Genomic DNA, 144179 nt, shown 5'->3' with positions numbered 1-144179 from the left:
TTATGTTGGCCTGGTATGGTTCCCAATCAGAGGCAGTTGTTTATCGTTGTCTCTGATTGGGGATCATATTTAGGCAGCCATTTCCCCACTGGTTTTTGTGGGATCTTGTTTTGTTTTTTTGTAGTTGCCTGTGAGCACTGCTTGGACTTCACGTTTCGTCTCCTGTTTATTGTTTTTGTGAGTTTCCTTTATTAAACATGTGCAACCCAAATCACGCTGCACGTTGGTCTGAGTATATTTCCAGTTCGTACGACGAACGTGACAGCAACATGTCATTAGTTAGTTTGAAAGTTACTGTTCACTGACACGACCAGGGCAACTTAACTGTAAAGAAAAATCCAACTCCACAGCAACACAACTCCACAGATAAGAAGTTACATAGCCTCTAGCCTATATGAAAATAAAGATGCAAGAGCCCAAAAAATGGACCTGTAGAATGGAATAAGTTATAAGACTTCTATGATTCATTTCATTTAGTCAGTTCTACCAGCTAATGGTATATTTTTAGATCACATAACAATCTAACCACAAAGCTGGCCATCTTTTCTCCTCTCTTTCTGGCTGGTGTTCCCTTCTAGGTTCAAGTTCAGGTTTGTTTATTTCTCATATCTTTATTTAACAAGGAAATTCAGTTAAGGCCAAACCCTAAACCGGACGATGTTGGCCAATTGTGTGCCGCCCCATGGGACTCCCAATCACGGCCGGCAGCCTGGAATCGAACGAGGGGCTGTAGTGACGCCTCAAGCACTGAGATGCAGTGCCTTAGACCACTGCGCTACTCGGGAACCCTATTAAACCCGGAAAGAGCGAGAGCTCGGTTTATTGTTTTGGAAAGTTTTGAAAGTCTCTGAAAAAGTGTTCTATTGAAAAAGTTTGGTTACTTTTAAATTTTGATCATGTGACGCGGTTGGCATCAGTTGCTGGGACCGCTGCTATCTGTCCAGGGATGCTGCCGACCAAAGGTCTGATAAGCTTACAATCTGTAGGTCATTGAGAGAGGACATCAGTTCTGTATGTGAAACCATGATAGGAATGACGAAGGAATCCAATTATCTTGAGGGACAATCAAGGCGGAACAACATTGCTGTGGACGGAATTGCAGAATCTCCACATGATACCTGGACGGAGTCTGAGGACAAAATTAGGGAAATGATCTCGGAAAAACTAAAGACAGACCACAGGAAGATTGAGGTGGAACGTGTCCACAGGACTGGAAAACCAACCACCGGCCCAGGTGACATGCCCAGGCCAATAGTGGTCAAGTTCCTGAGGTTCAAGAACAAGGTAGCTGTTCTGGAAAAAGCAAAGAACTTGAAAGGAACGTACATTTTCCTCAACAAGGACTATCCTGAAGCTGTGTGCCAGAAGAGAAAATAACTTCTCCCGGCAATGAAACTGCCAGAGCGCATGGGGACATTGCTTACATCCGCTATGCCAGGCTCATTGTCCACCCTCCCGCCCAAAAGCCTGGAAGGGATGAGCAAGCCAAGCCTATGGGTTCGTAGCTTCAACCCCGCAGCACACTCACACACACTTACACACACCAACTGATTAATGACCTGCTGAATGTTTTTTTCTTGCTTTGTTTGTTCTATTCCATATTACTGTATGTCTATCTCTGAGAAGCTACACAGAAAATGGCTGAAAATAGCCCATAATAATATATGTAGCCTTAGCAATAAGGTTTAGGAAATCAATAACTAATTAGCCATTTCTGATACTCACTTGGATATTTCCGTTGATGATACAGCAGTAGCAATATAAGGATATACCATCTATGAAAGAGACAGGACTGCTTATAGGAGAGGTGTTGCTATAGATATTCATAGCCATATCCCTGTAATGCTTAGAGAAGATCTCATGTCAAGTGTTATTGAAGCGCTGTGGTTCCAGGTTCACCTGCCTCATCTAAAGCCTATTATTTGGGGTGTCGCTATAGGCCACCAAGTGCTAACAGTCAGTATCTAAATAATGTGTGTGAAAAGCTTGATAATGTATGTGATGTAAACAGAGAGTTATTCTTTCTTTGGGACCTGAATATTGACTGATTCTCATAAAGCTGTCCTCTCAAGAGGAAGCATCTGTCACGACTTTCGCCGAAGTCGGTCCCTCTCCTGGTGCGGGCGGCGGGCAGCGTTTGGCGGTCGACGTCACCGGTCTTCTAGCCATCGCCGATCCACCTTTCATTTTCCATTTGTTTTGTCTTGTTTTCCCACACACCTGGTATTCATTCCCTCATTACATGTCGTGTATTTAACCCTATGTTCCCCCCATGTCTGTGTGTGTAATTGTCAGGTTGCCACTCTTCCGGCTGGTTTGCGCCGGGTTATATTTTACACCCGCGCTTTTTGACAGCCTGTACATTGTACCTTGTTATTTTTGTACTTGGTGCTGCCTCACTTGTTCTGAGGACATTTGTTTTTGTGACGCGGTTGCGTTCTATTCATATATTGCCTCAGTAAAGTGCCTTGTCCACTCATCTATGCTTTCCTGCGCCTGACTTCCAATGCACTAGCTACACCCACACCTTGACAGCATCTCACTGTAACCAGTACCTGTAATCTGGTTCAGGCTATTAATCAACCTACCAGGGTGTTTGCAAACACTACAGGAACAAGATCATACACATATATTGATCACATTTTTACTAATACTGTAGATCTTTGTTATAAAGCTGTATCCATTGGATGCAGTGATCACAATATAGTGGATATATCTGGGCCTAAAATAGAGTATAAAAAGATTTTGCTGTGACTCTTATGTTGATGATGTTTCAAATATTTTTGGGTCTGATGTGATTAATAAGGAGCATCTAGACGCTGCACTTGATGAATTCATGAAATTGCTTTTTCCAATTATTGATAAACATGCACCTGTAAAGAAATTGTGTCAGAATTGTTAAGGCTCCATAGATTGAGGAGGAATTGAACAACTGTACGGTTGAAAGAGATGGGGCAAAAGGAGTGGCTAATAAGTCTGGCTACACATCTGACTGGCTCTACAAAAAGAAGAAGCAACTGTATTATGAAGCCAAGATCAATGATATAAAGAATGATGGGAAAAAAACTTTGGAGTACTTTAAATTAAACTATGGGCAGAAACACACATTCAACTCCATCTTTCATCGAATCAGATGGCTTATTCAATATAAAACCATTTGATGTAAAGATTTATTTTAAGGCCAGACACCACATGCAAAAATGTTGCTTTTGCTTCCATCTGTCAATTTTTTTGATTTTGGGATATTTTGCAAAAATAACTTCCCTATATTCATAAAATGTACAAATAAGTCGTCAATAATGTATATAAATACTTGATTTGTATAATTTTATCCCAGCTCTGTCAGCTACACCTGTCATACATTTTGTTCTTGATAGCATAGCAACTTCAACCTCTATTTTTAAAACTCTCCATGTTGAATCATATTTAATTCAAAGCTTGTTTTCCAGAGCATATCGTTAGCTAGTCCATACATGGCTATTTGTAGACGTAGTGCTTTGTGCTGAAAGATTAGTAATTCCCTGACATCTGATTGGTTACTGGCATTTAAAGGCCCTTTCCGGCAACCTGATTGGTTAAAATGCACTTCCTTGTTTGAAAATATCTCCTGTGAAGAATTCCCGTAAAGAGAGACAAAATGAAAAATCTTGAAGAATATACCCACAGTATGTGAATCAAAATAAGCAAACTCAGTTAGCCAATGTGAGAAAAGCAGTGAATGAAAGAAAAAAAATTGCTTGATCTACTGATCAAGGCAGCCAGTGGCAGTACAGGTTGAGGAGTAAAATGAGGTAGCTGGCAGCAGCACGTCGAGGTGCAAATTAGTTGAGATGAAGATGAGAGCTAGCAGCGATCATCCAGACAGCAGCTGTTGACATTCCACAGCTGAGCCTTGCTGTCGCATGATTGCAAAATCCAAGATAGCAGCATGTCAAGTCTAGTAGATTTTAACCTACTAATAACCTATTAATTTATGGTTGAGTAAATCCACAATTTCCTTGTTGTGTAGTGCAAACTATTTTGTTTTGCTGGTGTAAAGATCACGGGTTTCCCTCAACTCGGATTTTTTTTAAATCTATCTATTTGCACTTCTTTACTTGAAGTTTACCAAAGTAACCCTATCTCTGGTTGGCCTGAGTTCTTCCTTCAGCTTTCCCTCCACGGAGTGTCTCGTCCAAGCTGCTCCTCTTCGCTCTCCGCCTGGCTGTCAGAGGCAGCTCAACGATCCCCAACCAGTTCTCTCAATCGACCCCAACACCCAATCTAATCACATGCGCACACACTCACATACAGACTCATACATACACCCGGTCCTTCTCTCCCCTTATCTTTCCTTTGATTCTATTTCTTACATCTCTCAGAGAAAATGACAATTTTTGTGGTTTTTCTTTGTGCCCTGACTTTACTGAACTCTGGAGAAAACGAACATTGTCGCTGGGTGAGTACATCTGACAATGTGCTCTCCCGTCCATTAGACATTTTGTCTGCAGGAACTCGCTCTTTTTCACTCGGTCCACTCGTCCAAGGGCTGATGCATTTGTGGTATGATGTGAACAGTACAAACTTGTGCACTAACAAAGTCTAATGGCTTTAAATGACTGTTGTGTATGGTCTGGAAACTCACTTGTAGAATCTTAAAATAGAGAAGTTGTGCAAGGTTATTAAACAGAGGTGCCTAGTTATTCTTCTGATGTTGATATCAGGTAACGTGCAACCTAACCCTGGCCCTGATATGCATTGTCTCCAAACCCCCTCTGATTTTAAATCTACATCTGGATTTGGTATTTTTCATTTAAATGGACGCAGCCTGTTGTCAAAAATTGATGGGGTTAGGATTTGGGCTAAATCAACAGATGCTGATGTAATTGTGTTTTCTGAACACCTTACAAGATACTTTTAAACTGGAAGAACTTGTCCCGATTGGTGTTTTTAAATCCCTGATGAAGGATTTTGAGACTGATTCCCTGACCTGTCAATGTTTTTAATTTGCTGTTTAATGATTTTGTTATACTCTTGTGAATTCTATGGTTTTTACTAGATTACTTGTAGTTTTTCATGTTGTCTGTCAGTAATTGTGTAATGATTTGGTGCTGCCTATCTTGGCCAGGACGCTCTTGAAAAAGAGATTTCAAATCTCAATGAGCCCTTCCTGGTTAAATAAAGGTTAAATAAAAAAAGGTTTAAAAATTGGCTTCCGGTTAAGGCCTGATTTCAAGGTTTAACTGCTAAGCTACAGTACAAAGCATTACATGGGCTTGCTCCTACCTGTATCTCCGATTTGGTCCTGCTGTACATACCTACATGTACGCTACGGTCACAAGACGCAGGCCTCTTCATTGTCCCTAGAATGTTTAAGCAAACAGCTGGAGGCAGGGCTTTCTCCTATAGAGCTCCATTTTCATGGAATGGCCTGCCTATCGATGTAAGAGACACAGACTCAGTCTCAACTTTCATTAAGTCATTACTGAAGACTCATCTCGTCAGTAGGTCCTATGATTGAGTGTTGTCTGGCCCAGAGTTGCCAAGGCGAACGGCAAGGCACTGGAGCGACGAACCGCCCTTGCTGTCTCTGCCTGGCTGGCTCCCCTCTCTCCACTGTGATTCTTTGCCTCTGACCCTATTACGGGGGCTGAGTCACTGGCTTACTAGTGCTCTTCCATGCGTTACTTGAGTGGGTCGAGTCAGACTTGATATTCCTGTCTGGTTTTGCGGTGGAGGAGATCTTTGTGTCAGGGTAGTAAGTTGGTGGTCTGTTGATATCCCTCTAGTGGTGTGGGGACTGTGCTTTGGCAACGTGGGTGGGGTTATATCCTGCCTGGTTGGCCCTGTCCGGGGGTATTGCCGGACGTGGCCAGAGTGTCCCCAGACCCACCCCTGTCTCAGCCTCCACTATCTATGCTACAATAGTCCATGTGGTGTAATTCTCCTGTCTTATCTGGTGTCCTGTGTGAATTTAAGTATGCTCCCTCTAATTCCCTCTCTCTCGCCCCTCCCAGAGGACCTGAGCCTTAGAATCATACCGTAGGACTACATGGCCTGATGACTCCTGGCTGTCCCCAGTCCACCTGATCGTGCTGCTGCTCCAGTATCAACAGTTCTGCCTGCAGCTAGGGAACCCTGACCTGTTCACCGGGCGTGCTACCTTGTCCCGGACCTGCTGTTTTTGATTCTCTCTACCGCACCTTCTGTCTCGACCTCTGAATGCTCGGCTATGAAAAGCCAACTGACATTTACTCCTGAGGTACTGACCTGTTGTACCCTCTACAACCCATTATTATTATTTGACCCTGCTGGTCATCTATGAACGTTTGAACATCTTGAAGAACAATCTGGCCTTAAATGGCCATGTACTCTTATAATCTACACCCGGCACAGCCAAAAGAAGACTGGCCACCCCTCACAGCCTGGTTCCTTTCTCAGTTTCTTCCTAGGTTCCTGCCTCCCTAGAGAGCTTTTGCTAGCCACAGTGCTTCTGCATTGCTTGCTGTTTGAGGTTTTTGGCTGGGTTTCTGTGTCACGCCCTGATCTGTTTCACCTGTTCTTGTGATTGTCTCCACCTCCTCCAGGTGTCGCTTATTTTCCCCAGTGTATTTATCCCAGTGTTTCCTGTCTCTCTATGCCAGTTCGTCTTGTATGTTTTCAAGTCAACCAGCGTGTTTTCCCGTGCTCCTGTTTTATTTTTATTTTTTCTAGTCTTCCTGGTTTTGACCCTTGCCTGTTTTTTCTGGACTCTGTACCCGCCTGCCCGACCCTTCTGCCTGCCCTGACATCGAGCCTGCCACTCTTTACCTCTTGGACTCAGAATCTGGTTTTGACCTTTTGCCTGTCCACAACCATTCTTTTGCCTACTCCTTTTGGATTATAAATAAACTACAAAGACTCTACCATCTGCCTCCTGTGTCTGCATCTGGGTCTCGCCTTGTGCCCTGACATTCTGTATAGCACTTTGTGACATCTGCTGATGTAAAAAGGGCTTTATAAATACATTTGGTTGATTGATTGATTGCTTATTTTCTTTAGAGCTGCATAACCAAGTCAAAGTCCTAGGGATTCCTTTCTTGCTTATGTGCTTCTCAGTGTATATCACGTAATTAATATCAGATAAATAAAAAGGGAAAGTAGCCCATTATTGTCTGGTGACTTGCTGTGTATAAATAATATTTATTTCCTTGCTTCAGCAAATGTATTCAAAGTGAATAAAAAGTGTGATAGGAAAATGTAACTATATAATGAGACTGTCTCATAGGCATACAGTACAGTATCATAGCGCTGTAGCCTACTGTCAGTGGTATAAAGTACTTTTTTTATTAAGCCTTTATTTAACCAGGAAGTGCTCGTTGAGATTTGAAATCTCTTTTCAAGAGAATCCTGGGCAAGATAGGCAGCACCAAGTCATTATACAATTACGGCTCTCGTTTGTAGAAGGAAGAGTGGACCAAAGCGCAGCGTGGAAAGTGTTCATGATTCCTTTATTTCAAAAACACTCAAACAAAATAACAAACGTGAAAGCGCACAGTTCTGTCAGACAGAAAACAAGATCCCACAAAACCCAAAAGGAAAATGACAACTTACGTATGATCCCCAATCAGAGACAACGATAGACAGCTGCCTCTGATTGGGAAACACACACGGCCAAAAACAAAAAAATAGAAAACATACACTTTCCCACCCGAGTCACACCCTGACCTAACCAAACATAGAAAATAATAAGGAACTCTAAGGTCAGGGCGTGACAATTACAGACAGACAACATGAAAAACTACAAGTAATATAGTAAAAACCATAGAATTCACAAGAGTATAACAAAATCATTAGACAGCAAAAAAATAACATTGACAAGTCAGGGAATCAGACTCAAAATCCATCATCAGTAATTTAAAAACACCAATCGGGACAAGTTCTTCCAGTTTACAAGTATTTTGTAAGGCGTTCCAAGCCGATAGCGCAGAGTACATAAAAGCTCTTTTACCAAATTCAATTCGGACAATTGGAACAGTTAACTGGATAAAGTCTTGCGAACAAGGAGTCCTGCAAACCCACCACATTTATGAACAATAAAAATGCCCAAATAAAATGGTAGTAAACCCCAAATGGCTTTGTAAATAAAAGTATACCAGTGACTGAGCCTACGAGTGATTAGAGAAGGCCAGCCAACCCTGGTATATAAAGTGCAGTGTTGCGTAAGGCTTTTGCAGTTAACACTAAATGTCAATTCTCCATGGTAAAGGGTGTCAATTGATCTCACACACTGAGCGGAAGCATTCATATATAAAATATCCCCATAGTCTAGTAAAGGCATAAATGTACAGTCGTGGCCAAAAGTTTTGAGAATGACACAAATATAAATGTTCACGAAGTCTGCTGCCTCAGTTTGTATGATGGCAATTTGCATATACTCCAGAATGTTATGAAGAGTGATCAGATGAATTGCAATTAATTGCAAAGTCCCTATTTGCCATGCAAATGAACTGAATCCCACAAAAACATTTCCACTGCATTTGAGCCCCGCCACAAAAGGACCAGCTGACATCATGTCAGTGATTCCCTCGTTAACACAGGTGTGAGTGTTGACGAGGAAAAGGCTGGAGATCACACTGTCATGCTGATTGAGTTCGAATAACAGACTGGAAGCTTCAAAAGGAGGGTGGTGCTTGGAATCATTGTTCTTCCTCTGTCGACCATGGCTACCTGCAAGGAAACACGTGCCGTCATCATTGCTTTGCTCAAAAAGGGCTTCACAGGCAAGGATATTGCTGCCAGTAAGATTGCACCTAAATCAACCATTTATCGGATCATCAAGAACTTCAAGGAGAGAGGTTCAATTGTTGTGAAGAAGGCTTCAGGGTGCCCAAGAAAGTCCAGCAAGCACCAGGACCGTCTCCTAAAGTTGATTCAGCTGCGGGATCGGGGCACCACCAGTACAGAGCTTGCTCAGGAATAGCGGCAGGTGTTTGTGCATCTGCACGCACAGTGAGGCAAAGACTTTTGGTGGATGGCTTGGTGTCAGGAAGGGCAGCAAATAAGTCACTTCTCTCCAGGAAAAACATCAGGAACTAACTGATATTCTGCAAAGGGTACAGGGATTGGACTGCTGAGGACTGGGGTAAAGTCATTTTCTCTGATGAATCCCCTTCCCGATTGTTTGGGGCATCTGGAAAAAAAGCTTGTCCGGAGAAGACAAGGTCAGCGCTACCATCAGTCCTGTGTCATGCCAACAGTAAAGTATCCTGAGACCATTCATGTGTGGGGTTGCTTCTCAGCCAAGGTAGTGGGCTCACTCACAATTTTGCCTAAGAACACAGCCATGAATTAAGAATGGTACCAACACATCCTCTGAGAGCAACTTCTCCCAACCATCCAGGAACAGTTTGGTGACGAACAATGCCTTTTCCATCATAATGGAGCACCTTGCCATAAGGCAAAAGTGATAATTAAGTGGCTCGGGGAACAAAACATCGACATTTTGGGTCCATGGCCAGGAAACTCCCCAGACTTTAATGCCATTGAGAACTTGTGGTCAATCCTCAAAATGCGGGTGGACAAACAAAAACCCACAAATTCTGACAAACTCCAAGCATTGATTATGCAAGAATTGGCTTCCATTAGTCAGGATGTGGCCCAGAAGTTCATTGACAGCATGCCAGGGCGGATTGCAGAAGTCTTGAAAAAGAAAGGTCAACACCACAAATATTGACTCTTTGCATCAACTCTCAACATCAACATCAAAAAGCCTTTGACAGTTAGAAAATGCTTGTAATTACACTTCAGTATTCCATAGTAACATCTGACAAAAATATCTAATGACACTGAAGCAGCAAACTTTGTGGAAATTAATATTTGTGTCATTCTCAAAACATTTGGCCACGACTGTAGCTGATACTAGCCTCCTTCTCGCTTCAAAATAAAAACAGGCCTTATTCCTAAAATAATATCTAAACTTCAGCTTACATTTTTTTGTAAGTTGTTGAATATGCAATTTAAAAGAGAGGCTGTCATCAATTAAAATTCCAAGATATTTATATGAGGTTACAGTCTCAATCTCATTGCCCTGACAGGTAGTAATAGGTGAAAGGTTCAGAGGTCTATTTCTTGCTTTAGAAAACACCATTAGTTTAGTTTTGTCAGTATTGAGGATCAGCTTCAATTGACACAAGGTATGTTGAACAGTATAAAAAGCAGTTTGCAAGTTCTGGAAAGCTTTTGTGAGAGACGAGGCACAACAATAAATAACAGTATCATCAGCATAAAAGTGAAGTTGCGCATTTTGCACATTTTTGTCTAAATTATTTATATAAATAGTGAATAAGAGGGGACCAAGTACAGAGCCATGGTGCACACCATTACAGACAGACAATTTAACAGATATGAGCCCATCAAATTGAGTGCACTGAGTTCTATCAGACAATTAGTTAGCAAACCATGCAACTGCATGCTCCGAAATACCTACACTCGACAATCTCTGCCTCAGTATAGCATGATCAACTGTATCAAAAGCCTTAGAGAGATCAATAAAAAGTGAGACACAGTGCTGTTTTTTGTCAAGGGCTTCAGTGATATCATTTAAAACCTTCATGGCTGCTGTAATTGTGCTATGCTTCTTCCTGAAGTCCGATTGGTTGATAAAATAGAGTTAGTATATAAAAACTCTTTTAGCTGTTCACTCACAAGGGTTTCAAGTATTTTTATCAGGGGTGACAGCTTTGAGATTGGCCTATAATTATTTAAAAGAGTTGGATGTCCCCCTTTTAAAAGTAGTAGGACAAATGCTGATTTCCAGATCCTTGGAATTTCATTACATTCCAGGGTTAGATTGAACAGATATGTAAGTGGTTCAGCTATAAAATCAGCTGCCAGATTTAAAAAGCAGGGATCAAGAAAATCCGGACCTGCAGGCTTTTTCTGATCTAAGGATTTCAGGGCTTTATGTACCTCCTGCACTGAGAATGGAAAAAGCTAAAAGTTTGACCAGCTCTCGCTGGTTCATCCACACAGCGTTGTACAGAGACAGAAGACACTGAATCAAATAGCCTACCAGATGATACAAAGTGCTCATTGAAACAATTCAGCATTTCAGTTTTGTCATACACAGCGTCAAAGTCCTTCAATACACACAACGGTAATTCATTAACATTACTGTTTCCAGACATAGTGTCACGTTCCTGACCTGTTTTCCATTGTTTTTGTTTGTGTTTAGTTGGTCAGGGCGTGAGTTGGGGTGGGCAGTCTATGTGTTGTGTTTCTATGTTGGGTTTAATGTGTTGCCTGATATGGTTCTCAATTAGAGGCAGGTGTTTGACGTTTCCTCTGATTGAGAACCATATTAAGGTAGGCTGTTCTCACTGTTTGTTTTTGGGTGATTGTCTTCCGTGTCTGTGTATGTCGCACCACACGGGACTGTTTCATTTTCGTTCGTGTATGTAGTCTGTTCCTGTTCGTGCGTTCTTCGTGTTTTTGTAAGTTCACATGTTCAGGTCTGTCTATGTTGTTTTGAGTTTATTCAAGTGTTCATCGTGTTTCGTCTTGTTATAATAAATCATTATGGATTCAACCTACGCTGCATTTTGGTCCGACCCTTACTCCTCCTCTTCGTCCGAGAAGGAGGCATTAGATGAGCGTTACACATAGACTTAATAGCCTTCCAAAACTTTCTAGGGTCATTCAGGTTATCAGTGGTAACAGACATAAAATATTCAGACTTCGCCTTCCTGAGAAGAAAATAACACTTGCTTCGTAACTGCCTAAAAAGAAGCCAATCAGCATCAGAACATGATTTCCTTGCTTTAGCCCAGGCTAGATTACGTTCGTGAATAATACAAGACAGCTCAGAAGAAAACCATTGATTATCCCGCCCTTTAACTCTGAACCTGCGGAATGGTGCATGTTTGTTTACTATTCGGAAAAAAACATCATGAAAGAATTTTCAGGCAGTTTCCACATCAGGAATAAGCTCAACCTTGCTCCAGTCAAAATAAATCAAATCATGAAAGAAAGCCTGCTCATTGAAACTCTTCAAATTTCTCTTACGGATAAAGGGTGGGTTTGTATTAATTAAGAACCTTAATATTTCTAACAGCAACAATAGCACAATGGTCACTTAAATCATTAGAAAAAACACCAACAGCAGAATATTTATGTGGAACATTTGTCAATATCAAATCAATCAGGGTAGATTGATCTGGACATTTGAGATTTGGGCAAGTGAGTGAGTTAATCAACTGGGTAAGATTCATAGAATTACAAAACATTTTAAAATCATCAGACACCGGCTTTAACCAACACCAGTTGAGATCACCAATCAAGATCATTTCACTGTAAAGAAGTTTAGACATAAGGTGCATCAGAGAAGAAAATGCATCACAGAGAGCAGAGGGGGGACTAAAGCAGCCAATCACAGGTATAGAGAGAACCTTTGAAACCTTAATATTCAAAGCAAGAAATTCCAACTGTTTACAAATATTTTCAGACTTTGCCACACTTACAAGGAATTTAGTCTTTACATATATAGCCACACCCCCACCTTTCTTAACTCGATCAGTGCGATACACATTGTAACCATTTATACAAATATCCTTATCAAGATCAGACTTGCTGAGCCAGGTTTCAGAAAACACAATTACATCAGCATCTGTTGATTTAGCCCAAATCCTAACCCCATCAATTTTTGACAACAGGCTGCGTCCATTTAAATGAAAAATACCGAAACCAGAGCTAGATTTAAAATCAGAGGGGGTTTGGAGACATTGCATATCAGGGCCACGGTTAAGTTGCAAGTTACCAAAAAAGTGCTACTTAAGCAGTTTTTGGGGGTATCTGTACTTCACTATTTATATTTTTGACAACTTTTACTTCACTACATTCCTAAACAATATTATGCACTTTTTACTCCATACATTTTCTCTGACACCCAAAACTGTCTTTGTGGGCAGAAGCTGCATTGATGCAGCAGTCAGTATGGCAGTAGCCACGTTCAATGAGGGAGCCACTGCTATATCAAATGTGATGGACAAATTGTGGCTTGACAGCACTTTGGTAACACTGGAAGCAATCAGAGAGGAGGATGCGAGGCGTGTTGTGAGAGCTGATGCTGCTTCAATGGGGTGTGCCAAGCGTAGGCGCAGGTCCCATGACACAGTCAAGAAAGTAAAGCGGCACCAGCAACAACTCAGAGGGCCTTACATATGGGGCAGGCATAGCTGATTAATGTTCTGCCATACAAAAGCCTTGTATGTGAAAAATGTAGCAAATTATTTGATAATTTGCCCAAAACAGCAGATTTGCCTAACAGACCGGTATATAAAGCATATGCTCTATTGCATGAAACACATTTATTGAATGTGCTAATGTATTTGTAAAAGGTATATTTGATGTTTATTTGTCAGTTTAGAAGTGATATGTGAATAAGATATTCATTAATGTGACATAAATGGTCATATTTATGGAAAGTACAATTTAATTGCGTTAGCCTATCTTTATCGGCCATTTTCTCAAAATTACATGTTTCCCGTGCACCAATTAATTTTTCTCAGTCTTCAAAGGACATCCATTCACATTATTCCACACACAGGTTCTTAGGTTTTATAGTCAGACTTTTACAGAGACTTTTTTTTATGTCTTGTGTCATTTTGATTTTAAGTGTCATTTTATCTGTAAATATATGGGAAATATGCATCCGTCATACATGTGAATAGTGTTTTTTAAATAATTCCATGAAATGACAATATTTTGATAAACTGTTCTGCAAAAGTCTGACCATTGAGTGTCTTATCACAATAAAACACAATAAATAATTCTGAAGCTGTCACAGCCTGCCTGCCATCCGTTACTGTTGCCCCACCTCTTTACTGACCCCTGCCTGCCTTGACCTGTCTATTGCCTGCCCCTGTTGGATTATTAAACCATTGTTAATTTGACGTGTCTGCATCTGGGTCTTACCTTGATTCCTGATAGTACAAACCATGACTGACCCAGCAGACCCGGGCCAGCTGCGTAACGCCATCTCGACCCAAGGAGCCACCATAGGTAGGCACGAGGAATTGCTTCGTGGCCTTGTGGAAGGGGTTCAAAAGTTTGCTGAATGCCATGACCGGATGATTGACAGTTTGCTGGAGCAATTCCACGGGTTGTCTGGGAGGCCGCCTACTATGGTGATAACCCCACAGCTCCTCAGCGACTCAGCTGCTAGCAGCGCCGTCTCATCGGTCACTTCATCTTCTTGTGAGACCCACTTACCTCCTCCGGTACACTTCAATGGCAAGCCGAGCACCTGTCGGACGTTCCTTCGAGCTTCAGCCCTCCTCCTTCCCGTCAGATTGCTCCAAGATGGCCTACCTCATCACACTGATGTCCGGGAGGACTTTCACCTGGGCTACTGCCGTGTGGGAACAACAGCCGACCATATGCTCTAGTCTGGAGGGGTTCGTGGGAGAAGTGAGGAAGATTTTTGATGCCCCATTCTCTGGAAGAGAGGCTGTCCGGAAGCTAATCCAGCTTTGGCAGGACTTCCGCAGTGTAGTTGATTATGCGGTGGATTTCCGCACGTTGGCAGCAGAGCGTGCTTGGAACCAAAATATGTTCCTGCACGGCGTCTCGGAGGAGGTCAAGGATGAGCTCGCTTCCCGGGAGTTACCTACGGAGCTCGATTCTCTCATTGCTTTGACCATCCGTATCGATGGGCGATTACGTAAACGACAGTGGGAGAGAAAATTGGATTTCGCTCGCACACCCAGGGATCCCACCTTGCCTCCGAGTCAGCTCCCGACGGTCACCCACAACACCACTCCCATAAACCTGCGTGTGTCAGGGAACCACAGCGAGGCTATCCAGTTCCTGCTCATCATGTCCCCTCAGATTCCCATGGTATTGGGATTCTCCTGGCTCCAGCGACACAATCCCCTCATTCACTGGTCTACTGGTGCAATCATGGGCTGGAGCCCGTTCTGCCACGCCCATTGCCTGAAGTCAGCACAACCTGGGGGCTCAGAAGGTGCCATGGACCTCTTAGCCATTCTCGCGGAGTACCAGGACCTCCGGGAGGTGTTCAGCAAGGCCCAGGGCACTTTGCTCCCACCGCACTGACCTTATGCCTGCACGATTGACCTTCTCTCTAGCACGACTGTACACTCTGTCGAGACCAGAGACCAAGGCCGATGGAGACCTATATTGGGGACTCCCTTCCTGCAGGATTCATCCGTCCTTCTTCTTCTCCTACCGGCACAGGGTTGTTCTTTGTGGAGAAGAAGGACAAGACCCTGCGCCCATACATCGACTACTGAGGTTTCAACAGCATAATGCTGAAGAACCGCTACCTGCTACCACTCATCTCCTCGGCCTTCGAGCCGCTCCAGGGGGCCACCATGTTTTCCAAGCTGGATCTACGGAACGCCTACCACCTGGTGAGGATACGGGAAGGGGACGAGTGGAAGACCGCCTTCATCACGGACAGCGGTCACTACGAGTATCTGGACATGCCATTTGGCCTTACCAATGCCCCTGCTGTGTTCCAGGCTCTGGTCAATGATGTTCTCCGTGACATGTTGAACCGGTTCATCTTTGTCTACCTAGATGACATCCTCATCTTCTTCCATTCCACCCAAGAACATGTGTGCCACGTCCAACGCCAACGCCTCCTGGCCGAGAAGCAGAGAAGTGCAAGTTCCATTGTTCTACCATTCCTTTTTTGGGTTTCTTCATCGCGGCAGGGAGTGAATGGATCCCGGGAAGGTGAGAGCGGTGGTGGATTGGCCCCAGCCTACTTCCAGTGTACAGCTGCAATGCTTCCTGGGGTTCGCCAACTTCTATCGCCGCTTAATCCGGGGTTACAGCACCCTGGCTTCCCCCCCTGTCCTCACTCACCTCGCCCAAGGTTCCGTTCATGTGGTCTCCAGCTGCTGACCGGGCATTCCGGGACATCACTTCACCACAGCTCCCATCTTTGTTCATCTGGACCCTTCCCATCAGTTCGTGGTGGAGGCCGATGCTTTGAATGTCGGAGTGGGGGTGGTCCTGTCCCAGCGTTCTGCCCTGGACCTCAAGCTACATCTCTGTGCCATCTTCTCCCACCGCCTCAACCAGAAAATAACTACGATGTGGGGAATCATGAACTTCTTGCGGTGAATGGAGGCACTGGCTGGAGGGGGCGGAACATCCATTCATCGTGTGAACCGACCACAAGAACCTGCAGTATCTCCCCCCGCCAAGCGCTTCAACTCCAGGCAAGCCAGATGGGCCCTGCTGTTCACACGGTTCAACTTCCCCCTCTCGTACTGGCTGGGATCCAAGAATGTCAAGCCGGATGCACTGTCTTGCCGCTATAGCCCCACGGGTACCACCCCGGAGCCCGAGACCATCCTTCCCACCTCGTGCCTGGTGACGACACTCAACTGGGGTATAGGGAAACAGGTCCAGGAGGCGCAGCGGTCCCAGCCGAACCCTGGGGGGGCCCTGATAATTGGGCCCCCGATTGTCTCCGCCTGCACGGTCTGTGCTCAGAATAAGACTCCTCGGCAAGCTCCAGCTGGTCTTCTGCAACCACTGCCTGTCCCTCACCGTCCCACATATCCCAGGATTTCGTCACGGATCTTCTCCCGTCTGAGGGCAACACTGCCGTCCTGACTGTGGTCGACCGGTTTTCCAAGGCCGCTCACTTCATTCCTCTCCCCAAACTACCCTCGGCCAAGGAGACGGCCCAGCTCATGGTGCAGCACGTCTTCCGGATCCATGGACTGCCCGTGGACATGGTCTCCGACCGGAGGCCTCCGTTCTCGTCCCGGTTCTAGAAGTTGTTCTGCGCCCTCATTGGGTCATCGGCCAGCCTGTCCTCTGGGTTCCAATGGCCAGTCGGAGCGAGCCAACCAGGATCTTGAAACTACTCTGCGCTGCCTGGTCTCTGCCAACCCCACCTCCTGGAGCCAGCAGATGGTGTGGGTCGAATACGCCCGCAACACCCTTCCCTGCTCTGCACGGGCCTATCTCCGTTTGAGTGTTCCCTGGGGTATCAGTCCCCGCTCTTCTCCGAGGTCGGCGTACCTACTGCCCAGATGTTTGTCCGCCGCAGACATCTGACATTTGTCCACCACAGACATCTGTGGCATTGTGTTGTGTGACAAAACTGCACATTTTGAGTGGCCTTTTATTGTCCCCAGCACAAGATGCACCTGTGTAATGATCATGCTGTTTAAATCAGCTTATTGATATGCCACACCTGTCAGGTGGGTGGATTATCTTGGCAAAGGACACATGCTCACTAACAGGGATGTTAACAAATGTATGCACAAAAATTGTGAGAAATAAGCTTTTTGTGTATATGGAACATTTCTGGGATCTTTTATTTCAGCTCATGAAACTTGGGACCAACACTTTACATGTTGTGTTCATATTTTCGTTCTGTGTAGATTCAATGGTTGTAAAGATGGGGAGAGGTCTGTCCATAATAAAGAGATGATCAGCTTTCTTGACACCACACTCCAAATAGCAAGTCCTGCAGGCACATGTTTTGTCTTATCTTGATTATTGTCCAGCCAAATCAAATCAAATTGTATTAGTCACATGCCACGAATACAACAGGTGTAGACCTTACAGTGAAATGCTTGCTTTACGAGCCCTTAACCAACAATGCAGTTCCAAAAAAATACGGATGAGAATAAGAGATAAAAGTAACAAGTAAAATATAAAATAACAAGCAAGACTATGTACAGGGGGGTATCGATACAGAGTCAATGTGCGGGGGCACCGGTTAGTTGAGGTAGTATATACGTATAGGTAGAGTTATTAAAGTGACTATGCATAGATGACAACAGAGAGTAGCAGTAGTGTAAAGAGAAAGGTGGGGCAATGCAAAGTCTTATGGCCTGGGGGTAGAAGCTGTTTAGAAGCCTCTTGGACCTAGACTTGGCGCTCCGGTACCACTTGCCATGCGGTAGCAGAGAGAACAGTCTATGAATAGGGTGGCTGGAGTCTTTGACAATTTTTAAGGTCTTCCTCTGACACCGCCTGGTATAGAGGTCCTGGATGGCAGGAAGCTTGGCCCCAGTGATGTACTGAGCCGTTCGCACTACCCTCGGTAGTGCCTTGATAAAAGTAATAATAATGTTATTTTTGAGGGGACCATGAAAATGTTTGGGCTGGACCAAAAACACCCGGGACTGAAGCCCCGGAAGCCTAATGACACCACTGGTTGCTTCATGACATGGGCAGGTAAGGTAAAACAAAAATTGGTGAGAAGATGGATGTGCTTTGCCTTTGGGAGATGGGCTATTCGCCTCTTATTATGAGCTGGGTCAGTCAAGATGCTGAAGATGACTAGATTAGAATCTTGATGTTGTTATGGACTGGCTGTCTGGGCAGCAGAGATGAACTGGTGGAAGATGAGTGGGAGGGAGAGCAAATTAGTGAGAGCGAGCGAGAGAGAGAGAGAGAGAGAGAAAGGGAGAGAGACAGATAAAGAGAGAGAGCGAGAGCGAGACAGATAAAGAGAGAGAGTGAGAGCGAGACAGATAAAGAGAGAGCGAGAGCGAGACAGATAAAGAGAGAGAGCGAGAGCGAGAGACAGAGACAGAGACAGAGACAGAGACAGAGACAGAGACAGAGACAGAGACAGAGACAGAGAGAGAGAGAGAGAGAGAGAGAGAGAGAGAGAGAGAGAGAGAGAGAGAGAGAGAGAGAGAGAGAGAGAGAGAGAGAGAGAGAGAGAGAGAGACAGAGACAGAGACAGAGAGAGAGAGAGAGAGAGAGAGAGAGAGAGAGAGAGAGAGAGAGAGAGAGAATGAAGAAGAAAGAAGAGGCAGGGAAACAGTGAGTGACATAATGACAGATATTGAGAGAAGAGAGAAAAACAGAGAGAGAGCGAGAATGAGAACGGTAAATTTGTTTTCAGATTATCTCTTCCATGAGCCTGACGTGAGCCTGGCCATCCATCAGACTCTATCAGCCTTGGCCATCCATAACACTTAGCACCTGTCAGTCATGATGCAGGTGAAGAGGCTAATCCTCCGACTTCAACGGGCTCTCCCCGTTATCTGTGTAATACACTCTTCCTGTGAATGTCCAAAATAGCAACCTATTTTCTATGTAGTGCATTACCTTTGACCAAGGCTCTGGTCAAAAATAGTGCACTATGTAGGGAATAGAGTGCAATTTGGGATGCACACCTGACCCCACTCCGGATTTCATCAGCGCCCAGAAGGGATGGGAAAAATTACACTCAGCATGAGAACGAATGGTAAGATAGTAGGATAGCTCAGAGAAAATATCAGGCTTAACATGCACTTTAGGCTGAAGGGAAAGCAGGGAATCCAGGGATATAGGATTTAGTGAACCAGCACAGTGACTATGTGTGGTTGTCAATTCATTGGAGAATTTGAGTGCCAGTGTGTGAATTTGTTTGTTGTAGTTGTTGGGAACCAAGCCAATTTCTGATTAGAGTACAACAGTTTGCCTAATCAGAGTGTCTGCAGTTTATGTGTATAAAGAACCATGTCAATAGCTTTCTTTATCACAGCAACAGCCATGGTTCACTTCAAAGCAGGGTAACCCTGCGAATTGAACTCACATTAGCCAATAATCCAAACCCAGTGGGCAACATTTGGCATCACTGCAGGGGAAAAGTGGTGGAATTCTCCTCATCTTTCCTTTTGACAGAACAATCTTCCTTCTGTGTGATCACGTTGACAGCTTCCAGGAGCTGTCAACTTGAGATTATAGCAGGGTGAGGTGTCTCTGTCCTGCCATCTCCAGTCTGACAGAGCAGCCTTCACAAATGAAAAGTAGGGCCGCTGACAAATAAATGCATCAGCCAAGACAAACCAGCCACAGTGCCCGGGGCGCAGGGAGTAAAGGGAGTCAAAAAGAGGGTGATGGATAATGAGAGATTGAGCGATTGCATTCACAAGCAGCCAGCACAAATGTCGAAAAGGTGGGCCGCAATATTCTCACATTAATAACCAGACCGCAATATGAATCCAATACCTGATAAGTAGGTAGTGGGCAAGAGAGGGATAAGAGAGAGCGAGAGAGAGAGAGAGAGAGAGAGAAGGATGAGACAGACAAATGCAGCCATCATTAGGATGCACCTTATGGTAAGAGAGATACATAAAGAGGGGGCAGTGGTGTTATTATCAGCAGATCATATGATTAGCTATAGGTCAATAACCCATACAAGCCCCCAACTCTCTATAATCACATCTCTCATCACGTCTGCTCTCTGGAGCTCAAATCAGGGTCTTTTTCAACTCATTGCCCTCCATTAAGTAGCTCAGATCTATTAAGAAAAGCTCTCATGTAGCTTTGATGAAAGACTTTGTTCCTTCTCTTGATTTCTGTGTGTGCTCCCGCAACCCCAAGGTTCAGGAATTGCATACTAAAGTCTAATCTACTGGTCAGTTCAGCAGTAGGGAGAGCTTTATGGGTGCACGCATGAGGACCCCTCTATACCTAACCTCTGGCCTAAATGCAGTCTGCTCTGCCACTCGATTTGCTCACATTCTGGAGAATTCCACTGGTCTGACTCTGGGAGTGATTGAGGTGAGAAGCCTTTCCACACACCCACTGTAATCAAAGAACATTGAAAAAGCTCCCCTCCAGCCAGGCAAAACTGGAAAGAAAACTACATGAGCAGGTATGGGATGCATCCCAAATGGCACCCTATTCCCTATGCAGTGCACTACTTTTTGACCAGAGCCCATAGGGCTGTGGTCAAAACTAGTGCACTATATAGGGAATAGGGTGCCACTTGGGACACCGCTGTGGAGACGGAGAGACTCCTCAGTATGTTGGAGGAGAAAGCAAAGGTGAATGTTTCAGAAAGTACAGAGCAACAACAGTCCTCTGACCAACCATCTGTCTTCCCTTACAGAGTCTTATTATTAACAGAGAGGATGATTTACACAAATTAACCCCTGCTGCTAGCAAAAAGAATGAGACACACACTATTTTCTTTCCCACAAATTAATTAATCAGCACATGAGCACTCTATGGGCCCTGGTTAAAAGTAGTGTACTATATAGGACATATGAGGCCATTTGGGACAGTACAGATCTCTCATTGAAAGGTTAAGGAGCTGAGAAAATGTCTGGTGCTCCACACAGAGCAGTACTGCCATTTCCGAGTAGTGTCTAGAGACTGACTGCTCTTCATTCATTGAAACCCTCAACTCTTATAGAGCAAGACCATCAGTGTACTCCTGGCTTTATCAGTAAGTACATCGAGGACGTCGTCCCCACAGTGACTGTACGTACATACCCCAATCAGAAGCCATGGATTACAGGCAAAATTCGCACTGAGCTAAAGGGTAGAGCTGCTGCTTTCAAGGTGCGGGACTCTAACCCGGAAGCTTATAAGAAATCCTGCTATGCCCTCCGACGAACCATCAAACAGGTTCAATATAGGGCTAAGATTGAATCATACTACACCGGCTCCGACGCTCGCCTTATGTGGCAGGGCTTACAAACTATTACAGACTACAAAGGCCAGTGACACGAGCCTACCAGATGAGCTAAATCACTTCTATGCTCACTTCAAGGCAAGCAACACTGAGGCATACATGAGAGCATCAGCTGTTCCGGACGACTGTGTGATCATGCTCTCCGTAGCCGACGTGAGTTAGACCTTTAAACAGGTCAACATTCACAAGGCCGAGCGGCCAGACGGAATACCAGGACATGTGCTCCGGGAATGTGCTGACCAACTGGCAGGTGTCTTCACTGACATTTTCAACATGTCCCTGATTGAGTCTGTAATACCAACAGGTTTTAAGCAGACCACCATAGTCCCTGTGCCCAAGAACCCAAAGGCAACCTGCCTAAATGACTACAGACCTGTAGCACTCACGTCAGACATGAAGTGCTTTGAAAGGTTGGTAATGGCTCACATCAACTCCATTATCCCAGAAACCATAAGCCCACTCCAATTTGCATACTGCCCAAACAGATCCACAGATGATGCAATCTCTATTGCACTCCACACTGCCTTTTCCCACCTGGACAAAAGGAACACCTACGTGAGTATGCTATTCATTGACTACAGCTCAGAGTTCAACATCATAGTACCCTCAAAGCTCATCACTAAGCTAAGGATCCTGGGACTAAACACCTCCCTCTGCAACTGGATTCTGGACTTCCTGACGGGCCGCCCCTAGGTGGTGAGGGTAGGTAGCAACACATCTGCCACACTGATCCTCAACACTGGAGCCCCTCAGGGGCACGTGCTCAGTCCCCCTCCTGTACTACCTGTTCACCCACGACTACGTGGCCAGGCATGACTCCAACACCATCATTAAGTTTGCAGACGACACAACAGTGGCAGGCCTGATCACCGACAACGACAAGACAGCCTATAGGGAGGAGGTCAGAGACCTGGCCTGGTGGTGCCAGAATAACAACCTATCCCTCAATGTAACCAAGACTAAGGAGATGATTGTGGACTACAGGAAAAGGAGGATCGAGCACGCCCCCATTCTCATCGACGAGGCTGTAGTGGAGCAGGTTGAGAGCTTCAAGTTCCTTGGTGTCCACATCACCAACAAACTAGAATGGTCCAAACACACCAAGACAGTCATGAAGAGGGCACGACAAAGCATATTCCCCCTCAGGAAACTAAAAAGATTTGGCATGGGTCCTCAGATCCTCAAAAGGTTCTACAGCTGCAACATCAAGAGCATCCTGACTGGTTGCATCACTGCCTGGTACGGCAACTGCTCGGTCTCAACCGCAAGGCACTACAGAGGGTAGAGGGTATGGCCCAGTACATCACTGGGGCCAAGCTGCCTGCCCTCCAGGACCTCTACACCAGGCGGTGTGAGAGGAAGGCCCTAAATATTGTCAAAGACCCCAGCCACCCCAGTCTTAGACTGTTCTCTCTACTTCTGCATGGCAAGCGGTACCGGAGCGCCAAGTCTAGGACCAAAAGGCTTTTCAACAGCTTTTACCCCCAAGCCATAAGACTCCTGAACAGGTAATCAAATGGCTACCCGGACTAATAGCATTGTATGTGTGTGTGTGTGTGTGTGTCACGTTCTGACCATAGTTCTTGTGTGTTGTGCTTGTTTTAGTGTTGGTCAGGACGTGAGCTGGGTGGGCATTCTATGTTGTGTGTCTAGTTTGTCTGTTTCTGTGTTCGGCCTAATATGGTTCTCAATCAGAGGCAGCTGTCAATGTCAATCGTTGTCCCTGATTGGGAATCATATATAGGTGGCTTGTTTTGTGTTGGGGATTTGTGGGTGGTTGTTTCCTGTCTTTGTGTTTTCTATGCACCAGCTAGGACTGTATCGGTTTGCCACATTTATTATTTTGTATTTGTTAAGCGTTCACGTTTATCGTTCGTATTAAACATGTTGAGCACTGGCTACCCTGCGTGTTGGTCTGATCCCTGTTACACCCCCTCTTCTAGTGAAGAGAGGGAAGGCTGCTGTTACAGTGTGTGTGTGTGCCCCTCTTTTACACTGCTGCTACTCTCTGTTTATCATATCAGCATAGTCACTTTCACAATACATTCATGTACATACTACCTCAATTAGCCCGACTAACTGGTGCCCCCGCACATTGGCTACCCGGACTATCTGTATTGTGTCCCGCCACCTAACACCCGCCAACACCTCTTTTACGCTAAAGCTGCTCTCTGTTTATTGTATATGCATAGTCTCTTTAACCATACCTACATGTACATACTACCTCAATTAGCCCAACTAACCAGTGCCTGTTTACAGCCTCGCTACTGTTATAGCCTCTTATTTATTTGCCTTTTATGTCTTTACTTATCTATTGTCTTAACTTATCTAATTACTTACATATTTTTTACTTTAAAATTGCCCTGTTAGTTAGAGCCTGTAAGTAAGCATTTCACTGTAAGTCTGTTGTATTCGGCGCACGTGACAAATAAACTTTGATTTGATTTGATCAGCTGCTTCACATAAGGCTCCCCTCCAGCCAGGCACCATTGGAAAGCAAACCACACAACATATTACCAACAATGACAAGACAGCCTACAAGGAGGAGGTGAGGGCCCTGGAAGATTGGTGCCAGGAAAATAACCTCTCACTCATTGTCAACAAAACAAAGGAGCTGATCATGGACTTCGTGAAACAGCAGAGGGAGCACGCCCCTATCCACATCGATGAGACCATAGTGGAGAAGGTGGAAAACTTCAAGTTCCTCGGCGTACATATCACTGACGATCTGAAATGGTCCACCCACACAGACAGTGTGGTGAAGAAGGCTTGGCCCCTAAAACCCTCACAAACTTTTACAGATGCACAATTGAGACCAACTGCACTGCCACAACCACAGAGCTCTCCAGAGGTTGGTGCAGTCTGCCCAACGAGTCACCGGGGGTAAACTACCTGCCCTCCAGGACAGCTACAGCACCCGATGTCACAGGAAGGCCAAAGGGATAATCATGGACATCAACCACCCGAGGTCAGTACAGGTGCATCAAAGCTGGGACAGAGAAACTGAAAAACAGCTTCTATCTCAAGGCCATCAGACTGTTAAAATAGCCATCACTAGCCGGCTTCCACCCAGTTACGTAACCCTGCACCTTAGAGGCTGCTCCCCTATATACATAGACTTGGAATCACTACCCACTTTAATAATGGAACACGAGTCACTTTAATAATGTTTAAATAATGTTTACATACTGCTTTACTCATCTCATACAGTATGTATATACTGTATTCTATTCTACTGTATTTTAGTCAATGCCACTCTGACATTGCTCGATCTAATATTTATATATTTCTTAATTCCATTCTTTTACTTTTAGATTAGTGTGTATTACATTTATGGTGTAATGGCGCTTCTAGTCCTCAGGAAACTTTGCAGTATTTCATTTTTTTTATGTATTATTTCTTACATTGTTAGCCCAGAAAATCTTAAGTGTTGTTACATACAGCTGGGAAGAACTAATGGATATCAGAGCGATGTCAACTTACCACCACTACGACCGGGAATACAACTTTCACGAAGCAGATCCTGTGTCCGAACCACCCAAGGCATTTGAACTGATTCCAGAGGCTGACCCAAAACAACGTCGCCGCAGAAGAGGTAGACAGAGCGGCCATCTGCTCTGACTTTAGAGGCGCGCACACCACCCACCGCTTCTGAGTATATTACTCGCTAATGTCCATTCTCTAGATAACAAGATAGACAAAATTAGGGCAAGGGTTGCTTTCCAGAGAGACATCAGGGACTGTAACAAACTCTGTTTCACTGAAACATGGCTCTCTCGGGATATGCTGTCGGAGTCGGTACAGCCACCAGGATTCTTTGTGCGTCGCGCCGACAGAAGTAAGACAGGAATAAGCATCTCTCCGTGAAGAAGAAGGGCGGGGGTGTATGTTTCATGATTAACGACTCATCATGTAATTGTAACAACATACAGGAACTCAAGTCCCTTTGTTAACCTAACCTAGAATTCATCACAATCAAATACCGACCGTATTATCTCCCAAGATAATTCTCGTTGGTTATTCTCACAGCCGTGTATATCCCCCCTCAAGCCGATACCACAACGGCCCTCAAGGAACTTCACTGGACTTTATGCAAACCATATATCCTGAGGCTGCATTTATTTTAGCTGGGGATTTTAACAAAGCAAATTTGAGAACAAGGCAACCTAAATTCTATCTGCATATTGATTGTAGCACTCGCGCTGGCAAAACACTGGATCACTGCTACTATAACTTCCGCGATGCATACAAGGCCCTCCGCCACATCCCTTTGGAAAATCTGACCACAACTCCATTTGCTTCTCTCTTCCTATAGGCAGAAACTCAAACAGGATGTACCCGTGATAAGGACTATTCAACGCTGGTCTGACCAATCGGAATCCACGCTTCAAGATTGTTTTGATTACGTGGACTAGGACATGTTCCGGGTAGCCTCAGCAAATAATATTGATTTATACGCTTATTCGGTGAGTGAGTTTATAAGGAAGTGCATAGGAGATGTTGTACCCACTGTGACTATTAAAACCTACCCTAACCAGAAACCGTGGATAGATGGCGAAATTCGCGCAAAACTGAAAGTGCGAACAACCGCATTTAAGCATGGAAAGGTGACTGGGAATATGGCCGAATACAAACAGTGTAGTTATTCCCTCCTCAAGGCAATCAAACAAGCGACATGTCAGTATAGAGACAAAGTGGAGTCGCAAATCAACAGCTCAGACACGAGACGTATGTGGTGGCGTCTACAGACAATCACGGACTACAAAAAGAAAACCAGCCACGCCACGGACACCGACGTCTTGCTTCTAGACAAACTAAACACCTTCTTTGCCTGCTTGAGGATAATACAGTGCCACCGACGCGGCCCACTACCAAGGACTGTGGGCTCTCCTTCTCCGTGACCGACATGAGTAAGTCATTTAAATGTGTTAACCCTCGCAAGGCTGCCGGCCCAGACCACATCCCTTGCTGCGTCCTCAGAGAATGTGCAGACCAGCTGGCTGGTGTGTTTACGGACAGAGTCAATCTCTCCCTATCCCAGTCTGCTGTCCCCAAATGCTTCAAGATGGCCACCATTGTTCCTGTACCCAAGAAGGCAAAGGTAACCTAACTAAATGACTACCGCCCCGTAGCACTCACTTCTGTCATCATGAAGTGCATTGAGAGACTAGTCAAGGATCATATCACCTCCACCTTACCTGTCACCCTAGACCCACTTCAATTTGCATACCGCCCCAATAGGTCCACAGACAATGCAATCGCCATCACACCGCACACTGCAAAACGCATCTGGACAAGAGGAATACCCATGTTGAATGCTGTTCATTGACTACAGCTCAGCATTCAACGCCATAGCACCCTCCAAGCTCATCATAAAGCTGGAGGCCCTGGGTCTCAACCCCGCCCTGTGCAATTGGGTCCTTGACCTCCTGACGGGCCGCCCCCAGTTGGTGAAGGTATGAAACAACATCTCCAATTCGCTGATCCTCAACACTGGGGCTTCACAGGGGTGCGTGCTCAGCCCCCTCCTGTACTTCCTGTTCACCCATGACTGCGTGGCCATGCACGCCTCCAACTCAATCATCAAGTTTGCAGACGACAGAACAGTAGTAGGCTTAATTACCAACAACGACGAGACAGCCTGTAGGGAGGAGGTGAGGGCACTCGGAGTGTGGTGTCAGGAAAACAACCTCTCACTCAACGTCAACAAAACAAAGGGGATGATCGTGGACTTCAGGAAACAGCAGAGGGAACATCCCCCTATCCACATCAACGGGACAGCAGTAGAGAAGGTGGAAAGTTTTAAGTTCCTTTGCGTACACATCACGGACAAACTGAAATGGTCCACCCACACAGACAGTGTGGTGAAGAAGGCGCAACCCTCACAAACTTTTACAGATGCACAATTGAGAGCATCCTGTCGGGCTGCATCACCGCCTGGTACGGCAACTGCACAGCCCATAACCGCAGGGCTCTCCAAAGGGTGGTGCTGTCTACACAACGCATCACCGGGGGCAAACTACCTGCCCTCAACCACCTGAGCCACTGCCTGTTCACCCCACTACCATCCAGAAGGCGAGGTCAGTACAGGTGCATCAAAGCTAGCAGCACATGTGCATCAGTACAGGTACAAAGCAGTACAGGTGCATCAAAATAGCTTCTATCTCAAGGCCATCAGACTGTTAAACAGCCATCACTAACACAGAGAGGCTGCTGCCTGTACATACAGCCTTGAAGTCATTGGCCACTTAAATAAATGGATCACAAGTCACTTTAATAATGCCACTTGAATAATGTTTACATATCTTTCATTACTCATCTCATATGTTTATACTGTATTTTATACCATCTACTGCATTTTGCCTATGACGCTCGGTCATTGCTCATCCATATATTTATATGTATATATTCTTACTCCATTCCTTTACTTAGATTTGTGTGTATTAGGTAGTTGCTGTGGAATTGTTAGATTACTTGTTAGATATTGCTGCACTGTCGGAACTAGAAGCACAAGCATTTCGCTACACCCGCAATAACATCTGCTAAATATGTGTGACCAATAAAATTTGATTTGATTTGATTTAACATCCTCATCCTCTCTCAAACTATAAGCAATACACCTCTCTACAGTATAAAGGATTTCCTCTGGTTCGTCTATCCATTAACCATGGCCTGAGATCTAGAGGTGAAGGATGGGATATTCATACTAGGCTTCCTGTTCTTCCAAAACAGAATCGCAGGCAAGCGGACATAGCACATAGGCTACATACAACATGACACGTTCTTTCATGAATACATGGCAGGCAGAACATTAAACCGACGGTCGCCTACCTACACAACAGACCAAAGAGAATCTCCGCTGTAAATAACTGCTTTGTTTGGTTGCGTCGCAAAGTTAATACGAGAGGTTGACTAAATAAATAAAACCTTATGGGTCCTGGTCAAAAGTGGTGCACTAGGGAATAGGGTGCCATTTGGGACGTAACCTAGCTCAATACAGCTATGATGGCAAAGTTAAACATGTCAGTAGCAAAAGCTCCTTTGATTTGTTGAAACGTATTGTTTGAGGAGGGAAGGCACCATTAAAAGATCAAGACCTGAAATCCCACTTTGAATTAATCTGACAACCACTGAATGCCGATGCTGCTGACAGAGGCTGCTGCTTATTTACTCTTATTTACGAGGCAATTTGTGCTGTAATTTATTCTCTTGAGGAAACCATACTTGATGAACCACATACACACACACATACACACACACACACACACACACACAGCTTAATCAACCACCGCAACAGGAGCGGACTGGGATCAAAAATGGCCCTGGCTTTTCTAACACACCGGGCCCATTTTTTCCCTCGAGGCCCACACACCGCCGATTTTTCCCCCTGAGGCCCCCATTATTAGCTAGATAATGGTCATTTTGCATAAAATACCCAAGTGAGACAGGATCACTGGGCTAAAACTGGACCAGGCCATCTGGCATAAGTCTGAAATGCCAGATGGCCAGTCCATCCCTGACTGTCAATCTCTCTGGCTGTACTACCTAAATGGAAACAAAACTGCCATTGGAGGCTTTGGGTATATGTTCCCTGGTAACTGGTTATACAAACCTGTACCATAAACACCATGACAATGATAAGGACACTACACCCAGAGGTTTTCCATATCACCACCAAAGTCCTTTTAACATCTGCCATTTTGATTTATTCCCTCCTTATGTAGTAACGTGCATGCTCCGACCACCTGAGGATCTGTCTTTTTCAGCCATCCATTTCCTGTGTTTGAGGGGTGCAAAATCCACTTGTAACTTAAATCTCACTGGATCGATTGCTTTCATTTTACTCCTGAGACTCTCTCATACTCTTGCCTGTTGTTTTTTCCTGTTAACGTTACGACCACAGAAATGTTAGTAATGACCTGTCAAACACACCCTGGTAATGGCAGTGGTGGAAAAAGTACCCAATTGTCATACTTGAGTAAAAGTAAAAATGAAAGTCACCCAGTAAAATACTACTTGAGTAAATGTCTAAAATATACTTTGTATCAAAAGTAAATGTAATTGCTAAAGTATACTTACAGTGCCTTTAGAAAGTATTCACACCCCTTGACTTTTTCCACATTTTGTTGTGTTACAGCCTGAATTTTAAATTGATTACATTTAGATGTTTTGTCACTGGTCTACACACAAAAATCCAAATCGTCAAAGTGGAAATATGTTTACAAATTTGTACAAATTAATTAAAAATGAAAATCTGAAATGAGTCAATAAGTATAAAAAAGTTCAAGAGTAAAAATGTGCTTTACAAGTCATATAATAGTTTACGTGGAATTTTAACAGGATTTTTGAATGACTACCTCATCTCTGTGCCCCACACATACAATTATCTTTTGATGGTATATCAATACACCCAGTCACTACAAAGATACAGGCGTCCTTCCTAACTCGGTGGCCGGAGAGGAAGGAAACCGCTCAGGGATTTCACTATGAGGCCAATGGTGACTTTAAAACAGTTACAGAGTTTAATGGCTGTAATAGGAGAAAACTGAGGATGGATCAACAACATTGTAGTTACGCCACAATACTAACCTAATTGACAGAGTGAAAAGAAGGAAGCCTGTACAGAATACAAATATTCCAAAACATACATCCTGTTTGCAACAAAGCACAAACTAATAATACAAAAAATGTGTCAAAGAAATTAACTTTATGTCCTGAATACAAAGCGTAACGGGAGATGAATTCACCTTTCACCAGGTCAATAACCTAAAACACAAGGGCAATGTATCAGGGAGTTGAATACTTATCTAATCAAGATATAAAATATATATATACACTGCTCAAAGAAATAAAGGGAACACTTAAACAACACAATGTAACTCCAAGTCAATCACACTTCTGTGAAATCAAACTGTCCACTTAGGAAGCAACACTGATTGACAATAAATTTCACATGCTGTTGTGCAAATGGAATAGACAAAAGGTGGAAATTATAGGCAATTAGCAAGACACCCCCAAAAAAGGAGTGATTCTGCAGGTGGTGATCACAGACCACTTCTCAGTTCCTATGCTTCCTGGCTGATGTTTTGGTCACTTTTGAATGCTGGCGGTGCTCTCACTCTAGTGGTAGCATGAGACGGAGTCTACAACCCACACAAGTGGCTCAGGTAGTGCAGTTCATCCAGGATGGCACATCAATGCGAGCTGTGGCAAAAAGGTTTGCTGTGTCTGTCAGCGTAGTGTCCAGAGCATGGAGGCGCTACCAGGAGACAGGCCAGTACATCAGGAGACGTGGAGGAGGCCGTAGGAGGGCAACAACCCAGCAGCAGGACCGCTACCTCCGCCTTTGTGCAAGGAGGTGCACTGCCAGCGCCCTGCAAAATGACCTCCAGCAGGCCACAAATGTGCATGTGTCTGCTCAAACGGTCAGAAACAGACTCCATGAGGGTGGTATGAGGGCCCGACGTCCACAGGTGGGGGTTGTGCTTACAGCCCAACACGTGCAGGACGTTTGGCATTTGCCAGAGAACACCAAGATTGGCAAATTCGCCACTGGCGCCCTATGATCTTCACAGATGAAAGCAGGTTCACACTGAGCACATGAGCACATGTGACAGACGTGACAGAGTCTGGAGACGCCGTGGAGAACGTTCTGCTGCCTGCAACATCCTCCTGCATGACCAGTTTGGCGATGGGTCAGTCATGGTGTGGGGTGGCATTTCTTTGTGGGGCCGCACAGCCCTCCATGTGCTCGCCAGAGGTAGCCTGACTGCCAATAGGTACCGAGATGAGATCCTCAAACCTCTTGTGAGACCATATGCTGACACATGCACATTTGTGGCCTGCTGGAGGTCATTTTGCAGGGCGCTGGCAGTGCACCTCCTTAAACAAAGGCGGAGGTAGCGGTCCTGCTGCTGGGTTGTTGCCCTCCTGCGGCCTCCTCCACGTCTCCTAATGTACTGGCCTGTCTCCTGGTAGCGCCTCCATGCTCTGGACACTACGCTGACAGACACAGCAAACCTTTTTGCCACAGCTCGCATTGATGTGCCATCCTGGATGAGCTGCACTACCTGAGCCACTTGTGTGGGTTGTAGACTTCGTCTCATGCTGCCACTAGAGTGAGAGCACCGCCAGCATTCAAAAGTGACCAAAACATCAGCCAGGAAGCATAGGAACTGAGAAGTGGTCTGTGTTCACCACCTGCAGAATCACTCCTTTTTTGGGGGTGTCTTGCTAATTGCCTATAATTTCCACCTTTTGTCTATTCCATTTGCACAACAGCATGTGAAATTTATTGTCAATCAGTGTTGCTTCCTAAGTGGACAGTTTGATTTCACAGAAGTGTGATTGACTTGGAGTTACATTGTGTTGTTTAAGTGTTCCCTTTATTTTTTTGAGCAGTGTATTTATATATAAATGGATCTAATTGTCATTTGTTTGTCAAAGATCTACACAAAATACTTGAATGTCAAAATGAAAGAAAAATTCTAACACTTAGATATATATATATATATTCAAGTATTTTGTGTATATATTTGACAAACAAATGACAAATAGGTCCATTTTAATCCCACTTTGTAACACAACAAAATGTGGAAAAAGTCAAGGGGTGTGAATACTTTCTGAAGGCACTGTAAGTATCAAAAGTAAAATAAAGTATAAATCATTTCAAATTCCTTATATTAAGCAAACTAGAAAGCACAAATGTCTATTTTTTACGTATAGCCACTTAAACACATAATTTACAAACGAAGCATGTGTGTTTAGTGAGTCTGCCAGATCACAGGCAGTAAGGATGACCAGGGTTGTGTTCTCTTGATAAGTGTGTGAATATTACAATTTTCCTGTCCTGCTAAGCATTCGAAATGTAATCAACACTTTTGGGTGTCAGGGAAAATGTATGGAGTAAAAAGTACATTATTTTCTTTAGTAAAAGTTGTCAAAAATATAAATACTAAAGTACAGATACCCCCAAAAACGATTTAAGTAGTCATTTTAAGTATTTTTACTTAACTACTTTACACCACTGGGTAATGGCTGAAATAGTGATATTATGTCTGATCTCACAAACAATGCAAAGTATGTATAGATAGGTGTAATCTAGGCGCCAGGCGTGTTGAATTTTAATCCGAGGGTATCCTGCTGTTGACACACTTGTTTAATTATGCAACAGAACGTGACAACAACAGTAATTATTGGGGCAGTCTAGACAGCGCAGGTGCAGGTAGCCTAGACAGAGCACGTTTTGGTGGTTGGAGCCCGCTCCACGGAAATAAAACACAGGATAAAAGTTGTAATGGTAGCAACACAACAATGCATGCAAGCCCTTTTGTGATTAAAACTGCTCTCTGGCGAACAAGACAAAGGCATTGTTTTTGTCCATGGCTGTGGCTCCACACAAGCCAGCTGTTCCATCATGTCTCTCTCTCTCCCTCCCTCCCCTCTTATCTCCTCTCTCTCTCTTGCTCTCTCCTCCCTATCTTCTCTCTCTCTCCCTCGCTTGCTCACTCTCCCTCTCCTCCTTATCTCTCTCTCACTCTCTCCTCCTTATCTCTCTCTCTCTCTCTCTCACTCTCTCATCCTTATCTCTCTCTCTCTCTCACTCTCTCATCCTTATCTCTCTCTCTCTCATCACCTCCTCTTCAGCTGTGAAATACATTCAATCATTGTTAAATTCCAAAACCAACAGGCAGGGGAGTCAGATTCCTAGTGTGCAATTATGGATCTTAGCAAAGCAACATAGAGTAGCAGGACAGCTAGGCTACATTCTTATGTGAGTATTAAGTAAACCAGCTGTTTATCTTTGATACTACATGATTATGTTGACATGACAACATCGATGATAATCTAAACACGTCAGTGTGGATGGAGTGGTCTGGAGGCAATCGACGTTGGTGAATTTCCGGCTAAAAGAGTATTTAGCCTCACACAGAGTACAGACACAGGCTTTATATCCCATTTAAAGTATTGATTTCTATCACGTCTGTCATAAAATCAACAACTCTGACACCCTGAAGGCCCATATCTTCTAGCCTGGAGCTAGTCAATAAGGAAGATCGAGTGTGCTCTCCTGGGCTCCCCTAGTAAATAAGTGGATGTCAGTCTTGCTAATCACACATTTCTTAACTAATCTGTCAATTAAATCAATATTTCAAGTCCCACCTACTCAGTAAAAGCTATGAGCATTCATATATTTGCCACAAAAAGACCCAATATTATCTGTGTGTCAACCTTTACACGGTCAACAAAGGTGATTGGAGTGTTCCACAGGTCATTTGTTACAGATGAAACAATGACAGGAGAGAAGAGGATAAAAATTGATATAATGGAGATAACAAGTATCTGGTAGTCAATTCATGGTTTTCACCGAGCTCCACTGAGACCTTTGTTTTGTATATGTATAGGGGGGGGGGGATCAGCTTTAATATTGCAGATAGATTGTAGCTTCCATCAATGTAATTGTCTGCATCATTTCTTATCTCCTATATACTTGGGGTAAATATAAATATATATATATATATACAGTTGAAGTCAGAAGTTTACATACACCTTAGCCAAATACATTTAAACTCAGTTTCACAATTCCTGACATTTAATCTGAGTAAAAATTCGCTGTTTTAGGTCAGTTAGGATCACCAATTTATTTTAAGAATGTGAAATGTCAGAATAATAGTAGAGAGAATGATTTATTTCAGCTTTTATTTCTTTCATCACATTCCCAGTGGGTCAGAAGTTTACATACACTCAATTAGTATTTGGTAGCATTGTCTTTAAATTGTTTAACTTGGGTCAAACATTTTGGGTAGCCTTCCACAAGCTTCCCACAATAAGTTGGGTGAATTGTGGCCCATTCCTCCTGACAGAGCTGGTGTAACTGAGTCAGGTTTGTCGGCCTCCTAGCTCGCACACACTTTTTCAAATCAAATCAATGTTTATTTGTCACGTGCTCCGAATACAACAGGTGTAGACCTTACAGTGAAATGGTTACTTACAGGCTCTAACCAATAGTGCAAAAAAGGTATTAGGTGATCAATAGGTAAGTAAAGAAATAAAACAACAGTAAAAAGACAGTGAAAAATAACAGTAGAGAGTCTATATACAGTAGCGAGGCTATAAAAGTAGTGAGGCTTCATACAGACACCGGTTAGTCAGACTGATTTAGGTAATTTGTACATGTAGATATGGTTAAAGTGACTATGCATATATGATGAACAGAGAGTAGCAGTAGCGTAAAAGAGGGGTTGGTGGGTGGTGGGTGGCGGGTGGCGGGACACAATGCAGATAGCCCGGTTAGCCAATGTGCGGGAGCACTGGTTGGTCGGCCCAATTGAGGTAATATGTACATGAATGTGTAGTTAAAGTGACTATGCATTCATGATAAACAGAGAGTAGTAGCAGCGTAAAAAGAGGGGTTGGGAGGGCACAATGCAAATAGTCCGGGTAGCCATTTGATTACCTGTTCAGGAGTCTTATGGCTTGGGAGTAAAACTGTTGAGAAGCATTTTTGTCCAAGACCTGGCACTCTGGTGCCAAGTTCTCAGTTCTGCCCACAAATGTTCTATGGGATTGAGGTCAGGGCTTTGTGATGGCCACTCCAATGCCTTGACTTTGTTGTCCTTAAGCCATTTTGCTACAACTTTGGAAGTATGCTTGGGGTCATTGTCCATTTGGAAGACCCATTTGCGACCAAGCTTTAACTTCCTAACTGATGTCTTGAGATGTTGCTTCAATATATCCACATAATTTCCTTCCTCAATAAGCAATCTATTTTGTGAAGTGCACCAGTCCCTCCTGCAGCAAAGCACCCCCTCCAAACATAATGATGGTCATTACGGCCAAACAGTTCTATTTATGTTTCATCAGACCAGAGGACATTTCTCCAAAAAGTATGATCTTTGTCCACGTGTGCAGTTGCAAACACATGTCTGGCTTTTTATGGCGGTTTTGGAGCAGTGACTTCTTCCTTGCTGAGCGGCCTTTCAGGTTATGTCGATATAGAACTCGTTTTACTGTGGATATAGATACTTTTGTACCTGTTTCCTCCAGCATCTTCACAAGGTCCTTTGCTGTTGTTCTGGGATTGATTTGCACTTTTCGCACCAAAGTACATTCATCTCTAGGAGACAGAACGCGTCTCATTCCTGAGCGGTTTAACGGCTGCGTGGTCCCATGGTGTTTGTACTTGCGTACTATTGTTTGTACAGATGAACGTGGTACCTTCAGGCATTTGGAAATTGCTCCCAAGGATGAACCAGACTTGTGGAGGTCTAAAATAAAAATGTCTGAGGTCTTGGCTAATTTCCTTTGATTTTCCCATGATGTCAAGCAAAGAGGCACTGAGTTTGAAGGTAGGCCTTGAAATACATCCACAGGTACACCTCCAATTGACTCAAATGATGTCAATTAGCATATCAGAAGCTTCTAACCGACTTGCCAAAACTATAGTTTGTTAACAAGAAATTTCTGTTGGTTGAAAAACTAGTTTTAATGACTCCAACCTAAGTGTATGTAAACTTCCGACTGCAACTGTATATACAGTGGGGCAAAAAAGTATTTAGTCAGCCACCAATTGTGCAAGTTCACCCACTTAAAAAGATGAGAGAGGCCTGTAATTTACATCATAGGTACACTTCAACTTTGACAGACAAAATAAGAAAGAAAATCCAGAAAATCACATTGTAGGATTTTTAATGAATTTATTTGCAAATTATGGTGGAAAATAAGTATTTGGTCACCTACAAACAAGCAAGATTTCTGGCTCTCACAGACCTGTAACTTCTTCTTTAAGAGGCTCCTCTGTCCTCTACTCGTTAGCTGTATTAATGACACCTGTTTGCTCTTGTTATCAGTATAAAAGACACCTGTCCACAACCTCAAACAGTCACACTCCAAACTCCACTATGGCCAAGACCAAAGAGCTGTCAAAGGACACCAGAAACAAAATTGTAGACCTGCACCAGGCTGGGAAGACTGAATCTGCAATAGGTAAGCAGCTTGGTTTGAAGAAATCAACTGTGGGAGCAATTATTAGGAAATGGAAGACATACAAGACCACTGATAATCTCCCTCGATCTGGGGCGCCACACAAGATCTCACCCTGTGGGGTCAAAATGAGCACAAGAACGGTGAGCAAAAATCCCAGAACCACACGGGGGGACCTAGTGAATGACCTGCAGAGAGCTGGGACCAAAGTAACAAAGCCTACCATCAGTAACACACTACGCCGCCAGGGACTCAAATCCTGCAGTGCCAGACGTGTCCAGGCCCGTCTGAAGTTTGCTAGAGAGCATTTGGACTATCCAGAAGAAGATTGGGAGAATGTCATATGGTCAGATGAAACTAAAATAGAACTTTTTGGTAAAAACTCAACTCGTCGTGTTTGGAGGACAAAGAATGCTGAGTTGCATCCAAAGAACACCATATCTACTGTGAAGCATGGGGGTGGAAACATCATGCTTTGGGACTGTTTTTCTGGAAAGGGACCAGGACGACTGATCCGTGTAAATGAAAGAATGAATGGGGCCATGTATCATGAGATTTTGAGTAAAAACCTCCTTCCATCAGCAAGGCCATTGAAGATGAACCGTGGCTGGGTCTTTCAGCATGACAATGATCCCAAACACACCGCCCGGGCAACGAAGGAGTGGCTTCGTAAGAAGCATTTCAAGGTCCTGGAGTGGCCTAGCCAGACTCCCTCGATCTCAACCCCATTGAAGAGTTGAAAGTCCGTGTTGCCCAGCAACAGCCCCAAAACATCACTGCTCTAGAGGAGATCTGCATGGAGGAATGGGCCAAAATACCAGCAACAGTGTGTGAAGAGCTTGTGAAGACTTACAGAAAACGTTTGACCTCTGTCATTGCCAACAAAGGGTATATAACAAAGTATTGAGATACACTTTTGTTATTGACCAAATACTTATTTTCCACCATAATTTGCAAATAAATAAATTAAAAATCCTACTATGTGATTTTCTGGATATTTTCTTCTCATTTTGTCTGTCATAGTTGAAGTGTACCTATGATGAAAATTACAGGCCTCTCTCATCTTTTTAAGTGGGAGAACTTGCACAATTGGTGGCTGACTAAATATTTTTTTCCCCCACTGTACATATATACATACAAATATACACACATATATATTTATTATTTTTTATTTTTTACCGTTATTTTACCAGGTAAGTTGACTGAGAACACGTTCTCATTTGCAGCAACGACCTGGGGAATACATTTACATTTACATTTAAGTCATTTAGCAGACGCTCTTATCCAGAGCGACTTACAAATTGGTGCATTCACCTTATGACATCCAGTGGAACAGCCACTTTACAATAGTGCATCTAAATCTTTTAGGGGGGGGGGGGGGGGGCAGAAGGATTGCTTTATCCTATCCTAGGTATTCCTTGAAGAGGTGGGGTTTCAGGTGTCTCCGGAAGGTGGTGATTGACTCCGCTGTCCTGGCGTCGTGAGGGAGTTTGTTCCACCATTGGGGTGCCAGAGCAGCGAACAGTTTTGACTGGGCTGAGCGGGAACTGTACTTCCTCAGTGGTAGGGAGGCGAGCAGGCCAGAGGTGGATGAATAGTTACAGGGGAGAGGAGGGGGATGAATGAGCTAATTGTAAACTGGGGATTATTAGGTGACCATGATGGTTTGAGGGCCAGATTGGGAATTTAGCCAGGACACCGGGGTTAACACCCCTACTCTTACGATAAGTGCCATGGGATCTTTAATGACCTCAGAGTCAGGACACCCGTTTAACGTCCCATCCGAAAGACGGCACCCTACACAGGGCAGTGTCCCCAATCACTGCCCTGGGGCATTGGGATATTTTTTTAGACCAGAGGAAAGAGTGCCTCCTACTGGCCCTCCAACACCACTTCCAGCAGCATCTGGTCTCCCATCCAGGGACTGACCAGGACCAACCCTGCTTAGCTTCAGAAGCAAGCCAGTAGTGGTATGCAGGGTGGTATGCTGCTGGCGATATATATATACACACGTTTTTTAAACAGAATTTCCTTTTTATTCCCCGCAAACTCTACCACCCCTCCCTTAATTAGAGTAAACTAATAAACAATAACACTTAGGCTTCTACTTCCAGCTTATACCTACTTTATACATTTCACAGACACAATCTATTTTAAAATAGTTATATTTTGTTTGTTTTTAGTCCTGGCCTTCCTCTATTTCTGATGTTTATCCAGTTTGATTTCTGAGATGCCAAATGGCACCCTATTCCCTATATTTTGCATTACTTTTTACCAGGGCCCATAAAATTAGGGCACATTTGGGAAGCAATAAACTGTTGCTCCTATGGCCGCCCTCACAACACCCACAACAGCTCCCAGACCTTCAACTTACAATACATACACAGTACAAAGTCATTACCAATTCATAGTCCAGGCCAATTTTGAAATTTGATTGGACGTAATAGAGTAAAGTGCCAGCGTCCCCGTTGCTGTTGGTTAACCTGTTTGGGCGGCAGTCAGTGAACGATGTCAAAATGATGAACTACTGTGATGAAAGAGTTGTACACAGACAGGGATGATCGACAGACCTATAGGTGCTTGTAATCACTATACGAACTCCCAACAAAGAACAACAACACCCAATAATAACAGGGGTAGACTCAAATATGGTGGGCCTCCTGTCAGAAAGATAAATGGTTTATTTTCTGCCCCCTCAATCCATCCTCCCAGGCACTCTTTCTGTTTTCTACTCATGGTGTGTGTGTGTGTGTTTATTTTCCAGTTTCCTCTATAGACCATAACCATATATCATTGGGGCACTTCTCTGCAGAAGCATTAGCCAGATGAAACATCACATCACTACAGGAGCAAGGACAGGAGGGAAGTAGTGCAGGCCAGGACATTTAGACTGAACATGGGAGTGAAAAACAGAGTCCTCAACGCGGGTATTTAAGGAATAGGTAAGCTTTAGCAGAGAAAGAAAAACATAAAGAGAGGGCACTAGGCCAGGTCAGCATAGATACAATTTAAATGAGAATAGACTACATAATGGTGAGACCCAAAGACAGGAAATAAGGCTTTTTGAAAGAGTACACATATGAAATGGTTGTATGTTTATTCATAAGTGGAGAAAAGTTCAAACCAAATATCTGTGCAGACAATTTCACTGTCAAACAATACTTACGGCATCCTAGTATACAGTCCTGATCACCATTTAATACGGAACTCTAAAATACACATATTGGAATGGGCCACAAAATTACCCAATGCAATGCATGGATTCTGTTCTCTTATAATACTGCCATCTAGTGTATATGGATAAAATATTTAATATCAGTACTGTATATGAGGATGTTTGAATTAATTGAGCAATTCTTTCACAGGTTACCACCATATGTTTGTATGATGGAAATAGAGAAATTATTTTAATAGCCTAACCTAAATTCAATTAGCTACAAAGGATAGGTTAGGTCCCCGGGTAGAGGCCATAACCTTGTATTTTCAAAAATAGGCTATTACTCTGGGCCAGCTCATGTTTTCTATGAACATTTACTTCATATATGAATGTGGGTAAAACTAACCACGACTTCACAACATAGCATTTAGATAGTTCACAGCAAAACAAATGCATCACCTTGAGTGAAAACCTTTGTTGAACCCAATGATACACTAGATGACTGTTAAGAGGCACTGTTTTAAAGCCATTGCACCTCCATTTTGTACTACTCCTCCATTGTATAAAAGATTTTGGAAGCTATAGAAATGCATTTACTAATGTCTACATTTGTTTATGCCACATTTATTCTACTACATACCCATTAATGCATACTTATTATATTATATTGTGTGAGGTAAACATAATAACATTTTTCATAAAGTAGAATTGTTAGAGTACTTAAGTTACTTTCCCCTCTAGAACAAAAAAATATTTAAATACATGTAATTTTGTCCTTGAAACATTTCATTGAAATATTGTGGAATTCCATTAATTCCCATGGATGTCTGCTCCTTCTGCGGAGTGCCACAGAACGTGACATTATGATCCATACATACATACGGTGTGCTACAGCAGAAACGACAACACAATATACAGAAAATAAGCCACTTACTTTGATAGGAACGCACACATATCCAAAGTCCAATTTGTAAGGAAAACAACAATGAAGGCAATGCGGGCGCCAGCCAGAAAATGTGCTGGGGGAAAACCTTTGTGCAAGGCCTGTTCTGACTAGAGATGCGCAATGTCGTCAATCTTGATCTCGGGAAAAACTAGGGAAGTGCTTGGGCTCTCGAAGTTTGTCTGGCTCAGTAAAGCTTCAAACATAAATGATCCGCAACAGTGAAATGGGCTACTTCTTATGTGAATTAACGAGGAGGCGGAACACACCTCAATTCAAACTGTTTTTAGAAAATACAACTTGTTAGAAAATAATTTGAAATTGACAAGTTGAAACATAGCCTATAGATAATTAGCAGGCAGCGTGCCTTGGTTTGAGGGCAGCGTGTCCAGTTGCATAACAATCATATTTTGGAACAGTGAGAGCATTCTGACATCACGGGCATGAAAAAAACTCAAGCAGGGGCGACAGTTAGAGATATTTGGAACTTACTCGTAAAAAAGTTAGTAAACTTTAGGAAGAAATAGTGTTTGACCAGATACAATGCTATTTCACACTAAATAAATTAACAGATTTTCAGCACGCTTATAGAGAAGGGCATTCGACATGTACGGCACTTACACAAATGACTGATGATTGGCTGAGAGAAATGTATAATAAAAATATTGTGGGAGCTGTTTTAGACTTCAGTGCAGCTTTTGACAGTATGAATAATAATCTGCTGCTGTGTTATGTGTTATGGCTTTACATCCCTTGCTATATTGTGGACCGAGAGTTACCTGTCTAACAAAACACAGAGAGTGTGCTTTAATGGAAGCCTCTCAAACATAATCGGGTAGAGTCAGAGTCTCGGCTCCTTACTGTTTTCAATATTTACTAATGACCTGCCTCTGGCTCTGCCTCTGGCTCTGTGTGTCTATGTATGCTGATGACTCAACAATATCCAGGCCAGCTACCACAGCAACCCCTTTGGCATCCACAGAAATCACTGAAACACTTAACAAAGAGATGCAGTCAGTTTAAGAATGGGTGGCAATAAATAACTTAGGCCCAAATATTTCAAAAAGTTGTACTTGGAACATGTCACGTTCTGACCATAGTTCTTTTGGTTTTTCTTTGTTTTAGTATGGTCAGGGCATGAGTTGGGGTGGGCAGTCTATGTTTTCTGTTTCTATGTGGGGCGTCTTGATTGGCCTGATATGGTTCTCAATCAGAGGCAGGTGTTAGTCATTGTCTCTGATTGGGAACCATATTTAGGTAGCCTGTTTTGTAGTGTGTTTTGTGGGTGATTGTTCCTGTTCGTGTGTTCCTGTTTTGTCTGTGTTCACTAGTTCGGGACTGTAGCTTCGTTGGTTTTCGTCTGTTTAAATGTTTTTGTTCATAATTGAAAAGTATTCAAATAAATATGGATACGTACCACGCTGCGCATTGGTCGTTCCTTCTCGTTTCTCCTCGTCAGATGAGGAGGACGAAGACAGTCGTTACAGAACAAATCATTCACTAAACCCTAAACCTCATCTAAATCTTGTAAAGAATAATGTGGAAATTGAGCAAGTTGAGGATGCTAAATTGCTTGGAGCTACCCTGTCATGGTCAAAACATATTGACGCAACAGTAGCTAAGATAGGAAGATGTCTGTCCATAATAAAGCCGTGCTCTGCCTATCAACAAGGCAGGTCCTACAGGCCCTAGTATTGTTGCACTTGGACTACTGTCCAGTCGTGTGGTCAGGTGTCACAAAGAGGGACTTGGGAAAATTACAATTGGCCCAGAACAGGGCAGCATGGCTAGCCCCTAAATGTACACAGAGATGATAACAATAATAATAACAATATGCATGTCAATCTCTCCTGGCTCCAAGTAGAGGAGAGTGACTTCGTCAATACTTGTATTTGTGAGAAGTATTGACATGTTGAATGCGCGGAGCTGTCCGTTTAAACTTCTAGCACACAGCTCAAACACCCATGCATACCTCACAAGACATGCCACCAGAGGCCTCTTAACAGTCCCCAAGTCCAGAAGAGACTATGGGAGGCACATAGTACTACATAAAGCAATGACTTCATGGAACTCTATTGCACATCAAGTAACTCATGCAAGCAGATTTAAAATCAGATTTAAAAAACAGATAAAAATACACCTTAAAAACAGCGGTGACTGTGAAGCTAACATTTAAGTTCCTTGCTCAGAACATGAGAACATATGAAAGCTGATGGTTCCTTTTAACATGAGACTTCAATATTCCAAGGTAAGCGGTTTAGGTTGTAGTTAATATAGTATTTATAGGATTATTTCTCTCTATACCATATGTATTCCATATACCTTTGACTATTGAAGTCTCATGTTAAAAGGAACCACCAGCTTTCATATGTTCTCATGTTCTGAGCAAGGAACTTAAACGTTAGCTTTTTTACATGGCACATATTGCACTTTTACTTTCTTCTCCAACACTTTGTTTTTGCATTATTTAAACCAAATTGAACATGTTTCATTATTTATTTGAGGCTAAATTGATTTTTATTGATGTATTATATTATGTTAAAATAAGTGTTCATTCAGTATTGTTGTAATTGTCATTATTACAAATAAATAAATAAAAATCGTCATGACTTTTTTTGGTCCTCCAATAATCGGTATCGGCGTTGTATCGGCGTTGTAATATCATAATGTTCGACCTCTAATGCAGATCCTACGGCCACTGCAGCCCCTCGTGAGTTCAGATTTTTTTGTGCCACCACCCTCAAAGCTGTCCATTCCTGGTGTAAATTAATAATCCTGGCAATGAAACTTTGAGAGGGGAGATATAAATGCTCTTATCAAGTACAGTAGTTTGATACTCTATGTTCTCCAGTTATACTGTATGTTCATAAAAGTTTAAGATACAACCAATAAAGTATCAGATATGAATTATGCTACAGTTGTTTAACATGTTGATTATGCACTATTTATAAATGGTCCTTTTGAGAATGTATATAACATTTCTCAAGTAAGGTCAGCCTATGTTTTTTTTTTTTTTTTTTTTTTTAAATATCTGTTTGAGTAATGAGTACCTTATCCAGTGGTGTAAAGTACTTAAGTAAAAATACTTTAAAGTCGTTTTTTGGGCTATCTGTACTTTAATTTTTCTTCCCTACAATCAAATCAAATGTGATTTGTCACATGAGCCAAATACAACCTTACAGTAAAATGCTTACTTACAAGCCCTTAACCAACAATGTAGTTTTAAGAAAAAGTACAAAATAGATAAGTTTAAAAAATTAAATTAAATAATTAAACAGCAGCAGTAAAATAACAATAGCAAAGCTATATACATAGGGTACCAGTACAGAGTCAATGTGTGGGGGCACCGGTTAGTCGAGATAATTGATGTAATATGTACATGTAGGTAGATAATAAACAGAGAGTAGCAGCAGTGTAAAAGAGGGGTCTGGGTAGCCCTTTGATTAGCTGTTAGTGTAACAGTACAGCTTCCGTCCCTCTCCTAGCCCCTACCTGGGCTCGAACCAGGGACCCTCTGCACACATCAACAACAGCCACCCTCGAAGCACCGATTGAACCGCTATTAGCGCGCACCACCACTAACTAGCTAGCCATTTCACATCGGTCACATTAGGTATATAAATAAATCCATACGTAATAGTGCAACTAACTTAATCCACCCTAATAAAATAGTACATTGCCAAAAAGAAAAAACTACCACTTCTTCCTACTTTTAGTTCCCCATATCTCCCTTCTCAGGCTGTAGGACCTGAGGGGGTGGTTCGGCTTGTGCCAATGTTGCATGCAAGTCCTTCGCTGATAAATCTTTCAGCTCCAGGAAACGCTCTGTCGCAATCACGATGATTTCTATTTTCCTGTACCTTCTCTCCACCTTGGCAGTGCCATTAATTACCATAGCTATAAATGCCACAAAGTCCACCTTCTTAACCTTTAAAATGTCAGGATCCTGCTGGTGAAAGGCAACCCCTGTATCCTGCAGTGTAGGCCTATCCACTACCATGGACTCTTCTGGTGCGCCATTCAAACCCTCAACCCTTTTCACACCTGCTGCATATGAAATGCTCTGTAAAACCTTGACTTTGGCCACCTGATTCTCTTTCACCCTTATGGGGCATTCAGAAGACATGGCAACAAGTCACATATGCATCACTTTTATAACACATAATATGTTCCTTTCCACAACCTGGACATCTCTGCTTGTCCCTTCTGTAAACATTTGCTACATGACCAACAGCTTTACACTGATCACACTGCATTGGTCTTTGGATAAATGTTCGGACTCTGTAGTTAATATATACTAACTTCACTTGAGTAGAGAGACTCCATATCAAAAAACAAAAGAACGATAGACTCATCACCATTCACCACACGATTCGCCCGACGTGCTTCAATCACTCCAGGAATATTTTTTATCTCTTCAAAATCGACTGACCACGAGACGCCAGATATAACACCCTTGAGGGGTGCCCTGTTCCGAAGAGACACACACGACACTTCAAACGTATCAAAATACACAACGCACGTTCCTTCTGATCCGCAGAAGTTCAACAAAAATCAAAACAAGCCCGCCTCTCAAGATCCTTACAGACTTCACTTTACCCAGCACTCTCTCCATCAGTTAGATAACTCAAATGGGTTTTTTCATTGGTACTCTACTCAATCGCTCCTCATTAACAAATCGTACTCCTACTAGATACGAAAGGTCATTCTCATCACTGTACACTACTTTGCTCCGTTTTCCATTCTTTTGGACAATACTCCAATTCTCATTGATTCTACTGCCATTGTATTCTGAACCTACTCATCCGCTTCCGCCATCTTGCGCTTGTCTTTACCTGTCTGCCTCATTCTCAGGAAAGTCACACAACTCTGGAAACGTTATGACCGTCTTTGGTCAAGGTGTGTCCTTTATGCCGCCCACACAGGAAATAAACTACGGTGTTTGATTGGCTGCTTTGCACAATGACGTGTAAACTACGTTTTTTTCTTTGACACCATATGAACAAGTATCAGATAACCTCGTTTAGTTGCGGAGAAGTCTTCACCTTTACTCCCTCGCCGGTATATTTCAACTCCTTAATGCAAAGTAATTATGTTTAAAGATTTTACACCTTTCATTGATACCTTATGGAATGTACTGTAATATACACAAGAACAGGAGACGTTTCACTTTCAAATTCAAATTGGTAACGTTAACATTAATTTACGAGGTTACCTCTACATAACGTTATATATATATATATATATATATATATATATATATATATAACCCAGGGTCGTTACAATATATGTATATATATATACACGCACACTACATATACTAGCTACCGTAAATTGTAAATTTGATAAGAGTAGCTAGCTAGCTAACTGAAAGTTAGCTACACAGACTTTGGTAACTAACGTACTAACGTTAGCTGGCTATTAACGTTAGCATACTAGCTAGTTATTTAGCTCGTGTTACATGTCATAATATCTAACAGTACTACTATAAAAAGAAATGGATAGCTACATTCACTATTGAACCACAGTTGATAGCAGGTTAACTAATTTAGTTGACTTAGATTATGGCTTGTCTCCTGTGTGGATTCAACTTTGGAACTTGTGTGTGTGTGATTAACTTCTTATTTTCTCTTTCAGTACAACTATAACAGTTAGGTGTTGTAAGAGTGATTGCGCTACTGAGACTGATGCCATGTCTGATTTGGTGGACGCCAAAGGGATAGCTGCACATGGGTAAGGCAATGCATTTCTCATGTCAACCCTATCAGCTACCCAAAGAATAGAGGGTGGGCATCAAAATCAAATGTACAGTACCTTCAGAAAGTATTAATACACCTTGACTTATTCCACATTTTGTTGTATTACAGGCCGAATTCAAAATGTATTATTTTTTGTCACCCATCTACACACACTGACCCAAAAATGACAATGAAAACTTTATTTTTGATTTTTATGTTAGCAAATTTACTGAAAATGAAATACAGAAATATCTCATTTACATATGTATTCACATCCCTGAGTCAATACTTTGTAGAAGCACCTTTAGCAGCGAATACAGCTGTGAATCTTTCTGGCTACATCTTAAGAACTTTCCACACCTGGATTGTGCAACATTTGCCTATTATTATTTTCAAAATTCTTCAAGATCTGTCAAATTGGTTGATGATAATTGCTAGACAACAATTTGCAGGTCTTACCATAGATTTTCAAGCCGATTTTAGTCAAGTGTAACTCAGCCACTCAGGAACATTCACTGTCTTCTTGATAAGTAACTCCACTGTAGATTTTGTGAATTTTTCTCCCAGTGTCTGGTGGAAAGCAGAATGAACCAGGTTTTCCTCTAGGATTTTGCCTGTGCTTAGCTACATTCCATTTATTTTTTATCCTGAAAAACTCCCGCGTCCTTAAAGTTACAAGCATACCGATAACATGATGCAGCCACCACTATGATTGAAGATATGGAGAGTGATACTCAGTAATGTGTTGTATTGGATTTGCCCCAAACATAACACTTTATATTCAGGACAAAAAGTGAATTGCTTTGCTACATTTTTTGCAATATTACTTTTTTGCCTTGTTGCAAACAGGAAGCATGTTTTGTAAATATTTGTATTCAGTACAGACTTCCTTCTTTTCACTCTGTCAATTAGGTCAGTATTGTGGAGTAGCTACCAATGTTTTTGATCCATCCTCAGTTTTCTCCCATCACAGCCATTGGCCTCATGGTGAAATCCCTAAGCAGTTTCCTACCTCTCTGGCAAATGAGTTAGGAAGGACGCCTGTATCTTTGTAGTGAAAGGGTGTATTGATACACCATCTAAAGTGTAATTAATAACTTCACCATGCTCAAAGGGATATTCAAGGTCTGCTTTTTTTTTTTTTTTTACCCATCTACCAATAGGTGCCCTTTGCAAGGCATTGGAAAACCTCCCTGGTCTTTGTGATTGAATCTGTGTTTTAAATGTACTGCTCGACTGAGGGACCTTACAGATAATTGTATGTGTGGGGTACAGAGATGAGGCAGTCATTAAAAAAATCATGTTAAACACTATTATTGCACACAGTAAGTCCATGCAACTTATGTGACTTGTTAAGGAAATTTTTTGAATACTTATTGACTCAAGACTTTTCAGCTTTTCATATTTGATTAATTTGTACACGTTTTGAAAAACATCATACAATTTTGACATTATTGGGTATTATGTGTAGGCCAGTGGCAAAACATCTCAGTTCAATCTATTTTAAATTCATGCTGTAACCCAACAAAACGTGGAAAAGGTTAAGGGGTGCGAATAGTTTCTGAAGGCACTGTATTTTATTAAATTAGTTTGCACTCTGATTTTTTATTTAGATACCCATTTGGGTGGCATGCACTGGGCGAGTGAGCCTCTTTTTACATAGTTCTATCAGCTGTCACATTCTGTGAAAGCATCTTTTAACGTCATTTTATCCTTAAATAGTGTCGGACAAAGTATTCTCTCAGCTGCATTAGAATGCAATGTGACATTGCGTGTCTGATCATAAGCCAAAACCTGCTGTCATTGTGCCTTCAAGCATGTCAGCTGGCTGCATTAGCCAAACAACATGCATTTTCAACGTACCTGTGCAGCCAGTTTAACATGGACAGTGAAAAGTGCGTGTAGACATTTTAATCACTCTGCGAGGACTTCTGCAATGTGTTATTGTCCGCCCACTGTGCCGCAGCCGATTCAGTGTTAAAAGGAACTTTTTCCTTTTGCTCCAGGCTGGGCAGTCCCTCAGTGCAAAGGTTTACGACAAAGAATCCTGAAGTAGACGCTAAGCCTCCGGCTGACATGTACACATATAAGATGAACTACCCCAGCCTTGGACAGTGTGTCATCATCAACAACAAGAACTTTGACAAGCACACAGGTAGGCCTAAGTTTGTACGATGTATTTTTGTCCATTTCACTTGTTCAGGTTATGATGGTATGTCCGATTTTTGTTATATACACTTCATTGGTTATTTCCCTTTAAAGGAATGAGCTTTCGCAATGGAACAGACGTGGATGCAGGACATGCGATTAAAGTGTTCTCGAGTTTGGGGTACAAAGTGAAGGTTGCCAATGACCAGACTGTGCAACAGATACAACAGCTGCTTTACAAAGGTAAGCTCAGCAGTTGTGATGTGAGTGTCCGAGTTAGATTGTCTTTTTTTGTGGAGTCATTTGAGAAGTTTCTTTCTGATTGTCTACAAATAATTTGCACTAGTATTTTAAAATTTGATCAACTGAAGGAAATCTCTGTTTAATGTTAAGTTTGATTGACTTCAAGAGCCACTGTGTGTGCGTGCGTGTGACATTTTCAGTGTCTCAAGACGACCACAGCCAGTCGGCCTCCTTTGTGTGTGTGATGCTGAGCCATGGAGACGAGGGGGTGTTTTATGGCACAGATGGCAACGTAGAACTCAAAAAGCTCACTGGCCTCTTTAGGGGGGACCGCTGCAAAACGCTGGTGGGCAAGCCCAAACTCTTCTTCATCCAGGTACTGTAAGGTTTTAGCTGCCTGTTCCAAATTTTTGTACTGAAGTGATGAACATGTATTTGCATGACTGATATTCAGTGGTACATTGCTAAGTGTAGCCTATCTTCCCCTGACCCTTAACCCCTGATCCTTCCTGTGGACCTGGTGAGTAGGCGTGCCGTGGCAGTGACCTGGATGGTGGCATAGAGACAGACGCCGTTGCTGATGACTCTCCAGAGAGGATTCCTGTTGAGGCAGACTTTCTCTACGCTTATTCTACAGCCCCAGGTAATAAACCCTGTTTTATTAATGCCCCACTTTGACACACTTTAAAGGCCCATGGCAGTCAAAAATGTGATTTTTTCATATTTATTTCCACACTGAGGTTGTAATAACTGAAATTGTGGAAATGATAATGCCTTTTTAGTGTAAGAGCTGTTTGAAACGTTTTGGTGGATAGAGTTTTTCCAGCCTAGTGACATCACCATTTTAATTGAAAACAATCGCAGTAAGTTACTTAATTGTTACCAAGAAATTATTTGGTATTGAGATAAAAAAAAAAAAACGTCTACAATCGTGCATACTACATATGTTACATTTAGATGGTACATTGGTATGTTACATAGTACTTACAACTGATATATGTTATAACTTTTACACACAAACTGCAAACGGGTATGACAGTAGACTATAAGCCTACTACTATAGCCATGTATACTTATATGGTAATTGCACTGTACCATGTACAAAAACGACCATGTACCACTGTATGTGCTTTAGAGAGGTTGTAGCAATGTACAACATTGCTACAGTGATTGGTTGGTCTGATTGGTTTGTAACGTCCATGCCTCTCCATAGGCTACTACTCCTGGAGGAACACCCAGAAGGGCTCCTGGTTCATGCAGGCCCTCTGTGAGATGTTACAAAGGTACGGCAAACAGCTGGAGATCATGCAGATCATGACACGTGTCAACCACATGGTGGCACTTGACTTCGAGTCTTTCTCCACCATGCCCGGCTTTACTGCCAAAAAGCAGATCCCTTGCATTGTGTCTATGTTGACCAAAGATCTCTACTTTCCACATTGATTTGATATTGTTGTCTAGACATTACTATGACTTGATTGTGTATCCTGTGGCACCTTTTTAGGTATGTGCACAATGTTTACTGGACTTCTAAGTAGTGCTGAGCAATTAAACAACATTTCTAAGTGACCAATTGACCAATGTCGGTTCAATATTTGAATTCCCTTTATGCACATTTTCTCTAGAGATAAACCAGATCAAGCCCGAACTGCAACGTAGGAGGGAGTTGTAGTTTCCAACAGGACAATATTCTACATGGTTTAGTGCAGAAAACGTGGTAATTAACTACCATGACCAAAATCCTACTTGAGACAGAAGAACGCGCAATCGAGAGGGATAGAGAGCAGTTACTTCGCGAGGTATCTATCTGATAATACATTATCTAAGTGACTGGTATTCAGCAGCTACAAAAGTATGCCTTATTTACTTTGAAGAACTACTAAAATTGTTATTTTGTCAGACAGCATAGGCAGAAGCTCTGTAGAGAGGATGACTAATATATATATTTTTAATTGTCATCAAATAAAAAACTAAAAAGTAATCAAAATAAAACATGTAATATACACAACTCAAATATTTTTTTAAAGTAATGTGAATAAATGATGGTTAATAAGTGATGAGCAGTTATGGGCAGTCACTACCATCATGGGACTTTTAATGATTGTTTTATTTTGTGTTACCGCATTCAACCCACATAATGCATTAATGTATTATCGAAAACCGGGATTATTTTTTAAGAATTGAAATGAAACCGAACCGACCTCAAAAAGCACTAATCGCTCAGCACTACTTCTAAGTGGATACAAATTGAAATACTTGTATTCTGTTTGGGTTAAGTCTCAAAGAGAAAGCTAAAGGTTTGATTCGATTTACCTTGGACTCGGAGGCCTAAAAGACATGATGTTGGACCAAAGAGAATGCATTTTTAATGGGGGAAGGCAGGCATTAAGCAACGATTATGCAATATGAAACACGCTTTCAGATAGCAATAATGTAATGAATCAATCACTCAGGCTTTAAAACTATTGAAAAATGTGCCGTATCTTTTTAGAAATGATAACTGTCTTACCTGTGGGATGGTTTGTTTTTTTCATTTGCACATTGTACATTCAAATAGCTTACTACATGAAATATAAACTTGAATAAACTAGCTTTTATCCTTGATTCAATTGTTATCCTATTATTTTCCAAGAAACCAAACATTTCTGTGAATGGGATTTTAATAAATATATACAGTACCAGTCAAAAACACACCTACTCATTCCAGAGTTTTTCTTTATTTGTACTATTTTCAACATTGTAGGATAATAGTGAGGACATCAACACTATGAAATAACACATATGGAATTATGTAGTAATCAAAATCGTGTTAAACAGATTAAAATATATTTGAGATTCTTCAAAGTAGCCAACCTTTGCCTTAATGACAGATTTGCACACACTTGGCATTCTCTCAACCAGCTTCATGAGATAGTCACCTGGAATGCATTTCAATTAACAGATGTGTTGTTAAAAGTTAATTTGTGGAATTTCTTTCCTTAATGCATTTGAGCCAATCAGTTGTGTTGTGACAAGGTAGGGGTGGTATACAGAAGATAGCCCTATTTGGTAAAACACCAAGTCCAAAGAGAAACGACAGTCCATCATTACTTTAAGACATGAAGGTCAGTCAATCTGGAAAACTTCAAGAACTTTGAAAGTTTCAAGTGCAGTCGCAAAAACAATCAAGCGCTATGATGAAACTCGCTCTCATGAGGACCGCCACAGAAATGGAAGACCCAGAGTTACCTCTGCTGAAGAGGATAAGTTCATTAGAGTTTTCTGCACCTCAGAAATTGCTGCCCAAATAAATGCTTCACAGATTTCAAGTAACAGACACAGACACGACTGCTTGAATCAGGCATTCATGGTCAAATTGGAGTAAAGAAACCACTACTTATTTTACCAGGTAAGTTGACTGAGAACACATTTACAGCAACAACCTGGAGAATAGTTACAGGAGAGAGGAATGAGCCAATTGTAAGGTGGGGATGATTAGGTGACCATGATGGTATGAGGGCCAGATTAGGAGTTTAGCCAGGACACCAGGGTTAACACCCCTACTCTTACAATAAGTTCAATGGGCTCATTAGTAACCACAAAGAGTCAGGACACACGTTTAACATCCCATCCGAAAGACGGCACCCTACACAGGGGAATGTCTCCAGTCACTGACCTGGGGTATTGGGAAAGGGTGCTTCCTACTGGCCCTCCAACACCACCTCCAGCAGCATCTGGTCTCCCATCCAGGGACCAAACATACTTAGCTTCAGAAGCAAGCCAGCAGTGGGATGCAGGATGGTATGCTGCTGGCTGTAAAGGACACCAATAATAAGAAGAGACTTGCTTGGGCCAAGAAACATGAGCAATGGACATTAGACCGGTGGAAATCTGTCCTTTGGTCTGATGAGTCCAAATTTTAGATTTTTAGTTCCTTTTTGAGACGCAGAGTAGGTGAGCGGAAGATCTCCGCATGTGTGGTTCCCACCGTGAAGCATGGAGGACGTGGTGTGAAGGTGTGGGAGTGCTTTGCTGGTGACACTGATTTATTTAGAATTCAAGGCACACTTAACCAGCATGGCTACCACAGCATTTTGCAGCAATACTCCATTCGCACTGGTTTGCGCTTAGTGGGACTATCATTTTTTTTTTCAACCGGACAATGACCCAAAACTGACCTCCAGGCTGTGTAGGGACTATTTGACCAAGGAGGAGAGTGATGGAGTGCTGCATCAGATGACCAACACAATCACCCAACCTCAACCCAATTGAGATGGTTTGGGATGAGTTGGACCACAGAGTGAAGGAAAAGCAGCCAACAAGTGCTCAGCATAGGTGGGAACTCCTTCAAGACTGTTGGAAAAGCATTCCTCATGAAGCTGGTTGAGAGAATGCCAAGAGTGTGCAAAGCTGTCATCAAGGCAAAGGGTGGCTACTTTGAAAAAATCAAAAATATATTTTGATTTGTTCAACACTTTTTTGGTTACTACATGATTCCATGTGTGTTATTTCATAGTTTTGATGTCTTCACTATTATTCTACAATGTAGAAAATAGTAAAAATAAAGAAAAACCCTTGAATGAGCAGGTGTGTACAAACTTTTATCAGGTACTGTAAGTTATTTAAAAAAAAAAAAAGGTTACAGTCTGGTGGTGCAAGATAATGTCTCCCACAACATTGTGAAATAACTAACGAGAAAATTCTTACAAGACTAATGTGATGTTGTATGGCGGCAGATAGCCTAGCGGTTAGAGTGTTGGGCCAGTAACTGAGGGCACATCGACAAGGCTCTGTCGATGTGCCCTTGAGCAACGTACTTAACCCTAATTGCTCCTGTACGTTGCTCTGGACTGTCTGCTAAATGCCTAAAATGTAAAATGGTTGCCAAATCTTTCACTTCTAAAGAAAATACTGGTCTGTAAAGGTTGTCATCAACCATGAATGCCTGATTCAGTATTCTGTATGAAAATCTAACATACCATGGGTTATTCAAAACTATAATGTCATTATCCAATATATGATGGGCAGCATAATGGCCTGCTCGTCTCTGCAGTCTCACATCTTATCTGAGGCCACACACTCTGCATGCAGTGTGTGGCCTCAGATAAGACGTGTGACTGCAGAGAGGAGCAGACTCATGGCTCTTGGATTTCCAGATTATTTCCTGTGGTAGGGGCCAGGGAAGCCTCTCTGCTTTGTCTTTCTGACAAGAAACTACAATAGGTTTTACTTTCATTCAGTTTAAATAAAGAGAGGGTACAGTGCATTTAATCATGACATAGGCAACAATTATATTATTTTCTAATAGATATTGTGAAAAGGGAGCAGGAAAATAGGATTTAACAGAAGATCAGAGTGGGTCTTCTGCCTCCCAGAAAAAATATTCCGCCCCTCCAAAAAAGGCACCTGTCCCACAGAAAAAACATTCTGCCACCCAGACAAAGGCACCTGTCAGAAAGGAACTGGAGCAGATGACTCGGTATGACATTTATCCCCACATTCAGTAGCATGTTGCTAAGAGCAGTGTTACGTTATGTTGCCTACTGAGCCGAAACATGTCCTCCAATTATTGCTTGATAATACGAGGAGGAGGATATTTATGCGTGTGCTCCGGTAATCGACCTGTTCAAATAAAACAGTCAGATCCCCTGTCTTCAGAGGATCTGACTGATGAGGACGTTAGTTAAAATGGAAGTTTACCTAAATTTACCAAGCGATTCCATACATTGAAACTAGGTAGTTGGAGTTTGCCTTTTGATGCCCCGTGTACACTAGCACGCGGTGCCGCGCGGTGAAACACTGCTTCCCATTCATTTTCAATGGAGGAAAGGGGTGAGGAGCGGAGAGTGCGGGTGACGTGGCATGTTCACTAGCAAGCGGTAAATTGCCGCGTGCCACTTAGGCCGCCGGTTGTGACTCGCTTGTGCCAGCATGTTCGATTGTGCGTCAAGAATTCCGCATAGCAAGTTTGTATGAAGGTCTGGTTATTAAATGGGTAAATAGTTCAATAGTAATATGCTCTAAAACGCTCTGGTGACAAACAAACTTTGCTGCCCTGTTTCCAATTGTCCATATGGCTGGGAGAACCTATTCAAGTAAGTAAATACATTATTATTATTATTTTTTTTTTTTAAATGTATTATTAGCTAACTAGCTACAGTGCAGGCTAACTCAAATGAGCAGCTAAATGAACTAGCTAGTCAACTTTACATACTGTATAGCTAGCTAAGGGAATTAAATAGCACCAGCAACCTAACTTCATTTCAGCTAACTATCTTGATGTGTTTATAGGTAGCTAGCTAACAGCCATGGAGGAACGTGAAAGGATAATGTTAGCAGCTCCAACTTTCAAAGTGAGAGAGTAGGCTATTCTAAATAGGGCAGGTACTTTTGTGTAGTTCCAGTCCCTAGAAGTGAGGAAGATAATAGTAGCATAATATTCAGTGCAGTGTAATTTGAGTATAATGAAGTCTGTTTGTTGTGAGGTTTTCTGTCCTCAGATAAAGAGACCTATGAAAGCCAGTCTACATATGAAGAGGTCCCAATGAAGAGCAGTGGTTCTCTGTCCTGGTCCTGGGGACTCAAAGGGGTGCACATTTCTGTTTTTGCCTTAGCACTGCACTGCTGATTCAAATGATCAACTCATCATCAAGCTTCAAGTGGTATTTATGTATTCATTTGTGATGCTATCCTTGATATGATCCTGTTATTGTCACATGCTACACATGCACGTGTGTGCCCATGCATCTATCAATCCAATGTTATCATGATTTGTTATAAGGGATATTATACTTTAGTAATCCACAATGACCTGGTGATGTAAAAGTCTAATAATAACATTATCTTCCATATTCCTAGATACCTTGTAACTGGAGATTCCTTCAAAACGATTGCCTACAGTTACCGTGTAGGGCACTGCAAGGTTGGGTGACCAGGGCCATCTGGGACTGCCTCTTGGAGAAATTCCGGCATGTGAAGGCTACCTGTGTCCTGCATAACTTCATGAGGATGGACACGGGGGCCAGGAGGGGATATGCAGCCGACGTGTGCCAGAGGAGAAGTCTGGTGCTCTGCAAGATGTTTCAAAGTTGGGGTCCAGCAACGCAGCATGAGAGGCAATCCGTGTGCTGGGGATCTTCACCTCCTACTTCTTCAAAGAGAGTGCTGTTCCCAGGCAACACCATAGACTACACTATGCACAACCAAAGGCTATTTTAAGAGCCATCCGCATTGCAATAAGAGTATTCTACCATTTACTTAGCTATGTCAACTGCAGTTATTCAATTCCCCGTTTCTCTCCCTTTGATTTCTACTTCTCAAGTGAGGGTGCTGTTTAGATAAGGGTGTGATGTCTGTACAAAAACAAAACAGGCGATTTTAAGTCACCCATATTGAAAAAATGTAGAACAACTAGACACCCTATAACCCACACCTACACACCCATGTATCAATCTGATTGATGGATTGTGTTGTGCAGTAAGCAGGCTCAGGTGTATAACTATGACTCCTTCCACCTTCAAAGAACAGGCAAGAGGGCCAACCATGGAGAATAGTAAGACACTTCATTATTTCTATAACTACGCTATATTGTTTGTCCTTGTGTGTCCGTTCATGTTTTTCAGCTACTTAGTGTGGACACCAGGTGAGGCCACACACACAAATTCCTGTTGAACACTCATTAAAACCTCTACAGGATCGGTGTCCCTCCCCCACAGGACTGTTGAGCTAATGTTTTTTATTTATTTATTTCACCTTTATTTAACCAGGTTGCGACCTGGCCAAGCAAAGCAGTTCGACACATACAACAACACAGAGTTACACATGGAGTAAAACAAACATACAGTCAATAATACAGTAGAAAAATAAGTCTATATACAATGTGAGCAAGTGAGGTGAAGGCAAAAAAAAGGCCATGGTGGCGAAGTAATGTAGCAAGTAAAACACTGGAATGGTAGATTTGCAGTGGAAGAATGTGCAAAGGAGCAAAATAAATAAATACAGTAGGGAAAGAGGTAGTTGTTTGGGCTAAAGTATAGATGGGCTATGTACAGGTGCAGTAATCTGTGAGCTGCTCTGACAGCTCGTGCTTAAAGCTAGTGAGGGAGATAAGTGTTTCCAGTTTCAGAGATTTTTGTAGTTCGTTCCAGTCATTGGCAGCAGAGAACTGGAAGGAGAGGTGGCCAAAGGCAGAATTGGTTTTGGGGGTGACCAGAAAGATATACCTGCTGGAGCGCGTGCTACAGGTGGGTGCTGCTATGGTCACCAGCGAGCTGAGATAAGGGGGTCTTGTAGATGACCTGGAGCCAGTGGGTTTGGCGACGAGTATGAAGCGAGGGCCAGCCAACGAGAGCGTACAGGTCGCAGTGGTGGGTAATATATGGGGCTTTGGTGACAACGGATGGCACTGTGATAGACTGCATCCAATTTATTGAGTAGGGTATTGGAGGCTATTTTGTAAATGACATCACCGAAGTCGAGGATTGGTAGGATGGTCAGTTTTACAAGGGTATGTTCGGCAGCATGAGTGAAGGATGCTTTGTTGTGGAATAGAAAGCCAATTCTCTATTTAATTTTGGATTGAAGATGTTTGATGTGAGTCTGGAAGGAGAGTTTACAGTCTAACCAGACACCTAGGTATTTGTAGTTGTCCACATATTCTAAGTCAGAGCCATCCAGAGTAGTGATGTTGGGCAGGTGCAGGCAGCGATCGGTTAAAGAGCATGCATTTAGTTTTACTTGTATTTAAGAGCAATTGGAGGCCACGGAAGGAGAGTTGTATGGCATTGAAGCTTGCCTGGAGGGTTAACACAGTGTCCAAAGAAGGGCCAGAAGTATACAGAATGGTGTTGTCTGCGTAGAGGTGGATCAGAGACTCACCAGCAGCAAGAACGACATCATTGATGTATACAGAGAAGAGAGTCGGTCCAAAAATTGAACCCTGTGGCACCCTCATAGAGACTGCCAGAGGCCCGGACAACAGACCCTCCAATTTGACACACTGAACTCTATCAGAGAAGTAGTTGGTGAACCAGGCAAGGCAATCATTTGAGAAACCAAGGAGGATGTGGTGATTGAAAGCCTTGGCCAGGTCAATGAATACGGCTGCTCACTATTGTTTCTTATCGATGGCGGTTAAGATATCGTTTAGGACCTTGAGCGTGGCTGAGGTGCACCCATGACCAGCTCTGAAACCAGATTGCATAGCGGATAAGGTATGGTGGGATTCGAAATGGTCGGTAATCTGTTTGTTGACTTGGCTTTCGAAGACCTTAGAAAGGCAGGGTAGGATAAATATAGGTCTGTAGCAGTTTGGGTCAAGAGTGTCCCCCCCTTTGAAGTTGGGGATGACCGCAGCTGCTTTCCAATCTTTGGGAATCTCAGACGACACGAAAGAGAGGTTGACCAGGCTAGTAATAGGGGTGGCAACAATTTCAGCAGATAATCTGGACCCTTTGCAGCTCTTTCAGAACATCAGCTGACTGAATTTGGGAGAAGGAGAAATGGGGAAGGCTTGGGCGAGTTGCTGTGGGGGGTGCAGTGCTGTTGACCGGGGTAGGGGTAGCCAGGTGGAAAGCATGGCCAGCCGTAGAAAAAGGCTTATTGAAATTCTCAATTATAGTGGATTTATCGGTGGTGACAGTGTTTCCGATCTTTAGTGCAATGGGCAGCTGGGAGGAGATGTTCTTATTCTGGACTTTACAGTGTCCCAGAACTTTTTTGAATTTGTGTTGCAGGAAGCACATTTCTGCTTGAAAAAGCTAGCCTTGGCTTTTCTAACTGCCTGTGTATATTGGTTTCTAGTTTCCCTGAAAAGTTGCATATCACGGGGGCTGTTCGATGCTAATGCAGAACACCATAGGATGTTTTTGTGTTGGTTAAGGGCAGTCAGTTCTGGAGAGAACCAAGGGCTATATCTGTTCCTGGTTCTAAATTTCTTGAATGGGCATGCTTATTTAAGATGGTGAGGAAGGCATTCTTAAAAAAATAACCAGGCATCCTCTACTGACGGGATGAGATCAATATCCTTCCAGGATACCCCGGCCAGGTCGATTAGAAAGGCCTGCTCGCTGAAGTGTTTCAGGGAGCGTTTGACAGTAATGAGTGGAGGTCGTTTGACCGCTGACCCATTACGGATGCAGGCAATGAGGCAGTAACCGCTGAGATCTTGGTTGAAAACAGCAGAGGTGTATTTAGAGGGCAAGTTGGTTAGGATGATATCTATCAGGGTGCCCGTGTTTACGGCTTTGGGGTGGTACCTGGTAGGTTCATTGATAATTTGTGTGAGATTGAGGGCATCAAGCTTAGATTGTAGGATGGCTGGGGTGTTAAGCATGTTCCAGTTTAGGTCGCCTAGCAGCACGAGCTCTGAAGATAGATGGGGGGCAATCAGTTCACATATGGTGTCCAGAGCACAGCTGGGGGCAGAGGGTGGTCTATAGCAGGCTGCAACGGCGAGAGACTTGTTTTTAGAGAGTTGGATTTTTAAAAGTAGAAGTTCAAATTGTTTGGGTACAGACCTGGATAGTAGGACAGAACTCTGCAGGCTACCTTTGCAGTAGATTGCAACACCGCTCCCTTTGGCCGTTCTATCTTGTCTGAAAATGTTGTAGTTAGGGATGAAAATTTCAGAATTTTTGGTGGTCTTCCTAAGCCAGGATTCAGACACTGCTAGAACATCCGGGTTGGCAGAGTGTGCTAAAGCAGTGAATAAAACAAACTTAGGGAGGAGGCTTCTAATGTTAACATGCATGAAACCAAGGCTATTACGGTTACAGAAGTCATCAAAAGAGAGCGCCTGGGGAATAGGAGTGGAGCTAGGCACTACAGGGCCTGGATTCACCTCTACATCACCAGAGGAACAGAGGAGGAGTAGGATAAGAGTACGGCTAAAAGCTATGAGAATTGGTCGTCTAGAACAGAGAGTAAAAGGACGTTTCTGGGGGCGATAAAATAGTTAAGGTATAATGTACAGACAAAGGTATGGTAGGATGTGAATATAGTGGAGGTAAACCTAGGTATTGAGTGATGATGAGAGAGATATTGTCTCTAGAAACATCATTGAAACCAGGTGATGTCATCGCATGTGTGGGTGGTGGAACTGAAAGGTTGGATATGGTATAGTGAGTAGGGCTAGAAGATCTACAGTGAAATAAGCCAATAAACACTAACCAGAAAAGCAATGGACAAGGCATATTGACATTAAGGAGAGGCATGCTTAGTCGAGTGATCATAAGGGTCCAGTGAGTAGAGGTTGGTTGGGGTCACGGCGATTCAGACAGCTAGCCAGGCCATCGGTAGCAAGGTAGCATAGGATGGAGGTCTGTTTTTAGCCACCCCGTGCGTTTCCGTCGGTAGATTAGTGGGGTTCTGTGTGGTAGAGGGGATCAATCCAATTGGCAAAATAGATATAGTTATAGTGACCCAAGAAAAAGAAAAAAAATAAGAAAAAAGAAAAATATTTAAAAAATAATTGTCTGATAGACTTATTCAGATAGCAGCCGATAGACAGCTAACGATTAGCGGGCCGCAGATTGGCGTTCAGGTAACGTCGCAACGGAGGTGCCAGTTGGATAACTCCCTCGGGCAGATAACGTCAGTAGTCCAGTCGTGAAGGCCCGGTGGGGCTCCGCATTGGCAGTAAAACGGGTCCGGATAGGTGATTGTAGCCCAGGAGTGGCTGATGGAACTCTTCAGCTGGCTAGCTCCGGAATAATTGATGAATGCTCCGGGATTGGCATAAGCCAATAGACACACGGGTAGCAGCTAACTAGCTGCGAAATACAGGTGTAAATGTCCAGAGCTTGTGGTTAAAATCCGGGGATATGGAGAAAAATAGGTCCGGTATGTTCTGGTCTGAGTTGCGTTGTACAAAAGTGGCGATAGATTTTTGAGCTAAAGGAATAGCTGATGACCACAAACCGTGGTTAGCTGAAATACTAACGTTAGCCAGTAAACTGGCTAGCTTCTGGCTAGCTTCAATTGTGGATTTCAGATGAGGTAAATAATACTTCTTTTTTTTTTTTAATTGGTGAGGCGGGTTGCAGGAAAGTGTTTTGAAGTTGAGTTTTTGGAAAATAAAAGATGCGAAGAAAGGTGTAAATATATATATACACTGCTCAAAAAAATAAAGGGAACACAATGTAACTCCAAGTCAATCACACTTCTGTGAAATCAAACTGTCCACTTAGGAAGCAACACTGATTGACAATACATTTCACATGCTGTTGTGCAAATGGAATAGACAAAAGGTGGAAATTATAGGCAATTAGTAAGACACCCCCAAAAAAGGAATGGTTCTGCAGGTGGTGACCACAGACCACTTCTCAGTTCCTATGCTTCCTGGCTGATGTTTTGGTCACTTTTGAATGCTGGCGGTGCTCTCACTCTAGTGGTAGCATGAGACGGAGTCTACAACCCACACAAGTGGCTCAGGTAGTGCAGCTCATCCAGGATGGCACATCAATGCGAGCTGTGGCAAAAAGGTTTGTTGTTTCTGTCAGTGTAGTGTCCAGAGCATGGAGGCGCTACCAGGAGACAGGCCAGTACATCAGGAGACGTGGAGGAGGCCGTAGGAGGGCAACAACCCAGCAGCAGGACCGCTACCTCCGCCTTTGTGCAAGGAGGTGCACTGCCAGAGCCCTGCAAAATGACCTCCAGCAGGCCACAAATGTGCATGTGTCTGCTCAAACGGTCAGAAACAGACTCCATGAGGGTGGTATGAGGGCCTGACGTCCACAGGTGGGGGTTGTGCTTACAGCCCAACACCGTGCAGGACGTTTGGCAATTTCAAAGATAATGGCACAAAAAAAATACAAAAAAAAACATGTTTTTTTCTATGTATTATCTTTTACCAGATCTAATGTGTTATATTCTCCTACATTAATTTCACATTTCCACAAACTTCAAAGTGTTTCCTTTCAAATGGTATCAAGAATATGTATATCCTTGCTTCAGGTCCTGAGCTACAGGTATCATCAGCAGTAATACAATCAGGGCACGGCAGAAGACAGGTAGAGCTCTGCAGTGTTGATTTATGACATTTGAATGTGCATTAGATGGCAACAAGATCATATTGTACAGCAATTTCATCAGGTAACATGAATGCAAAGCCGGCGAGAGGTGGTTAGAATAGGATGAGAGGCCAAGTGTCCGTGAAACCAATAGAGAGAGTCCCGAGTGTGGGAACAAACATAGTCTGTCCCACGGTCGGGTAAACAAGCAAGTTCATAGTCAACAAAGCCCGCAGGAGTCATGAGGTAAATAGCATAAAGCACATGAAAAAATATATTTATACTATGTGTTAAGCACATCTTTACTCTTGAAATTATTTAGGCTTGCCATAATAAAGGGGTTGAATACTTATATATATTTTTATATTAATTTGTCAAATAAATGTAACTCCATTTTGACATTATGGGGTAGTGTGTGTAGGCCAGTGACACAAAATCTCAATTTAGTCCATTTTAAATTCAGGCTGTAACACATTTTTTTAAAGTCAAGGGGTGTGAATACTTTCTGAAGGCACTGTATCACACCTGTACATCACACTTTGAATACATTATGTCTATCATAATATAAAGAACCACCTTTCCTGTTACACCATAAACTAACTGTAATTTGAGAATAAGTGTGTGTGTTTGCCATGTAAACATGTCTAACTGCACTCTGAATTAATTATTTTTGCAGTCGCAGTACCTGAACTGACACATCACAGGCTGGAAGCAGCATAAATCTGTAACTTTGACTATTCACAAGTGCTGGGAGTCTTCCACTTCCTGAAAACCAGTGTAGGTGATGGATATTTGGCTCAGATGGTGTTTACCATGTAGGATGGGGAAATAATCCTGACTCCTAGACCCAGTGTCTCACCGCGGAGGACCCACTCCAAAATTGTGAGGTATAAGAACTGTCTGGAATGACAATTATACACTAAACATAAAAATAAATGCAACAATTTCAAAGATTTCACCAAGTTACAGTTAATATATAACTGACTAGGTATCTCCCTTTCGTTTCACTTGTTAAGGAAATCAGTCAATTGAAATGAATTAATTTGGCCCTAATCTATGGATTTCACATGACTGGAAATACAGATATGCATCTGTTTGTCACAGATACCTTAAAATAAAAGGTAGGGGTGTGTATCTGAAAACCAGTCAGTATCTGGTGTGACCGCCATTTGCCTTATGCAGCGCATAAAGTTGATCAAGCTGTTGATTGTGGTCTGTGGAATGTTGTTCCACTCTTCAATGGCTGTGCGAAGTTGCTGGAAATTGTTGGGAACTGGAACAGGCTATCGATCCAGAGCATCCCAAACATGTCTGGTGAGTATGCAGGCCATGGAAGAACTGGAACATTTTCAGCTTCCAGGAATTGTGTACAGATCTTTGCGACATGGGGCCGTGCATTATCATGCTGAAACATGAGGTGATGGCAGCGGGTGAAGGCCCGAAAATTGACCTCAGGATCTCGTCACGGTATCTCTGTGCATTCAAATTGCCATAGATAAAATGCATTTGTCTTCGTTGTCCATAGCTTATGCCTGCTCATACCATAACCCCACCATGGGGCACTCTGTTCACAACGTTGACATCAGCAAACCACTTGCTCACATAACGCCATACACGCTGCCATCTGCCCGGTATAGTTGAAACTAGGATTCACCCGTGAAGACCACACTTCTCTAGCATGCCAGTGGCCAACGAAGGTGAGAATTTGCCCACTGAAGTCGGTTACGACGCCGTACTGCAGTCAGGTCAAAACCCTGGTGAGGACATTGAGCACGCAGATAAGCTTCCCTGAGACGGTTTCTGACAGTTTGTGCAGAAATTCTTCAGTTGTGCAAACCCACAGCTTCATCAGCTGTCCGGGTGGCTGGTCACAGACGATCCCACAGGTGAAGAAGCCGGATATAGAGGTCCTGTGCTGGCTTGGTTACACGTGGTCTGGGGTTGTGTAGCAGGTTGGATGTACTATCAAATTATCTAACGACATTGGATGTGGCTTATGGTAGACAAATGAACATTCAATTCTCTGGCAACAGCTCTGGTGGATATTTCTGCAGTTAGCATGCCAATTGCATGCTTCCTCAAAACTTGAGACATCTGTGGCATTGTGTTGTGTGACAAAACCGCACATTTTAGTAGCCTTTATTACAACTGTGTAATGATCATGCTATTTAATCAGCTTCTTGATATGCCACACCTGTCAAGTGGATACATGATCTTGACAAAGGAGAAATGCTCAATAACAGGGATGTAAACAAAATTTCAGAAATACTTTTGGTGGAAAAATTCTGGGATTATTTTAGTTGCGTTTTTATTTTGTTCAGTGTAGATTAAAGATTTGAGAATCTGAAGCAGCAGATTTACATTTTATTTTTTGACAATATAATGTTCTTATTTTCAGTTATTAGATTTTGCTGTTATTTCAAGTTCAGTGTGTAGGCCTATGTTTTCTATATCCTACTGAAGTAAAATTTGCCAAAAACATATCAGGGCAGTGTTTGGGCTAATCTAAAAACATAAACCCACAACGGTCCAGCTCATGGAGGTTTATGATAAGCAATCATTCAATAAAAAAAAGTTCAGATACTTAGTCGTCTGATACTTGTCCATTTGGCCCAGGTGGAATTGGGTAACGTCTCCAATTTCTTTTTGGGATACAGATTTGTTTTTATAGGACACCAGAGATGATGTGGGCAAGTCCCTGTGGTCGTGAAAGCAAACAAACTGCTCTTCATCATCAATAAGTTCCTGTCGTGTAATTAAATTCTCTGTCGGTATTGGAGCCCAGTTAGCACAACTGCACCACCGATCTGTGTTCATCCTGGGGCTGGGGTCTCGGTGGCTACAGCAGTGGCTGCCATCTGAGGCTCAATTTGCCTAAATTCTTTGTCAGAATACTCAGGCTCAAATACGGTTCGACGACACCATTGGCGCCCCTCCAGTAGTTTTCTTCATCACTGGCAAATATTGCCTAGTGTTACTAATCTGAAACACTAGGCTACTGTCTTCAGTTATCCCCCAAAATAAATGTGCATCTGCGATTGTGAATAAGGGTCTTCTTCTTGGCGTTCGCAACAATTAAATGTACATTCCACCACCTACTGTGCGGGTGGATAATAAGGATCCCAAAAATGGAAAAAACATTTGGGTAAAAATAAAACATTAAATCATTAAAAAAAATATTAAATCAACCTGCTTTTCTGTAAAAACCTCATTCTAATCAGGTCCCAAAATAGTCTCAGAAGCCATTTTCTATTGACAAAAGTCCTTGTAGTGCTTCTGCCGTGAGGTCTTGGGGCCCCAAAAACTTCTCGGCTGCAGATATAATGATATCCAGATTCTTTGACTTAGACACTTGTGCTGTACAATGAATCACTGTGGCTATAAATGCCACAAAATCCACCTTCGCAATGAGTGTAAAAAGATATATATATATGTTTTTAATAAGTAATGAGTGTATCCAGATCACCCGATTGACTTAAAACACTATCAACTGGTTGCAATCCATCCACCACCATATCTTCAACACTGTTGCCTCTTGCCCCTTCAACTCTCTTCACTGCCTCCACATAAGAGATCCACTGTGTGGCCCTGATCCTTGACACCTCGACCTCCTTCACCCTTACAGGGCACTCAAGGAAGTCCGAAGGATGATCCCCACCACAGTTGCAACATTTTCCATTCACAGATTCTTCAATATTATACTTCTCCTGTCTGCAAACATTTGACATGTGACCATATCCTTTAAAATTTCCACACTGTAATGGTTTGGACACAAATGCTCTCGCCACATACCTCACAGGTAGTCTCTTCAAACAACAATAATATCGACATGCTTTTCTCCTTTCTTCCATTTGCTATACAGTCAGGCGACGTACACTGACCACTAATGGGATTTTCTGATTAAGGTTCTCATCATCTAAATCCAACGAGACTCCAGCAACAACTGCTTTAGCAGGCACCCTGCTCCGAAAATCAATACATGTTATTTCTGACGTGAACAATTTTGCCAGATCCAGTGCACGCTTCTTCTGTTCTTCATCAACACAATTAACCAAAACAAGCCCGTCACCTTGATTGAATCCACCTTTGCCACTGCTTTCTTCACAGTCCTCGATATTACAAATGCATTTCCCAATTGAATCTGTCCAAAAAAACGCACCCCAATTAGAAATGCATTATTGGACCGACCCTCGTCTTCTACTACAACTTTTGCTTGTTTTGTTCCATTCTTTGATTTCACTATTTTCCATTCATTATCACACATCTCACTTGCCGCACTTTCGTAATTCAAGCACAGTTGCCTTTTCCTCTGACTTGCCGTCAACGTCAGCCGACCTATGGTTCGAATAAGGGCTTTACGTAAAGGGATTTCCCCACGAGCGCGCACATGCACAGTTGTTACATATCTCTGCTGTTGTTGCGGTTGGCCACATAAAACAAATGCAATTATTTTATAACATAATTTTATGTGGAAAAGATTTTAAAAAATGCTGACCTATAGTACTTTGATTAAAATAGCGAATTTGGCCGTACGCCATTAACACAAAGAATTTGTCTCTTATTAGCATATTTCCCAATCACTCTGACTGACAATGGAGCAGAGCTAGCAGTGCACAAAGAAACGTCACGAGTCACGTGACCCTGTTTTTGCAGCTTTCCAGTTCTAGACTAAAGGGAGAGAGAGTGGGAAAAGGCTAATTCCACCTAACTAGTTTCAATGTATGGAATCACTTGGGAAATGTTTTCATTTTAGGTCAACTTCCACTTTAAGAACATTAAGCCAGGATGGACCTGCCCCTCCCATTGACCAATGGGAAATGTTTTAGTCCTCTTCCTTTAGAGAACTGTAAAGTGTCCCTTTTTATTTGTGATATCTCAAGGTTTTCATCCATTCACAACTTTTTATGAGGATTTGTTGCCTTTTTTCCTAAACACAGCAGCCCTTCAGATTGCCAATGAAAAAGGAAAGCTTAACCAGCTCTCTCAACCATAGAATTCAAGTCAAAAGAAGGCAACACCAGACGATGTGGGAAAGCAAAGGATGTCCTTAGGTGACAGACAAAGGAAGTTCTCAGGAGTTTGCAGGGAGCGAGGAGCTTACATAGATGTACCTGTAGTAAGTGGACCTACTGTCGGGGGTGGTGCTTCTGATGGTCCTGGCATAGTTTCGAGGCCTGTTCAGAAATCTTGTGCTCATGAAGGTGCGGTTTCAAAGGACACTTTGATAATGCATAAAGTTGACTTCATAACTTTTATTGGTAAGGTTATCAATACGACTCGGGTTGTGGAAAGCAGAAATACCAGGTTGAAGGTTATTGTGGAGACGGCAAAATAGATATTGGGAATAACAGATGTTACTGTAGAAATGGTTGTTGACGGGGACGCTGGTGAGCATCAACATGTGAAGCCGCGTTTTCTCGGTGCTCTGATCCAGGGCAAACAATTTAATATTAATACTTGACCAACACCTCCCCACGTGTTAATTTTGTAACATTTCAATTGGAATCAAACCCAATTTACTAATCTGAAATGTTTGGCCTTTTAATCGTAAAATGTCGAGACAACAATGGCCGCGGGCCACAAAGGAGCAGTTCTCTGCTGAAGCTTCGGGCTCACCTGATACGGACTCTGATCCCTCCGAACTAGCCACAGTAATGGCGGCTATCGTTAAATCTGAACAGACTGTGCTGGCTAAGTTGGAGTCATTATCCACTGACCTACAGTTGAAGTCGGAAGTTTACATACACATAGGTTGGAGTCATTAAAACTTGTTTTTCAACCACTCCACCAATTTCTTGTTAACAAACTATAGTTTTGGCAAGTCGATTAGGACATCTACTTTGTGCATGACACAAGTAATTTTTCCAACAATTGTTTACAAACCGATTTTTTTCACTTATAATTCACTGTATCACAATTACAGTGGGTCAGAAGTGTACATACACTAAGTTGACTGTGCCTTTAAACAGCTTGGAAAATTCCAGAAAATGATGTCATGGCTTTAGAAGCTTCTCATGGGCTGGGACCACGCATGGGACCACGCACCCGTCATACCGCCCAGGAAGGAGACGCGTTCTGTCTCCTAGAGATGAAGTACTTTGGTGCGAAAAGTGCAAATCAATCCCAGAACAAGAGCAAAGGACCTTGTGAAGATTCTGGAGGAAACGGGTACAAAAGTATCTATATCCACAGTAAAACGAGTCCTATATCAACATAACCTGAAAGGCCGCTCAACAAGGAAGAAGCCACTGCTCCAAAACCTCCATAAAAAATCCAGACTACGGTTTGCAACTGCACATGGGGACAAATATCGTACTGTTTGGAGAAATGTCTTCTGGTCTGATGAAAACATAGAACTGTTTGGCCATAATGACCATCATATGTTTGGAGGAAAAAGGGGGATGCTTGCAAGCCGAAGAACACCATCCCAACCATGAAGCACGGGGGTGGCAGCATCATGTTGTGGGGGTGCTTTGCTGCAGGAGGGACTGGTGCACTTCACAGAATAGATGGCAACATGAGGAAGGAAATTTATGTTGATATATTGAAGCAACATCTCAAGACATCAGTCAAGAAGTTAAAGCTTGGTCACAAATGGGTCTTCCAAATGGACAGTGACCTCAAGTATACTTCCAAAGTTGTGGCAAAATGGCTTAAGGACAACAAAGTCAAGGTATTGGAGTGGCCATCACAAAGCCCTGACCTCAATCCTATAGAAGATTTGAGGGCAGTGCTGAATAAGTGTGTGCGAGCAAGGAGGCCTACAAACCTGACTCCGTTACACCAGCTCTGTCAGGAGGAATGGGACAAAATTCACCCAACTTATTGTGGGAAGCTTGTGGAAGGCTACCCAAAACGTTTGACCCATGTGAAACAATTTAAAGGCAATGCTACCAAATACTAATTGAGCGTATGTAAACTTCTGACCCACTGGGAATGTGATGAAAGAAATGAAAGCTGAAATAAATCATTCTCTCTACTATTATTCTGACATTTCAAATTCTTAAAATAAACTGGTGATCCTAACTGACCTAAGACAGGGAATTTTTACTCGGATTAAACGTCAGGAATTGTGAAAAACGGAGTTGAAATGTATTTGACTAAGGTGTATGTAAACTTCCGACTTCAACTGTAGGTCAGTAACAGTTTGGGTCTCGAGTGTCACCCCCTTTGAAGAGGGGGATGACCACGGCAGCTTTCCAATTTTTAGGGATCTCGGACGATAGCAGAACCATATTGTGTTATTGACTGTTCCAGGTGTAACTCTGTGTTGTTGTTTGTGTCGCACTGCTTTGCTTTATCTTGGCCAGGTCGCAGTTGTAAATGAGAACTTGTTCTCAACTGGCCTACCTGGTTAAATAAAGGTGAAATTAAATTAAATTTAAAAACAATTAATTTAAGCAATTCTATTTTGCTCTTTACTTGTCAGAGGCTCTTCCTGACACATCTTGCATGCATGCATTTCTAGACAATCTGGACATCCCCTGTCTCAATTCAGATGAACAAACCAACATGGATGCCTCAATAAGTGATGATGAAGCTACTCTGGCAATTCAGTCCATGCAGAGTGGTAAAGCCCCTGGGTCTGATGGCTTCCCTATTACATTTTATATAGCATTCTCCTCTAAATTATCCCCTATCCTCAGCTCAATGTACAATGAAATCCTTTCTAGTCAGAAACTGTCACAGACACTTACCCAGGCGACTATTTCGGTTTTGATTAAAAAAGACAAGAATCCCCTAGACTGTGGCTCATACGGCCCTATAAGCCTTTTGTGCTGCGATTAGAACTTTCTCACTAAGGTCCTCTCATGCCGTAGAGTTGGTCCCCTGGTCCCCATTAATACAATAAATGGAGAGCCTGTCTTTTACTTTGTGTAACTTGCATAGTTTGGTAAGCAGTAATGACTGTTCTAGTGGCCATTTGTGCAGATAAGCATCTTTATTTAACTTTTTCCCCCATTGTTTTTGTTTCTATTACTGTTTGTTTCTGTTTTTCATTCCTATTTAACTTACTTTTATAGATGCCTTGGTGGGAGGGAGGGGATGGATGGATGGGAGAATGAGGGGTTGGGGTTGTGGGTATGGGCGGAGTTGAGTGTTTACGTTTTTGATTCCACGTGGTGACGCATACTCTCGTTACGTAAACCGTTCGGCGCAAAAATTCAAATGTTATCAGGAAGAAAAGTGCATCAATACAAAGTAAAACACGCTTCGTGTTAATTTAGGCAGTTTCATCTTTATATAAAGAAAGATACGTTCACTGTTGGATATAATCGAGGTAATGTATGAAATCGAGCTACAGCTTTTTTGTTTTCATCCAGCATTCGTAGCTAGCTAGCGTAAGCTAAACATGTTCTGTAGGATAGCAAGTTAGCTAACGTTAGCTAGTTCACTCGCTGATGTCAGATACCTATAGCAATTTAGCAAACTAATCCAGCGTGTCATGTCTTTAACCAACATCGTTGATTAGTTAACGATGGTATCACTGCTAACCGTAACAACAATAACAAACGATACCTTGCTCTATCAAGCTAACATTAGCTAGCTAGGCTGGATTTAGCTTGTGCAGCCCTGCTAACTAGATACGGTTACTTGCTAACAACAAAATGTTATTACTGATCTGATTGTCAAATCAAGCCTTCTTTGCCTTTGTAGTGTTAGCTAGGTTCCTATATCCAACTGTTGAATTTAACAGATAATGGTAACTAGTTACAGAACTGTGCATCACTGTGTCCGTTTTTCCCCCGGACAGTCACGATGAGCGCATCCTCCACACCTATCTCCCGGGTGCGTCAGTGGGCCTCACCGTCCCTGAAGCACAAGGGTGCCTCTCCTGCCGCCATCAGCACACCGCTCCTCGCATCTTTCCCCGGCAACGATGATGAGCTGGAGCGGCGTCAGAGGCGCAGATCCCGGGTCATTGATCTGCAAGCTGACTCTTCATTTAATGAATCTACCTCTCATAGGTAGGGCACGCCAACCCCTATTTTTGCTAGTAATCAAGTTAACGAAATCTTGACAGGTATCATATTGATTTTTAGACCTTTGTATAAGATACAATCTGTGTTTGTATTCAGCACCACCGGGACCCCTGCCGCTGTGCCTAAACTGTCAAATGCACAGATCTCAGAGCATTACTCCACCTGCATCAAACTCTCCACTGAAAATGTAAGCAGAATGTCCATTCACATATTTACTATCTTTAACAGACACTTCTAAGAGGGGCAGAATCCATCCCAAGGAAATGTTGTTGCTCTCCCTCCTCATTTCTTATTGCATCATATCTCCAACCATGCAAGTTATTAGAAACTGGCATCTCAGATGTACAAAGCCTTGTTGTTCTATTTTTGTAGAAAATTACCACCAAGAATGCCTTTGGTCTCCACCTGATTGACTATATGGCTGACATCCTCAAACAGAAGGATTCTGAGCTCACAAATTTCAAGGTATGGCTTTAGACACAAATTATTCCATTGTTTCTGTTTATTTGTCTCTTTGAATTTCCTCTTTACACAAGGATTTCTTCAGATTTGTGCTACTGTTGAGGAGATGAAAGTATAATCTGGTAATGGATGGAGAGGAAATGCACTTAAGATATTCATTGTTTTTATAGGCCTACTCCAAAATAATGAAGCTTATGATAGACTATTAATTTCACTTTACTGGCCTAGCGTCTGTTGGTTGTATGAGAGAGCAACCATCTCATACTGTTTCTCTCTGTCCCTGCCAAGGTGGCAGCGGGTACCTTGGACGCCAGCACCAAGATTTACGCGGTCAGAGTGGATGCTGTCCATGCTGATGCCTACAGAGTGCTGGGAGGACTGGGTGCTGAGACCAAGCCTGGGGAAGGTGAGCGCCTGTTAACTATAACATCTATAAACTGTCCCGTTTTTCCCAACTGACAAACTATTCCCCCTATAGTGCACTACATTTAACCAGGGTCCATAGGATAGTGCACTATATAGGGAATAGGGTGCAACACTGACTTTCTGTAATTTAATAAAAGATCAACAGCTTCTGTTTGAACCTTGTCTGTCTGTGTATAGAGCATGGAGCAGGGGTAGGAGGAGAGATGGAGGAGGGGGCTGAAGGTGAGCTGGCTGCTAAGCAGGTGGTGAAGAAGAAGAGGCCTCCCAAGAAGACTGTGGAGCAGAACCTGAGCAACATCAACAGCTCTGAGTCTGAGATGAAGTGTGAGGTAAGGGATGGTTTCCTGCTCCAGGACTGGCCTGAGTTAAAGGACCAGGCTATGCCTGTGTTTGTTGTGTTCATTGTGCATTCAGTTGGAAATCTTCGAGACTGGTAGCCACACAGTGCTTGAGTCCCAAATGGCACCCTCTTCCCTATATCAAATTTGATTGGTCACATACACATATATTGCTGGTGTAGCGAATTGCTACACCCGCAATATAGGGAAGGATCTGGTCAACAGTAGTGCACTATTTACGGAATAGGGTGCTCTTTGGGATGCAACCCAGGCTACACTTGTGGATTCACCCCGGGCTACACTTGTGGATTCACCTGGAAATCTTTGAGACTGATAGCCAGACACTGAATAGAGATGGAATTGATTAGGAATGCCTTGATTTAATGTGAGGACTTATTATCATATTTCCTGAGAGTATGGATCCAGCCTGGGTTGTGAGTTTCTACAAAACTCATTCATGGTAAACTCACACATATTATCCCCCTCCTTGTTATTGTCCTTCCAACTCCAGGTGGACCCCATGTTCCAGCGCATGGCGTCGTCCTTCGATGAGAGCAGCACGGCAGGCGTCTTCCTGTCAGTGTTGTTCAGTGAGGACAGTCGCTGTGAGCTTCTCTTTCCCTCCCACATGACCCTGCTGCACTCCAGGCCCTCTTACTCCCAGCCTCCACCGCAGCACGTCCCTGCAACGCCCTTCACAGGTAACACTGACCGTGTCATCACACTTTGAGCCATATGTAGCAAGCGCCTCAGGGTAGAAGTGCTGATTTAGGATTATTTTTTCCTTTTAAATAATATGATATGAATAAGGGGAGCCTGATATCATCAGCACTTCTAATCTTAGATGCATGAGAAATACAGCCCCTGGGCTGTTTTTGTTCTGTACTAACCCCTAATGGACTAGCATAGTATCTCTTGACTTTAGCAGACACATCTGGTTCTACTGATCATTGAGTATTGGCAGTTGGCCTACATGTTCCGATAATAGTATCAAGCATGTAAAGATGTTGATTGTGTGATTGACAGGTGGTCTCCAGCGGATCCAGGAGAAGAGCTCTATCTGCCCTTCCCTGGCAGACTTCTCTTTCACCAGCTGGAACCCTGACCAGGTCAGAGCAACATATACACTGGCAATATACACAGCCTGTGTCTCAAATGGCATCCTTTTCCATATATGGTGCACCACTTTTGACCAAGGCCTATAGAGCACTGGTCAAAAGTAGTGCACTATATAGGGAATAGGGACACACATGTCTTTATTATTGTTTGGAAATGATGGTCAGATTGGATGTATAGTTTGAAACGGTAGCTATACAGCTTCAGAGTATCTTAACCACAGTCTCTATATAAACTCTTGTCCTATTCAGACCATGAACCAGATGCTGGAGAAGATAAAGCAGGGGGATCACGTGTTTGACGTGAACGCAGAGGCAGACGAGGAGGAGTGTCAGGACTTTGGGGAAGATTTTGATGGAGACTATGAGGAGGGTCAGGGGGACCATGGTGGCGAAGGCTCCAAGGAACACAAGGATCGCTGTGAGGCTGGAGGGTCCGGGAGAGGAAGGTGAGGATATTGAGTTTTTTTATTTTTACAGGGTTAACAACCTTGTGGTAATGTACTGAGTATTTTTGAAATTTTTTTGGTACTCTGTGTGTCTATCCTTGTAGAGGATCCCAGGGATGTTTCATGAGGCACCAAGGGGTATTCAATTTCTAAATGGGTCCGGTAGCTTGAAGTGACTTTGATCTGTCTTGAGTTTTTACCATGATCTCCTGAGTGTTAAAAAAAATGTTTATGACAGTAACACACTCAGACCCAGTAAAGCGTCTATCAGCAGTTGAAACGATAACAAAAAGCTGGGGGATGAGGCTGGAGAAATGGAACCACTCTGAAATTCATAGAGAGAGCTATGGATGCAGGGACTGACCAGAAACATTTGTTTTAACCATGTTTTGAGGCTATTTTGTTTACAGACATTGGAGTTAAACAAGCGTATATTTTATGTTCTGATTGGCTATGACAGTTGAACTTAGCTCATGAGGTATTTATTAAGTTACGTTCTTCAAGAATCAATGGGTATACACTGGGTGTACAAAGCATTAGGAACACCTTCCTAATATTGAGTTGCAGCCCCTTCCCTCAGAACAGCCTCAACTCGTCAGGGCATGGACTCTACGAGGTGTCGAAAGCGTTCCACAGGGATGCTGGCCCATGTTGACTCCAATGCTTCCCACAGTTGTGTTAAGTTGTCTGGATGTCCTTGGGGTGGTGGGACCATTCTTGATACACACTGAAAACTGTTGAGCATGAAAACTGCTTTGAAAACAACTTTGCAGTTCTTGACACGAACCGGTGCGCCTGGAACCTACTACTGACCCTGTTCAAAGGAACTTAAATATTTTGTCTTGCCCATTCACCCTCTGAATGGCACACATACACAATCCATGTCTCAAGCTGAACTTTTTTGTTGTTGACCCGTCTCCTCCCCTTCATCTACACTGATTTGAAGTGGATTTAACAAGTGACATCAATCAAATCAAATGTATTTATATAGCCCTTCTTACATCAGCTGATATCTCAAAGTGCTGTACAGATCCATCAATAATGGATCATAGCTTTCACCTGGTCCATCTGTCATGAAAAGAGCAAGTGTTCCTAATGTTTTGTGCACTCAGTGTATATCATTCATTTATACGAAGAAAAAACAGTTGCCCCTTTTTAAATATCCAGTTTAGATGTCAGGATGAAGGAAGAGACACCATTTGACTCTGGATAGAAACAGATCTACGACTGACTATGAGCTACTTAACTTCAGTCCAGACATAAAGCTTTAGAATTGAGTTACTTATCAGAGCAGAAGTAATTTGTCTTACAGAACTGATGACGTGTTAGTAAGTCAATTTGTTATTTTACACAAAAATTGGGTCATTATTTTTTTCAGCCTAGACTTAATAAGAACTGATGTTTTGTCTTTTTATAATTCATTTCAAAGGAATTTGAACATGGTTCTGTGATGTTATGACTGTTCACAGGGATGTGATTCCCATCGGAGAGGGGGACATAGCCACCATGTGTCTGCAGTTGTCCGACCAGCCCAGAGAGTACTCCTACTTCAGCCCCAGGACCATGGCTACCTGGGCAGGCCCTGGCTACTGGCGCTTCAAGCCTCTGCACAAAAGTGAGTGGTGGTTGTACACAGAGTTGTTGTATATGTTGTTTACCTATGTTTTGGATATTCCCTTAACAGCATTGCCCTCCAAATATATCTTAATTCTTCCCTTCTTGCTCTCTGTCCCGCTCTGTGTGTTTAGAGGACAACGTGCCTGAGAAGGAGGGTCGCAAGAGAAAGCCAAAGAAGGCTTTTGAAATCGACTTTAATGACGATGTCAACTTTGACACCTACTTCCGCACCACTAGAGTAAGCCCTTGGTTGCCCCTCTAGTTCGCTGATGCAATCCCTCTCAATTCATCCTCATTGTTTGATCCGTAACCAAGAGCATCACTCACTAAGTGCCAGTTTTCTGAAGCATTGCCATTGGGACAATTACTGTATTATTCACTTGTGTAAATTTGTTTTGATGCTAATACGTGGGTCAAGTGTCTTAACAATCCCAGGCTGTGTGTGAGGCAGTTGTGCAGTTTCATGTTAGCCACTGCAACAGAGGAAGTGTGATTTTTAGTTGCTGATGGAGTTTTCCCACCATTCATATATGAACTCAAACAGTTCTCTCACTTCTGTCTATTATGTTCCTTTCTGTTCTCCCAGGCCGCTACCACTAACACCAAGTCAGCCCTCAGCACAAGAAACAAGAAGACCACTCTGGCTGCAGACTTCCAGTTCCCCCCTGAGACCCTGTCCCAACTCAGCCTTAAGCCCGCCAGCACAGTAAGGTCTCCCTTACTCTTTATCCCAGCAACCAGAGTGGAATAAACGGCCTAGAAATAAACGTACCGCACACCAGTTGACCCTGTCCTGCGTGTCTATGGCGATACAGAGGGACAGTGGTGTGCTAAAACAATGTGCAGCCGCCACCAGATACAATCAGACCTTCATCGCCGTAGCTGACTGGAACTGATATGCTGCTACAATGTTGTCCATTGTACTATTAACATCTTTGATTTGCACGCCGTCTCTCACTTTTTCTCTCTGCCTTATTTATTACCCTTCTGACCTATCCCCCTCAATCCTATTATCTTTCTCTCACTGTTCTTACACGCGCACACACTCACACAAATGGGGGGGAAAATGACACATTTAATGTGGAACCTTGATGGTAAACGTTGACTAATTAGAAGTGAGAATTGTGATGCCACTCACACACGTGATGTGCTCTATGTCAGTTAACTTGTGTGTTCTACGTCAGTTATGTAAAGAGGGCCAGAAGAGGTTGTCTGGAGAGCTGGGGGAAGGCATCGGAGACTACGACTACAACAATGCCAATGACACAGCCAACTTCTGCCCGGGACTGCAGGTCTGAAACCACCCTACTGTCAATCTCACACTGTCTTTTTCAACGTTTCATTTCCCTCGGATACCTTTTTTTCACCTTGTAATAAGTAGCCATTATAATATAGCATTATTTTTCCCTCATCAACGCCACATTTTGGACCCTCAATTGTTTAGTAGCTGCTTCAAATAATGGGGTAATCTCTCTCTACATCTCTGTCAATCTATATATATAAGGGTGGTGAAAGTGATGATGATGGTGAAGGGTTCAGTGGGGGTACAGGTGACACCCAGCCTTCTGTGGATGGTAACCCCGCCTCCTCACAAGACCATGATGACGTGTCCACCTATGGGGAGGATGACCTGGTGCCAGAGCCATACAGGGTAAGACTGGAGGGAAGGGGAAGCCAATGTTAAGCAAGTGTGTTTTTGAAGACCGTGGCCAGATAAACATGACCAAAGCATGTATTGCTGTCTTACCTTGTCCATAGACTGCTTACATGACTCTCTGAGGTCATTAAAGATCCCATGGCACTTATCGTAAGAGTAGGGGTGTTAACCCCGGTGTCCTGGCTAAATTCCCAATCTGGCCCTCAAACCATCATGGTCACCTAATAATCCCCAGTTTACAATTGGCTCATTCATCCCCCTCCTCTCCCCTGTAACTATTCCCCAGGTCGTTGCTGCAAATGAGAACGTGTTCTCAGTCAACTTACCTGGTAAAATAACGGTAAAATAAAAAATAAATAAAAAACATGGCAAGGAAACCCAACATCTCGTTTTCTAATTTGGCTGAATTATCCCTTTAAATGTTACTCCTAGCTTTACTTTTCATTTCAGGTGAACAAGATTGAGATAAACTACGCCAAGACAGCCAAGAAGATGGACATGAAGAGGCTCAAGAACACCATGTGGAATCTTCTGACTGACAGTCTGGAAAAACCAGCCAAGGTCAATTTTAAGTCTTTCCAGGTTTCTTCCCCCCCAGGTTTTATTGATTGTATTCTGTGGTCTGCAAATGTTTGTTTTTTTCTCTCCGTGCCTCTTCCTTACAGACCTGGGTTCAAATACTATTTAAAATCGTTCAAATACTTTAAGTGTTTGCTTAAGTCTGCCTGGAGTGCCAGGTGGGCAGTGTTTGCATTTTACTATTGGTACCATTGTAACGGGCAGGCGCAATCAAGCTCAGATGAAGTATTTGAAATTATTTTCAAAAAGTATTTGAACCCAGGACTGCTTCCTTGTGATTAACAGTGTTGTGTTCTCAGCAGGAGGTTGAAAATGTGGAGACTTCGGAAGTGTCTGGGGAGAAGGTCTTCAGCCAGACCACACAGACCCTGCGTCAAAGGTACCAAGCCTTAATATCAGCACTGGACCCATTCTCAAATGGCTCTAGTGTTCTTTCTCAGCTGCCATTGGAGAACAATTTGGAAATTGTGGTGGATTTGCTTCTTCTTTTTTTTTCTTAAACTGGTAGCTAGATAGACATGAATAATTGATTTACCGTAATTGCTGGACTATTAAGCGCACCTGAATATAAGCCGTACACACTGAATTTTTTACAAATATGTATTTTGTACATAAATAAACCGCACATGTCTATAAGCCGCAAGTGCCTACCGGTACATTGAAACAAATGAACTTTACACAGCCTTTAAATGAAACACGGCTTGTAACAAAAATAAATAGGCTTTTAAACTTAACACGGCTTGTAACAAAAATAAATAGGCTTTAACGAAACACGGCTTGTAACAAAAATAAAAAATAAATAGCAGTAAACAGTAGCCTACCAAGAAAGTCAAACTTCATTGCGGTGGCGATTGTTTTGGCTTTTAGTCGGATCTGCACAGTTCCAACGTCTTATCATCGACTCATTAAGGCCAAGCTCCCGGGCAGCAGCTCTATTTCCTTTTCCAACAGCCAGATCGATCGCCTTCAACTTGAAAGCTGCATTATATGCATTTCTCCATGTCTTTGCCATGATGAGGGTGACAAAATGACTACCGTAATCAGAATGATGGCAAGTTTGAGCGCGCTCGAGTTACGTCACATTATGTGACGGTGCTCAGTTTTTTGGCGGCATGAATCTTGTGAAAAAAATAATAATAACATAAATTAGCCGCGTCATTGTATAAACCGCGAGGTTCATAGCGTGGGAAAAAAGTAGCGGCTTATAGTCCGGAAATTACGGTACACTGCTGCCAACTGAGGGCCTTTGGATGGTCCAAACATTCATTTGCTCAAATTGATGTAGTTAGGACATACATGCTGATAAATAATGTAATAAACTCCATGTCTTCTCCTTCCTCTCCTGTCACTTAAGCTTGCCCCCCAACATGGCTCAGAACCTGTCCGTGCCCCTGGCGTTCGTCGCCCTGCTGCACTTGGCCAATGAGAAGGTGAGTAGCTACTCCTCTGACTGCCAGCATCATGGCATTCCTAAAATAAGTTGGTTCTAGACATGGTTATTATGTTGACATATAACATGTAGTTGTACAAAGCTACATTATTAACAAACAAATTATTTTGAGGTTTTATTAGTTGAGAGGGTTTGTGCAAGGAATCATGGTGTACTTTAATTGATCTTGGCTGTGCCAAAGAGGCTGCGTTTACACAGGCAACCCAATTCTGATATTCACTAAATTGGTCTTATGACCAATCACATGGGATTTTCATATCAGATCTTTTTCAGGGTATCTGATTGGTCAAACAAATATCATTATTGGGCTGCCTGTGTAAACACAGACAAATAAACTTGAATTGAGTCTTTAATTTCAGATAGTCTTCGGTATCAACTGTTTTCACTTGGTTGAGTGTGACAGAAGAGTTAATCACAGCACTCACTCATTCATTGTTTCATTCAACAGAATTTGGAGCTCATCAAGGTGGACGACATGTCAGATATCATCATCAAGCAAGGTCAATGAAAAGGGATGGACAATGGGACAGAGTTATTTCCTTTTCAATCTGCTTAATTTCACCTTTTCTATGTATACAATGAATTATGGGCCATTCATGTCAAGCAAAGGCACCCTCATATTTAGATTTTGAGCCTGTGAAAGATGTTATTTCTCAAATGTATAATAAGTGGCCCTTTTTAAAATGACTCATCTATTTTATTACCTGAAGTGTTTTAAACATTTACCTGTACTTTGTTTAATCTGTCCTTTTTTCCCCTCTACATCTATTGTGTGTAGATAATTTAAATCCTTCACTCCTGCCTTCCTCACAACGGTGGAATGTACATACATACCAAAACAAATAAAACATTTGTTTTCTAAATTACCTGGTTCCTGTGTACAAACAAAAGCAAACTGCAGGGAAGCAATTTTTTTGTGAATGGTTATTTATGCTGTACCTTATTCTACAGTAAACAGACGTCATTGGATCGTAGCGAACTCCCTGCAGCCTCGTCACAGAGGTTGTGTTCCAAATGGCACCCTTTTCCCTACATAGTGCACTACCTTTTACTAGAGCCTTAAGGCAATAGAGTGCCATTTGGTACGCAGACACGTGGTTAAAACCGGTTGGTCAGGGTTAGCAGTGCAGATGGGCTGGGTGATACTGCATCAGCATGACTGGTACAGCAGGCGTGACTGGGCTGGGTCCAATCACGCACACATGGCTGGCTGTAGAGGGAAGTTTGCAACGTTATATTCTGGCTAGTCTGAGAATATTTTGTATACATGTTACACTGCCTTAAACTCTATTCAACATGATTCTATATGGAATGATGAATGCAGTGCATCGCACACCCCATTCCTTACCTTGACTGACACACTACATTTGGAATTTAAAAGCAGATCATGACTGAAAGTGCACTGCAAAAATGTATGCACTGACTACTATAAAATCACTCGAGATAAGAGCCTCAGCTAAATGACAAATGTAAATGCAATAATTGCTTTCCATAGACCCACTCAGCATTAACAGGGTATCACATAATGTGCTGTATGAGGAGATTTAGCTTGAGACTTGTCTGTAAGCATCAAAAGCTTACAGCAAACAGCCTACCAGTACCAGCACAAGACTGTCGACCTAAAAGCTTGTCTGAACCGCCATCAGATATAGTAGCCTATCTCAGCATGTGAGATCCATCCTGTTAGACAAGATCCATCTTTATCACTGGGATGTTAAGAGGAGTCATGCACCCCAGAAAATCAGAGGGGGCACAAATATGTGGGTATAACTGGGGGGTGGTCCAGAGGGCTAGCCCCGTCCCCCCGTCCCCGTCTGTAAATTGGAGAATTTATCTTTTTTTCAAACACCTGAAAGTGTTTAACTGCAATCTAAAGCCATAATCATAATGCTTAATTGTATGTAAAAAAATATATATAATAATACACTGCTCAAAAAAATAAAGGGAACACTTAAACAACACAATGTAACTCCAAGTCAATCACACTTCTGTGAAATCAAACTGTCCACTTAGGAAGCAACACTGATTGACAATAAATTTCACATGCTGTTGTGCAAATGGAATAGACAAAAGGTGGACATTATAGGCAATTAGCAAGACACCCCCAAAAAATGAGTGATTCTGCAGGTGGTGACCACAGACCACTTCTCAGTTCCTATGCTTCCTGGCTGATGTTTTGGTTGAAGCCAGTTCAGGGAACAGAACTGAAAATCTGAAAAATATAGAAATGTTTAATTCAAGGAACAGAAACGGAACCTTGAACAAAAGGGATCCATACTGTTCCGGAACAGAAACTTTATTTTAAAAGTATGGCTAACAGTTAATAATTGTATTTTACATTCCAGGCAAACAAAGCGCCTATGCAAAGCCATCACTCTGTCATTCAAAAATGTATTCCAGTCTCTGCCTGCAAGCTGAAAATCTATGCCTGTATGTGTTTAGGCTACCTGCCCCTCACCCCTCTGAAGCATAGGCCACTGACATTACATTTACGCTTGATTCAGAAGATAGGGAGAGATTTTTCATTAGCTATAGAAGAATGGAATAACTTTTTCAATGCTAGTTAAGTACTATAGGCCTAGGTATCACGTAACTACAAAAATTTATGATGTTTTTAATTTGACCTTTAGGCAAGTCAGTTAAGAACAAATTCTTATTTACAATAACAGCCTAGGAACACTGGGTTAACTGCCTTGTTCAGAAGGACAGTTTTTTTTTACCTTGTCAGCTCGGGGATTCGATCTTGCAACCTTTCGGTTACTAGTCCAACGCTCTAACCACTAGGCTACCTGCCACCCCTGTTTTTAATTCTGGTGCCGCTCTGCACACACAAGCTTGTCGACCTGTTGAACACACATCCTCAGCCTTCTATAGGAATTTAACGACTGCATAGGACTGTTTTGGATGACTGGCTGTGAATGAGAGAGTGTAGCTGAGAGTGCGGCCGCCACAACAGAGACCAAGAATGCACTGGCACCAGCAGCAACAGAGGTAACTCTGTGTTGACCTTTTGGTGGATCCCCTGTTAGCAGTTCCTCTTTCCACTTGTTTTTACCTCCTTTTGAGTTTTTCAGAAGTCAACTATAGATTTTAATTTTTTAAGTTCAAGCTTGTTAGCTTGCTAGCTCAAAGGACATTAAAAGTTCCTCCATAGAAACCTCTCCTCCAAGGTATAATTCTGTGAACTTACAGTGCATTCGGAAAGTATTCAGACCTTCACTTTTTCCATATTTTGTTACGTTACAGCCTAATTCTAAAATAGATTATATTTTTTTCTCATCAATCTACACACAATACCGCATAGTGAAAGTGAAAACAGGTTTTTAGAAAATTTTGTAAATGTATTAGAAATAAAAAACAAATACCTTATTTACATAAATATTCAGACCCTTTGCTATGACACTCGAAATTGAGCTCGGGTGCATCCTGTTTCCATTGATCATCATTGAGATGTTTCTACAACTTGATTGGAGTCCACCATTCAATTGATTGGACATGATTTGGAAAGGCACACACCTGTCGAAGGTTCCACAGTTGACAATGCATGTCAGAACAAAAACCAAGCCATGATGTCAAAGGAATTGTCCATAGAGCTCTGAGACAGGATTGTGTCAAGGCACAGATCTAGGGAAGGGTACCAAAACATCATTCTTAAATAGAAGTTTGGAACCACCAAGACTCTTCCTAGAGCTGGCCGCCCGGCCAAACTGAGCAATCAGGGAAGAAGGGCCTTGGTCAGGGAGATGACCAAGAACCGGATGGTCACTCTGACAGAGCTCCAGAGTTCCTATATGGAGAAGGGAGAACCTTCCAGTAGGACAACCATCTCTGCAGTACTCCAATAAATCAGGCCTTTATGGTAGAGGGTAGACAGAAGCCACTCCTCAGTAAAAGGCACATGACAGCCCACTTGGAGTTTGCAAAAGGCACCTAAAGGACTCACAGACCATGATAAACAAGATTCTCTGGTCTGATGAAACCAAGATTGAACTCTTTGGCCTGAATGCTAAGCGTCACGTCTGGAGGAAACCTGGCACTATCCCTACGGGGAAGCATGGTGGTTGCAGCATCATGCTGTGTGGATGTTTTTCAGCGGCAGGGACTGAGAGTAGTCAGGATCGAGGGAAAAATTAACAGAGCAAAGGATGAGTGGGCAAGTTCGGGACAAGTCTCTGAATGTCCTTGAGTGGCTCAGCCAGTGCACGGACTTGAACCCAATCGAACATCTCTGGAGAGACCTGAAAATAGCGGTGCAGCGACGCTCCCCATCCAACCTGACAGAGCTTGAGAGGATCTGCAGAGAAGAAATGGGAGAAACTCCCCAAATACAGGTGTGCCAAGCTTGTGTCATACCCAAGAAGAATCGAGGCTGTAATAGCTTCTAAAGGTACAAAGTACTGAGTAAAATGTCTGAATACTTAGTAAATGTGATATTTCAGTTTAGTATTTTTATACATTTGTTAAAATTTCAACAAATCCGTTTTTTTCTCTGTCATTATGGGGTATTGTGTGTCGTTTGATTAGGGGGGAAACTATTTAATCCATAGGGCTGTAATGTAACAAAATGTTGAAAAAGTGAAGGGGTCTGAATACTTATCCGAATGCACTGTAATCAGTGGTGTAAAGTACTTAGTTAGTACTTAAAAGTATTTTTGTTTAAGTAGTTTTTTGGGCGGTATTTGTACTTTACCTTACTATTCATATTTTTGCCAACTTTTACTTCACTGGAAAATAATGTACTTTTTACTCCATACATTTTCCCTGACACCCAAAAAAGTACTCATTTTGACAGGAAAATGGTCCAATTCACACACTTATCAAGAGAACATCCCTGGTCGTCCCTATTGCCTCTGATCTGGCGGACTCACTAAACACAAATGCTTAGTTTGTAAATTATGTCTGAGTGTTGGAGTGTGCCCCTGGCTATCCGCCAATAAAAAATGATGCCGTCTGGTTTGCATAATATAAGGAATTTGAAATAGTTTATACTTTAACTTTTGATACATAAGAACATTTTAGCAATTCTATTTACTTTTGTATATTTAAAAACAAATACTTTTAGACTTTTACTCAAGTAGTATTTTAATGGGTAACTCACTTTTACTTGAGTCATTTTCTATTAAGGTATCTTTACTTTTACTCAAGTATGGCAATTTAGTACTTTTTCCTCCACTGACTGTAATTCATTTAATGCATGTCATAACAAGATGCCCAGAGCTTCAAGCTTTCTTCTCAACACTCTCACACCTACAACATTTTTGTTTACGCATGTAACAACTAGCTTGCCTGCTCTATCCTCACTGACTGGTGAAGTAATTTAATGAACTAAATGTAAAAACTGTTGATTTCACAGGTTAAAAAAAGGAACAGAAAGGAGGGATATAAACCAGTACTTTTTTGGGGTTCGGGAACCAGTTCAGAACTTTATTTTTGCTAGTTGGAACAGTGGAACAAAACCCCAAAAATATTTTGCTTCCAAACCCTGAGAGAAACAGACAAAAATGTATATATTTTTTAAATACGGTATATATTTTATTTTTGAAACAGGACAAATCTTATGGGGCACGTACCCCTGTGCCCCCTACGGGCATGCCAGCTGATGGTGGTGAGATGTCAATCCACCTGCTGCTGTATGTTCTACAGTGCATGCACACAGATAAATTGCAGATAAAAAGGAAAATGTTCTTTACTGTAATCTCCAGGCCCCAGCATATGAACACATAACTAGTATCAAGAATGCTGATGTTAAAGTGTGTGGGACAACCAGCATCAACGACATTCTCCTGAGTTGGGTCTACTTTTTCTTACTTGCTGCAGGTGGACGTTAGAACCCCGCGCTTTGACGCCCTCACGAGGAGGCAAGTGGAAGCAAAACATTCGAGCAGGGTCAAAGCGAAGCGATTCACTTTGAGGGAGAAAACAACAAACCAGGAAGTAGGTAGGAGGTAACGTAATCGTCTGTTGAACGGGGACCACAAATTCAATACAAAAGTTCGACACATTTGATGCATCAGGATTAAAGAAGTTATCACTCCGGTGGCAAAGGACTCCATTTTCCAACAACATGTATAATGATCTGGTAGGTGCTGGAACAATCGTTATTTTCTGATGTGCTTGAAATATTTAGTTTTGATTAGAAAACAAAACATTACAGCGTTATAACCAGTCTCAGTCGAGTCCACACAGTCTATCTTTCTCACTTGAGAATCTAAATACAACAGGTTGATCATTTCGTCTCCTGTTTGGGCTTCATATTATGTTATGAAAAAGTTCTGTTTTGCCCTCACCGCAAATTCTTTCTGACCAAGATGTCGCGGCAATGTCGCTTTTGAGGAAATGGACCAAAGTGTTGAAATTGTACATTTCTCTACTGGCGCCTGCGCAACAGTTGTTACTTTTGGGTAGTATAGTTTGATTTGATAATCACACTTGAATGTAGCCAAATATATTTATTAGATAACAACAATAAAGCTTGAAACAATATCTTGAACAATATTACAAGAAAACTGTAATTAGTTAACACCTCAAAGACAACCTCGACATGAAGCTTCAACTGTGTAAATTTGAAGGAGATGATAGTCAAATATACAAGGCTAACTTAAATACTACACCTTACTCTTTATGGGCTCTATGGGAGAATACTGGAAAACCCCGTATGAACTTACTGTGGAATACTGTACTGTGCTTCCTCCTCAGGAGAGGATGTAATAAAGTCTTGAAGTTTACTGAACAAAAATCTAAACGCAACATGTAAAGTGTCGGTTACATGAGATGAAAAAAAAGATCCCAGAAATGTTCCATGCACACAACAAGCTTATTTCTCTTATTATGTGCAGACATTTGTTTACATCCCTGTTAGTGAGCATTTCTCTTTTGCCAAGATAAGGTGACAGGTGTGGCATATCAAGAAGCTGATTAAACATGATGATCATTACACATGTGCACCTTGTGCTGGGAATAATAGAAGGCCACTCTAAAATGTGCAGTGTTAACACACAACACAATGCCACAGATGTCTCATGTTTTGAGAGAGCGTGCAATTGGCATGTTGACTGCAGGAATGTCCACCAGAGCTGTTGCCAGAGAATTGAATGTTCATTTTTCTACCATAAGCCACTTCCAATGTCATTTTAGAAAATTTGGCAGTACATCCAACTGGCCTCACAACCGCAGAACACATGTAACCACGCCAGCCCAGGACCTCCACATCTGGCTAATTCACCTGTGGGATCGTCTGAGACCAGCCACCTGGACAGCTAATGAAACTGGGTTTGCACAACCAAAGAATTTATGCACAAACTGTCAGAAACTGTTTCATTGTCCTCACCAGGGTCTTGACTGCAGTTGGGCATCCTAACCGACTTCAGTGGGCAAATTCTCACCTTCGATGGCCACTGGCACACTGGAGAAGTGTACTCTTCACAGATGAATCCTGGTTTCATATGTACCAGGCAGATGGCAGACAGACGTTGGCGTTGTGTGGGCGAGTGGTTTGTTGATGTCAACGTTGTGAGCAGTGTCCCATGGTGGGAGTGGGGTTATGGTATGGGCAGGCATAAGCTATGGACAACGAACACAATTGCATTTTATCGATGGCAATTTGAATGCGCAGAGACACAGTGACCAGATCCTGAGGCCCATTTTCGTGCCTTTCAACTGCCGCGATCACCTCATGTTTCAATATGATAATGCACGGCCCTATGTCACAAGGATCTGTACACAATTCCTGGAAGCTGAAAATGTTCCAGTTCTTCCATGGCCTGCATACTCACCAGACATGTCACCAATTGAGCATGTTTGGGTTGCTCTGGATCAACGTGTACGAAAGCGTGTTCCGTTTCCCGTCAATTTCCAGCATCTTCGCACAGCCATTGAAGAGGAGTGGGACAACATTCCACAGGCCACAATCAACAACCCGATCAACTCTATGCGAAGGAGATGTGTCGGGCAGCATGAGGCAAATGGTGGTCATACCAGCTACTGACTGTCTTTCTGATCCATGACCCTTTTTTTGAGGTATGTGTGACCAACAGATGGATATCTGTATTCCCAGTCATGTGAAATTGACTGATTTTCTTTATATGAACTGTAACTCAGTAAAATATTTGAAATTGTTGCATGTTGCATTTATATTTTTGTTCAGTGTACAATTGACTAAAGGGATCATTCCTAAAAGGAAAAAAAAATATTTTATTTGTATTTTCATTAAATATAATCCATAGAAGGGTCCTTTGGAAGAAAGATTGTTGACATATTTGACATTTGTATCCTAAAGCATAATTGGAAAAAATAATAAATTGAAGAGGTATATTTGTGACATTTTGGCTTTACCCTTTAAGACTACATAATTTTTCGTCTGTAGGTGCTACAAAGCGAAAATGTGTGTCATATGAAGCTTTACCGCTGACTCTGTAATATTAGTAGTATATTGAATATTGAAAATATATTAATGGATAAAATATGATATGGCAAATGTTCTACATATTGTTTAACATAATATACTCTACAGGCATATCCAAGTTCCTGAGTGGTATTTCTGCTACTTTTAGGGTTATGGTCCAATTTGTAAGCATTACCAACATAGTCAATGTATACATGGATTCAAAATGGTAGCTCTCTGCTGGTTATTTGCAGGGTGTGCAATGGTACAAGTAAAAGAAGTGCTGTGATTGGTTACATTGCTTACTATGCCAATTTCTCTGTATAAAACGGGCCATAACCTTAAAACTAGCAGAGATCCCACTGGAACTTTGATATGCCCATAGATCAATTTATTATGTTCAACAATATGCACGTTTATATTTTTCAGTATTCATAAATTAATGTAAGACAATTGTTATTGAAATGAAAATACTACTCCTATTACAGAGCAAGCAGTAAAAATTCAAATGACAACAATTTTTGCTTTGTAGCACCTACAGATGAAACATTAGATCTGGGATTCATAGCGTTGAAACTGCCACGTCCGTTTGCGATATGACAACAACAAAGATGCTACTTCAAACAACAAACACTGTTTTTTTCCGTCGGACATCATTGCACCTATAATAGAACATCAGAGTATCTACACATTAAATTTTTTTACCATGATGCTGAATGCTCATTCCCTCAAAACAATAACAAATGCGCTTGGGGTGGCCAGTGGCGCTGTTGCGCCTATCGCGGATCTCAGCTTTAGAGAATGTCTGGGTAAGACCAAAATGTCACAAATGTTCCAACTTCAATTGATTATTACTCAATTAAGCTTTAAGATACAAATGTCAAATATGCAGTACCAGTCAAAAGTTTGGACACACCTACTCATTCAAAGGTTTTTCTTTATTTTGACTATTTTCAACATTGTAGAATAATAGTGAAGACCTCAAAACTATGAAATAACACATATGGAATCATGTAGTAACCAAAAAGTGTTAAACAAATCAAAATATATTTTAGATTCTTCAAAGTAGCCACTCTGCCTTGATGACAGCTTTGCACACTCTTGGCATTCACTCAACCAGCTTCACCTGGAATGCTTTTCCAAAAGTCTTGAAGGAGTTCCCACATATGCTGAGTATTTATTGGATGCTTTTCCTTCACTCTGCGGTCCAACTCATCTCAAATCATCTCAATTGGGTTGAGGTCGGTTGATTGTGGAGGCCAGGTCATCTGATGCAGCACTCCATCACTCCTTCTTGGTCAAATAGCCTTACACAGCCTGGAGGTATGTTGGGTCATTGTCCTGTTGAAAAACAAATGATAGTCCCACTAAGTGCAAACCAGATGGGATGGTGTATCGCTGCAGAATGCTGTGGTAGCCATGCTGGTTAATGTGCCTTGAATTCTAAATAAATCACAGACAGTGTCACCAGCAAAGCACAATCACACCTCCTCCAGGCTTCACGGTGGGAACCACACAGGCGGAGATCATCCGTTCATCTACTCTGCGTCTCACAAAGACACAGCGGTTGGAACCAAAAATCTCATATTTGGACTCATCAGACCAAAGACAGATTTCCACAAGTCTAATGTCCATTGCTTGTGTTTCTTGGCCCAAACAAGTCTCTTCTTATTATTGGTGTCCTTTAGTAGTGGTTTCTTTGCAGCAATTCGACCATGAAGGCCTGATTCACACAGTCTCCTCTGAACAGTTAATTTTGAGATGTCTGTTACTTTAACTCTTTGAACATTTATTTGGGCTGCAATCTGAGGTGTAGTTAACTCTAATGACCTTATCCTCTGCAGCAGCAGTAACTTTGGGTCTTCCTTTCCTGTGACAGTCCTCATGAGAGCCATAGCGCTTGATGGTTGTAACATTATAGCCTTATTCTAAAATCTACACACAATACCCCATAATGACAGTGAAAACAGGTTTTTTGAAATGTTTGCAAATCAATTTAAAATAAAAAACAGAAATACCTTATTTACATAAGTATTCAGACCCTTTGCTATGAGACTAGAAATTGAGCTAAGGTGCATCTTCTTTCCATTGATCATCCTTGAGATGTTTCTACAACTTGATTGGATTCCACCTGTGGTCAATTTAATTGATTGGACATGATTTGGAAAGACACACACCTGTCTATATAAGTTTCCACAGTTGACAGTGCATGTCAGAGCAAAAACCAAGCCACGAGATTGAAGGAATTGCCCGTAGAGCTCCGGGTCTGAATTGTGTCGAGGCACAGATCTGGGGAAGGGTACCAAAACATTTCTGCAGCATTGAAGGTCCCCAAGAACACAGTGGCCTCTAGCATTCAGAAATGGAAGAAGTTTGGAACCACCAAGACTCTTCCTACAGCTGGCCGCCCGGCCAAACTGAGCAATAAGGGAAGAAGGGCTTTGGTCAGGGAGATGGCCAAGAACCCGAGGGTCACTCTGACAGAGCTCCAGAGTTCCTCTGTGGAGATGGGAGAACCTTCCAGAAGGACAACTATCTCTGCAGCACTCCACCAATCAGGCCTTTATGGTAGAGTGGCCAGACGGAAGCCACTCCTGAGTAAAAGGCACATGACAGCCTGCTTGGAGTTTCCTAAGGGCACCTAAAGGACTCTCAGACAATGAGAAATAAGATTCTCTGGTCTGATTAAACCAAGATTGAACTCTTTGGCCTGAATGTTAAGCGGCATGTCTGGAGGAAACATGGCACCATCCCTACTGTGAAGCATACTGGTGGCAGCATCATGCTGTGGGGATGTTTTTCAGTGGCAGGGACTGGGAGATACCCAAGATGACTCAATGCTGTAATCACTGCCAAAGGTGCTTCAACAAAGTACTGAGTAAAGGGTCTGAATACGTATGTAAATGTGATATTTCAGTTTTTTTTATTTTATATATATTTGCTAAAATGTCAACCTGTTTTTGCTTTTGGGGTATTGTGTGTGTAGATTAATTAGGGGGGGGACTATTTCATATATTTTAGAATAAGGCTGTAACCTAACAAAATGTGGGAAAAGTCAAGCGGTCTAATCTAGGCCGGAGTTTAGGAAGCTGGCAGGTTGGTAGGTACTTTTACTGTGTTAGTTGCCAGGGCTGCATAGTCGTGAAGGGTACATTGTAGACGGACCACTCGATAGGCTCAACATCAATGTCTTACAGTAGCTCCATAAATCCACAACGTCCCTGAGATGTATTTTAGAACAAAATAAAACAGAATACTTAGTGATGGTTGGGAAATTAAAACCTGATAGGCTACAATGTCACTGACCAACATGTTAGGGAAATGACCTGGCATTTAGAAGTACATTTTAGAGCAATCTATGATAGAGGTTAAATGGAACAGAACATTCTTCAGCCCTGTTCAAGCCTATACTCTCACACAAAAAGTAATTTATTCTTAATTCACAGTAGTTATCCCAGATGAACAACTGTTCGTTCAGGTTCATGTACACATGAGCTACTCTGAAACAGATTGACTATGATTTGATGGCAACCTCTGACCAGACTGGGATTCATTTAGTGAAGGTTATCTGAGAAAGGAAACAGGACCTAGTTTGCTGTCAAACATAATTATTATCTATAGCTTGCCCTGGTCCCAGATCTGTTTGTTGCTGTAATTGTCAAACATGTTTGGCATGATAGCACAGACTGGCACTTATTTACTGACCTAAGATCCATAATTCATCTCAATAATTTCCTCATTTATGTTAGCGAAGGGATTATCTGTTGGATGTACTTTCTCTATCAGAGCCGACAGACATGCACTATATATTCAAAAGTATCTGGACACCACTTAAAATCAGTGGATTCGGGTATTTCAGCCACACCCGTTGCTGGCAGGTGTATAAAATCGAGCACACTGCCATGCAATCTCCACAGACAAACATTGGCAGTAGAATGGCCTTACTGAAGAGCTCAGTGATGTTCAATGTGGCACCGTCATAGGATGCCACCTTTCCAACAATTTCTGCCCTGCTAGAGCTGCACCGGTCAATTGTAAGTGCTGTTATGTGAAGTGGAAACGTCTAGGAGCAACAACGGCTCAGCCGCGAAGTGGTAGGCCACACAAGTTCACAGAACGGGACCGCCGAGTGCTGATGCGTGTGAAAACCATCTGTTCTTGGTTGCAACACTCACTACCTAGTTCCAAACTGTCTCTGGAAGCAACGTCGGCACAAGAACTGTCCGTCGGCAGTTTTATGAACTGGTTTTCCATGACCGAACAGCTGCACACAAGCCTAAGATCACCATGTGCAATGCCAAGCGTCGGCTGGAGTGGTGTAAAGCTCGCCGCAATTGGACTCTGGAGCAGTGGAAACAAGTTCTCTGGAGTGATGAATCACACTTCACCATCTGGCAGTCCAATGGACAAATCTGGGTTTGGCAGATCCCAGGTGAACGCTGCTTGCCCGACTGCATAGTGCCAAATTTTACATTTGGTGGAGGTGGAATAATGGTCTGGGGCTGTTTTTCATGGTTCGGACTTGGCCCCTTAGTTCCAGTGAAGGTAAATCTTAACGCTACAGCATACAGTGACATTCTAGACGATTCTGTGCTTCCAACTTTTATGGTAACAGTTTGGGGAAAGCCCTTTCCTGTTTCAGCATGACAATACCCCTGTGCACAAAGGGAACTCTATACAGAAATGGTTTGTTGAGATTGGAGTGGAATAACTTGACTGGCCTACACAGAGCCCTGACCTCAACCCCATCGAACACCTTTGGGATGAATTGGAACGCCGACTGCGAGCCAGGCCTAATTGCCCAACATCAGTGTCCGACCTTTATAATGCTCTTGTGGTTGAATGGAAGCAAGCCCCCGCACCAATGCTCCAACGTCTAGTGGAAAGCCTTCCCAGAAGAGTGGAGGCTGTTATAGCAGCAAAGGGGGACCAACTCCATATTAATGCTCATGATTTTGGAATGAGATGTTCAACGAGCTTCAAAAGGGCTTGCTTCTCAAGTATATTTGAGTAAGATTCTGTGTAATACTGTATGTAGCCTACTAGTCTCTCTAACATCAGTGAACTTCCTTTGTTCGTCAGTATGTAATGTTTTGCTCTCAGTGGGACTTGTCATTTGATAGCAGTCTGCCATTCAGTATGCCTCATGCAGGCAGATTCCTGTGCCGGGAGAGAGCAGGTTGTGAAGGAGAGAGCGAGGAGACTCACCGAGTGGAAAGAAAGAAAGAAGAGATTCCTGTGTTTGTGAGGCAGAGGGCTCACTGGGTTTGGAAAAAATGTGCAACACACACACACCCCCCCCCCCCCCCTTTCTGTCACATACATATAGTATTGGCATAACACTTCAACGGCTTACAGCAACATCTTATAGCATCTTTTACACTTCAAGGTGTCGAAGTTCACACACAAGCTGTCTGAAATATGAACGAAAATTACATATGCACAATCTACTATGCAAATAAAAAAACATGGGGAGTGATGAACAGTTACAGGGGCCTTTCTTTCATGTACGCCTCCTGGCAATAAAATAGGCCTAGTTGAAAGATACATATGTTCCTGATTCTGACTTGGATCGTTGGGTGTATTCCAAACTGAAGCAAATGGAAAGAAGCGGGGAGGGACCTACCTGAATTTGTCCAATGGAAACTCTCGTTTTCGTTGCAAAACGTTCTCCGTTTGGAGTAAACGTATGCTGTTGCAAAACTTTTTGGACCAATGATTACACCTGTTTTTGTGTTCAGGTCTTACGTCGTCATTAAAAGGCAGTTATGACTTGTAGATATGACCTAAAGATACAGTACATACAGGTGTAAAACTGCTGCACAGGGTCCCCTGCCTACTGTTGTAAATAGATTTTTGATAAAGCTTTTGTGAGAGAATACAAAATAACTCACGCAGATATCACCAGTTTCCGAAAACATGTACGGAAGCGTATTATCCTCATTGACCTTTCTCTCTCTCTCTCTCTCTCTCATGCTCTCTCTCTCTCTCTCTCTCTCTCGTGTTCTATTACTTTCTTTCTCTCATGTTCTATCACTGTCTGTCTCTGTTTTTCTCCAGGAGCAGGGTGAGGTGGTGGAGCAGGACAAGGTGAAGACCCTGCAATCTCAGGTGGATGGGGTGAAGGACATAATGACCCAGAACGTGGACCGGATCCTGGCCCGGGGTGAGAGGCTGGACGACCTGATGGGCAAGTCAGAGGACCTGCAGGCTGGGGTCAGTCCAACAACACTGTTCTTCCCCTCTTGTGTGCTCTTCTACTGTTTTTTAATTTGATTTCATAGTTAATCCAAATTTGGTATCCATAATTGTATTTAAAGTAGTCTGTGGACTTGAAGAGTTTGTGACCCACAGTTTGGGTTTGTGTAGTGTACTTCAGTTTAAATCTAATTAAATCAAATCAAACTTGCATTTAAAATTCGCAATACACTTTACAGTAAAACAAAATGCATTATACACACACACAGTTTGCAAAGCATTGGTTACTGCAAAACAATGCAAATGGTATGATTTTTGTTAGCATATTTCTAATAGCATCCCATCTCTCCCTCAGGCTCAGAACTTCAAGCACACGTCTCAGAAGGTGGCTCGTTCCTACTGGTGGAAGAACATGAAGCTGTGGGTGGTGATAGTGGTCATCGTCCTGGTCATAATCCTCATCATCGTACTGCTCGCCACTGGAGTCATCCCTACTACCTCGCCTGCTCCCCCTCTTCCCACACCCACGAAAGCGCAATAACCCCCCATGGCGGAGACACACATTTACAGTACATCACACACACGCACATACACACTCACATACTTGTTAGCTTACTTACCACCCGAGCAATTTCTTTCAAGAGAAGCCCAACTTCGAGACCAACTTGGCTCATGATCAATAGCTACTGTTGACTCTACAGTTCAACAATGCGTCATCACTTTGAAATGATGCATGTTGGCTTTTATGAATAACCCTAACTTATTTGCACATTTTCTCCCTTTTTCTTAAATACATCACTGTCTTAACTCTTGTACAGCTTCACACCCTCCGTCTAACCAGTCTTTGGCCATTCAAACACCATATGGTTCATTTGAAGAAAAAAAACGACTAACTCCCCTGCTCTCTCTGTTAATGCTGTGCCGCAAATGTTTTTCAGGGAATACCAAAGTACTAATTAAGGGGTAGATATTGTCATTGTAGCCTATATAATGTTATTTGTGACACAGTCCTAAATTCATGCTGGCATTTATGGTTTCTATCCATTTGGTGTTTTGAGGGTATGTAATGTGATCCACACACAGTCAGGGGTAAGGAGTTAAGCCTCCAAGAGGTCAAAGGTCAGGACAGATTTGAATGGGTGAACATGGGAGATATGAAAAGATTTGTGCTGTAGAGATGTGTGTTTGTCGTGGTCATTGTTGCTGATATTTATTTTAAATTGTTTGTATAGTTAGTCTTTTCTCACTTTTTCCACCGTATTTGAATGGGTTTTTAGCTAAGCTGGTTACTAGAACGGCTGTCACAGTGTTTTTGTTTTGAAAGATGGGAGAACAGATTTTCTGACTTGCAATGTTACAGTTAAAGGAAGCATCGGAGGCCACAGACGAGACATAGGTTGTTGGGAACTGAGAGGGAAAGAGAGAGAATGGTGGGAGACTCTGGAGAAGTGAACAGTCTTTACACCTCTATCCATGACCTTCTGATACTCCATCATACATAACCTGCTGGAACTCTTGTCTCTGGAACCTATGCTTGTTATCATGTTCCATGTACCCAGGTCTTGGAAACCCTGGCTAACTCCAGTCAAGCTGCTGTGAGAGAGGGATGATTGAACAGCTAACAACTCCCCTGCTGGTCTAAACTAATGTCTAAAGCTCCTATGACTGCTGTCATGACATGGCTTAGTTACTGCCTTGTTTTAGGAAGACACTATCTTTCAATTGTAATGTACTGTAATTCAGTAATTGCTTACCTATTTCTTCCCCTTTATTTCTTTGCCCACTTTAGTCTTAATTCCCCCAAAATGTATTAATTCTGATAATGTAATCTTGACTCCATTAAAATGATAAATTGCAGAGTAGCTTTTGCTACATGTATTCTTTAGCTACTTTTGCCTTTGAACTTATCCCACTGCCCACTCCAATGGTGCAATACCATCTGAGCTTTGGAGAGGTCAACGGGTTAACTCCCATGCGTGTATATAGTTCATGTTTAGTTTTTTCACCTGTTAGTACATTTGTAAACCATCCAAGTAGTGTAACATTGAGGTTCATTTAAGGCTATTTGTCATCCCTTCTGAACATCTTTTGTTTTACATATTACTGTATTAATGTTATTTTTAATCAACAATACCAATGAAGGAGTATGATATGACATGCTTGGATTAAAAAGTGTCTACATACTTAGAAAATGCCTGACACTTTTATAATGGGAAATTATTGAAATACAATTTTGCCTTAATCCCTTAGTTAAAAGTATGAGCACATATATGTTATATATAAATATACAAATATATGTTTTTTTATAAGGCTGCCACCATAATGTGCCTTGCTACAGTCCGATCATAAAGGTCAGATATGTGTAGCCGTGGGGCTCCGGGCCAGAGATATAATGATATTTTAGACCAGTAGGATGTATTGGGAAATTGGGCCAGTTCAATCATGTTGTTTCTGATTAGTTATATAATAAATAGTATTACCTTACGCAGTGATTTTGTTTTGTTCTTTCCTATTGTCTCAAATTATATTTGCTTGATCATAAAGTCACAAGAGGGAGACACAGTACACTAACACAAAGAGGTCGGTATAGTTGCTCAAAGGATCATGGGGATAACCCTTAGGTTGTTTTTACTGTGTTCTAACTGCCGGGATCTCTCAATGAGCTAAAGGGGGGGGGGGGGGGGGGGGGGAGTCTTGATTAAGTGTTTACTTTGTGAAGGTGTTATCTTGAATCAACAGAAAAGAACAGTTGAGCCATTACCAGAGCAGTCAAGGTTCCCAGAGTTTTAATCTAATATTTAATATCTTTGGAACCATTAACAGTATTTACTTGGACTGTATATTAGGTTTTACAGTGGGCGTAAACAGTGTTAACATCTTGCAATTTTTACTCGCCATGCAAAGACCTCAAGGACATCCCTAAATCTCCATCCATGTGTGATATCTCACAGCACAGATCTCACAGACGGGAAGGGGGTCCAGGTTGTTTGGATCTGATCTCCTTAGGCTGCGTTAACACGGGCAATCCCATTCTGATATTTTTTCCACTAATTGGAAGGGATACTGGATCGATAGAGGTAGATATGTATAGGGCAGTGGAGGCTGCTGAGGGGAGGATGGCTCATAATAATGGCTGGAACAGCGCAAATGGAATGGCATCAAATATATGGAAACCGTGTGTTTGATGTATTTGATACTATTCCACTGATTCTGCTCCAGCCATTACCACCAGCCCGCCCTCCCCAATGAAGGTGCCACCAACCTCCTGTGGTATAGGGGTTAAGGTATATAAGGTAAATGTATATGGGTAAGGTGACTAGGAATCAGGATATATGGTAAACAGTAAACAGAGTAGAGTAGTTCTGGTTTATCCCAAATAATGAATGTGATTGTTTTTAACAAAGCATGAAAAATATATTATATCTTATATATAATATATCTTATATTACCAAGGTACTTCTCACATGACATTTTACATTTACATTTGCAATCCTTATGACCAGTCATGTGTTCCTGAAACAACAGATTCCAATGTAAGAAACTAAAAGAGCCCATTTATACTGGACAGGAAATGGTGTCTAGGCATTCTGTCCGGATTCTGATTGGAAGTCATGTGGATGTGAGTCCTCATTCCTCCATATTACATAATGATAAGGAGGGAGGGCCAAGTGGACTGAATATGTTCTTTGTGTTGGTGTGGAACGGACCCAGACGTGACCCATTGTTAACCAGGCCTGAGAGAGTCTGGTTAGTACCACACGACCTGACACAGCCTCACATGGTTGCTGTCATCTGCCCCCATACAGAAATGGATTGGCCATAGGGCAGTTTGGGTAAATGCCGGATGGGCCTGTCCATCTTTAACCCAGTGGACCGTTCTAAATTGGGGGTTTTGTGCAGAATGATCATTATTTGCCTAATATAGGGGCTTCAAGGGAAAAAAATGGGCAATGTGTTAGCTGATTTGTGGTCCCAGTCCATCCCTGCCCCCATACACAATTAAGGGCCCCAACACTGGCCACAGCTCTAGTATGCTCTGATAAAGCCAAGGCAGGCAACCAGGGTTATAGCTTACTTCTTATTCATGTTTATCATTAAGTCAATGTTGACAGATGATGGCGATAAAGAGAAAATCCTGCCTTCCCAGGTAACCCATTTATGATTTCTTTATTACAGTTGAAGGACAGTTAATGAAAATGTATGAAAACATGACGTTAGTGTTGGTTGGTTTAATGTCATATTGGTAAGATGGAGGACAACAGATATTTCTGCATGACCTTAATTACAAACATACTAAGCATACAGGTACACAGTGCACTCAGACAAAAAGTGTGGTTTCCGTTCACATGCATGTTTCTGTTCTAGTTTCATGTCACAAAACCTTGATGGAAATAGTTGTAATGATGAAATAATGTAAGAATGTGCATTCAGCTCAGTGATCAAATTACTCAGACTCTATTTTCCTACTGAAAACTTGTGAATTCCCTACCAAATGGAATATATATTTTTAAGTTTTTTAACTGTGAGAAAAGTTTTACTTCCTCTCACATGTGTTACTTCACTTTCAATATCCTGATTTATTTTGTAAGTGGGGTTTGTGCTCTCTCACCCCACTCCTCCCTTCCTTTCCTAGATGTCCTGCATGAAAGTTTCATATTATGACTGTGCTATGTCAGTTGTCATAAGTGGAATGTGGGTTTACATCAACTGTAACTCTTATGGTGAGCGTTATTTATTATGTATTATAACTGAATTAATACAGACTAAGGCTGTGAGTTAAACTAGAATTGAAATACAGTATTAACAGAACAGGGTGTACACTAGAAGCACAAGGAATTTGGGATGGAAGTTGGTAGCCCATAACTAAATTGTTTCAGAGCCACGCTACTGACCGTTGCTGACAGTGAACACAGACAAGGACCCATTGTTTGAGTTTTGGAGCCTGTTGAATGTTGGCCAAATTATCATAAAATGCAGTTTTTGTTTTCAATCCCCTCTACTAATGTGTTTGATGCTTGATCAAAAGGCAAACCATGGTCATATAGCCCACTCATTAGACTAGCTACTGTCATAGTAGCAGTGGTGGAAAAAGTACTCAAAGTCATAATTGAGTAAAAGTAAAGATACCTTAATAGAAAATGACTCAAGTAAAAGTGAAAGTCATCCAGTAAAATACTACTTGAGTAAAAGTCTAAAAGTATTTGGTTTTAAGTATAATTAAGTATCAAAAGTAAATGGAATTGCTAAAATGAACTTAACTATCAAAAGTAAAAGTAATATTCAATATTCAATATTTTATGCAAACCAGACAGCACAATTTTTTTATTTTTTTATTATTATTTACGGAGATCCAGGGGCACAGTACAACACTCTGACATTAATTCACAAACAAAGCATTTGTGTTTAGTGATTCTGCCAGATCAGAGGCAGTAGGGATGACCAAAAAATGACTTAAGTAATACTTTAAAGCCTAGGTGAAAGTAAAAGGCAACGGCTGAATATGAATATATAATGAAGGCTTTATAACACTCGTCAAAAGCCTGTAAAATCTGTAGATTTTCAAATGATAGGGAAGGTGTAAGGTTTTGCCCTTTCACTTGTGTAGTATGATCACGCATCTAATATTACGGACCAGCATTTAAATTCAGTGACATTACGGCCGCGACGTCACAGTGTCTGTTCTGCTGACTTCCAGAAAAGGGGTGGGTGTCACCCGACCCGACCAGCAGACTTCAGTGAAAGTGGGAGAGAGTAGATCAGGAAATATAAAGAATGTCGACTAAAACAAAGATTGCAACGAACTGTAGCCAACTGCAAATGAGATAAGGTTAAAATACAAGTTTGTGATATCGGAAAATCATCTTGGATAAAGACAACATTTGTTTGAACACAAAAGTTTATGCCAAGACGCAATGCATTGTGTTCAGTGACAGTTTACGACGGGAATAGAGATAGTAACGTGAAAGCAATGGTAAGTTTCTATGATTTTTTTTACAAATAAAGGATTAAGGAATACTATATTTATATATGTTTATGTATTCATAATTTAGTTTATTAACCTCAATATTGCACAGACCTGTAAGAAGCGTTCCTTTATCACTGTATGTGTATAGCCTACATTAGGCTACAGCCTGGCTTTGAATTGCGTTAGACCGTTTTCCTACATTGAATTTGACTGTTATGTAACCTACATCGTGTGATACAGTTACCTTTACTTTAAAATATTCCCTTTTATAGTTTTTATTTTATTTGGATTTGACTTATGAGAGATCATACAGAATTCAAACAAATTCATGCAAATAGATTATTTCATACAGACAGGGTTGGGTAGGTTACTTTCTAAATGTAATCCGTTACAGTTACTAGTTACATGTCCAAAATTGTAATCGGTAACTTAACTTGTTGAAATTTACATAGCTGGCCATATATGGATGTTAATTTTACTTTATGGGTTGGTTATTTAGGCTTCTTCTAACCCATCGCCTTCTACTTCATATAATAAAACGATTAAGTTATAAGTTATATCTTTACATTAATAAAAACCAAAGTCTATCAGAATTCCAGTCATTCCAAAAAAATGTATACCCCTTGATCTTCAAGAACAGGACTTGGAATTATGGAAATATAGATTAGCCAAATTGTTTCACCTGAGCATAACCCCAAAATCAAGGACTTATTAGCCACCAGCCCTACTCTGTTGTTTATGATTTTGTTGTCATGGCGGACTGATTGGGCTCATTGATTTGAATTGAAAAATAATGCTGCACTCATGGAATGGCATGCTTTGAGCCATATTGAAAAGTGCTGTTTACATGTGATAATGTATGCCATATTCTGCATTTGCTATAGGCCTATTGTTTACCTTTTTGTTGGTGACACTTTAATATCTTGATAATATGCAGATGAAACAATAACAAAACTGCCACCCCGCCTTTGTTTTGGTAAAAAGCTGAGGGATGGGCCTGGAGAAATGTAGCCACTCTCAGATTAATAGACAGAGCTGTAGATGCAATGACTGACCATCCATGATATGAAAATGTATGTTTTAACCATGTTATGAGGCTATACAGTGTTTGTTTACATTTACAATGTTTACAAACATTGGAGAAAACCAAACTTATATTTTGGTTTCTCATGGAGTGTGACAGTTGAACTAAGCTCATGAGGCATTTATAAGTTACATTCTTCAAGAATCAATGGATATACATTACCGGTCAAAAGTTTTAGAACACCTACTCATTCAAGTGTTTTTCTTTATTTGTACTATTTTCTACGTTGTATAATAATAGTGAAGACATCAAAACTATGAATTAACACATATGGAATCATGTAGTAACCAAAAATATATTTTATATTCTTCAAAGTAGCCACCCTTTGCCTTGATGACAGCTTTGCACACTCTTGGCATTCTCTCAACCAGCTTCATGAGGTAGTCACATGGAATGCATTTCAATTAACAGGTGTGCCTTGTTAAAAGTGCAGTCACAAAAACCATCAAGTGCTATGATGAAACTGGCTCTCATGAGGACCGCCACAGGAATGGAAGACCCAGAGTTACCTCTGCTGCAGAGGATAAATTCATACGAGTTACCAGCCCAAATAATGCTTCACAGAGTTCAAGTAACAGACATCTCAACATCAACTGTTCAGAGTAGACTGTGTATCAGGCCTTCATTGTCAAATTGCTGCAAAGAAACCACTACTAAAGGACACCAATAAGAAGAAGAGACTTGCTTGGGCCAAGAAACACGAGCAATGGACATTAGACCGGTGGAAATTTGTCCTTTGGTCTGAAGTCCAAATTTGAGATTTTTGGTTCCAACCGCTGTGTCTTTGTGAGATGCAGTCTGGGTGAACGGATGATCTTCGCATGTGGGGTTCCCACCATAAAGCATGGAGGAGGAGGTATTATGGTGTGGGGGTGCTTTGCTGATGACACTGTCTGTGATTTATTTAGAATTCAAGGCACATTTAACCAGCATGGCTACCACAGAATTCTGCAGCGATAAGCCATCCCATCTGGTTTGGGCTTAGTGGGACTATCATTTGTTTTTCAACAGGACAATGACCCAACACACCTCCAGGCTGTGTAAGGGCTATTTTACCAAGAAGGAGAGTGACGGAGTGCTGCATCAGTTAACCTGGCCTCCACAATCCTCCGACCTCAACCAAATTGAGATGGTTTGGGATGAGTCGGACCGCAGAGTGAAGGAAAAGCATCCAACAAGTGCTCAGCATATGTGGGAAGTCCTTCAAGACGGTTGGAAAATCATTCCAGGTGAAGCTGGTTGAGAGAATGCCAAGAGTGTGCAAAGCTGTCATCAAGGCAAAGGTTGGCTATTTGAAGATTCTCAAATATAAAATATATTTTGATTTGTTTAACACTTTTTTGGATACTACATGATTCCATATGTGTTATTTCATTCCATTCACTCTTGGCATTCTCTCAACCAGCTTCACCTGGAATGATTTATAATTATTTAAAGTGGCATTGTTTAAAGTGACTAGTGATCCATTTATTAAAGTGTCCAGTGATTTGGTCTCAATGTAGGCAGCAGCCTCTCTGAGTTAGTGATCGCTATTTAGCAGTCTGATGGCCTTGAGGAATGAAGCTGTTTTTCAATCTCTCGGTCCCAGCTTTGATGCACCTGTACTGACCTCGCCTTCTGGATGATAGTGGTGTGAACAGGCAGTGGCTCGGGTGGTTGTTGTCCTTGATGATCTTTTTGGCCTTCCTGTGACATCTGGTGCTGTAGGTGTCATGGAGGGCAGGTAGTTTGCCCCCGGTGATGCGTTGTGCAGACCGCACCACCCTCTGGAGAGCTTTGCGGTTGAGGGCGGTGCTGTTGCCGTACCAGGCTGTGATACAGCCCGACAGGATGCTCTCGATTGTGCATCTGTAAATGTTTGTGAGTGCTTTTGGTGACAAGCCACCACACTCCAAGTGCCCTCACTTCCTCCCTGTAGGCTGTCTCGTCGTTGTTGGGGATCAAGTCCACTACCATTGGGTCGTCTGCAAACTTGATGATTGAGGTAGAGGAGTGCATGGCCACGCAGTCGTGGGTGAACAGGGAGTACAGGAGGGGCCCCAGTGTTGAGGGTCAGCAAAGCAGAGATGTTGTTTCCTACCTTCACCACCTGGGGGCGGACCGTCAGAAAGTCCAAGACCCAGTTGCACAGGGCGGGGTTGAGATCCAGGGCCTCCAGCTTGATGATGAGCTTGAGCTCTAGTCAATGAAGAGCATTCTTACATAGGTATTATTTTTGAACAGATGGGATAGGGTAGTATGCAGTGTGATGGCGATTGCGTCATCTGTGGACCTGTTGGTGCGGTATGCAAACTGAAGTGGGTCTAGGGTGGCCGGTAAAGTGGCGGTGATATGATCCTTGACCAGCTTCTCAAAGCACTTCATGATGACAGAAGTGAGTGCTATGGGGCGGTAGTCATTTAGTTCAGTTATCTTTGCCTTCTTGGGTATAGGAACAATGGTGGCCATCTTGAAGCATGTAGGGACAACAGACTGGGATAGGGAGCGATTGAATATGTCCGTAAACACACCAGCCAGCTGGTCTGCGCATGCTCTGAGGACGCGGCAATGGATGCCGTCTGTGCCAGCAGCCTTGAGAGAGTTAAGAAGTTTAAATGTTTTACTCACGTCAGCCACGGAGAAGGGGGGGGGGGGGGGGCGCAGTCTTTGTTAGCGAGCCGCGACAGTGGCACTGTATTATCCTCAAAGCGGTCAAAGAAGGTGTTTAGTTTGTCTGGAAGTGTGACGTCAGTGTCCGTGACGTGGCTGTTTTTGGGATTTCCTGTAAACCCTGCCACATACGTCTCGTCTCTGAGCCGTTGAATTGCGACTCCACCTTGTCCCTGTACTGGAATTTCGCTTGTTTGATTGCTTTGCGGAGGGAATAACTACACTGTTAATATTCAGCCATATTTCCAGACCTATTTCCATGGTTAAATGCTGTGGATCGCGCTTTCAGTTTTGAGCGAATGCCGCCATCCATCCACGGTTTTTGGTTAGGGTAGGTTTTAATAGTCACAGAGGGTACAACATCTCCAATGCACTTCTTTATAAACACACTCATCGAGTCAGCGTATAGGTCAATGTTGTTCTCTGAGGCTGATCGGAACATATTCCAGTCCGCGTGATCAAAACAATCTTGAAGCGTGGCTTCCAATTGGTCAGACCAGCGTTGAATGGTTCTCGTCACTGGTACATCCTGGTTGAGTTTCTGCCTATAAGACGGAACGAGCAAGATGGTGTCATGGTCGGATTTGCCGAAGGGAAGGCAGGGGAGGGCTTTGTATGCATCGCGGGAAGTTAGAGTAGCAGTGATCAAGAGTATTAGCCCTGCGTGTCGTGCAATCAATATGCTGATAGAATTTAGGTAGCCTTGTTCTCAAATTTGCTTTGTTAAAACCCCCAGCTACAATAAATGCAGCCTCCGGATATATAGTTTCCAGTTTACATAGAGTCCAGTGAAGTTCCTTGAGGGCTGTCTTGGTGTCTGCTTGAGGGGGATTGTACACAGCTGTGACAATAACTGACGAGAATTCTCTTGGTAGGTAAAATGGCCGGCATTTGATTGTAAGGAATTCTAGGTCGGGTAAGCAGAAGGACTTGAGTTCCTGTATGTTGTTATGATTACGCCATGAGTCGTTAATCATAAAGCATACACCCTCGCCCTTCTTCTTCCCAGAGAGGTGTTTATCTCTGTAGGCGCGATGCATGGAGAAGCCGGGTGGCTGAACCGATTCTGACAACATATCCCGAGAGAGCCATGTTTCTGTGAAACAGAGAATGATACAATCTCTGATGTCTCTCTGGAAGACAACCCTTGCTCGAATTTCGTCTACCTTGTTGTTTAGAGACTGGACATTGGCGAGTAGTATACTCTGGAGCGGTGAGCGATGTGCACGTCTATGGAGCCTGACCAGGAGGCCGCTCCGTCTGCCCTTTCTGCGGCGACAGTTTTGTCTGTTTTGGGTCGTTTACTGGGATTAGATCCATTGTCCTGGGTGGTGGTCCGAACAGAGGATCCGCTTCGGGAAAGTCGTATTCTTAGTCGTAATGTTGGTAAGTTGACTTTGCTCTTATATCCATTAGTTCTTCCCGGCTGTATGTAATAAGACTTAAAATGTCCTATTTCCTGGAAGGGGCAGCAGTTCCTGTGTGAAGACTTTGTCCCCAGTTGATTTTTAAACAGACTATTGTTCAGCTATTAAAACTTAACTGGTGGTGCGAACTAAATCAGTGCCATGCATATCCTCAAACTTTATGTCTCAGTCCAATTTAACTACAGCAATCCAGATGTAGTTTTATTCACCATATGACAGCTGTAATAGCGAATATAAATGGGAAAGAAATGCAGCCTTTACTAAAGCTTGTATAACTCATGATGCATTGACCGGTAACTTATAACAGCTAGTCCTAACTTGTCACTACGAGGGCACTGAACTAGTGTTCTAACCTCGTCATATCCCACTATGTTTGTGTGTATGAAAGGGTGTCGAAGAAGTAATGACAGTGAAATATGAAATCATCAGAGTCGCTGAGATTGCACTTGTTTTGTTCAGTCTCTTGGTTTCCTGCATGAAAAGTACGCACAGTGGGAGGCCATTCCTTCTCTTGCTAGAACAAAAGTGGTACCAAAGACAGTACAGTATGAAGATAGGCAGTAACTGCTTCTCCAATATAAATAAAAAATATAATATAAATATAAATCCGCAATGCACACAAACCTAAATACTTCCTCAAAGCTAGCTAACCACTCTAGCTAGTATTGACATTATATTTAAATCACAATGGATATGCTAATGTTAGCTAGCTAAACATTTGGTTATGGGCTGGCACTGACAGTTTGGGATTATGGAGAGGGAATTGAATTGTTTCTTTGTTATCTTGCTAGGTCGTTATCTAGCTATAGCCATCTGGAATGTTTCAACAATGGCTTTTTACAACATAGCAATATTAGCTAGCTAGCTAACATTGGAATCTAGACCATAAACTAAGCAACACACACAGACATGCATTGCCAAACAATGCTACTGCCACCGTCTGGTTTGAGTATTTTAACAAGGCTGAGTGGCTAACGATGTCAAGGTCTCTGCTGTGTGAACACAAAAGAGATTGACTGCCTACATTCTGTTCAGAAGTGCTAAGTACTGTCGGCGGGAAAACGTTTGACAATCCTACCGGTGTGTCTGAGCTTTAGTGTAGAGCACTCAGCATCCTTGACTCCTGAATCACTCACTTCCCTGTCCGGCTCAGAGGGCAAAAGGTCAAGGACAGTCCCATCAGGATATAAATCAAGCTCTGCACAACCTATTATTAAATATCCTGTTTACGTTTTTAGTAACTTGAGATTTGCGTCTTCTGTTGATATCAATACATGATCTAAGTGTGCACATCTCAGTTAGGATTCGGCCCTTATAGTTTGTAGTAGATAAACTATAAGTTTATCTACTAACTTATAACTAACTTATAACTCTTGGTGGCCTCCAAGAGTGTCATTGTCACAGTGGGTTGTTCAACCTTCGTTGCCCCAGGCTAAAGTGGTTTATTTGTTTGGAGAGCTGTAGGGTGCTGCCATGTTCCTCCAGACAGACTCCGAGGTTACAGAAAAAAGAGTAATCCAGATGTCCAGGAAAACCTGCCCCACTTCAGTTGTTGGCTGTCATATTCCTGTTCTGTCTTGTTTGCTCTATGGAAACGTAATCTCTCAGCCAATATGACTAATGATTAATGTTACTGTGTTAACAATGCACTATTGTTAACCATTGCATAGGTTACACAACATAAGAAATACAAAATATTACCTTTAACATGGTGACACAAAGATAGGGACAAATCTATAAAGAAAAATGTGTGAGATACAGTTGTAATTATCTTAATTTGATCACCCTTTTGCAGGATAACCTTCCTGCAACGCAGGAAATTTAAAACATTTAGTTTATTTGAGGTTTAAAAAGGCTTCTAAAGTTTATAATTTCCACTTTGATGCATTTCTCGTGAAAGGAATTTCAATCTCTACAAAAATGTCCATGAATTATAATCCACATAATTATTCACATTTACTGTTGCTGCAGGATTATTTTCCTGCTGTAGGAAACTAGCTCAAGTTAAGATCCTACATATGTACACACACTATGGTGCTTATGATGATTGTTCAATCATTGTGTCAATCAATAGGTTCAAACCAACCCCTATTCAAATAAACCATTAATGAAATATACACCAAATCGGAAGTGGTTCCATGATTTATCTTCCATTAACCCCAAACTGTTTGTTGTGTGTTCAGCAGAATGGGAAGAACCGCCTGCAGCAGGCCCAGAAGGAGGTGGAAGAGGTGAAGGTGATCATGCTAGATAATCTCAACAAAGCTGACGAGAGGTCAGGCAAGCTGGGAGAACTGGAGAACAGGGCCGATGAACTTCTGGAGAAGGTGATTGAAGTTTATGGGTGTGTCCCAAATGGAGCCCTATTCTCAGAGAGCTCTGGTCAAAAATGGGCACTATATCGGGAATAAGGTGCCATTTGGGATGTACCCTAGATTTAATAATAGATGTCTTTAATGGAACCAAATCATGACTTAAAACAAAGCATTCGTAATATGAAGACACTGACTTTGAAGGTCTTACTTTGATGATTCCAATGCTATCATACACAAATAGCACAATAGGGTTCTCCTTTGGATTCTCCAGCTTTGGTGTCTCATGAAAGTGTTTTCCAATGTTCCATGGTTCAAAACAAGTCCTGGGAATAGCCAGGAAATGTCATATTGGTGTTTATAAATACACTTTAGGTGGAATTGGAGAGGGGAAATACTGTACAATTTACATCCTGGTTGTGGTTTAAGGTGATATTTTTAGAAAGGTATTTCCTATTGTTGTAAGATGAATTAAACCCACTAGTCTCCCTCGGTATAGAGAGAGGGGTGTCCAGGATGTGCCACAGGGTGCATGTCCGTCCTGGTCCATCCTGGAGTCAACCAACCAGGTCACAGCTTTCCCACATTTCTCCCCAGCCAGGCTTACATCACAACAACCACATAGTTCTCTGAGGACTCGCTAGGTGGCTGACTGGGTTGCATCCCAAATAGCACATTATTCCCTATATAGTGCACTACTCTTGACTAGAGCCCACATGGGACACAGCCATAGTTCTCTGAGGACTGGCTGGCTGACTGGGTTACTGGGAAAAATAAAACAGAAGTGTCAAGAAAAACTAAAACACCAGTCTCGATTCATTGGAAGATCATTGGGAAAGTAGAGTGCAATGTAACTAAAGGCTTCTGTCTAGCAAATTGTCAAGAAATGGCAAGTTTCATGACAGAATAGTTCTTTCTGGATTTTAAAATTTGTACAATGCACCATAACCTCAATTGCACGGATAAAGCAGATCCCCCCCCTCCCCCATATTCTGACAGATATAGATGCATAGTCTTGGTATTACCATCCTACTATCTTGATATTAACATCTTATAATTATGTGTTTTCAGAGTAAGGCTTTCTCAAAGTCTGCTGGAAAAGTTAAACAACAGAAGTGGTGGGAACACATGAAAATGAAAGTGTTGCTGACCGGTATAGGGGTTGTCGTGGCAGCCATCATCATTGTGATTGTTTTATGGTCAGTGTTTAGATCTGACGGCCTCAGCTCAAACAACAGCTCCACTGCTGTAGAGCAGCCCACCTCAGGGCCTTAGGACCATCGACTGTCTGTCAGAGCAAAGGCCATGGAGGAAATTAAGATGGAAGATGGAGATGGAGACAGGGGCAAGCGAGGCCTCCCCGGGAAATAAGGAGTCAATCAGACAAGAATAGTGGATGTAGATGAATATATAGGTTTATTAACCTGGTCCCAGATCTGGGACCAAACATTTGGCATGACATTGAGCAACAAGGAGTTTGTATGATGATAGCAAAAACATGCTTTCCACCTGAGCCCAATATAGGTTTTGTGGGTTGGCTTTTCTTAACTTTTTAATCTGTGATATTGTTTCTTTTTAGAGGCATTTTAGGCTCCGTGCTCAGTGTGTAGATCGTTGAATGAAATGGTACCATCACTAGCTCAGCTGCTTCCCAATTCAGTATCGCCTTCAACTGGCTGTAGTTGGTCAGGCTCACTAGTTTCACATTCATACTCAGACATGCTTCAGCCTTACCATAGGATTTGGTATATGTGAATGTTTGGTCAATTCAAATCAAAAATATTGTGCCTTTGGGTATGTTGGATGAATTGTGTATCCTTTTTTTTTTCAGTATTCCATGTAAGCTGTAAAAGGGACATCACAAAATTATAATTGCCATGACATTTTATGAGTAAGTCATTTCATGTCATTCTTCCCTTTTTTCTGGGCAAAAGAAACATAAGAAAAGGAACTTAATTTTATTTATATACAAAACACTTGTGTTTGAGGACAGCTTGTTTCTGTGGGCAATGCAGTGTGAGTATTTATGTTACATGTGTCATTCATTAGCCTACAGGTAAGCAATGTGTACAGTATCAAAAACCGCTGCAGAGAAATTGCATCATGTCTTCACTTATCTTCTTAACATATGAGTTTGTCATTTTGGTGTCCTCTCTATTTGTAACCGCATCCCCATGCTCAATTGTTAGCCGGCTGGTGGATGAGATTACCCTATTTGTTACTGACTTTCCTTTCCCAATTGTTTTTTTTACCCTTGAGCTATTACCATCTCAAATACATGTTAAACTGTAGTGCACAATTTGTAAAATAAAAAATAAATTTTTAAGTTATCTCTGTGGAGCATTTTGATTGAGTTTGTACAATGCATTCGGAAAGTATTCAGACCCCTTGACTTTTTCCACATTTTGTTATGTTATAGCCTTATTTTATAATGGATTTAATTGTATTTTTCCCTCTTCAATCTGCACACAATACCCCATAATGACAAAGCAAAAACAGGTTTAGACATTTTTGCAAATGTATTAAAAATAAAAAACTGAAATATTACATTTACATAAGTATTCAGACCCTTTCCTCAGTACTTTGTTGAAGCACCTTTGGCAGCGATTACAGCGTCGAGTCTTCTTGGGTATGACACTACAAGCTTGGCACACCTGCATTTGGGGAGTTTCTCCCATTCTTCTTTGCAGATCCTCTCAAGCTCTGTCAGGTTGGATGGGGAGCTTTCCTGCACAGATATTTTCAGTTCTCCAGAAATGTTTGATCGGGTTCAAGTCTGGGCTCTCGTTGGGCCACTCAAGGACATTCAGACTTGTACCAAAGCCAGTCCTGTGTTGTCTTGGCTGTGTGCTTAGGGTCGCTGTCCTGTTGGAAGTTGAATCTTCGCCCCAGTCTGAGGTCCTGAGCACTCTGGAGCAGGTTTTCATCAAGGATCTCTCTGTACTTTGGTCCGTTCATCTCCCAGTCCCTGTCGCTGAAAAACATCCCCACAGCATGATGCTGCCACCACCATGCTTCACCGTAGGGATGGTGCCAGGTTTCCTCCAGGCGTGACACTTGGCATTCAGGCCAAAGAGTTCAATCTTTGTTTCATCAGACCAGAGAATCTTGTTTCTCATGGTCTGAGAGTCCTCTAGTTGCCTTTTGGCAAACTCCAAGCGGGCTGTTATGCGCCTTTTACTGAGGAGTGGCTTCTGTATGGCCACTCTACCATAAAGGCCTGATTGGTGGAGTGCTGCAGAGATGATTGTCCTTCTCTCATCCCCACACAGGAACTCTGGAGCTCTGTCAGAGTGGCAATCGGGATCTTGGTCAACTCCCTGACCCCAATTCCAATTGCTCAGTTTGGCCAGCTCTAGGAAGAGTCTAGGTGGTTCAAAATGTCTTCCATTTAAGAATGATGGAGGCCACTGTGTTCTTGGGGACCTTCAATGCTGCAGAAATGTTTTGGTACCCTTCCCCAGATGTGTGCCTCGACACAATCCTGTCTCGGAACTCAATTCCTTCGACCTTGTGGCTTGGTTTTTGCTCTGACATGCACTGTCAACATTGGGACCATATATAGACAGGTGCGTGCCTTTACAAATCATGTCCAATCAATTGAATTTACCACAGGTGGACTCCAATCAAGTTGTACAAACATCTCAAGAATGATCAATGGAAACAGGATACACCTGAGCTCAATTTCGAGTCTCATAGCGAAGGGTCTGAATACTTATGTAAATAAGGTATTTGTTTTTTTATTTGTAATAAATTTCCCCAAAATTCTAAAAACCTGTTTTCACTTTTTCATTATAGGGTATTGTGTGTAGATTGAGGAACATGTTTTATTTGATCCATTTTAGAATAAGGCTTTTACAAAACAAAATGAGGAAGTCAAGGGGTCCAATGCAATGTACATAAAAAGCATTTGACGGGGTTACGAAAGTTATCATGAAGTAGCCCCATATTGAGTGAATTTACATATACAATTTTGTCACGGCTGTCTTCCTCTTCTTCCTCTGAAGAGGTGTAACAAGGATCGGACCAATACGCAGCGTGGTAGGTATCCATGTTTTAATTTAGAAAACTGAACTATGAACACCAATACAAAACAATAAACGTGAACAAACCGTAACAGTCCCGTGTGGCACAAACACCCACAAAATACCCAAAGAACATGGCTGCCTAAATAAGGTTCCCAATCAGAGACAACGATAAACACCTGCCTCTAATTGAGAACCAATCTAGGCAACCATAGACTTACATAAACACCTATAATGAACACAACCCCATAGCTCTACAAAAAAAACCTAGACAGTACAAACACCCTAGATGAGACAAAAACACACAAACCACCCTCGTCACACCCTGACCTAACCAAAATAATAAAGAGAACAAAGATAACTAAGGCCAGGGCGTGACAAATTTACACATCATAAAGTGACTTTGTATTACAGAGAGAGAGAGCTGCTGACAAGTTAAATAGACAGAGAGTGAAAGACAGAGAGAAAGAGAGCTGACAGGTTAACAGCTGCAAACTGGATCAGTCCTCGATAACCAAACCCCTATTTCAACTACTATCAATAAAAATCCCAAACCAACCCTGTACCATATCTTGTTATCCTAAACCCCTCCCATACATATGATTTATACCGCTTTTAACGGCATCTTATAAATTTTATGTATTTATAACAAATCAAAACTGGAATTTGTATTCAAAACAAAGGTTGTAAAAATATGATACACATTTATAGAATAAATCATATCTAGTTTGATGATTCTGTGACAAACTGTGAATTAGTTATTGATTTATACATCTTTAAATTGCATTTTAAAGATGTTATGTATTTCCATAAAATCAAAACTGGATTTTTTAAATTCAAAACAAAGGTTGTAAAAGTATGCTAGACATTTATAGAATAAATCATATATTATAAATAAAATGGTATGTGACAATCAATGAATTAGTTATTGATTTTTTTACAATTGAAATGGCTTTTGGCAAATGTCTGTTGAATGTCTGTTGAATGTCTGTTGAATGTCTGTTGAATGTCTGTTGAATGTCTGTTGAATGTCTGTTGAATGTTCGAATGTGTGAATATAAAACCAACTTTACCTTGGTCAAATATCTTTGGGTGTAGCTAGCTGGCTAGTTGCTGCATGTTTCAGGTTATGCCAAAACACAGGTAATATAAGCCAACTTTTGTATAACTTTAATTAGATTTCTCAGTATAGCACAGTATATTCACTGTCGTGTCTTTGTATTCAAGAATTTGGCTAAAACAGCTCAATAAAAGAGTGATTGAGCAGCATAGGGGTTAGCTAACTAGCCACTATATCTAGCTAAATGTGTAACGTTAACTAGTTAGCTAACATTATTGAATCAACTGAAAATGGGAAGGTAACTTGTGCTTTGAGTGTAATTCTGCTAAATCTCGTTTTAGCCAGGTCAAAATTAGTCAAATGCGCTTAGTTTCATGCCTAGCTAGTAGCTAGCTAATGTCGCTAACTAAGGAAAATACAGTAGTTTGATGTTCCACAGATTTGTAAACAGAAGATGGCTATTTACTTTGATGAACATGACTGTGAACCAACGAATCCTGAAGAACAGTACCGCCAGAATGCACTACCAGAGCTGGCCAGGTGAGAATAAAATAATCTAGCTAGCTAGCTAGCTAGCTGCCAGCTCAAGGGAGACACAACACAATCTTGCCAGAAGATACCGACCCTACGCTTGTTTACAATGATCTACACTGGGGTCAGAACTCAATCATGGGTACATTAATAAGAAGACACCAGTGGAGAATGCGCAAGATATGGGTCAGAAAACGTACTTCTATGCAGTGATGGGATATGCCATTGTACCCCAAATTTGACCTTTATCCACACTGCTCCAATGAGAAGATTGAAATACTGCTAGTTTTCCTGGAAAATTGCCCTTTTCGTGCTAGCTAGCAGGAGCCACAGCAGCCATTATCGAATGGCACATCACCTAGAACAACAAATGGGCTGATTGGCTGACACTAACATTCCAAAATGGCTGCAGTGGTTAATGTTATTGGCTTGAATGTGGACGAAAAGGGCACTTTTCCAGGAAAACTAGAAGTATTTCAATCTTCCTGATGGAACAGTGTGGATAAAGGTTACATTCAGAGTATAGTGGCACATCCCATCCCTGCATTGAGGTAAGTTTTCCGACACATATCTCGCGCCAGCTGCACAGTGTCTTAATGTAACCATGATTGTGTTCCGACCCATAGTGCAGTGTATACATGTGTAGGGTCTGTATCTTCTGGCAAAACACAATCCAGTCTGTATTTTGCATCACTGCCACTGAATGCCTGTTGACCTCTGTGTAGGTCTTTGATGCAGGGCCTGGACATTGACTCAGGAGCATTTCACCTATCAGACTGGGACCAGCATCTTCCTTCCCCAGCTGCTAAAACAGCAGTCCAAACCTTACCTGTGGTTGTCATATCCCCAGAGCAAGCAGGTGAATCCTGCTGCCTGCATAAACTACCCTCTTTAGCGGTGAACAACCTTTGGGAATTATAGGCTACTGTCTCTTCAAAAATGAGACAACAATAATGTGTTCTCCTATGTGGTAATACATTTCAGTTGGCTACTTCTCAGAAAGTATTAAACTGTCAAAAGGAGTAAAACAAGGTTGTCCACTATCGGCATATCTATTTATTATGGCCATCGAAATGTTAGCTATTCAAATCAGATACAACAATAATATCAAGGGGCTAGAAATCTAGGGCTTAAAACAAAGGTGTCATTGTACGCAGATGATTCATGTTTTATTTTAAATCAACAATTTGGATCCCTCCATAGGCTCATAGAGGATCTAGATACTTTTTCTAACCTCTTTGGATTACAACCAAATGATGATAAGTGTTAGGTATTGGATCACAAACAAATTCAACTGTTACATTACTGTGTACATTACCAATAAAATGGTGGACAAACTCAGTATTTATATTCCGAAAGAAAGAAATTATCTTACTACAATACATTTTTATAGAAAGTTAGCGAAAATAGATCATATCTGGCTACCATGGAGTGGAAAATAGTTGTCTATTGTGAAAAAAAATCACCCTGATTAACTCTTTATTTATATCCCAGTTTACTTATTTGCTTATGGCCCTGCCTACACCTAATTACTTGTTTTTTAAATGATATGAGCAAAACATATTCCAGTCTATTTGGCATGGCAAACCAGACAAAATTAAATGGGCCTATTTATATAATGTATATGAATTTGGAGGGCAGAAATTATTAAATATTATAGCATTAGACCTCTCACTAAAGGCTTCAGTCATACAAAAGCTATACTTACATCCAAATGAGTTCTCTAGCAGATTAGTAAGAATGGCTCAACCCGTGTTCAAGAATGGCCTTTTTCCCTTTATTCAGATTACAACCTCTTACTTTCGGTTATTTGAAAATGATATCCTCTCCAAAATATTGCTGTTTTTAAAACAAGCCATAGAAAGTCGGTTGCAATTTCGGATCAATCCATCAGAAAAGTCACAACAAATATTACAACATATATTATGGTTTAACTCAAATATACAAATGGGTTGTAAAAAAAATGTACAGTGTAATCTTGGTAAGTTATATCATATATAGGACTGGTGGAGTTATGTCACACATGCAGCTAACAAAAATATATGGAAATGTCTGCTCTATCCAAAATTACAACCAACTAATTGCAGCATTACCGCAAAAATGGAAGAGGCAAGTGGAAGGGGGAGAAAGTAAGGAACTTGTCTGTCGGCCCTGCATTAAATATCAACATTTTAAATATATATATTTAAAATAATATATATATTTTTTTTTTTAAATATGTGGGTTTGGAAATGATTCAGAATATTACATTCATAGAAGAAGCAATCTATTTGCAATGTTAAAGCTGATCCACCCCGCTAAAAAATATTTGATTATTTAAAAAAATTCAGTGGAATTCATTATAATTGCTCGCACGACAACCAATGTAGTCTGTAAGTGTAGTCTATTGTCTGTGATTGGACTCCCTCTCTCCCATCATCCAGCAAAGGGCTGAAGTGTCCTGTGTGTTTGCTGGAGTTTGAGGAGCAGGAGACAGTGCGGGAGATGCCCTGCAAACACCTCTTTCACTCTAGTTGTATCCTGCCCTGGTTAAGGAAGGTGAGGGCCTGGCCACTGAATCGACACACACACACGGATCAATTCTGTCGATTATGATGTGAATTTACTATTTACCTGAACAATATATAACCCTTGGAGAATCCTAACCTTTGCTGTGTATCTTTACAGGCCAATTCTTGTCCGCTATGCCGACTCGAGCTACCAACCGACAATCCAGAGTATGAGGAGTTTAAGACGGACAAGGTGTGTGTGGAACTCTGGCATGGGAAATCATAATCATAATGCTTGTCCCATTTAGAATTGAGACTTTGGATGTGTCCCAAATGACACCCTCTTTCCTATTTAGTGTCCTATGGGCCCTGGTCAAAACTGTATAGGGAATAGGGTGCCATTTGGCTGATTTGGGACACAGAAATGGTCAGCGTCAGGCTGTTACTAAACCTGTTAAAGGATAAGAGAAAACAGAGGGAACATAGACTGGAGTATCTACATGTAGCCATGTACACATAGTGGCTCAGAGCACACTTATTGCTTATTTCACATTTATTGCATTGGGTCGCAATAGAATTGACAATTGACAAAAGCTGCAAAAAATATTGTTTAGCTATTATGTTTTATCGTGTGTATTGTAAATATGTCAGTTTTATATTGTCACGTTCCTGACCTATTTTCTGTTGTTTTTGTATGTGTTTAGTTGGTCAGGGCGTGAGTTGGGGTGGGCATTCTATGTTATGTGTTTCTATGTTGGGTTAAATGTGTTGCCTGATATGGTTCTCAATTAGAGGCAGGTGTTTGACGTTTCCTCTGATTGAGAACCATATTAAGGTAGGCTGTTCTCACTGTTTGTTTGTGGGTGATTGTCGCTGTGTCTGTGTTTTGTTGCACCACACGGTACTGTCTCGTTCGTTCATTCATTTTTCCTGTTCGTGCGTTCTTCGTTTTATGTAGTTCTCATGTGCAGGTCTGTTTAACGTCGTTTGTTGTTTTATAGTTTATTCAAGTGTTTTGGTAGTTTGTCTTGTTATAATAAATCATTATGTCTACCTACCTCGCTGCGTGTTGGTCCAATCCATGCTCCTCCTCGTCTGAGGAGGAGAACGACTTCGACGACCGTTACATATATACAGTCAATTGTACAAAGACCTGTTTTTTGATACAGATATAAATGATGGATGATCATTATACAATATGAAAGGAATACTGAGGCAGTTCAGTCAGTTTGAACTCTCTCTACATTCCCTGCGTTAACATGTCATACCATGTCTCTTCCTTTTCCTTTCCCCCCAAGATGCAATATAATGACCAAAGCAGATTTTTAAATGGCATATGTTTTGCTGGCCTCACATTTGTCAGATTTTAAAAACAATCTGTTTATAGTGTTGATTGCTTTGGCACCAGCAGTAACTCCCTACCCTGGTATAGGATATTGAAGAAAGTTCAATGAACACCACTCAGAAAAAAACCTGTGAACATAGTCTATTCATATCCCTTGACTTATTCCACATTTTTTTCTGTTACAGCTTGAATTCAAAATAGATTACATATAAAAATACATATACACACAATACCCCATAATGACGAAGTGTAAACATGTTTTTCAGAAAATGTAGCAAATGTATTAAAAATGAAATACAGAAATATCTAATTTACTTAAGTAATCACCCTTGAGTCAATTCTTTGTAGAAGCACCTTTGGTTGTGATTACAGCTGTAAGTATTTTAGGGTCTCAAAGAGCCTCAACGTCTCAAAGAAAGAGCTTGCATGCTTGGATTGTACAATATTTTCCCATTATTCTTTCCCATTAAGTTGATTTGTTGATCATTGCTAGACAGCCATTTTCAAGTTTTGCCATAGATTTTCAAGCCAAACTATGTCAAAACTGTAACTATGCCACTCAAGAACATTGAATATCATCTTGTTAAGCAACTCCAGTATAGATGTGGCCTTGTTTAATAGGTTATTGTCCTGCTTTAAAGGTGAATTCATCTCCCAGTGTCTGTTGGAAAGCAGACTGAAACAGGTTTTCCTCTAGAATTTGGCCTGTGCTTATAGCTGTATTCTGTTTCTTTTTATTTAAAAAAAAACTCCCTAGTCCTTCCCAATGACAAGCATACCCATAACATGATGCAGCCACCACGATACTTGAAAATATGAAGAGTGGCACTCAGTGATGTGTTGGATTTGCCCTAAACATAACGCTTTGTATTTGGGACAAAAAGTTTTTAAAAATCCCACATTTTTTGCAGTATTATTTAAGTGCCTTGATAGCAATCATGATACATGTTTTGGAATATTTTTATTCTGTACAGGCATCTTTTCACTTTATCCCATCGAGTGGCACACAATTGGCCCAGTGTCGTCGGGTTAGGGGAGGGTTTGGCCGGGGTAGGTCATCATTGTAAAATTAAGAATTTGTTCATAACTGACTTGCCTAGTAAAATGAAAAAATATATCATTTAGGTTAGTATTCTGGCATAACTACAATGTTGTTGATCCATCCTCAGTTTTCTCATATCACAACCATTAAACTCTGTAACTGTTTTAAAATCACCATTGGACTCATGGTAAAATCCCTGAGCATTTTCCTTCCTCTCCGGCAACTGTGTTAAGAAGAACGCCTGTATCTTTGTAGTGACTCTGTGTATTGATACACCATCCAAAGACTAATTAATAACGTCATCATGCTCAAAAAGATATTTTTACACCTAACAATCGGGGCCCTTCTTTGCGAGGCATTGAAAAACCTCTCTGGTCTTTGTGGTTTAATCTGTGCTTGAAATTCACTACTCGATTGAGGGACCTTACAATTATCTGTATGTGTGAGGTACAGAGATGGGGTAATCATAAAAAATGTGTGTTAACCACTATTATTGAACACGAGTCCATGCTAAATATTATGCGATTTGTTTAGCACATTTTACTCCTGAACTTATATAGGCTTGCCATAACAAAGGGGTCGAATACTTATTCACTCAAGACATTTCAGCTTTATATTTTGTATTAATTAAAAAAACATTCTACAAACAAAATTCCACTTTGACATTATGGGGTATTGTGTGTAGATCAGTGACATAAAATCTCAATTTAAACAATTTTTAATTCAGGCTATAACACAACAAAATTAGGAAAAAGTAAAGGGGTGTTAATAATTTCTAAAGGCATTGTAGATTAAAGACCAATCTCACAACTGTAGTTTTTCTCAGGTCAACTCAATCGCATTTCCTCAAATACTAAATAGATTGTTGAATGACCCAGCATTGTTAACACACAGACTAAGTCCAATGGGTGGTTATAAAGCATGTATAGCATTCAGTTGTTGGTCTGGCTGACATAACTGGTTTGTGCTTCATGTCAATGTGTATCTCAGTTGGCATATGACAAAATAACCCCCAACTGCTGAGTCCTGTGAGTCCTTAAAATAAACAGTTGCTGTGAAATTTGGACAGTACTGAACAGGCACTATTTCAAGGCAGTAATAATTGTTCTGCCATATTTCTCTCTCTACAACGAAGGTCTGGCTTGTAGAGAGCACATGATACGTTTAATTATAGTAATCTTGCAATATCTCACATTGCAGTTAGTGTGGTTTCAAAAGGCTAGAGCAGAGGAGCGGAAGAGAGAAGTTGATGTTCTGGGCTCAAAGGTAGGCCTAATGTTGATTTATGCAATATTGAGGAAATATAATTTTAGCGGGTAGGCTAATGTCTGCCAAGCCAGTCTACTCCCTTCTCTGAGGGGATACAGCTGAGACTCATCCCAGATCAGTCATGTCGAAACAAACCTTCAGCTTGTGTAATAAAACATGATTTACCCATCTTCTGCCCACGAATAAACAATACGAAGAGCAAAGAATTTGCTTATAATTCATCAATTTTATTTAATATTTGAATATAAATCTGACACAAGAAAAATAGCTAAATGATAGATACATCACACATTTACAGAAGGGGGTAATCGACTTCCCTCCCATACCATCCGTTTTACATAGTTTTCAAAAATTATAAAATGACTATTACATCTTTCAAGACATTTGATGTGCATTGCTGTTATTTAGATTTCAAGACATCATTTAACATACAGGCTGTCTTCTGCTACTGGAATTGTTATTCTCTCACGTCTTGAAAGAGTGCAGGAATCTATTTTTTATTTTTTTTAAACAAAAACAATCATGTATAGAAATGCCATTTTGTCATGTTTTGGCCATGTCCACTGTAAGAGAACACAAATGTTTACACAGAATAGTTCCAATCCCATGTAGGTACATTTTCATCAAAGCTGCCTGTTGAAGTCTAACCTTGATACTAAATTACAGTGTGGTGAAATACATCAGAAAATAAGGTTATTTGAAATGAAATATTTGAAAAAACTTTTTGGCTGGTACGGGATAAGGGGGAAAATGCCAAAAGATCGAACAAAGTGAACATACACAGGAGCTACAGAATTTTTGCATCAGAAACCACCAGTGTGCTTTCATTTTCTTGTATTTTCTGTGTGGCCTGTTTTATAGCAACAGAGCCAACCCATCAAATTCCAGTGTAGATTCTCATCTTTTCCAGCTATAGGAATAGGAAATACAATCTATGCATCTTCTCTGGAATAACATCAAGTCCACTCGCAATCACAGAGGTAGCTGACATGAAGAAAACTATAAAACACGGTTTAAAATAGTTTTGTTGGCTGAAAAACCATCCAGTGGCTGTACTGTACAGTTTAATATATACTCTACCAGGAACACAATGACCCAATAGAGAATACTGTGGAAGTGATGATATCATAGATCACTAATCTTAAAAGTGCCAACCAGGGGCGGACTTAAATTGACATTTTTCCATGGAAAATGACCGTATATGATTATTATCCCACAATTGAAAAGATTTATTTCACAGAATATATAGGCCATATAAAGTTGTTAAATAACAGTCAGTGGGGTTCCCATGGGCAGCTGGGGACAGTTTCAATTAATTGAAACCCCTTCAACATAGCAAAGTCCGCCCCTGGGGCCTACTAAAGAGACAGAGAGAGAGAAAGCATAGCATACAAACTCCTGACTTGCATTTGATTTCTCCACGTGGAGACAATCATTGGCCTCAAGGTGGCGCTGGTTGGTTAAAGAAATACATTTGTTTCCTGGTGACTCTCACCTGGGGTATATTTGGTTGGTTGTCAGTCACAATGTTGAGAGGTTTATTCTGTACCATTTCAGTTATAGATGTTTGGCAATGAGAAAGACAATTGAATAAGTCATTCATAAGTCATGGTTGTCATATCCTCATACACATCTATTTCAGTCTAACAATTTTGCACCCCGTCGCCCACACAGTACATGCATGCAGCATCTCAACTCTAAACGACAAATGTCCTCATGCATTTCCACATCAGAGGCACGACAGAAAGGATTTCAACAATACTCACAACCTGTTGACACACATCAGGCAATTGTCATTATCAAGAAACGATCAAGGTCTATATAGGCATCATCCTCTTTAGTCCCTACTGTCGATACAACTGGGCCTGTATTCATAAAGCATCTCAGAGTAGGAGTGCTGAATCACTTTTATCATAATGAACAAGGTTACATGGACGTGGGGGGACTAAAGAGGACTCCTACTCTGAGATGCTTTATAAATACGAGCACTGTTCTCAACACAGTATCTCACTCAGAACATTAATGACAGGCTTTGACGAGACGTTTCTTACAGAGATTGTGTTGCCCACAGTCTCCAAATAAGGCTTCCAAGGAACCAGCCTGGAATCCAAATAGTAGATACCCCTGTATTTTTTTCAGATAAGACAGCTGTTGTTCAATTACTCATATTTGCACCTTTTAAAATGGATCGTAGCCTATCGGTTGACATATTTATAACCATGTATTTAATTACATGTTGTACTATGACATAACAAAGAGTAATGTGTTCAAAACTCTCCAAAGCAAGGCTTCAAACACATACTCTGTAGTGTACTTTACTTTGGCAGATAAAATGGCCATTATTTCACCAACAAAGATGGAAAACAATAAGGTGACCTCATAAAAACAACACAATAAGCCATGTTACCAGTGGCTAACAGGTGAGGGAAATTCAGTGGCAACATGGGAAATATAAAACAAATCAAGCAAGAGTGATTGAGACGCAGAGGTTGCCCCAGTAACAGAGGGGCAGAACAGACCAGCAGGTTTGTGTGAGCATTCTATGCTCATATCATGTCATCTAGATGTATAGAATTTCATACATCTATAAAATGTTATCTAGGGAATAACTAAACATACAGAGATATCATTTTAAACAATATTTAAAAAATAAAGTTGTTTATATCACTTGCCCTTGAGGCAGCTATTCGAGATATTGGGCAGATGTTGTGCACAGAATGTGTAAATTGTCTCATCAAATTATGTTTCTGAGTTCACAAATCGTTTTACAGTTCATTTATACTTGATTTGATAAGTAAAAAGGCGTGTGCATACAACCTGTCATGTACATAACAGTATACTATAAATAGTTCCACTTCTCAAACATTCAATAGTTTTTACTACGATGCTTTAACATTGGCAGAGTATACACAAAAGAAAAACTCAAACCAAGTCTGATCAATCCAACAACGTACTCTACTCTCTCATTCACCAGGTAGAGGAAGTCTGTAAAATGTGCCACAAAAAAAATAGAATATAAAAGAAACCGTTTGTGTCTGCCATCCCGACATGACAAGGATGAACACTGGCAAAAGCCTCAGTGACCGGTCAAACACTGATCTTTAAGAAAGAAAAAAGGTATCATCGGGTCAGTGTGCTGGGAGGCCCATGTGCCAGCTGTCATCTTGGAAACACTCAGAACATCATCATCCCACATATTTATCCTTCCTGTAAGTCTTCCTTCCTGCTGATGAAGCAAAGAAAATTAGACCGTAGTGGAGAAATGGACGGCTTATTACAACACGAAAAGCCAATACAGCAATACCGACCCGGTGTGTCAATCATATCTTGTGATTTTCAATGTCTTGTCTTTTCTCCTTCCCCTGGCGGCCAGTACTATCACTGAGCCCTAACTTCTGCTGCCTGTGTGGTGATTCCCCTCTGCAGCAGCGTGGTGACCTCCTGTGATCCCCACAAAGCTACAACATGGCTATACTCTCAGGGGTGCAGTTAAGATGGGTGGATGTGCTACTTCCTCCAGGGGACTTGAGGCCCTTGGCTCCCATGCCCAGCGTCATGGCCCCGGCCGCGCCACCCATCATGACCCCCGAGTGGTGGTGGGTCTGCTGCAGGCCGACCATCATGGTGTCGTTGGTGACTGTGCCAAACTCATAGGTGAAAGTGCCATAAAAGACCAGGATGTCCACGGTGAAGACCCACTCGCAGATGGCCGCCGCATGCTGGAGGACAAAGCTCTCGTGGATGAAGAAAATACCACCTGGGGAAAAACGGTTAAGGAGAAGCAACAACCACATTGATGGAGGAGGAAGGGCAACATTAAGAAATCTATGGTTACGTCCCAAATGGCACTCGATTCCCTATATAGTGCACTACTTTAAAGGGAATAGGATCCCATTTGGGACGCAACATATGCTATGGTCATTAATGAGTGCACGGTTCACAGAGTGCAGTACTGCTGCTGTGGAAATATTTAGGCAGGGATATATCAATATGCTTCTTCATCCATTAATATGTTAATGAGAGCTTCAGAGTATGGCTGAGCCTGCCAGGCAGATAGGAAAACATCTGTTCTTAGTCTTCACCCCTACTTAGTTCCAGCAGGAGGAAGATCAGCCTTGTCCCTGAGAACTTCTCACAATTCTGAGGACAGTCATCATGTTTTAAGAACCCTAGCTTGAAGCTACTGGTAATGGCTAGAAGGGATACAGCTTTTGTCAAATTAACATCAGATTTGACTTTTTGTAGAAGGTTAGGAGAATTAACATCAAATCAAACATTATTTGCCACAAGCGCTGAATACAACAAGTGTAGACTTGACCGTGAAATGCTTACTTACAAGCCCTTAATCAACAGTGCAGTTCAAGAAGAAAATATTTACCAAGTAGGCTAAAATAAAAAGTTAGAATAAAAAGTAACACAATAAGAATAACGAGGCTATACAAAGGGGGCACCGGTACAGAGTCAGTGTGCAGGCTAGTTGAGGTAGTCTGTACATGTACAGTTGAAGTCGGACGTTTACATACACTTAGGTTGGAGTCATTAAAACTCGTTTTTCAACCACTAAACAAATTTCTTGTTAACAAACTATAGTTTTGGCAAGTCGGTTTGGACATCTAATTTGTGCATGACACAAGTCATTTTTCCAGCAATTGTTTACAGACAGATTATTTCACTGTATCACAATTCCAGTGGGTCAGAGGTTTATATACACTATGTTGACTGTGCCTTTAAACAGCATGGAAAATTCCAGAAAACGATGTCATGGATTTAGAAGCTTCTGATAGGCTAATTGACATAATTTGAGTCAATTGGAAGTGTACCTGTGGATGAATTTCAAGGCCTACCTTCAAACTCAGTGCCTCTTTGCTTGACATCATGGGAAAATCTAAAGAAATCAGCCAAGACCTCACGTTCATCTACGTTCATCTGTACAAACAATAGTACGCAAGTATAAACACCATGGGACCACGCAGCCGTCATACCGCTCAAAAGGAGACGAGTTCTGTCTCCTAGAGATGAACGTACTTTGGTGCGAAAAGTGCAAATCAATCCCAGAACAACAGAAAAGGACCATGTGAAGATGCTGGAGGCAACCGGTACAAAAGTATCTATAGCCACAGTAAAACGAGTCCTATATCGACATAACCTGAAAGGCCGCTCAGCGAGGCAGAAGCCACTACTCCAAAACCGCCATAAAAAGCCAGATTACGGTTTGCAACTGCACATGGGGACAAAGATTGTACTTTTTGGAGAAATGTCCTCTGGTATGATGAAACAAAAATAGAACTGTTTGGCCATAATGACCATTGTATGTTTGGAGGAAAAAGAAGGAGGCTTGCAAGCCAAAGAACACCATCCCAACCGTGAAGCACGGGGGTGGCAGCATCATGTTGTGGGGGTGCTTTGCTGCAGGAGGGACTGGTGCACTTCACAAAATAGATGGCATCATGAGGAAAGAAAATGATGTGGTATATATTGAAGCAACATCTCAAGACATCAGTCAGGAAGTTAAAGCTTGGTTGCAAATGGGTCTTCCAAATGGACAGTGACCTCAAGCATACTCCCAAAGTTGTGGCAAAATGGCTTAAGAACAACAAAGTCAAGGTATTGGAGTGGCCATCACAAAGCCCTGACCTCAATCCTATAGAAAAGTTGTGGGCAGAACTGAAAAAGCGTGTGCGAGCAAGGAGGCCTACAAACCTCAGTTACACCAGCTCTGTCAGGAGGAATGGGCCAAAATTCACCCAACTTATTGTGGGAAGCTTGTGGAGAGCTACCCAAAAAATTTGACTCAAGTTAAACAATTTAAAGGCAATGCTACCAAATACTGAGTGTATGTAAACTTCTGACCAACTGGGAATGTGATGAAATAAATAAAAGCTGAAATAATTCATTCTCTCTACTATTATTCTGACATTTCACATTCTTAAAATAAAGTGGTGATCCTAACTGACCTAAGACAGGGAATTATTACAAGGATTAAATGTCAGGAATTGTGAAATACTAAGTTTAAGTGTATTTGGCTAAGGTGTATGTAAACTTCCGTCTTCAACTGTAGGTGGGGGCGAATTGACTATGCATAGGTAACAAACAAACAGCGAGTAGCAGCAGTGTACAATGTAAATTGTCTGGTGGCGATTTTTATGAATTGTTCAGCAGTCTAATGGCTTTGGGATTGAAGCTGTTGAGGAGCCTTTTGGTCCTAGACTTGGCGCTCCGGTACCGCTTGCCGTGCAGTAGCAGAGAAAACAGTCTATAACTTGGGTGACTGGAGTCTCTGACAATTTTATGGGCTTTCCTCTGACACCGCCTATTATATAGGTCCTGGATGGCAAGAAGCTTGGCCCCAGTGATGAACTAGGCCGTTCGCACTACCCTCTGTAGCACCTTACGGTCAGATGCCGAGCAGTTGCCATACCAGGCAGTGATGCAACCGGTCAGGATGCTCTCGATGGTGCAGCTGTAGAACCTTTTGAGATCTGGGGACCCATGCCAAATCTTTTCAGTCTTCTGAGGGGGAAAAGGTTTTGTCGTGCCCTCTTCACGACTGTCTTGGTATGTTTGGACCATGATAGTTCGTTGGTGATGTAGACACCAAGGAACTTGAAACTCTTGACCCGCTCCACTACAGCCCTGTCGATGTTAATTGGGGCCTATTCGGCCCGCCTTTTCCTGTAGTCCACGAACAGCTCCTTTGTCTTGCTCACTTGAGGGAGAGGTTGATGTCCTGGCACTACACTGCCAGTTCTCTGACCTCCTCTCTATAGGCCGTCTCATCGTTGTCGGTGATCCGACCTACCACTGTTGTGTCGTCAGCAAACTTAATGAATGTGTCGTGTTTGGCCACGCAGTCGTGGGTGAACAGGGAATACAGGAGGGGACTAAGTACACACCCCTGAGGGGCCCCAGTGTTAACTTCTTTGATATAGGGGGCAGCATTTTCACTTTTGGATGAATTGCATGCCCATAGTGAACTGCCTCTTACTCTGTCCCAGATGCTAATATATGCATATTATTATTATTACTATTGGATAGAAAACACTCTGAAGTTTCTAAAACTGTTTGAATGATGCCTGTGAGTATAACAGAACTCATATGGCAGGCAAAAACCTGAGAAAAAATCCAAACAGGAAGTGAGAATTCTGAGACTGGTCGATGTTAAAGTCATCGCCTATTCAATTCCCTGTAATATATGGATCTGTTTGCACTTCTTACGCCTTCCACTAGATGTCAACAGTCTGTAGAACGCTGAATGAAGCCTCTAGTGTGATGTGGGGCCTGATGGGAGGTGTTTCAGTCATTGGTCTGGCAGATTGCCAGTTCTTGCTCACGCGCTTTCCTCATGATATTGCCTTTCGTTCCATAACTTATACAGACATGAAGGAATGCTCCGGTTGGAACGTTATTGGATATATATGATAACAACATCCTGAAGATTGATTCTCTACTAAGTTTGACCAGTTTATTCGACTTGTAATATAACTTTTTGAAGTTTTCGTCCAACGTTTGCCTGCATCTGCGCGAGCGTTTGGACACGTGTACTACACATGCTAGCAAAAGTAGCTAATTGGACATAAGTAATGGACATTATCGAACAAAACAACGATTTATTGTGGAACTAGGATTCCTGGCAGTGCATTCTGATGAACATAATCAAAGGTAAGGGAATATTTATGATGTAATTTCGTATTTCTGTTGACTCCAACATGGCGGAGAAATGTTGTTAAATCTGAGCGCTGTCTCAGATTATTGCATGGTGTGCTTTTTACGTAAAGTTTTTTTTAAAATCTGACACAGCGGTTGCATTAAGAACAAGTGTATCTTTAATTCTGTGTAAAACATGTATCTTTCATCAAAGTTTATAATGAGTATTTCTGTTATTTGACGTGGCTCTCAATTACTCCGGATATTTTAGAGGCATTTCTGAACATGGCGCCAATGTAAACCGAGATTTGTGGATAAAAATATGCACATTATCGAACAAAACATAAATGTATTGTGTAACATGATGTCCTATGAGTGTCATCTGATGAAGATCATTAAAGGTTAGTGATTAATTTTATCTCTTTTTCTGCTTTTTGTGACTATTATCTTTTGCTGGGAAAATGGCTGTTTTTCTGTGGCTATGAACTGAGCTAACATAATTGTTTGGTGTGCTTTCCCCGTAAATCCTTTTTGAAATCAGAAATGTTGGCTGGATTCACAACATTAGCTTTAATTTGGTGACTTTCATGTGCGTTTTCATGAAAGATTGATTTTTATAGTAATATATTTGAATTTGGCGTGCTACATTTTTTCTAGATTTTGGCCACCTATCCCAGAGAAGTTAAGGATCAGCGTGGCAGATGTATTGTTGCCTACTCTTACCACCTGGGGGGCGGCCCGTCAGGAAGTCCAGGATCCAGTTACAGAGGGAGGTGTTTAGTCCCAGAGTCCTTAGCTTAGTGATGAGCTTCGTGGGCACTATGGTGTTGAACACTGAGCTGGAGTCGATGAACAGCATTCTCACATAGGTGTTCCTTTTGTCCAGGTGAGAAAGGGCATTGTGGAGTGCGATTGAGATTGCGTCATCTGTGGATCTGTTGGGGCGGTATGCGAATTGGAGTGGGTCTAGGGTGTTCGGGAGGATGCTGTTGATATGAGCCACGGGGCGGTAATCATTTAGGCAGGTTACCTTCGCTTCCTTGGGCACATGGACTATGGTGGTCTGCTTGAAACATGTAGGTATTACAGACTCAGTCAGGGAGAGGTTGAAGATGTCAATGAAGACACTTGACAGTTGGTCCGCGCATGCTTTGAGTACACGTCCGGGTAATCCGTCTGGCCCAGCGGCTTTGTGAATGTTGACCTGTTTAACTTCTTGGTTGATGTTTTTCCTTTGAGAAATGAATAAGTAGAGCTGTTCAGAACGAGGGTCGAGTCTAGTGTACTGTTGTGGTTGGGGCGCACGACCTGAAAGCTCGCTCCACTTTGTTTTTGTCCGGTATTGAACAGTTTATTCCGTCTTAAATTTTATCGATTATTTACGTTTAAAAATACCTAAAGTTGGATTAGGAAAGTTGTTTGAAATGTTTGGATCAAGTTTACAGGTAACTTATTAGATACTTTGTGGTCATGTTCCGCGAGTTGGAACCGGTGTATTTTCAGAATCAAACGCGCCAAATAAATTGACATTTTGGGGATATAACGACAGAATTAATCGAACAAAAGGACCATTTGTGATGTTCAATGGACATATTGGAGTGCTAACAGAAGAAGATCTTCAAAGGTAAGGCATGAATTATATCGTTATTTCTGACTTTTGTGTCGTGCCTGGTGGGTTGAATTATGATTTTCATGTGTTTGTTTGATGGGGCGCTGTCCTCAGATAATAGCATGGTTTGCTTTCGCCGTAAAGCCTTTTTGAAATCTGACACTGTGGCTGGATTAACAAGAAGTTCATTTTTAAACCGATGTATAACACTTGTATGAATTATTATTATGAGTATTTCTGTTTTTGAATTTGGCGCGCTGGTATTTCACTGGGTGTTGTCAAATCAATCCCGTTAACTGGATTGGCGCGCAAAGGGATCACTAAGAAGTTAAAGGTTTTGTTCACGCAGTTCACACAGTCATCCAGAACAGCTGGTGCTCTCGTGCATGCTTTAGTGTTGCTTGCCTCGAAGCGAGCATGAAAGACATTTAGCTCGTCTGGTAGGCTTGCATCACTGTGCAGCTCGCGTCTGAGTTTCCCTTTGTAGTCCGTAATAGTTTTCAAGCCCTGCCACATCCGACGAGCATCAGAGCCGGTGTAGTAGGATTCAATATTAATCCTGTATTGACGCTTTGCTTGTTTGATGGTTCGTCTGAGGGCATAGCGGGATTTCTTATAAGCGTCCGGATTAGTCTCCCGCTCCTTGAAAGCGGCAGATTTAGCCTTTAGCTCGATGCGGATGTTGCCTGTAATCCATGGCTTCTGAGTCACTGTGGGGACGACGTCATCGATGCACTTATTGATGAAGCCGATGACTGAGGTGGTGTATTCCTCAATGACATTGGATGAATCCCGGAACATATTCCAGTCTGTGCTACCAAAACAGTCCTGTAGTGTAGCATCCGTGTCATCTGACCACGTCCGTATTGAGCTAGACACTGGTACTTCCTGCTTTAGTTTTTGCTTGTAAGCAGGAATCAGGAGGATAGAATTGTGGTCAGATTTGCCAAATGGAGGGCGGGGGAGAGCTTTTTATGCATCTCTGTGTGTGGAGTAAAGTTGGCATGCTGGTAAAATGTTTGTAAAACTGATTTAAGTTTGCCTGCCTTTAAAGTCCCCGGCCACTAGGAGCGCCGCTTCTGGGTGAGCATTTTCTTCTTTGCTTTTGGCCTTATAGAGTTGGTTGAGAGCGGTCTTAGTGCCAGATTCGCTTTTTGGTGGTAAATAGACGGCTACACATAATACAGAGAACTCTCTTGGTACATTGTGTGGTCGACAGCTTATCATAAGGTACTCTACCTCAGGCGAGCAATACCTCGAGACTTCTTTAACATTAGACATCGCGCACCAGCTGTTATTGACAAAAAGACACAGCCCCCCACCCCTCGTCTTACCAGAGGTAGTGTTTCTGTTCTGCCGGTGCATGGAAAATCCCGCCAGCTCTATATTGTCCGTTTCTTTGTTCAGCCACGTCTCGGTGAAACATATGATGTTACAGTTTTTAATGTCCCGTTGGTAGGATAATCTTAATAGTAGGTCATCAATTTTATTTTCTAACAATTGCACGTTAGCAAGAAGAATGGAAGGCATTGGGAGTTTACTCGCTTGCCTACGGATTCTCAGAAGGATCCCCATTCTGTGTCCCCTTTTCCAGCGTCTTTTCTTCATGCAAAAGGTGTGGATCTTCTCGTCGGACTCGTTAAAGGAAAACATTTCTTCCAGTCCGCGTGAGTAATCGCTTTTCTGATGTCCAGAAGTTATTTTTATTCATAAGAGATGGTAGCAGCAACATTGTGTACACAATAAGTTAAAAAATAAGTTACACAAAACGCAAAAAAAAAAAAAAAGATTGCACAATTGGTTGAGAGAATGTAAAACGTCAGCCATGTTCTTCGGCGCCATCTCTTGCAGGTTAGGAGAATCTAGCCATGACCGTAGCTACCCATCTAGCCCAACAACTGGTCACACTCACAACCCTCCCCCAACAGCCTCCCTGTACAGACACATATGTATTAGCTAGCCAACCACAGAACCCTAGCTACCTATCCAAACAACCGTCCCCCAACAGCCTCCCTGGCCTTTACAGACCCCCAGCCCCTCCTTTCCTACAGCCACTATAAATCTGCCTATTTATCACAGACCACTCAAAGGAATTAGACTTACCAAATATATATGGAGCACATGGGGCCTACTAGTTGTTTGGTGGTATCACAGACTAGCCATTGCAAGGTTTCATTACAGAAGAGAAATGACAATACTACATCCCACATTAACGCTGGTATCCTTAATGTTAATGTTGTCCGTTTGTGATACAACAACAAAGAAGTTACTGCAAACAACAAACACTGTTTATTCCCCTCAGACATCGTTGCGTGATGGAAGAGCACAATATATACTGCAATTTTACGCTCCTCAGCTCGGCAACAAAAACTATTTGAACTGTGGTGGGGCGGCCAGTGGCGCCGTTTCCCCCTACTGCGGATTCCATCTTTAACTGTGCCTGATTGAAATTAAATAACGCTAAGGATAAATTATCAGTCACCTTTTACTAACTGGTGGAGCCCATCAGGACCAATAACACGACCAGTCTAATGCCCAGCCCCCACCCCTTTCCCTCATCCAATCCCAGCCGCTCAACCCTTCCCTTAACCAATCCCAGTGATTCAGGAAGGATACTGAGGACCAGTGAGACGAGGGCTCCTGCAGCCAGCGCCACACGTACGTGTGCCATCCAGTAGTCAAGTGCGGTGACGGCCACCCGGTAGGTGAGCACACACTGCAGGCACACAAAGAGCAGACCGGCGGGGAACGTCACGCCCGCGCCAACGTAGTGGAGAGACTTGGCATGGTCAACCTGCCCAAGGAGGGAAACATCTTATTTATCTATTCATGCATTTTTTACTGTGATTGAAAACATACATTTAATGCACAAGTGAACCCACTCCGAATACCCAAATCCCATTGACGTCCCCCTGAACCCTCCCAATCCTATGCACATGGCCACCCACATCCACCCATACCCCTTGTTTTTAACTTATGGAGACATGTTAGAAAACACAGGGAATCACCAAGTGGAGATAACAAATGAGGAAAATATAGAATATATAATCTACCATCACTTAGTAATTGTCGCTCTAGCCAAGAGTGACAGATATGGGACCATTTTGGACACACCCATGGAATCAGCCTTTACATAGAGTAATGAAGTGAGAAGAATCACCTGGAAGTTGCCCACCATGACCAGTCCTAGAGCGTTGGTGCAGCCAGACACCAGAGCGCTGGTGTTAATCCAGCAACGGTGGCTGTGCTCAATCACCTGGGCATAGCGCAGAAGGCACACCATCACCACTGGAGAGACAGAGAGCGAAAGAGAGATAGGAGCAGGAAGGAGTAGAGGAAGAAGGGATGGTGAGAGAGGGGGGAGGGCAGAGAGATGGGTGAAGAGGAGCACAGGGGAAAGGGGTCCGAGTGAGGGTGATATATAAGACAGAAATGGAAGTAATGGAGGAAGGTGATAGATGATGAGGGGGAGGAGTGGAGGAAAGGTCACATCCATTATTGATCGCAGAGCCTTTTTGAAGCCCTTCTGCACGTGCTGCTAACTAATGGCTAACATACACACTAGTATTTATGTGTGCCTTGCAAAATTATTCATCCCCCTTGGCATTTTTCATATATTGTTGCATTACAACCTGTAATTTAAATTGATTTTTATTTGGATTTCATGTAATGGACATACACAAAATTGGTGAAGTGAAATGGGAAAAAACTACTTGTTTAAAAAATTCAACAAATAAATAACGGAAAAGTGGTACGTGTATGTATTCACCCCCTTTGCTATGAAGCCCCTAAATAAGATCCGGTGCAACCAATTACCTTCAGAAGTTACATAATTAGTTAAATAAAGTGCACCTGTGTGCAATCTAAGTGTCACATGATCTCAGAATATATACACATCTGTTCTGAAAGGCCCCAGAGTCTGCAACACCACTAAGCAAGGGGCACCACCAAGCAAGCGGCACCATGAAGACCAAGGAGCTCTCCAAACAGGTCAGGGACAAAGTTGTGGAGAAGTACAGATCAGGGTTGGGTTATAAAAAAATATCAGAAACTTTGAACATCTCACGGAGCACCATCAAATCCATTATTAAAAAATTGAAAGAATATGGCACCACAACAAACCTGCCAAGAGAGGGCCACCCACCAAAACTCACAGACCAGGCAAGGAGGGCATTAATCAGAGAGGCAGCAAAGAGACCAAAGACAACCCTGAAGGCGCTGCAAAGCTCCACAGCGGAGATTGGAGTATCTGTCCATAGGACCACTTTAAGCCATAAACTCCACAGAGCTGGGCTTTACAGAAGAGTGTCCAGAAAAAAGCCATTGCTTAAAGATCAAAATAAGCAAACGCGTTTGGTGTTCGCCAAAAGGCATGTGGGAGACTCCCCAAACATATGGAAGAAGGTACTCTGGTCAGATGTGACTAAAATGGAGCTTTTAGGCCATCAAGGAAAACGCTATGTCTGACACAAACCCAACACTTCTCATCACCCTAAAAACATCATCCCCACATTGAAGCAGGGTGGTAGCAGCATCATGCTGTGGGTATGTTTTTCTTCGGCAGGGACTGGGATACTAGTCAGAATTGAAGGAATGATGGATGGCGCTAAATACAGGGAAATTCTTGAGGGAAACCTGTTTCAGTCTTCAAGAGATTTGAGACAGGAGGTTCACCTTCCAGCAGAACAATGACCCTAAGCATAATGCTAAAGCAACACTCAAGTGGTTTAAGGGGAAATATTTAAATATCTTGGAATGGCCTTGTCAAAGCCCAGACCTCAATCCAATTGAGAATTGGTGGTATGATTAAAAAGATCATCCAACTTGAAGGAGCTGGAGGAGTTTTGCCTTAGAGAATGGGCAAAAATCCCAGTGGCTAGATGTGCCAAGCTTTATAGAGACATACCCCAAGAGACTTGCAACTGTAATTGCTGCAAAAGGTGGCTCTACAAAGTATTAACTTTGGTGGGGGGGGGGGGGGGGTGAATAGTTACACACGCTCAAGTTCAGTTTTTTGTTTTATTTCTTGTTTGTTTCACACAAAAAAAATATTTTTCATCTTCAAAGTGGTAGGCATGTTGTGTAAATCAAATGATTGCACCCCCCAAAAAAAATATTTTAATTCCAGGTTTTAAGGCAACAAAATAGGAAAAATGCCGGGGGGGGTAAATACTAGAGGTCGGACGATTATGATTTTTCAACGCCGATACCGATTAATCGGACGATTTTTTATATATTTGTAATAATGACAATTACAACAATACTGAATGAACACTTATTTTAACTTAATATAAAACATCAATAAAATCAATTTAGTCTCAAATAAATAATGAAACATGTTCAATTTGGTTTAAATAATGCAAAAACAAAGTGTTGGAGAAGAAAGTAAAAGTGCAATATGTGCCATGTAAAAAAGCTAACGTTTAAGTTCCTTGCTCATTACATATGAAAGCTGGTGGTTCCTTTCAACATGAGTCTTCAATATTCCCAGGTAAGAAGTTTTAGGTTGTAGTTATTATAGGACTATTTCTCTCTATACCATTTGTATTTCATATACCTTTGACTATTGGATGTTCTAATAGGTACTTTAGTATTGCCAGCCTAATCTCGAGAGTTGATAGGCTTGAAGTCATTAACAGCAGAAGAGCTGCTGGCAAACGCAGGAAAGTGCTGTTTGAATGAATGCTTACGAGCCTGCTGCTGCCTACCACCGCTCAGTCAGACTGCGCTATCAAATCATAGACTTAATTATAATATAATAACACACAGAAATATGAGCCTTAAGTCATTAATATGGTCAAATCCGGAAACTATAATTTCGAAAACAAAACATTTATTATTTCAGTGAAATACAGAACCGTTCCCTATTTTATCTAACGGGTGGCATCCATAAGTCTAAATATTGGTGTTACATTGCACAAACGTCAATGTTATGTCATAATTATGTAAAATTCGGGCAAAATAGCTCGCAACGAGCCGGCGGCCCAAACTGTTGCATATACCCTGGACTCTGCTTGCAATGAACGCAAGAGAAGTGACACAATTTTCCTAGTTAAAAGAAATTCATGTTAGCAGGCAATATGAACTAAATATGCAGGTTTAAAAAGATATACTTGTGTATTGATTTTAAGAAAGGCGTTGATGTTTATGGTTAGGTACACATTGGTGCAACGACAGTGCTTTTTTCGCGAATGCGCTTGTTAAATCACCCGTTTGGCAAAGTAGGCTGTGATTCAATGATAAATTAACAGGCACCGCAACGATTATATGCAACGCAGGACAAGCTAGATAAACTAGTAATATCATCATCCAACTAGTGATTATGTTAAGATTGATTGTTTTTTATAAGATAAGCTTAATGCTAGCTAGCACCTTACCTTGGCTCCTTGCTGCACTCATATTACAGGTAGTCAGCCTGCCACGCAGTCTCCTCGTGGAGTGCAATGTAATCGGCCATAATCGGTGTCCAAAAATGACGATTACCGATTGTTATGAAAACTTGAAATCGGCCCTAATTAAATCGGCCATTCCGATTAATGGGTCGACCTCTAGTAAATACTTTCGTAAGCCACTGTATATAGCTAAGACAATGTGTACAATATCAGTTGTATAGGAAATTCTGTAAACTATTCAGATTAACCAAGCACACAATTGACTACAGTACTGAAAAGAAGATTCTGTGAGGTGATATATTCTTGAAACCAATCAGCAAAAAGCTGATAGAGTCTATATTTACAGGTCTATAAAATAGGTGTGTAAACCCTGAGCGCCAAGTAACTACAAAATACATATTGGTTTCCTTACCTTGTAAGCAGTCTGGACAAGGTATGACACCAATCCATGCTTTGGTTTAATTTCCCTGGCACTGTTTCCAGGGAAACAAAATCAAAGTACAGATTGCTGTCATACCTTGTCCATAAACTGCTTATATGGCAAGGAAACCAATGTGTCGTTTTGTAATTTGGGTGAACTATCCCTTTAAAGATGGAATCCACAGTAGGGTAAACAGCGCCACTGTCCGCCAAACGGCCGTTGTTACTGTTTTGTTGACGAAGCGGAGGTGAGGAGCATCGGCCAATATGGTAAAAAAATTCACAATCTGCTGCTCTATCGTGCATGCAATAACGTCAGAAGGAGAGACATTTTTTGTTATTGTTTGCAGTAACTTCTTTGTTGTTGTAATATCGCAAGTGGACATAGCAGTTCCAACATTAAGGATTTCAGCTTTAAACACTAATGCAAAAAAAACACTTTAGAGTAATGGCTGGGTAAACCCTTTTCACAAAATAAAAAAGGTGCGCAAACGGAGTTTGCTCTTCACTACATCAGTGATGAGTGAGACAAAGGACACAGCTTATTGTCAGTGTGAGTGAGTGGGCTGTGGAGTGATGAGAGAAGAGGTCTGCGTCACAAATGGCACCCTATTGTTCCCTACATAGTGCACTACTTTTAACCAGAGCCATATGGATGCCATTTGAAATGGAGAAGAGGCCTTACTTACCCATGAAGGCTCCAACATTCCCGATCAGACTGAACAGGCAGCTCTCAGGGGGGAAGGAGCCACACTTACTGTACAAGACACAAGATGGGGGAGGAAACAACATGTCACCGAAAACGAATAAGAAATCCACTCACTAGACTTAATTCATTGAATGACATTGACTAGGCCTATATATGCCCATGATTCAAATGTTAGGAAAAGGCCTTCATGTCACTGGTTTATTACAAGGTTGTTACTATTTCTCTTCTGGTCTGGTTACAAGGCTAAGACTTTGTAGATGAATGCATCAGTCATTTTATTGTTGTAAATACCATTGTAAATACAACCCATATTTATGTTTATTTATTTTGCATTTTGTACTTGAACTATTTTCACATAATATGACATTTGAAATGTCTTTATTCTTTTTGAACTTTTGTGCGTGTAATGTTTACTGTTCATTTTTGTATTGCTTTGGCAATGTAAACATATGTTCCCCTTGCCAAAAAAAAAACATAAATTGAAATGTAATTGAAAGACAGAGGGCGCAAAGAGAGAGAGATAATATAAATGAATGAGAGAGAGAGAGAGCATAAATGAATGTAACACCTGATGAGGGGGATGTCCTGTATGGTGCAGCATGTCTTTGGGGAGCCTGGCCTGGCTATCTCCTCTGTACATGTAACATTGTAGGACCTGCAGATAAGACAGAAAAACAATTAAATTAGCTATTATTCTTTTCAAGCAGGTGATATACTGCAGTATATCAAGTCAATGTAGGCTATAAATCCAAAGACAAAACTGAAGCACTCACCAGTTCTCCACCGGACAAACGTGATGGTTCATCACAGCCATGGCGTAGCTGCGGGGAAAAACAAACACAAATCAACAATGATTCAAACCCACAATCATGAATTTCTTATGAATATTTCTCTTTCAATCACTTTGTGATACATGCATGGCCGCCAGGACTCACACTATCCATATCCCTGTGATGGAGAAGGCAGAGAGGCTGACAGGCAGGACGATCCAGGCAGTCATTGGGCTGGCAATGTGCCGGCTTTGTCCAAAGCATGAGGGAAAGGAGGGCTTCAGGCTGGAGAAGGTAGCGAGACAATGAGGGGACCAGATGGGGACACTAACAGGCAGGGAGGACATACATGGAGGGGGGGCATGAGAGTAGGACAGGGGGACGGCACACTGCTTCTGTTGCACCGCTCAGTGCCTGCAACCAGCAGCTGTCTTTACCACAGAGCAGGAAGAAAGAGTTGAACAAAAAGGCCAAATGTGAGGTGGCGGGGAGCAGAGAGAGACGGAGGAAAAAAAGAGACAAAGATTAACATTTTGTTTTATTTTTCAGTAGGGTGACTTGACTTTTTGAGATTCCTTCATTATAATAAATAATATCAGACACCTCAGGAATTCTAAAATCAGATGGCCTAGGCCTACGAACAAACACAATAAAATAAGCCTTTTTCACAAAGGTTGGGCTACCTACAGAAGACAAACAATCTGACAACAGGTAATTGGTCAAAAGAGTGTGTTGAATGAGGCCAAAAGCAGAGGCCATCATAAAGTGGTGATTTTGCACAATGTGCAGTTTAGAACTCTGACCTTTGCTCAGACTAGAATGAACTAAAAATGACCGTTTCAGAGGAAATCCCACTGTAATGCTCCAAATAAAACAAGCTCTTGTTTTCCATAACCACATTGAGAAATAACAACAGGTGAAGAGGTATGTAATAGGTTTTCCTACAATGTTGGGGGCTGTGCAGTGAACACATCTCAAATGAGAGACAATTGTTTCCTTATACAATTACACAGGGAACAGATACAGGGAGAGGTTGATGATACTAAGCCAGTTTAGGCCTATTTCCTGTCTAGGCTTTTAGGCAATTTCCCCATTTAACTGGCTCTCTCTTCTCAAGTCTCACAATGACCAACCCCTCCACTGCAGCATCTGACTTTGTAAGGCTATGGCGGGGGTCTCTCTCTATCAAGCTAACTAGTGGTAGTTTATTTGAGGTCCACCTGCAGCAAGCAAAAAGGTTTGGGGTACCTCCAATTGATGTATGTATGATGCATTGTTGAACTGTGGCTGGAATGGATTATCAACTCACCATCAGCAGATTGTCAGAACACCGGCTGTGTTAGCTAGCTAATTAAAGCTATATTCTAAAATTGTTTACATTTTAGTACACCCTGCAAATGTGACAGGTAAACTAGCTAACTAGCTCATGCATTTTATCCCAGTGCGTCTTTCCTCCTAGCTAACGACACCTCAAAATGATTGTGTATGGACTAACACACGCTAGCTAAGCTAACTAAGGGCTAACTAGTTGTTAGCTAGCCAACATTCAGTGCTGCTAACAAGACACCGGTACACTTTAGAGCGGTCGTACGTGTAAAATGTGTTCAGACAGCCAGATTGTTTCAGATGGCACAACGGTTAGGTGGCCATTTATCTCAAATTTCCACACAGCAATTAGCTAGTTAGAGCGCTAGCTGGCTACGGGCTGACAATCGAACAAAAGAGGGGCTATATTGCCTGGCTGGCTAGTTTTGACCCACCAAGCTATTTTATGCTAGTTAGCTTTTGAAAAGAACAGTACGTTTACACATGCTCGTTAAACGTCCACAACATTGTATCTGTAAAAATATATATATATAATGGAAATCCCTATTTACATACCCCAGATCCTGCTACTCCCACCACGAACCTCAACAACCTTGGTTTCCCTTTAAAACTACAATATTTCGGGCCCCACGCGATCGCGCGTGCCACTCAAGCACCGACACTGTAACTGTAGTTTTTTTGCGAGACAATGGATGAAGGACAAAGACTAATGGACTACATTACCCATCAACATCACTGGCAGGGCCTTGACCATAGATAGTGATGAGGAGTCACCATTCATTTGATGTATTCAGGGTCACTCAAATATCGTTTTAAACTTTGTTTTATTATCGACGGTTACAGCTGACTTCAGGATTGTATATCGATCTGCTGTCCTTAAACATAAGTCATCTGATTTATTTGTTTCAGTCTCTGAATTATTTAATCAAACTTTTCGCCACCAGCTCCTAATATCAGGGCATAAGAACTGTATCATTTTCTCCGGTTTTCTATGGCTAAACCTAAACTAGTTGGCTAGTCCTCATTGCCAAACTTCATAAATACTGCTCCCTCAACTTCAAAACTCCTTTGCTAGTTATACAATCATGTAACTAAGAAATTCGCTGGAAAGAAACTTAATGTATTGTTTTGTTGAATACTCATGGTTCGACATGTCTGCCATAAAACCACCGTGGCGAAGGATATAATTTGCCGCGTTCAAAACAACGGGGAACTCGAAAATATCCGACTTCCGTTCAATCCATTTAGGAACTCGAAAAAACGAGGTCCGACTGGGAAAATTGATTTGAACGGCCATCCAACTCGGGCCTCTTCACTGACGTCATGATTTGATCTCGTATTTTCCGAGTTTCCAGTTGTTTTGAATGCGGCATCAGCTCCACCGGCGTCATTGGCGTAGGGGTATGCCGCGTTCATGTGCTATTCGGAACTAAGAAACTCGGACATTGTAGACTTGCTAACTGGTTGTAGTTATACACGTGCCGCGTGAAACCAGTTAGCTGTTAGCAAATTTCGTAGGTCCGACTGGCACATGAACGCGGCATTTACTGGACGTTTCTGACTGGTCTTGGAACTGTGACAACAGGCAGCCTCTCCACGCTTGGTTCAATAGGATATGTAGGGATTTATTTATTTATTTATTTTACCGTTATTTTACCGTTATTTTACCAGGTAAGTTGACTGAGAACACGTTCTCATTTGCAGCAACGACCTGGGGAGTAGTTACAGGGGAGAGGAGGGGGATGAATGAGACAATTGTAAACTGGGGATTATTAGGTGACCATGATGGTTTGAGGGCCAGATTGGGAATTTAGCCAGGACACCGGGGTTAACACCCCTACTCTTACGATAAGTGCCATGGGATCTTTAATGACCTCAGAGAGTCAGGACACCCGTTTAACGTCCCATCCGAAAGACGGCACCCTACACAGGGCAGTGTCCCCAATCACTGCCCTGGGGCATTGGGATATTTTTTAGACCAGAGGAAGGAGTGCCTCCTACTGGCCCTCCAACACCACTTCCAGCAGCATCTGGTCTCCCATCCAGGGCCTGACCAGGACCAACCCTGCTTAGCTTCAGAAGCAAGCCAGCAATGGTATGCAGGGTGGTATGCTGCTGGCTGCTGATTTTGCCAACACATGCAGATATGTACACTGTAATCACAGGAGGCTGCTAAGGGGAAAACTGCTCATAATAATGGCCGGAATGGAGCACATGGAATAGCATCAAACACCTGGAAACCATGTTTTTGATGTATTTGATGTCATTCCACTAATTCCGCTCCAGTGATTAACACGAGCCAGTTCTCACCAATTAAGGCGCCACCAACCTCCCGTGACACTGTTGTACCATTAAAACATTTTCAACTGCCTATCGTATTTGTTGATTAAATCAGCATTTATTAATATAATGAGTAATCCAGGAATATTACGAATTAATTGACACGATAACTCTAGAAAATAACAATCTACAGATCGCAATGGCAACAATGAATGGCTAAATAACTTCAGGTCTGTGGAGCTCCTCCTCGCCACTCACTATATTGTCCAGGACGACTGTGCATACACCTGACCAATGAAACGTTTATTTCCCTAGACATCACATGCTAAAAGAGAAAAATAGTTAAATGATGATACCCCAAATAAAATGTAATACCTTTAACACGCACACACAATATCTTACCTCTGATATTGAACCCTGCATTGTTGAGGAAGAGTTTGTAAGTATATATATAAAATATTCACTGTATGGTTTATACCTGTTGTATTCTGTCATGTGACAAATAAACTTTCATTTGATTTCGACTTGACACACACAATCTCTCTTTCTCTCTCTCTCTTTTTTGTCCATAATGATCTCATCATAGGCCATCTGCACTGTATCTGCAAGCTGTTGCCTAGAGCGCACGTGCCCATTAGAGAGTGGGCACTCACTATATAATGCACTTTTTTTTGTGAGAACCATCAGAAGAGTTGACAATGGGATGGAAACCCACTTGTGTTTTTTTTTTAATTCGGTACATGGAAATCTTACCGCGAAAGGTAGTTTTATGTGCCCTACGTCATCACACACAAACTTTTATCTGCAAAACAAGTCCATTTGACGGAAACACATCTCTGGTGGGAAAATGCTCATACTGTTTGTATGCAGATTTTAAAATATTATCATGACAATCTGTCGCCAATTGAATCGAAACCTAGCAACAGTCAGGGAAAATATATACATATGCTAAGCATTGTGTTAATCACTCTAAACTGAATACTTTATTTTAAAGTCTATGAATATATTGGGCCAATTAATCAACTCAGATGTTGCATGGAACAAACATATATAACCCTGTACAACTAGTTCTCAATCCCCTCATATAGAAGGTATGTTTTAGTGGCAGATTCAAGGGACAAACAATGACACTAGTATGATATGATTTCTATTTTCATATATCATATGTACAGCTTTAAAGACTAAACAATTAGACATTCTACAAGTATGTGCTTGTGTTTCTCATGGAGATAAAATTGTCTGTCTCCATGATGTTCCCTTGCCCTCAGATATATTGATTCATATGTTGCTGTTATACCCATTATGCCCATTGAGTCCAATTACATGACATCCCTTTTGTAGGGACCATTCTTAACTGGTAACTGTTTAGTCAGTGTCAAGGAAACATGAAGACAAAATGGCCAGCTTTTACAATCATATCAGCTCAACAGATAATTTCATAACTTCTGTCCCACACTGGTAACATTGGGGGTAACAGTATGCAACGCATGCTTTTCAAAGAGGTGAACCTGTCTCCCCTGACTAAGGGATCATTCTTTCCTCATTCAGATTTTCATCAATTGATAAAACCAGTCTGACCGTTATGAAGTATTTGCTATTTGAAATTTGCACTGGTTATGATGTAATCTTGCCAGTTTTGTTCTGTTTTTTTTATTTTTATATCCTTTGAGAAACAGACACCAGTCCTCAACTGACAGCTTCATTAAATAGTACCCACAAAACATCAGTCTCAACATCAACAGTGAAGAGGCAAATCCGGGAAGCTGGCCTTCTAGGCAGAGTTCCTCTGTCCAGTGTCTGTGTTCTTTTGCCCATCTTAATCTTTTCATTTTATTTACCAGTCTGATATGGCATTTTCTTTGCAACTCTGCCTAGAAGGCCAGCATCCCGGAGTCGCCTCTTCACTGTTGACGTTGAGACTGGTGTTTTGCGGGTATTGTTTAATGAAGCTGCCAGTTGAGGACTTGTGAGGCATCTGTTTCTCGAACTAGACACTCTAATGTACTTGTCCTCTTGCTCAGTTGTGCACCGGGGCCTCCCACTCCTCATCCTATTCTGTTTAGAGACAGTTTGCGCTGTTCTGTGAAGGGAGTAGTACACAGCGTTGTACGAGATCTTCAGTTTCTTCGCAATTGCTCGCATGGAATAACCTTGATTTATCAGAACAAGAATAGACTGACGAGTTTCAGAAGAAAGTCTTTGTTTCTGGCCATTTTGAGTCTGTTATCGAACACACAAATGCTGATGCTCCAGATACTCAACTAGTCGAACGAAGGCCAGTTTTATTGCTTCTTTTTTCAGAACCACAGTTGTCAGCTGTGTTAACATAATTGCAAAAGGGTTTTCTAATGATCAATTAGCCTTTTAAAATGATAAACTTGGATTAGCTAACACAACGTGCCATTGGAACACAGGAGTGATGGTTGCTGATAATGGCCCTCTGTACGCCTATGTAGATATTCCATAAAAAATCTGCTGTTTCCAGCTACAATAGTCATTTACAACATTAACCATGTCTACACTGTATTTCTGATTTATTTTATGTTATTTTAATGGACAGAAATGTGCTTTTCTTTCAGTAACAAGGACATTTCTAAGTGACCCCAAACCGTTGACTGGTAGTGTGTATATATAGGATAACACATACACAGCCTTTCAGTTGTTTATAATGTTCTATTCAAGTGTGGATGAATCTCATTGACTTCCATTTTCCTCCACATGGGCCCATGTGTCTCTCTGTATGGCCACAGATGCTATTAGAACCATTGAGAACTTGCAGTTGTATCAGGCGACCAGACAGACTTGCAGGCCAATCACACAATGATGCAGAAAAGCCTCCAGGAGCTACAGAGCTGATTGGAGATTCTGGGAAAGTGCCCCACCTGTGAAGTCCCTGACCCTACATTCATAGAAAAAAGGGTTCAAAAAGGGATCTCCTATGGGTTCTTCAGCTGTCCCCATATGATAACCATTTTTGGTTCCAAGTATAACCTTTTTTTGGTTCCAGGTAGAACCCTTTTGCGTTCGATGTAGAGCCCTCTGTGGAAAAGTTTCTACATGGAACCCAAAACAGTTCTACCTGGAACCTAAAATGGTTCTTCAAAGGGTCCTCCTATGGGGACAGCGGAATAACCCTTTTAGGGAATAGGGTGCCATTGGGGGACAGGCCAGGTCTTTCTTTCTCTAATCTAGTTTTCTTGTCTGTCGAAAACCAAGGATATCATTTACATTTACATTTAAGTCATTTAGCAGACGCTCTTATCCAGAGCGACTTACAAATTGGTGCATTCACCTTATGACATCCAGTGGAACAGCCACTTTACAATAGTGCATCTAGATCATTTTAAGGGGGGGGGGGGGGGGGGGGGGCAGAAGGATTGCTTTATCCTAGGTATTCCTTGAAGAGGTGGGGTTTCAGGTGTCTCCGGAAGGTGGTGATTGACTCCGCTGTCCTGGCGTCGTGAGGGAGTTTGTTCCACCATTGGGGTGCCAGAGCAGCGAACAGTTTTGACTGGGCTGAGCGGGAACTGTACTTCCTCAGTGGTAGGGAGGCGAGCAGGCCAGAGGTGGATGAACGCAGTGCCCTTGTTTGGGTGTAGGGCCTGATCAGAGCCTGAAGGTACTGAGGTGCCGTTCCCCTCACAGCTCCGTAGGCAAGCACCATGGTCTTGTAGCGGATGCGAGCTTCAACTGGAAGCCAGTGGAGAGAGCGGAGGAGCGGGGTGACGTGAGAGAACTTGGGAAGGTTGAACACCAGACGGGCTGCGGCGTTCTGGATGAGTTGTAGGGGTTTAATGGCACAGGCAGGGAGCCCAGCCAACAGCGAGTTGCAGTAATCCAGACGGGAGATGACAAGTGCCTGGATTAGGACCTGCGCCGCTTCCTGTGTGAGGCAGGGTCGTACTCTGCGGATGTTGTAGAGCATGAACCTACAGGAACGGGCCACCGCCTTGATATGAATGAGACTGATCAAGGAAAATTACATTTTCCCTTTGTTTTTTGTATCATGTGTCTGTTATGCCACGTACACTCCCTCTCCAGCCTCTAGGTCATCAGGCTGCTGATTATCCCGCACACCTGTCACCATCGTCTCGCGCACCTGCGCCTCATGACACTCACCTGGACTCCATCACCTCCTTGATTATCTTCCCTGTATCTGTCACTCCCCTTGGTTCTTTCCTCAGGTGTTATTGACTCTGTTTTGCGTGTGTGTTTTGTGTTAATTGTTTAATTTATTTATTAAAACCCTCACTCCCTGAACTTGCTTCCCGACTCTCAGCGCACTCGTTACACTGGTATTAAATAAATGTTACAGTATCCATTTGTGTTTTTATTGTAGATCCCCAGTATGGCTGAAAAGTTGAATGACGTGCCACCTGTATCCAGCCTTGCAGGCCTTGTTGAACAGGTGAGCACACAAACAGGATTAGTTTTAACCATACCAGAAAGGAAATGTTTGCGAAACTCTTCTTGATTTGTTGTTGCATTGGAATGGATGAAATCAAACTGAAATCATGTTTATCGGCTGCCCACTGGGCAC

General features: G+C 42.0%; 6 protein-coding genes and 1 long non-coding RNA gene across 13 annotated transcripts; 6 read left to right on the top strand and 1 right to left on the bottom strand.

Annotated features, from left to right (window-relative positions):
* The first annotated feature begins 45498 nt into the window (after positions 1-45498).
* On the top strand, positions 45499-51251 carry LOC129853749 (caspase-3-like). 2 transcript variants are annotated; one of them, XM_055920113.1, is made up of 7 exons: positions 45499-45604; positions 46156-46251; positions 48263-48411; positions 48519-48647; positions 48848-49023; positions 49176-49290; positions 49861-51251. In XM_055920113.1, exons 2-7 carry the CDS (start codon positions 46211-46213, stop codon positions 50088-50090), a joined length of 840 nt encoding a protein of 279 aa, XP_055776088.1. In that variant the 5' UTR covers positions 45499-45604; positions 46156-46210; the 3' UTR covers positions 50091-51251. The 2 variants fall into 2 exon arrangements, with proteins under 2 accessions (XP_055776088.1, XP_055776089.1); XM_055920114.1 differs by having other exon boundaries at positions 45507-45579.
* Positions 51252-54510: 3259 nt separating this feature from the next.
* LOC129853748 (uncharacterized) lies at positions 54511-56338 on the top strand. 2 transcript variants are annotated; one of them, XR_008759176.1, is made up of 3 exons: positions 54521-54721; positions 55112-55288; positions 55485-56338. It is a non-coding gene; the product is annotated as an uncharacterized LOC129853748 (long non-coding RNA). The 2 variants fall into 2 exon arrangements; XR_008759175.1 differs by having other exon boundaries at positions 54511-55288.
* Positions 56339-69772: 13434 nt separating this feature from the next.
* On the top strand, positions 69773-79579 carry LOC129853746 (condensin complex subunit 2-like). Of its 2 annotated transcripts, none has more exons than XM_055920112.1 (18): positions 69773-69917; positions 70392-70605; positions 70717-70807; positions 70993-71085; positions 71371-71488; positions 71686-71837; positions 72358-72547; positions 72873-72955; positions 73214-73410; positions 74880-75025; positions 75159-75265; positions 75614-75733; positions 76212-76319; positions 76532-76678; positions 77135-77245; positions 77566-77642; positions 78618-78693; positions 79162-79579. In XM_055920112.1, the coding sequence occupies exons 2-18, from the start codon at positions 70397-70399 to the stop codon at positions 79219-79221; spliced, it is 2085 nt and encodes a 694-aa protein (XP_055776087.1). In that variant the 5' UTR covers positions 69773-69917; positions 70392-70396; the 3' UTR covers positions 79222-79579. The 2 variants fall into 2 exon arrangements, with proteins under 2 accessions (XP_055776087.1, XP_055776086.1); XM_055920111.1 differs by having other exon boundaries at positions 77563-77642.
* Positions 79580-84597: 5018 nt separating this feature from the next.
* Positions 84598-95775, top strand: LOC129853745 (vesicle-associated membrane protein 8-like). Its single transcript, XM_055920110.1, has 3 exons — positions 84598-84792; positions 93154-93309; positions 93647-95775. The coding sequence occupies exons 1-3, from the start codon at positions 84778-84780 to the stop codon at positions 93830-93832; spliced, it is 357 nt and encodes a 118-aa protein (XP_055776085.1). The 5' UTR covers positions 84598-84777; the 3' UTR covers positions 93833-95775.
* A 1559-nt stretch (positions 95776-97334) lies between these two features.
* Positions 97335-109058, top strand: LOC129853744 (vesicle-associated membrane protein 5-like). 3 transcript variants are annotated; one of them, XM_055920109.1, is made up of 3 exons: positions 97335-97438; positions 106603-106743; positions 107800-109058. In XM_055920109.1, the coding sequence occupies exons 1-3, from the start codon at positions 97376-97378 to the stop codon at positions 108001-108003; spliced, it is 408 nt and encodes a 135-aa protein (XP_055776084.1). In that variant the 5' UTR covers positions 97335-97375; the 3' UTR covers positions 108004-109058. The 3 variants fall into 3 exon arrangements, with proteins under 3 accessions (XP_055776084.1, XP_055776082.1, XP_055776081.1); XM_055920107.1 differs by lacking the exon at positions 97335-97438 and adding an exon at positions 98974-99262; XM_055920106.1 differs by lacking the exon at positions 97335-97438 and adding an exon at positions 98974-99262 and having other exon boundaries at positions 106600-106743.
* A 93-nt stretch (positions 109059-109151) lies between these two features.
* On the top strand, positions 109152-115942 carry LOC129852873 (E3 ubiquitin-protein ligase RNF181-like). The gene is made up of 5 exons (XM_055918492.1): positions 109152-112353; positions 113064-113203; positions 114773-114882; positions 115012-115086; positions 115294-115942. Exons 1-5 carry the CDS (start codon positions 112268-112270, stop codon positions 115351-115353), a joined length of 471 nt encoding a protein of 156 aa, XP_055774467.1. The 5' UTR covers positions 109152-112267; the 3' UTR covers positions 115354-115942.
* Positions 115943-118695: 2753 nt separating this feature from the next.
* Positions 118696-138043, bottom strand: LOC129853743 (transmembrane protein 150A-like). Of its 2 annotated transcripts, none has more exons than XM_055920104.1 (8): positions 137915-138043; positions 136199-136464; positions 136037-136084; positions 135832-135918; positions 135244-135311; positions 130903-131030; positions 130359-130536; positions 118696-122246 (listed from the first exon to the last, which is right to left on the bottom strand). In XM_055920104.1, exons 2-8 carry the CDS (start codon positions 136378-136380, stop codon positions 121948-121950), a joined length of 990 nt encoding a protein of 329 aa, XP_055776079.1. In that variant the 5' UTR covers positions 136381-136464; positions 137915-138043; the 3' UTR covers positions 118696-121947. The 2 variants fall into 2 exon arrangements, with proteins under 2 accessions (XP_055776079.1, XP_055776080.1); XM_055920105.1 differs by having other exon boundaries at positions 136199-136460.
* Positions 138044-144179: the final 6136 nt, after the last annotated feature.

This window comes from Salvelinus fontinalis, chromosome 4 (genome assembly GCF_029448725.1).
Source record: "Salvelinus fontinalis isolate EN_2023a chromosome 4, ASM2944872v1, whole genome shotgun sequence".
Lineage (NCBI taxonomy): Eukaryota > Metazoa > Chordata > Actinopteri > Salmoniformes > Salmonidae > Salvelinus > Salvelinus fontinalis.
The sequence above is the reverse complement of the archived record's forward strand: the minus strand, read 5'-3'. Positions and strand labels throughout refer to the sequence as shown.

What these genes read in the sequence shown, in the direction of transcription:
- LOC129852873 (XM_055918492.1), top strand. Translation starts at nt 112,268, where the DNA reads ATGGCTATTTACTTTGATGAACATGACTGTGAACCAACGAATCCTGAA. An exon ending in GCACTACCAGAGCTGGCCAG is followed by an intron (nt 112,354 to 113,063) that starts GTGAGAATAAAA and finishes CTGTTGACCTCT; the next exon opens with GTGTAGGTCTTTGATGCAGG. An exon ending in CATATCCCCAGAGCAAGCAG is followed by an intron (nt 113,204 to 114,772) that starts GTGAATCCTGCT and finishes CATCCAGCAAAG; the next exon opens with GGCTGAAGTGTCCTGTGTGT.
- LOC129853743 (XM_055920104.1), bottom strand. Translation starts at nt 136,380, where the DNA reads ATGTCCTCCCTGCCTGTTAGTGTCCCCATCTGGTCCCCTCATTGTCTC. An exon ending in GAATGTTGGAGCCTTCATGG is followed by an intron (nt 131,031 to 135,243) that starts GTAAGTAAGGCC and finishes CTGTCTCTCCAG; the next exon opens with TGGTGATGGTGTGCCTTCTG. An exon ending in CCTCGTCTCACTGGTCCTCA is followed by an intron (nt 122,247 to 130,358) that starts GTATCCTTCCTG and finishes GTTTTTCCCCAG; the next exon opens with GTGGTATTTTCTTCATCCAC.
- LOC129853744 (XM_055920106.1), top strand. Translation starts at nt 99,191, where the DNA reads ATGCCAAGACGCAATGCATTGTGTTCAGTGACAGTTTACGACGGGAAT. An exon ending in ATAGTAACGTGAAAGCAATG is followed by an intron (nt 99,263 to 106,599) that starts GTAAGTTTCTAT and finishes TTGTGTGTTCAG; the next exon opens with CAGAATGGGAAGAACCGCCT. An exon ending in CCGATGAACTTCTGGAGAAG is followed by an intron (nt 106,744 to 107,799) that starts GTGATTGAAGTT and finishes ATGTGTTTTCAG; the next exon opens with AGTAAGGCTTTCTCAAAGTC.
- LOC129853746 (XM_055920111.1), top strand. Translation starts at nt 70,397, where the DNA reads ATGAGCGCATCCTCCACACCTATCTCCCGGGTGCGTCAGTGGGCCTCA. An exon ending in TCAAACTCTCCACTGAAAAT is followed by an intron (nt 70,808 to 70,992) that starts GTAAGCAGAATG and finishes CTATTTTTGTAG; the next exon opens with AAAATTACCACCAAGAATGC. An exon ending in CCCTGCAACGCCCTTCACAG is followed by an intron (nt 72,548 to 72,872) that starts GTAACACTGACC and finishes TGTGATTGACAG; the next exon opens with GTGGTCTCCAGCGGATCCAG.
- LOC129853745 (XM_055920110.1), top strand. An exon ending in CAGAGGACCTGCAGGCTGGG is followed by an intron (nt 93,310 to 93,646) that starts GTCAGTCCAACA and finishes TCTCTCCCTCAG; the next exon opens with GCTCAGAACTTCAAGCACAC.
- LOC129853749 (XM_055920113.1), top strand. Translation starts at nt 46,211, where the DNA reads ATGTCTGATTTGGTGGACGCCAAAGGGATAGCTGCACATGG. An exon ending in AAAGGGATAGCTGCACATGG is followed by an intron (nt 46,252 to 48,262) that starts GTAAGGCAATGC and finishes CTTTTGCTCCAG; the next exon opens with GCTGGGCAGTCCCTCAGTGC. An exon ending in CCAAACTCTTCTTCATCCAG is followed by an intron (nt 49,024 to 49,175) that starts GTACTGTAAGGT and finishes CCTGGTGAGTAG; the next exon opens with GCGTGCCGTGGCAGTGACCT.